The sequence below is a fragment of the Rosa rugosa genome, chromosome 1, assembly GCF_958449725.1.
Source record: "Rosa rugosa chromosome 1, drRosRugo1.1, whole genome shotgun sequence".
Taxonomy (NCBI): Eukaryota; Viridiplantae; Streptophyta; class Magnoliopsida; order Rosales; family Rosaceae; genus Rosa; species Rosa rugosa.
The window spans coordinates 10,428,231-10,532,368 of NC_084820.1; the positions used below are offsets into that span (position 1 = coordinate 10,428,231).

The following is a 104,138-nucleotide window of genomic DNA, read 5'->3' on the forward strand; positions in this document are numbered from 1 at the left end:
CCCAACCAGCTTATAGCAAGTTTCCTTGACATGTCCAGGTAGATTGCAATGCTGACATACCAACCCAGAATTGGCTACTGATGAAGGAGCCTGAGTCATAGGATGAAGTCCTGAATGTGGTGCAGTGAAGCCAGGAGGTGGACCTTGAGCCCGTGAAGGCTTAGCTTGGACTGTCAGGCTAGAGATTTCAGAAATAACTCACCTTGCGCTATCCTGTTGAGACTCATCCTTACGGATGTAGTTAAACGCCTTAATAAGGGAAGGAGACTCTTGCCGACGTAGCAGCTCTCCCTTGGCACTGTCATGTCTAGCATCTAATCCACTGAGAAACTGGTGCACACGCTCCAACTCCTTCTCCTTGACATACCAGGCTATATCCTCAGCATCCTTCAATTTGTTTGGTCGTCGCTGATCAATCTCAGCCCAAACGTTCTTCAGCTGAGTGTAGAACACTGAAACCGCTTGTCCATCCTGCTTCATCCTCGTTGCCTTGCACAACAACTCATAGATCTGAGAGAAGTCAGATTCATTTAGATAGAGATCATTGAGCGTCTTCCAAACTTCTGCAGCCGTATCACACCCAATGATCAATTGGACCACCTCATCAGTCATGGCCTTGTACAGAATTGACAGTACAAGTCCATCAACATCTTTCCACTTGACATATTCTTCACTCTGATCATTCGTCGGTGCCTTAATGGTACCAGTGACATGACCCATCTTGTGGATTCCACGAAGGTGGGCTGAAATCATCTTCTTCCATGTTCTGTAATTCCCAGGTCCATTCAATTTTGCTCCTCCGAATGAACCTGAGGAAGAATCCGGATTTTGAACAGAAACTTCAACTTTCTGAATACTGGAATTGCTGGTATTCCCTCCTTCGAGAAGTGGAGTATCAGGGCCAGCCATTGGAATACCAACAGAAACAATCGTGCAGCGGAATTGTGATAGAAGGTAAGTTGACAAGTCGAGAGGGATTAATCGACTAGTCAAGAAACAACAGTAAACCTTCTAAAAACCAGAAAACAATCCTAACCCTCGAATTTGAGGAAGGAACAATCTCACCCTAGAGTGTGAGGAAAGAAGAATGAAGGGAAAAACAAAGAGACAAAGTCCTCTCGGATCTTTGCTCTGATACCAAGTCAAATATTGAGAAAATATTTGTGAGTGAGAATTCTTCTATATTATTCACAATTGTGTAAGGGATATATATACAAAACCCTATTGTACTATACTTGTACTACACATTAGTACAATCTAGTATAGGAAACTAATTCCTATAAGGAAACTACTGGATACACATATTCTCTAGATGACTCACGCGTCAACTAATAATGACTGACATGTCAACATAATGACTCACACGTCAACACTTTACAGGTATAAATTGCCTGAATGGTTAGGTCCATCGATCTATCTATTCTCTTTAATTAATATATCAGACCATAGTCTTTGGTTTGAATGAATCGTCCTTCAACTCTGGAAAGTTGTTGAGGTTGATTTCATTAGGGTTTAAAGCCTAAACCTTATCTACCCCGTCTGTTCTCATTACTAAACCTTATCTACCTCGTCTGTTCTCATTACTAAACCCTATCCACCCCGTTTGTACCCTTTATAACATGTATATATACCAAACCAAATTAACCTAGCTAGCTTCATCATCTCCTAGCTGCCTTCATCTTCTCTTCTTATTCATCTTCCGGTGATTCATACAAAATCAAACGTAGCGTACCATGGTTTTCTTGTGCAATCGTGCTTTTGATCGTGGGAGAGCCTCGATGAATAGTTATCATGCATGAAGCATCTGTTTACTAAGTTAGGATCACAAGTTATTAATTCCCACATTTTGCCGACGAGAGTGGTGGCTGTTGCGGCTGCTATTATGGGGTGCAACTGGGTGGAGCACTACCCACATCTGTGTTTGATGGGCTCTGATCAAACAGCCAAGATCATTTTCATGTCTTTCCTCCAGAACTGGCCGGAGTCATCAGTGGGGCTGAAGAAGTATCTTCTCCGTGAACCATTCCCCCCCTGGAAGTATGTGGTCGACTGAAATTTAGCTATTGTGGAAATCAGTTGTTTGTGGTTAGGCGTCTATCATTTTCTGCAGAAGATGAAACAATTGCTACTACTCCAAAACCAGTTCGCAGCGGAAAATTATGAGGATATGAAGTCAAGCAGGTGCGTGAAATCCGAAAGTTAATTAAAGGTTCTTGGTAAAGATGGATGCAATTCGAGCTCTTCAAGTACTGCATAAGGAGGTAGTTGCTTACGGTGAAAAGAAGAAGCCAGCTGGGAGAAAGAAGAATTTCAGGAACATGAAGAAGATGGGTTTGCGGCATCAGGAAAATGCAAGCAAACTTTTTCATGGCAAGCATAAGTAATGTTACATATGTACCTCCCTAGCTGCTTTTGTATAATCATTCTTGGTTCATACTAAATTGATTGTACAACTTTCAACAGTTTGTAATCTTCATATATACATTGATCAGTTCATTATATAGATTAGTTGTACCATTATATATGATGAATACAGTGAATACGGAATACCTAATAGTCTAGTAACTTTAATCGAGAGAAGTGAGAGTATAGTAATTAATAGAGAGATGAAACGGGGTTGGAAGTAGAAAATGATTTTTACCACGGAGATTGCACATCTGAAAAACTCAGTTGCAGACTTGCAGTGACGATTTCCTTTTACTAGTTGGACTTGTACCAAAAGAACTTGTTAAGCATTTTATTGTACTAATTGGCCAATCTATAGCATTGGCTCGAAAACAATAATAGTAATCTCCTTACAATGATATGGAATGATTTTACCACGCAAAAAAAACGCGACATTTTCGTTGGATACACCATGTAGCACCTATTTTCATTCTCTAGTCTCTACATTGTTCATGTTGGCTCTTACCAATATAGCCAAAGTACACTGCTAATAATATTCTGATTCATTAGTAGCACTTGCAGCCGAAACGACGCCGTATTTACTCAGAACAGTGTGAAACGATGGAAACCGGAGCCCCAACCACGGCCAAACCCTCGTCTCTCCGATGGAAAATTCTCCGTCAAGCCCTTCTTCGCAAACCAACCGGTCCCTTCCTCAACCCTCTCTCTCTTCCTCTTCAATCAAATTGAGCTTGAAATTTGATGTATTTGAATGCAGATGAGCAATCTGCAATTGGGGTCAAGCGAATCACGAGGAAGACGACTCAAGGCTTCAACTTGATACCCTCTAATCTCGTTGAAGACCACCCAACTAACTCAACCGACGCAACTGTCTGCTACACCATCCCCATTGACTCTGCTCCCAAGCTTTACCTAACGTGAGCTCAAAGATTCAATCTTTATTTCCCAAGATGAAATCTTTACGTGATAGGCGTTGATGCATTGTTTTAGTTTTGATGCACTGGATTCTGTGCAGTCAACGAGTGATTGACCGTCCTGAGCTCAGTGACTTTGAGATTTGCAATCAGTACAATATTGACAATACTGGGCTTGTTTGTAAGTTTTATTGCTTTGGTGCAATTTGGCATTGCATTTTGTGCATGTGTTCTTGGATTGTCAATGAGCTTTGCAATAATAGCGAGTTTGATTGAAGTTAGATTCTTTTTTGTGTGGTGTTAAACAGGTCAGTGGCCATCAGAAGAGGCTCTTGCGTATTTTTGCTTGCAGAATGCAGACATGTTCAGGTCTATAAGCTCTATCTTCTGCGTTGTTCTTTTGGTGTTTTGTCAAGATCGTGAGTTTTCTGTTTTGGTGGTTTGAGTCATTTGGCGACCGCTTTCAGTGTACATTCTGCTTGTGTGTGATTTACTTTGTTTCGGTTTTATGACTTGGTTTTAGGTCTAAGAGTGTGATTGAGCTTGGGGCAGGATATGGATTAGCTGGTCTAGTTATTGCAGCAGTTACAGAGGCATCGGAAGTTGTCATTTCTGACGGAAATCCCCAAGTAGTTGATTGTATCCTAATTTGATTGTGCTGCCAGTTGATAAAGATGGGCATTGTAGTTATACTCACACACACATTCACAGTTTACACAAAATGAATATTTCTACGAAAATGCACAGCCACTTTAGATGGTAAAATACCTTTCCCGAGTGGGGCAGTGGCTTTCCTTGTGACTTTGATGCAGTTTAGTTTATCCCAAAGCCTGCTTAAGGACAACTACAGGGAAGTGTCATGGGCAAGATTCTAAACTAGTTGAGAATTTGAAGTTAGATTTTATGGCATTTTAAGCAAGCATTGTCCTTCAAATCCATACCTGGTTTCTGATATTTTTCATTTGATGCACTATTGAAAATCGTTATAAATTGGTGCAAATTACTCCTGTATTGTCATATGAAAAGTCCTTTGACTTTTAAGTATAAAGTATCGACAATATAAGTGAAGTAGAAGCTATCATACTAAGGATGATTCCTTAAGTCTTTTGCATTTACCTGTTAGCAGGTTATAACCAGACTGTGTTACATGTCCCGTTCGAGCCCATACAAGTATATTGTTTTTAAAGACTATACAGTGAGGCTTTGCTCAATTTTTAGTCTTTAGCCTAGGACTGACTTGGAGGGTTTCATGTGTACTATGGATGTGGTCTGTATTTGTATTCTGTCATCAAAGCAATGTGCACTACACATAGATACTTTTTTTCTTTTTCCTTCTTTCAAATTGATTTGAAAACATGTACTTGTTTATCTTGTTGTGTTGATTTAGACCAGTTTATAAGTAACTGAATCATCACCTGTTTGTCCATATTCCTTAATTTTTAGATATTCAGCGCAATATTGATGCCAACTCAAAAGCATTTGGTGGTACAAGAGTGAAGTCTATGATGTTGCATTGGAATCAGAATGAAAAATCAAATATCTCTAGCACTTTTGATCTCATTGTTGCGAGTGACTGGTAAGTTCTTCCATATTTCTGATTTCAACAAGGGTGCAATTATTCATTATGTTCTACCATTTCCATTAAAAAAGGGAGTCATTGGTCAATATAATGTGCCTTAGTTACCACAAATATGTGCGGGTTTTTCTTTCTCGTTGTAGTTTATTTTCTACATAAAAAAAAAGTACTTTTCACAGCACAATGATCTTTTTTTTTTTCTATCTGGAAGACATGAAATTTTGGTTTGGAGGCTATGATGGTTGTCAAGATGGGTCCAACTTTAGCTGTTTAGCTGCTTTAGCACATAAACTTTACATCGTCAAATTTATCTGGTGATTCCTTTCTATATATATATATATTCAATTAATACTTTCATTGAGATTAGGAGGTGATTGGCTGATGGAAACTTGTTTGTGCATTGCAATTTTATTGACCTGGCAACATCTAATCTCTTTGTTTTCTTCATTAACTATCAAGCTTCACTTGTACTAAGTACCTACATAATGCATGACACACATAATTGCATATTAAACATGCGTTTAGGTCTTTATGAGTTATCTTCCTCTTCTTTTTATTGACGTGATATGCCATATGGACAGCACCTTTTTTAAGGAATTCCACAATGGACTTGCTCAAATTGTCAAATTCTTGTTGGAAAAAGTGCGGCCCGCTGAAGCTATATTCTTCAGTCCTAAAAGAGGAGACTCCTTAGACAAGTTCCTAGAGAAAATCAAAGAAAGTAATTTGTGCTTCAGCATAACAGAAAATTATGATACAGAAATTTGGAAGCGCCATAACCAGCTTATGAATGGTGATGGTTCCTGGCCCAGCTACGAAAAAGATCACTGCTATCCCTTATTGGTCAGGATTGCACTATAAATCTGATTCTTATTCCTTCATCAGCTGCACATACTTCAGGCAATATATATTTCGGCTCTGTGGGATCAAATTTTGTTGGCTGACCTGTGTTGTAGCTTGTATTGAATGTACTAATTCATTTAGGGATATAGGAATTGCAATGTACAGACTAAACTGGTATTGTTGCCCTCAATTGGTGGATACATCTCGTTAAGTAGATCCTCCCTATCTTTGTAGTCTACCAATTGGAAATGAAAGAATGAAATCTTCTTTATTGGTTGATTTAAGATATGGTTGTTTCCTTTTTAAGCTAATCAAGCTATAGGTTTTGACAGATTTATGATTTGCCAATTATAATGAAAGAATGAGGTCCTGCTTTTGTTTGATATAATTTATTGGTGATTTCCTTTTTAACATGATCAAAGAGATTAAAAGTTTGAAACTTATGCCTGAAGAATCCTTATCTTTATCTGAGCATCTAGTCAAACATTTTTCTTTAAAATAGAACCGTCCTTGAATAATCTTCTCTTTTGATCAATTAAACTAACACATACCGGGAGTGGACATATCTTGTTTGCTTTGAGGTTTTATTTCACTGCAGGTTTACAGGACTGAACAAGCCTTTTCTGCAGAATGAAAAAGAAATACATGTCCTGGCTCGTGCTCATAGCTTTTATAAAGATGAGTCTGTCTCCTTGCACTCTTGCTATATTGTGGTTGGTTATAATTGTACTTGTTTAAATGAAATTTTGGCTCATTAACCTGATGCAATGCATAGCTTTACCAAAAAAGAAAACATGGAGTGTGGATTGTAAAATGGGGAGTGTGGATTTCACTCCCTTTTTTGTTTTGTTTTGTTTTATTTGTCATTTATAATTTTTTTGGTCAGTGCAGAACTCATTAAGAAAAAAAGATGCAAGAACTGATTATATATTTCATGGTGGTATTTGATTGTTTTCGACTGGTATAGGTATATGACAAACAAGGGTGTCTTATAAATAAGATGGTGATTTTAAATTCATAATATGTTGTTTTCAATTTGGCTGAGAAATAATACATATCTGAGTTCACTATGTCTTTAACTTCTTGTACAATCATGGCTTGTCTGTATAAACTGGACTTGCCTCTTCTCATGCTTAATTCTGTGCACGTTCAGGTTTTTATCAAGGAAAATCGTATGAAAATATAGGTAACTGCAAAGAGATGTAAATTTTGTCAACTGAGCATTATGCCTATAATTTTCGAAACGATTTATTTCTAAGCTATCGATTGTGAGGCTTCTATCTTCAGTCCTAGAACACTTGTGTTCACATCTACAAGCACTGATCTTCACAACCACGATGTGAGTTCGACCAAATGGTTTTTTATGTTTCTTTTTCCTTTTCTTGAGGTAATCATGTTATGTGCACATTTCCACTTTCTACTGCTTCTTTACCAACTGAGAAATGATGGTGAACTAATGTTCACTCAACTTTGTGATTAGCTTGGTGACATATTGAAAAGATGGGTTAGGAGGAGGTACCATTGAAAATGGACGGTAGTAGTCATAATCAATCATCATCTTATCTTCAAAGAAAAAGTTGGTTTGTTTCTGTCTTCGTGATGCTTGCTTTTGTGGTTCCTCCTTACAAGTTGGTGAAGAATCACCTCTATATGCATATACATACATACTATATCCATGGATTCTGTCAAACTCATAGGTTCCAAGTCATGGGGCGGCAATTCGGGTCATACTCGTTGCTTATCTTACTTACTATAACGATGTTTCAGGATCGATCTTCTTACGGCCAAGAAAGAACCCTTCAGAACTGCAATGTATTTCTCTTCAGTTTAGGCCCCAGGCCGGGGTGAGATGATTAACTTGGAGACCTTTACACGCATTTCTGATATCTGTCCTATCCAGCCATTCTACTAGTTTGTGCCACACATTCAACATTTCAAAAGTGATTGCGTAATTGGGTTGCATTTTGTGGATTACCTTTTTGCTTGTCATCATGTCAAACACATCATTGACAAAACCCTAATTTCCTGTGTTTGGGTGAAAAAATCTACCATATATCTTCGCTTTATGAAAAAAATCTCTCGCTCAGTTGAATTTGATTCGGATAGAGGAGAGATTTTCTCTTCGTTTTATTGGAGGAGGTTCCAGACTCGTATCTCATGAATCAAAGTGTCAAAGTCATTTGTATTTTTAGTTCAAGTCATTCTTCTAATGACATTCTTTACGAGTAAATTTGGTAAAATATGTTCAACCGCGACCGTAAAACTGTAACAAGTGGGAAGAAAAGCAAATTTTATTTCTAAACAAATGCTCTTATACATTAATTATAGAGGTATGTACTTGACAATAAATTGAAGTATGCGGAATGTAGAAGCGGGTGGTGTGCAAAATCACAATCCTAGATTCTGTGTATTTTCCTCAATGAGTAATAATAGGGCCACTAGGCAATCCCCAGATCATCATCATGAAGTTGAATTGTTGGTGTTGGTGCTTCGCTTTCTCTAGGTCTCTCAACTATGCCACTTAGTGGATCAGTTGGTACATGAGTGGCTACTAGCCTACTACAATCGTAAAAATGAGAGAGCCAAGGAGACAACCAAAATCAACACACTGTGGAAAGCAATTGAAGAATGGGTTTTAGTTGAGTCTCCGGTTGCCAAACTTGCTAGCAATGACGTGCCGCCTTCCGATTCCGACCCTGACCCGGTACCTGATATTTGTGGAGAAGAATTTGTTGCGGACTTTACACTGCACAAGCCAACACACATTAATATATTGCATGTATATTATTAACAGTTTGACAACGTAATATGACTTAGAAATTTTCAGAGTCTTTACTTACCTAGGAAGAAGTGAAGCACAAAATGTGATTGTATAATCCGCTCCGGTACATGTAAACGTACTCGAGGCATCATCATACGCGTAGCTATACGACTTGGGACAAGCCGACTTAAACACCTGCGAGTAGATGGACGGCTTGCATGTGTCAGGTGAAGCATACGCGCCGTTACAACAATACTCCGGCGTCCCAAACGCGTCGCACGCGCTCTTACAGGCGTCGCCGTTGACGACCTTGAGCTCATTCGGACAACTCCGGTTGAGGTCCGACGCACACCCGGTGGTGGCGCACGTACCTGATCCCCCACTCCCCTCCACGATCATAGGCAAGTTATAACCATCAACCAGGCTGACGTCATAAAAATCCGGCGTGCCACCCGAGCCGGAGCCGAGCGTGAACTCGGCTAGGGTGGCAGGTGGAGCAGCTCCCGCTCCGTTGCACTCCAGCCCCGAGCCGCAATCGGCAGTGGCACACGAGCCAAGGCCGGATGCGTCGAAGCTGCAGCGGGTTCGGGCCCAGAAGCGGCCCGACCAGCCAGTTGGAGCTTGGAAGGTGCGGGAGTCGCCTTTGGTGAGCTCAAAGCCGGTGCTGTCCAGCTTAGGACTACCGGCGCTGGCTAGAATTCCTGGCCATACCGTGAAGTCACATTTGTTTACGAAGGTGAATGTAGCTCCTGATACTCCTGCAAACCAAAAACAAAAACAGAGCAACATATTTAATATCATAAATAATTTGGATTCATTATGAAAATTTACAAGACACCCGGTGAAAATTGATGGAAATGTTGAAGTCTTGTGTTTTTACCTTTGGTGGTGATAAGAAAAATGAGGCTGAGGTAATAGGAAAATGGAGTTCCCATGAGCATTGTGTCTGGGTTTTACTGGCACAATCTCTTTGAGATTCTTCTCCGAACAAAAAAAGGAAGTGGGAGAAAAGGAGGAGGAGGCTGAGGCCTAAGGAAGTAGTGGGAGAATCTTAATCATCAGCTGGGAGTGTCTATTTATAAGTAAAAGAATGCATAAACAAAGAGGGAGATGGCAATGGGAGTGTCACCGACTCCCCGCTATTATGGACATAGGGAATGGCAGGAGCTGTTTTTGTTTTTTTTCTTTGCTAGTGTTCCGGCCTCTACTACCTACCAATTAGATTTCAGGTTAGTGTTGTGAAATGACTGAAAGATCACTTTTTGTTGGGTAAAGAAGTCTTTTGCTCTGGAAATTAGTTGGAACTTGCTTCGGTGGCAGCTTATGATTGGCCCGCTTTTTTTTTTTTTGTGACAGTTGTCTTTCCTTGCGAATTCAGTTAATGTGAGTTGTATACCTTTACTAAGGTCTTCAATATATTACTTGGAAAATGACAAACAGAGTTAACAAACAAATCATTATGCTCTCTAATAAAGAAATAAGTGTGTAGAGTTTGTGATCAAATTAGTCTGGTAATACTTCTATTCAGAAGAATAGATGAGATCTCAATTCAAATACCATGGATTTTCTTAGAACTATGTATGGATAAATGACTTCCCCAAAACATTGGTTCGTAGATTATGTTAGGGATTACATGTCTATAACTATTATGCAATACAAAATTTTGGTATTATGCCGTCTTCAATGTATTATTTTTAAATAAATAATAATATGATAGTGGATTGAGCTCGATCTACTTACATCTTTTCTTTAAAATAAAAAAAATAAAAATAAAAACCACATTATGATTTAATTGAAGTTTTTGTGAATTTATCCACACTACAAGTAGTTTTGTTGGTTAGTTAATTGGTCACATTTTATTCATGAAATGGGTTGGATTGGTATTAGGCTGGATACAACAAAATAATTCTATTAAATCTAATGTACTTATTAGATCAAATAAGTACCTTTTTTTTTTTTTTTTTTTTTTGAATTCACCCAAGCTGGGCGCCAATATATTCATCTGAAGTCAGAATAGGTCGTTACATACCATCCGCTGTTCATTCAGAGACAGACAAGAAGCTAGTGGTAGTACCCACAAGTGGTACATACATATAGTCCTACTCATTATACACTCAAAAGCAAAGAAATAGCGGATATCCTCCTTCGGTACTACTCCAGAGACGCTAGAAAGACATAGAGTGTTCCTAATACAAGGAATTTATTGTAATTAGACAAAACTAAAAACATAGGGATTGGGCCTAGGGCAAAAACCTAACCCAAACATAGCCAGTCCATAGCAACATCAAGAAAAGGCCCACCCAAGCCCATTAGGTCTGGCTTGGCCCAGACCCAGCCTCCACCTCCAGCAGACGCTGAACCAACACTGCAGTTGCAGTTCCACCGACCCACGTCGCCGCCACGACTACTCCACCAGGATCCTTGCTGCCACGCACCAAAACGTCACAACCAAAACCCACGAACCAGCCGCCACAACCCGCATCGCCCCGAACCTGCACCGATCTAGCACCCTCCGATCCTTGTCCCCCTGCATCGTCGACGACTCAGGAGCATCAAACGAGGACCATCGATCCTGCACTGCATGGCCTTGCATCCCGGAGATTTCCACTCGAAATCTGAAACCAAAAATCAGCCTGCAGGAACTCCGAGCAACCCCTCTAGATCCCCCGGAATGTTAGCATCAATCCCCGTCCGGCAGCAGACCGAGCGACATAGGCGGGCCTATGCCAGGGCCGCCACCGGACGAGGGCGATCTGTCAGTTGGAATACCTGCCACCGACTAGGGTTTTGGACGAGGACGAGTTCCTGAAGCAACTATCTTTTTTTGGGCTGCCCCCTACTCAAGACAAGTGACTTTTGATCAAATAAGTACCTTGTGTCAGAATTGAGAAATTCTATGGCTCGAATAATTAGTATTCTCTTATTTATTACCTGTGTCTACTATTTCAGCAGAATACAGTCACCCATTGTTACTAAGAAACTGAAAGAAACCTCATTAACGGAAGAAAGGAGGGAAAGTGAGGAAGAAACACACTCGTATGAAGTTGTTTATGATCATATGAAACACTCACGAAGTTGTTTACGATCACATAAAGCACTCATTACTCATATGTAGTATGATCACAGAAAGCTAATCTATAATTAACATATTATTACAAACTTGATAGTACTCATTGAAATGTCATGTGGTATATCGAAACTTACTCGTCTTAATCATAACAAGTGTGAAGTTTTGTCTCAAAATGCCTTGAGATAATTTAGAGAAGAACTCATAACACCTCCTAATCCTTCTGTACAATATGTATAATAAGATTTAGTTAAAAAAGAAAAGTGTAAACAAAAAAGACCTAAAGTAATATGCAAGGAATACTCTAGTTGAAGACCATGCAAAAGGGTGGGGGAGCCAGGTGGGAGCAAATTATTCGAGTCAAAGGCCATTACGAGGCACCCACGTGTCCTCCACTCATTCATATTTAGTGCGGTTTCATTTTGCTTAAAAGATTCTCCTCAGTAATCTAAGATCACATGCAGCAAATATTGCAAAATCTGAATCGCACAATGACTTTGTCTAAAGGAGAGAGCTAGAGAGGGTGGTTGGTCTTGGTATACCGTTATTGCATGACCTCCAAAGCCAAGGTTGCCTCCAAATGGGAGGCAAATCACATGCTATACAATGTGGTAGATGTGCTTTATATTTAGCTAGCCAAGTGCCATGGTTGGTTTCATGTACGAAGCCAAAATCTAGTTCGACCGAAAGATTGCATCATAAGGAAACTATCATGGGACGAAATATGTTGAAGATTTCAAAGCATAACGTTATGTTATGGTGAGTTTTAGTAGATTTTCACTAAAGCTGACGAATGCAAATCATTTTTATTCTAGATGAACCACATGTGAGTATGAAACTATTTAAAGAACCGGCTAAGATACATGAATACGAAATTTTTTCATTCTTCTAGCTGAATCGTATAAGTTTCGTATTAATTTGATTTCAACTATGTATACATGACATTAAATTGGTAATGAGATAATGACAGTTTTAGGGAAAGGTTCAAATGAAAGTAAGCATGGAGAACCGCTCACACACCAAGAAGGAGTTTAATTTGCATTACTGTAAGGTTGTCGCCAAGGGCAGCATTAAAGAAATGCCTTGAACAAACTATATATGGTTGCATCCAATTAACTATGTAAGAATGAGTCTCTCGGTCTTAATCTTACAACGGACTCTTTTTCAGTTGGAAAAGGAGTCTGAAAATGCCAATGATAGATCATAGTGGAGTCGGTACGTAGATGCACAATATATAATGCTCTAGTACTCGAGTCATATATAAATATATCTGAGAAGACAGACAAGGAAAACAATGGAGTACGTCTACAATGACTGATGAGAGCCGCCCGGGGGCCTTCACTTCCTATTTCATGATTGATCGATGACCCAACACCTTTTACCCAGATTTGCATGTCTATCAATCTCTAACTTTTTCCGTAACATCTGATATGAATACCTCATTAAAGAAGAAGAAGAAGAAGAAGCAAAGTAGCAAACTGGCATACCCACCAAAGTGTCCAACAAATCCACATGGCTGATCTGTGCCCACGAAATTGCAGAAGTGCAGAACCTTATGAAAAGGATTACACGTACGTAGCTACTGTATCTTTATACTTGACTATTCTTCAGCTTTTCGATGTGGGACAACATTTCTGGCTAGCTTAGCTTAATTTGCAAGTGACAATGCGATGTTATATATATCTGGAAAAGGATAGTTAATCCTCTGGTTTAATTAAGTGATCGGACTCGACTCAACTCACATGCATGCAAAGCTTTTCAAACCTAAATCCTATAGAATTAATGAAATATAGTGTATGTATTGCTTTGAAAAAATAGAGCAAGTTGTCTCCCCGAGTTGCTTATCTGACTCTGAAATAATGGTTGTATTATGCAAAACGTCAAAGATGACGACGGTCAAAAAGTAAGAAAATGAAATATGTGAAAATGAAAGTAGCATCAATTTTCATCAGCCATGCACTATGGTAAAGACTAAAGACTTATCATCAACTACGTAGTTGTCCTTTCCTTGATAAAATTAAGGTTAAAGTAATCAACATTCTGTTATAATGTTCCAATTTGAGTTTGGACTTTTATTTATAAATCCACCAATTTGTTCAATGGAACGAAGAAAAGTACGTTGGATCTAGTTTCAACGACATCAACGAGGAAAGCTTTAACTACTCGGTTTGTCGCTTAAGACTGTTACACAAGATTTCACAACTCGATCACCCTATTCTCTTCCTGTTATAATCGACTAGGCCACTGTTGGTTTCGAACTCTTATAGTGACATTTACTGAAACGAAAACGAAGTTTCTTTGAAGGTACTTATGATGACATTTATCTTCCATTTCATTGAAATATTTTTAGGGATTCAAATTTATTCACCATTTTTATTTTGTGGTGATATCACCACTCAATTAAAACTTGTCAAATAAGTTTGAGTAACTTATAAAAAAAGTCGCTCCGGAGATCTCGGAGCTGAGCATACCAAACCCTAGAGGCTTCGGTAGCAGGGCGGCAGCGATCTCGATCCGGATCTCCGTTTGCTTTGGGTGACTCGGGCATCGCAAGCATCGCTCTTTCGCAGCGGAGGCGGTGCAGTCTGGTGGTGGATCAGTTTCGACTTGTGATCAGAGCTATCGAGCTTTGGGATTTCAGCCGCACCTGAGGCGGTTTTGTTTGATCGTTAGCATACGGTGTGTAGCCGATGTGAGCGGCGTCGACTTGGGTTGGTGGAGGGGAGAAGCGCTGGTCGGTGCTTTGCCAGAGGCGAACTAAGCTTCGTATTGGGATCTCCTTTTCCTTCGTTTGCAGGTGCCTCCAAGCTAGAGCTAAAGCAGCTTTCCTTCCAGCTCTCTTGATGGGGGGAAGGCCGTGGAAGGCCGCCGGAGGGGTGATGGGCGGAGGCCGCCTTTTCTGGAAGGTCAGAACCGGTCGATCTGGGGGTGGGAGGCGAAGGGTTTGGGTAGTGGGCTTTTGGGCCTCTACCGATCTGGGCTGCAATGCAGGCTGGTGAACTGGGCCTAGCTAGTTGGTTCAGTTCCCCTTTCCTCCTACACTTGGGTTGGGCTGGGTTTTGGGATTTCTGGAAGGTGGCCTATCCTGCTCTTTACCCTGTACTGTTCCTCGAATGTTGCTGTGACTGTGTTGAGTGTTGCGACGTACACCATGAAGGTCTTAGGCGTCAAGATGTTCAATCCAGTGGTTCCATTTTAGGGCAGTGTAGGGATAGGGAGTTTTTAATTTCTGCATTTTATTTTTGCAGTTCCTTTAGGATTTTAGTTTTTTTGGAGGTTCATTTTGGATTTTAGTCGTTTTATTCGAGCATTGATTTGTAATATGAGGTGGTCTTTGGACCTCTCAAGCTTGACCGAGTGAAGTCGTATGATTTTCATATCAATGGATCAGTCTTCCATTCCCCTAAAAAAAAATTAAAAAACTAAAACTTGTCACGTCATGTTAAATTAATTTAATATATACTTAAAATTGATTTTTTTAATAAAACATCATGATTAACTATGATTATGTTTTATAACACATGACAGTTTTATATTGAGTGGTGGTATTACCACCAAAGTATTGGTGGTGAGCAAATCTAAATCCTATTTTTAGGGTTCAAGTGATAGGTTATATGCCGTGTAAAGTATACCTCTCTGGATAAGATTTTCGACTTTTCTTCTTTTTCATCAGCAAACATCCCCTTCTTTTGTTTTTTCCAGTATTCCATTGTCGTTCTTTAGCAAAAGTGAAGTACGTCATTCCATCCCACCATTTCTAAAACATTCTTTCCGAAAAAGGTTTATGTAATAGGGAATCCCTTTGTTTTTCTCAGCCTTTATATCCTTGTAGGCTCACAATGGTTTTTCCAAAGGAAAAAATATCATTAATATGATGAAAAGGGAATTGAAAAGGGTCTCTAGCTCACAATAAAGTCGGCATATTTAGCTAGACAGACACGATAACGATGTTGAGAGGAATGAGATGCCTTTTGATACAAGGAAAGTCATATATAATTGTTAGGGTCACAGGATCTCAAGGAAATGTGAAGGAGAAGTAAACAGTGAGGACGCAATTATAAGATGCTAGAGAGTTAGATAGCTCTAGTTTGGCTTATCAAGATATGGTTCTATATTCAAATTAAGTGCTTTCATGTCTGGTTTTCGAGCTTTGCCGATGTCAATCGACTATCATTGACACAGTACGTTCTCAGTCCGCAAAAGTATCAAAGGTTAATTTCTTGATTAAGGAATTGTTGAAAATAAGAAGAGTAAAAGAGAACAATATTGATAACACGATCAATATACTTTGGTCAATCAACGGATGGATCCATAAAATGTATATGTGCAAAAAGAGGACCATTTAGTTTTCATGCATGGCACAAGTTGCGTGCATTAAGATGCATATGATAAGCTTTTCCAAAGCTAAACAATATATCAAGCATGTAATTACAATTTTGACGATCCAATTAACCATGCATGAACAAATCTTTTTCACAATAGTTTTTTTTTTTTTTTTTTTTGAGTGGAAGACGTCAATAGAACCAACACACACACCCATGCAGTGTATCCCAGCATAGCCAGACTAATCACTGCACCGCAGACGCACAATAGTTTTAAGTTTTAATTAGAGGATTATGGTACAACTCCATTAAGTGCTTAACCCAAAAATATGTTCAGGAAGGAAGTTTTATTAAGACAATTTTATTATACTGAGTACATTCTTCCTTTCACAATCATTAATCCTGTTAAAAAGGTAGGTTATGCACAACATTATTATATATTAGGAAGTGAAATTCATACTCTTTATTTTATAATCGACACTCTATGTTTCTTTTTATAATATATAAGTATCACGCGTTTACAATTCACACTACAAAATGACAAAACTTAAAACACTAAAAAAAGATATATGAAATGTGGATTATAAAATATAGAGTGTAGATTTCACTCCTTGATCTATATGTTCTATGATATCCTAACTTTGTTGTCGTAAACATACTAAATATGGCAGAATATAAGAATATTATATTGACAACTTGTAGACATTGTTGCCAACTGACATATTATTTATAATATATTTTTCTTCAACAAAATATTTATACAAATCACGAATCCGGATCTCCTTCTTCCAATAAAATAAAGGAAAAAAAAATGCGAACAGTACTCGACATTCGTTTCATTAATAACTTCGGTACCTCAATTTTAAAAAATGTCACATTGGTACCTGATGTTCACACCCCGACCTAACATAAGTACCTGGAGCCGTTAACTCCGTTACGGTGGCTGTCAGTCGACATATTTTAAAGGGTAATTTTGTCCCTTCACTCAATCTCTTCTTCTTCCTCACTCTCGTTCTTCTTCTTCTTCCTTCCAACTCTCCCTGTTTCTCATCTTCAAAGTTCAAACTCATCTTCACTTCTCAAGCACTCATGCTTCAAATTTCAGTTTCTCCAACTCTCAATTCTCAATTGAGTCGATTTTGAGAACCCAAAAGCTGTAGCAAGGCTCTGCTCAGAATCCCAGCCCAGATTTTATATAAATTACCTTAATCTCTCCCTTTTCTTAATTAGCATTTGTTCTTGACAGAGAGCCCCTCCGCCCTGTTCCTTGGTTACTACTCCTAGTAGTAGGTAGTGTCTCTCTCTCTCTCTCTTCTCGATCACACTGCTGATCATGTGAAATTCGGCAGCCGTCGATCTTGACGCAATTGGGTTCTTTGTGAAGAATCTTAGAGGTGCAAAGAACCAAGGAATCAAAAACCCAGACTGGAAGAACCTCTGGGAATTGGGTTGGTGTTAGATTTCTTTAGACCAATCGAAGACGGAAATGAGGTTCTGGACCCAGTCCAGGCTAAGCTTGCTGTCGGGGGGCCATTCGATTGGGATTTCTAGCTCCGACAGTGACGACGATGAGCCCAAGATCGCTCATTCTGCAACTTCCGGGAACTCTTTTGGAGATAAAGATTGTTCTTGGGATGTGGGTAGTGGAGGATTATAGTGAGATGGGTCAACTTCAGATTCAGGAGGATGAAGAGTAGCAATTTCGATATCGCAATTGCATGACATGTGTAATGCCCCAAGCTGCACCTCACCAGGTTAAGCACATAACAGTGCCGCAAGTCTTTAAAACATAAACTGAACACTGGATTTACGTCCTAAAAATCCGCTAGGCATTTTGTTTAGTAAACTTTTTGTAAACTCACAACGGAGCTTGAAAATAATTTTGAGGTGAAATTCTTTAATTCACTAAATCAATTTGTTCGTCTACAACTTGAGATGGATGTTCACCCGAAGATAACGAACTTCAAGGAACAAGAGTTCAACTAGATTCGACACCAGGCTAGTTTCCAACAGTTCCAGAACACGAAATTTGAGAAATAGAATATAAAATAAAGTCCGGAAGTTGGTTTACCGAACTTGTTCCGCACACCCAGCTCCGTCCACTATTGTCCTGTCACTAGTGCACAGTACCTGCATCCACACTGTTGTAGGGGTGAGCTTTCATCATTGCTGCTCAACAGGAACTCTACCCCGACTAGATTTAAAACCACTAAATAAGTAAATTTTTGAGCTGCCCAGTATGAAAACTTGCTTAAACCAAATATTTCATGGAACGACAAACTTTTTAAAACTGCATTTTGACGTGAAAATTGATGCAAGTTACTCAAATAAACATGCATGCTGAATCTTACCTAATGGCCGGTCCCATGGACCCACTACACGACCTTACCTCAATTAGTTTGTAATCCAGGTAAGCGTAGTGAGAATGTCTGCTACCTAGCTACATACATGGAATCAGGTCGTCATGGCGATCGCTCACTGTTCGACCGATGTAGCAAACCCTCCGGAGGTTAAGGGGATCGAACCCAAGGAAGTCAGTGTTACCCTTCGCTCTCAAGCCATCAACATTTCTCATACGATTTGGTTAGTATGCTTCGCATTTTAACTGAACCAAGCCACACAACTTAACATGCATCATATTAAAACAACTTAACGAAATAAAATCACACATCGAAGAGAGTCCCGAATCCTCTACCTGGATTCCGATGCTTTCTCTCACATACTCCGAGTGTCGCGAACCTTCCGTTCCTCGAGTAATGGAGTCCTAAGTTCCGACATTTCGATCGTTAATAATTTATTGAACAATTCTTAAAATCTCGACAATTAAGAAATCGCCCAACCAACTTTTCCTGGTTTGACCATGAGTTGACCAAGGTTTGACTAACGTTTCCTTGTTTGACCAAGATTGACCAAATTAGACCAATCGCGATAAGTACGATAATTATCCCGATTACCAAACATTTTATTTGGAATTAAAATATCGACCAATTACGACTATGTCGGATTAATATTGGACCACTTTCCATTTCAAATTTCGTTGCACAGTAACTTGACAGAATTACTATGGATACCCAACATAATTCCTATTTCACACAAGGTCTGCCCAAACTACTAAGGACACCCAGAATCATAACTTGATCTCTTTTCAAACATTCACAACCTGTCACGCCCCTGATTTTTAACACAAAGAAAAATCGATATATAATCTCATAATTACATATGCGTGATCATTCAACCATCAATACCAAATACCTGGAAAACTTTTTCCCTTATACAACATACATATTGATGCCCTGAACCCACTATAACAATATTGACCCGCCCACAGAGTCATATATTACATAAGCTTACGAATTAAATTGTCAACAACAAGATAAAACGTAAAAGCTCCTCAGAGTTTCACTACATAGCGGAAGTCATAACAATGGCAAAGCCAACCAAATTTGCTTCCTACCTGTTCTGCTGCCAACAAGCTACCTCAGCTTCAGCCCCGATTATCCTAACCTGTAGGATTAACCCCTACACCGTTTGAATAGTGCACCGGGTTGTCACACAACAAACCCGGTAAGCTTTTGCAAGCCCGTATGAGTAACTCAAAACAACTCACACCAAAATCACGGGATAAAAGCCCGCACGTTTCAATCGAGAACCCAAATCACGCTTTGATCCCTTAAAAACACGAAATAAAGGAGAACAACTCACACTTTAATTTCCATTCAAATCGAAATAAAAGAAAGCAACTTAAACCTTGGTTTCTTTTAAAACGAAACATAGAAAGCAACACACTCCTTGATTTCTATCAAATATAGCATAGAAAACAACTCACACTTGAATTCTATCAATTGTACCATAGAAAACAACGCACACTTGAATTCTATCAATATAACATAGAAAGCAACTCACACTTGATTTCTATCAATTGTACCAAAATCGTACCATAGAAAACAACGCACACTTGAATTCTATCAATTCGTTAATAAGGAAAACAACTTGCACCTTGTCTCCCTAAAAACCGTTAATAAGGAAGCAACTCACACTTGTTCCCTAAAAACACGTAATGTCATGAGTTATCAATAACCAATTCCCGTTACCCCATGAATTACCTATATGGCAGATAGATTAGAGCTCTAACTGAAAACGTAACCACTCGTCCGGCCAAAGACGTGATTACCTGATATTCTGCCCAAGGTCATAGACCTTCGTTCCTCGGGCCGCACAGTCCCTTGGAGCAAAACATTAAAGCAGTCGCACAGGACTCAAAAACATTACACAAATCGCAACGCTTTTCAAAACAATCGAAATCAACATTTCCATAATCATTGTTTTCCAAAAAGCCATAACACAAAACAATAAATAGCATCAATTCATGCATATTGTATTCATACACAAATCTCAACACTTTTCAAAACAAATCGAAATCAACATTTCCACAATCATTTGTTTTCCAAAAGCCACAACCCAAAACAATAAAACGCATCATTCATGCCTATTGTTTTCATAAATCCACAAACCACCAAAACATATATATTTCACTTAAATATATATCTATGTAGTCATCTGCTCAGGAATGCCTACTAATACCAACTATAGTTTGCAGTTAAATCAATAACTCTGAAAACAAAAAGGTATTCCATTCGTAAATGAACCTTGTGAGATTACTCACCTCGAAACTCCTGCTGCGTCTTCAATACAGAACAAAGCAGCCGATCCACCAAATAACCGTCCAAATACTTCGCCAAGTACCTAAGGAAGCACAGCTCTGATTCAGTCAACGAATCACAAGGAATAACGTTCGAAACCCTAAATCGAACCAAAATTCCCAAAGTGGCGCCAATCGAGGCAAAACCACATCCGAGACCTCCCAAAGCCTCAGGAATACGTCCACGATCGATATGACCAAACCACAAGTTGATCGGACGCTCGAATCCTCAAGGATCGAATAAATCAACCGGTATGAAATCGTAAAAATCATAACAATTTCATACGAACTCCAAAATATGCGTATTATATATCAAAACGCTCGTATCGACGAGTAGAACATATATAACACCTGAAACTATCCCTTTCATGGCCGGAACGCCGCCACAGGAGGTGGTACCGCCGCCGGGTCAAACTCGACCACCGGAAAATCAAGGCCAACAAACACGATCATCATGAAGAGTAGAGCAACTTTCATACCTGGAGCTAAACCTAGATCGGTCTAGATCGTCCTAGATCAAGCTCACAAGATCGACCAATCGCTGCCGTCTGATCAAGCTTCAGATTCACTGTACACCGCTGATCTTCAACCCTTGATCTTCCACTCCACACGCAAAATCGTCCTTCAAGGTAGGTATGAGGATGATCAGAAGGAGGAGGTGATTCCAAAACAGAGAAGGATCGGCCGAGACGTCGCCGGAAAAGTGGATTTCCAGTCGGGTCCCGATGGCGTCGACTGTAGCTACTCCGATCTCCACCTTCCGGTGAACCACCGTGCAAACCAACACCACAGGGTGGAGCGCACGGAGGAGGCGAACTGATCTGGGCTCGTCTGGTGGTCTACCGTCGCCGGAGCTCACCGGAAAATCCGGGTCGGATCCACCGGGTCTGGGTCGGGTCAGTCGAAAATCAGGAGAGAGAACGGAGAGAAAAGAGAGTTTCCGAAAATGGAAACTTACCAAAATGAAAATAGTAACTTTCCTAATTTTCAAACGCTCATAATTTTCTCATACGAACTCCGATTTCCGCGTTCCACATGTCCACGAACTCGTATCGACGCGCTCTACAACTTTCGTGAAGGAATTTTTAGGAGAATCTCAACGCTTCAAAAGTCAACCTTTGCAACCCCCTTAAAGTCATACTTTCTGAATAAAAATTCATCCGAAACACTTCCGCTCCATCCACGAGCCACGAAACCGTCCAATAACCACAAATTAGATTCCAGAAAATCCTCGGAAAATAAATACGAATTTCCGGGACATCACACAACCAATACTAATTCCATCAACAATTCCAAATCTTTCTCAATTCGGTATTACATTCAAACTCTCACTTAAGAGAGCAGGTAGACTAAATCAAATGCCCTCATTACAACCTTTCATTCAATAACCAATTTCACTGCAAACTATGACAGTCCAATTCACCATCCTTAACAAAATTCCTATTCACAGTATACATACAAACATGGCAACCAATCCCTGTCCACCATTGCAATATCACCAACATGCAGATATATTAATTCATCCAAACTAATTCCCTAATTCAAGCATAAAATCCAAACACCAAGAATAAGACAACTTTAACAAAATCAAACTCATAACCAGTCCATTTCGATTTCAACCACAACACCACAATTCATCCCAACTATCAACAAGTACCATGCAAAGAGCAATATTTCAATCTAAGAGTAAGAATTTACCCTTGAGCGTATGATTATTAAACTGTCAACTTAACGATCAGCTGCTATCTGTTAGACCATAATTTACATAGATATGCATTCCCTTAAATATTGAACTTAACTCTTTTTTGAGTCTATTTTAGCTTTCACTACATCATTTTCTTATTTATCTAGGAATATTGCAAGAGTGAAGGAAACATCAATTTTGGCCTTTGAAGTGGAGAATTGGAGCCAGGAAGAATGACAGTCAAATGTGGAGCAAAATGTTAAATCCTAAATTCCAGCGAACCACCACTCATGGTGGTGCCATGTATTTTCCGGCCATATTCATGGAGGAGTAAGGAGAATAAGTACCATAGCATTTATTCCATTAATTCATTCACCATCATTCTATCTTAACCAAATTCCAAAGCTTTTGGTTCCAATTCAACCAAACACTCCATATTACCCAAAAGTCCACCATCATCATCACTTCAATATCTATCATGTTTTAGGCTTAATCACCATCCCTCGCTAATCATTTCCTATTCTAACCTACGTCATCACTCTCATACTCTTTTCCCTTGTTTTTGGGATCTATTACTACTCTTATACTCCATCTCTTTGCTCAATTCAAAAACCTAGCTGCTATCTTGACTTCACAACACCATTTTCAAATCTCACTCCATCTATTTAAGCACCCATTCTTCATAAGGAAGAGACATCACCCATATATACCACCCCATTGCATCTTCTTTCTCTCTTCATCTCCTCCCCAAAACCTCCATATCTACCTTCCAAAATCTAAATCCATAAAACTCATACTCCCCTTACCACTCCATCTCCTCACCACCACCACAATTATCATCTTCCACTACCAAAAACTCCATTACCACCTCCACTACACCATCACTACCACTTAAAGTTAGCTAAAGAAGCATCATATCTTCATCACCATTTCATTAATCATCAACAAGAAGTTCATCATCCACCCATTCCATCATCAAGGAGGATTCAAGAAGCATTGAAGGAGGAAAACAAAGAAGGAGCTAGCCATTGATTTGTCAAGCTTCAATCAGTTCATTCTTTCCTTAACTCTTTAATTACCTTGATGTACTTTATAGATTTGATGCTAATTTGTATGATTATGAGTGAATAGTTACTTTGTTGGGGCTAGGGTTGAAAGCCCTAGCCAAACTTGTACGAATTGTTGTTTTAATTTACATTTGATGTTATTTGTGATTTTCATCTTCATATGCTAATTCAAAAAGTGAATGCATTCATTCAAACTTAACTACTTTGAATGTGTTGTGTTTGTCATCTCTTGCAAAAATGTTTAGGGAGTAGTTAACTTTAAGCATTGATAGCATGATAGCATCCTCTACGCGCATATAAAGGTTGTGAGATCTAGGATTGGTTTGCTTGCATGATTATCTAAACTCAAAGCTTTATGCATCTAGGAACAATGAATTGAGACATAACCGGTAATAGAATTTGTTCTTAGGTAGTTAATTCTAGACTTATCCGGTTGGAATTGATAACATTAAAGGAGTTTAAGCCTTTGTAGTGTTATCCGGAGGCAAATAAGGTAATTGGGAACTTAGAATAACATCACTTGCATGTATTTAAACTTCAATACTTGCAAGGGAGGCTAGTGGTAGACAATCCAACCCCTAACTTCATCCATTATATTACTAGTTTAGTTTAGAGTAGTTTAGCTTACATTTGAGCATTTATTTTAATTTGGTTCACCACACTATCCAACAAACTCACTACCACCACAATGTGCATACTCACCATGAGCTTAGATTTCCTTGTGAATTTAGGTTTGTGATTGTGCATTTGCATATTCTAGCTCTCCTTAGATTAACACCCTAGCTAGTGAAAGTAATCCAATCCTCGTGGGTTCGACAACCTTTCTTAAATCCTTATACTATTACTTGTACCTCTTATACTTGAGGGTGACTATTTGGCTAACACTATCCTCACGTACATGCCCAAACTTCGACGAACAACAAATTGAGGATTCATTGTACTCCAAACTGGTACCTCTGGAATTTAGCTCTAGTATAAGCCAACCCACGTCAACAGACGGTGACAAGGTGGAAGGCGAACCAGAAGAGGCTAGAAGGTCGCCAATGGCAACATCGACGGCGAACCAGAAACAAACCCAAAAACCAATTTATCAAAACTTGATAGAATTGAAAATCTAATTGTACTAGTAGGTAAAGCGTGTTGAGAGGAAAAATTTTCATACCACATGCAGCCTAAACAGTGGATGGAGTTGCCGGAATCTGCAGAAACCTACCGGAAAACTTTCAAGCTTCCGATCCTCGATTGTCCTTCCTCGTTCGATGCATAGATGATCCATGTCCACAGGGCTGTCGACAACGGCGAGACGAAGAGATTAGTATACTTGCGCCGGCCGGAGGTGACCAGACGGAGGAGCACCGATCAGGCCAATAGATCGGGTCGCGGTCTCCCTTTCGCGAGTCGAGACTGCGAGGTGCTCTAGAGTAATTTGGAGTCTTCATCAGATCATGGGGTATTTATACCCTAAGTTCCAATTTACTTCAATGGCTAGGATGAAGAGGTGGTGGAATAGAAGGCCACGATCGCACCGTTGATTTTCTTTTCTTTTTCCATAAATATTTCAATGTTTCCCAAACTTCCAAAATTTGTAAAAATTAAATCGGTATTCGAAAAATTCCCCGAAAATTTTCACGAACTCGTTGAGTTGTCAAGGATTCACTGCTCCTACGCATATTGTCTTTGCCATTTAGTTGTTGTGCAAGTTTTCTTTTAGTGTATTTTAAGTCTGTAGTTGCCATTTTGTGAAACGTGATGGCACCAAGATTGCTCACCGTTTAGCAAAAATGGCTTTGTTTGGAGTCGGAGCCTTTTTGGCTCATTCAGTTAGTCATTATAGAGTTCCAGTGTGAAGTCTAGTGGTCATTTCTATGTATGAGATGTTGCCCAAACTCGTTATAACCAGTTCATTATTAATGAAGTTCTTCTTGATCAAAAAATTTTCACGAACTTGTCCTGTCATGTATTTTATTATCTAACTCTTAAATTGAGGATTTTACATTGTGAAAATTTCTGAAATTATTCTCGAGCACATTTACTAATTACTTAAATCGATAAGTAATTTGTCAAACTATCTCAATTAAGCTTGATAAATTTTTTCGGGGCTCACAACTTGTCTGCCCCTCGATGATTCTGCCCAAGCATTAAGCTGTGTAGATTTTTCCTCCTTGGATGACACAGGTTCAGAATGAACAAAGTTATAGTTGTCACTTGGAGATTTTTTTTTTCCCTCTTTCTTGCTCCGGCCAACGTATTACTACGAATCTAACTGCAACCTTGTCTTGGTTACATCAAGGTCGTTCACGCTTCTGGAAGAGTCTCCGTAATGCTTAAAGTTTGGGCCTTTGTTGGGAATTTTGGGATTTGGTTTTCTGGGTTTGTTTGTTTTTGGGGTTTAAACAGTTTACGGTTGTTGTTCTTGCAGGCAGAGACTGGTAATGATGAAGTAAATTTGTTCCTAAAAGTGAGCGTGGTTTCTTCTGGAGTGATTGCCCGTATCAGACTATCAGGCAATCAATTCGGGCATAAGCAACTTGTTGACTGGGTGTCAAGAACAGTTTAGGGGAAAGAGATCTTCATGATCAAGAAGAAGGCAAAGTTCACGGAGGCTCTGCAATTAGATTTGATTATGACTATATATGTAATTAGATTTGCTATCTGGTTTGTGATTTTGCATATATAACGTCATATAACCTCTGCAATTGAAGAATGAACTCATCCCTATCCAGATCAAGTAGTTGGTCTTGATTATGCGAACGGAGAGAGTGGGTGAAGGGGAAAATAAAATAGGGTTTTTATCCATTTACCTCATTTCTAGAGATTTTTTTCTCACTTATCCCATTAAGTTTTTTTAATTCCCTCTTATCCAAAACACTTTAAGGAGGTCTTCCCTAATACCCAATTAAGATTTTTTTTTTTTAATACCATTTTACCCTCACCTTTGTTACTTAGAGAGAGAGAGATAAAAAAACCATAAGGAACTTCGCGCGGAGCCCGGCCGCCGACCACCGGATTCCGGTCACCTGCCGCCGCCCACCGGATTTTTATGAAAACCTCACCGGAAATGTTTATTACCCCCAATAGACATTTATTGCCCCCCAATAGAGGGGCAATAGACGTCTATTGGGGAGCAATAAACGTCTATTGCCCCCTAATAGACGTATATTGCCCCCCAATAGACGTCTCTTGCCCCCCAATAGAACTTTCGGTCACCAGAATGAGAACTAATCTTCCTAAATTTAGACAAACAAAACTTTGATTAAAGAAAAAAAAAAGATTACATCAATTCAAAACGTCTATTACCCCCCAATAGACGTCTATTGCCCCCAAATAAAACCTTTTTTTTTCTTTGATTATGGGCGTTTTGCCCCATGTTATCTATTAAAAAAATAAAAATAAAAACGTTGTCCAAAAAAAAAAAGGACGTCGTCCAAAAAAAAAATAAAAGGAAGAAGTGGTCGATCTCCGACGGAAAAAAAAAATTGCAGAGGGAATCAATCTTCAGGAGCTACGTCTTCGTCTCTGGTAAAGAATCAACGGAAGGTCCAGATTCGGAGCTTTCTGGAGGAGAGTTCGAGTTCCGGCTGGAAGATCCGGTCGCCATGCTTCCGCCGATGAGCTCTGAACGCAGCAAAGCTGGGATCGTCTTCTGATCCAATCGGGGTCGGCGGTCAGTGAAGGTCCGGCGGTGGTGGGCTTCTGATTTCGGAGCCGCCATGGCGCAGAGAGAGAGAGAGAGAGGTCAGTGTACCTGTGTACAGGATGAGAGATAGTGGCATGATGTAATATATTAATTAAATTGAGGGTAAAATTGTCATTTCAATTTAAATTGGGTTAGTGGGAACAAAAATTTGTTGCTGGGGTAAGTGAGATAAATTTGGTCTATTTTGGTGCTTTGAGTCAAGAACCCATAATAACAGATAACATTAGAGATTGAAATTACTCATATGCCCTTCAAGTTATGTCAGTTGACTAAAGCCGTAATGGAGTTAACGGCTCGAAGTACTTATTTTGGGTCAGGGTGTGAACATCAAGTACCAATGTGACATTTTTAAAAATTGAGGTACCGAATTTACTAATGAAACGAACGTCGGGTACGGTTTACATTTTTCCCCCTAAAATAAAACAAAAAATAAAAATTGTGGATTGTGTAAGAGTTTTTGGTAGAGCCCAAGGGAAGGTGTGGCATCTAGTTTTTCTAGCTGGTTAAGCCCATTGAAATGTTCTCCAAAACCCATGAGCTAGATGAAACATTTGCTTCAGATGAAAAGTTGATCCCCAACTATGGCATGAAATCTTCCACGTTTTTCTTGCTTAGATATGGTCTGCGGTGTCAGTGGACGGTCCGGACAAGTTCGACCGTATTATCAGCTCATCGATGAAGTCAATGTGAAAATCTTGGCTTCTATATACGGTGTTTGCCTAATTTGCCTAACCGATTAAGATTTATGCTCAAGCAATATGTGTGATTACAAGTAAAGAATCTTTGTAACTTATTTAACATGTAGATTGTTGTTCCTTCACATCCTTGTCGCAAAGTTCTTGAGAAGTTTGGATCGAAGAAGTACGTGCTTATATTCATACATATATCGAAAATGTCATTTTGTTGCTGATGTATTGGGGCATTTAGTTCATCACTGAATGTGTATCACGCTCCTCTAATAATCGTCTAGCTATCGCATTTAATGAAACTTTGTGCACGAAAAAGTTTTGTCTCAACTTTACAGCTTATATATTACTACTAAATAAAGTCGATCTACAGATAAACTGATGAGGGAGGGAAAGGGCATATATAACCAAGTTGGGCGTGTAGCTTTTGATCCATGTAGCAATGTCTATGTGTTAAAGCTAGTTAACTAACCTTTTTATCCACCAGAAATAAAAAAGCAATTTCTATCTCCTCAGTTTGTCTTTGTTTCTTTCAGTGGGGTTGGCTGCCTGTGGTGCTGATTCAAGAGAAGGATTATGGTTAACTAGGGGTCAAATCAGCATCTTTGAGCGACATTCCGCAATCTCTCTATAACCCATTTCATTTTCTTTTTCTAGTATAAAATATCGCTAAGAAGTATATTACAGTTAGAGAAAGAAATTAAACTTGAATAAATCGCGCTTGTATACCGAAAACTTTTCTAATGAAGCATAGTGGCATACCTATTACCTAAGCATCGATAGATCCTCAACATACGGGTTTTGGTTATGAATACTGGTATCATTACAATATGACTCACAAATGTAATCATGCAGCATACGTATAAACTAAACATGTGTTTTTTTGTTTGTTTTTATCTTGCATATAGCAAATGGGTTGCGGTTGCGGATGGTCATTTATGCTTATCAATGTACTATAATGTTTATTGTTTAAATAATAAACTCTTCTTCTTCTTTTTTGTCAATTTTTTTTTTTTTTTTCTGGCAAAAAGAGAAGAAGAAGTCAATTCACACAACTTATGATGGATAAGACGTCAATACAAAAATTGCTCCAATAAATATCTAAACTTCAGGGGAAAATGGTCCGTACGGTACCCGAACTTTTCCTCTTTATAACTTTTGGTACCTGAACTTAAAAAAATATCAAATCGGTACCTGAGGTTCTTTGCCCGACCGAAGATTGATACCTAGAGCCGTTAGCTCCGTTACGGAGATTGCCATGTGGCAATTTTAAACTTAAAATGACCAATTTACCCTTTACTCTTTTTTTTTTCTTATTTATTATTTTTTATATGATAAAAGTTTTTTTTTTTTACATGAATGCAAAAGACGAATGTTCATCGTCACTTCGTCCTTGCTTATCAGTTCTTCTTTCTTACTTTCAATCATCCTTGAGAGGCAGCAGCAACAACAAGGATTGAACCTCTCTATCTTGCCCCACTTCAACTTTAAATTACCAGCTCTTCCTCTAAGAATCTAGCTTCTTGCTCGAACCTTTTCAACTCAGCCAACATTCGATGCTTCCCTCTAGTATCCGAGGCTGACAGAGACTGTAACCTTTGGGTTGTTGGACTCATGCTCACGGATTCAGACCCGTCCAATTGCATCTTATCACAAATCACTAAAAAGATTCTCAGATTAATCTAAGCCCTCAAATTCTCAATCCCAAACCACACCCCAAATTAGTTTTCTTGAATTTTCCAGATCTGACAAAACCCAAATTGAAGAGAGGCAAAAGGGATCAGATTTCCACAGGAAGCTGAAATGGGTAACCTGGGATCTCTAGGGTTCGTTCTTCTCTGTTTCACAACCTAATTAAATTACACATGCTTTGAATTCGTGGGTAATTGCCAGAGTCACGTAGTCAAAGCTTCTTTCTCTTCTCCAGTGTTGGTTATTTGTACAAACTAACTCCAAAAATTCCAAACAAAAAAGATCGAGATCATTGCCGATGGGGAAGAGATTGAGGTTTTGATCGAAAGGGAAGACATGGACACGGCTGCTGGAGCTGCTGGCGTCAAAGATGACGGCGTAGGAGGTGGAAGCGGGGGTGTGAAGCTGAATGTGAGAGGAGGAGGGGGTGAGGTCAAGAGGAGAAGAGGGAGAGAGAGGAGGAGGAGGAGGAGGTTGCTGTACTTGTAGAGCTTGTCGGAGCTCCCTCTGGCGGGACGTTTGAGCATTTGAGCGAGATCGGAGGGCGAAGAATTGGTCTGAGGAGGAGTTCGGCGGACGAAGGCTATCTGTAACGGATCTGCTTCCCCTCAGGCTTCAGATTTGGGTCTAAAACGAGGGCTGGGATCAATAACCCCAAATCCCAATCCCAATGCAATCACACACCTTGCTGTTGCGATTTTTGGTATGTGTTTGACCAAATGTGCATAAGAAGAAGAAGAAGGCGACATGAGAGAGAGAGAGAGAGAGAGAGAGATATATATATATATATATATATATATATATATAGAGAGAGAGAGAGAGAGAGAGAGAGATGATTAGAGAGAGAGAAAATAAAATAAAATAAAAAAGAGGCATGAAAGGACGAAAATACCCTTCAAAAATTGCCACCAAGCAATCTCCGTAACAGACCTAACGGCTCTAGGTACCAATCTTCGGTTGGGCTAAGAACCTCAAGTACCGTATTGATATTTTTTTAAGTTCAGGTACCAAAAGTTATAAGGATGAAAAGTTCGGGTACCGTACGGACCATTTTCCCAAACAAATGTATGTACACTATATCAAGTAGCTAGGGCAGCTAAAAACTTCACCTCCAGAAGTTAACTTGGCCCAAAATTAGTTCTAAGAAACCTAGAATTATTCCCATCCCAGGCCCCTGTAGTTTAGCATAGCATGAGATTTGAGCTATGACATCCAACTCTTCCATTCAGTTTATTTGTCCCTTATTTGTTTCTTTAAAACTAGTGTAAAGAAACTAGACTGCAACAAAATTTAGATCGCTTAACGCTTTGTAATCTTACAGCCGGTCAATTGGAATTTCCAACTCCACCACTATACTGACCAAATAAACGAAACCAATTTTTAGCATTTCGAATTATAATTAAAAAAAAATGTATGCATACACCTTCATTAATTTAGTTTTCCTTCATTTTGGCAGCATGGATCATACTCTTTGAGCTTAGTGAGGTCCTCAGTAGCAGCCAATTAGCAAAAATAGGCATGATGCTTACTCTTAACATTGTTAATAACTTGAGATATGACAAGTACTATTGACAACAAATTAAGACTCATAGTCTATAAATAATAGTATCACACCAAGTGACAAAAGAAAAATGATGAATTAAATACTAGCTCCCAAATTATATACACTAAAAAGGAGAATACATCACATTAGCTCCATCTCTTTGGCATTAGTTGCAAAAAGAATTGTATTTCCAGCTAATGACATTCTAGCTTAGCTAGCTTCTTCCTATTATTTATTTCACAGATTCTGATCTAAAAAACATAAATAACAACAATTAAAAAAATGAAATCCCATCATGGCCGCAAAAAGCAACGCTCCTGATTTGTTCTTTCAACTCCAAGGACGTGGATCACCGTGTGTACAATTTGCTGCATGTGTTTGTTTCTATCATTAAAGCTTTTGCCCTAACAATTTGAATCTAGGGCAAAAGACAGGACAATGCTCTCGAGTCTAGCCACGTCAGAAGAATAATTGGCTCCCGCTTCTTGTCAAAATTTGCGTGGGCCCACCACAGTCTAAAACTAGGTCGATCTTGGAGTCTGAGACTCGTTCGTAAATGATTGAATAGTATGAAACCCGCGAAGAGGAATCAGAATAGCGGCAGCAACCGCCAAACTGCCGCCAACAAGGTGGCGAAAACGATGACGTTCGGTATCGAACGACGTGAACCGGCTGAGACGCCGGCCGCAACAGGGATTTGGCCATTCGCCGACTTCACACTGCAAACACCGCCATTTAACTCGATTAAAAAAAAAAATTGCAATAATTAAGTGTGAATAATAATGACATATAAAAATTGAAGCCCTCTTCTGACTGTTTTGCTTGTAGATCGATCACAAAAGTATGGACGGTGCAACTCGTAGTGCAATTATTAAAGAGAAACGTGACAACCATATCTTATTGGGTTGACCAAACAAAAACAACGGCCGACTTTGTAGAAATTAAAAGAAGAAAAATGAAGTGTTTTTCTTTTTATTGTTACCTAAAAATACCATTATGGTACCAGAAATTATTAAAAGCTGCATTTAAGCATAGTTTTGCGAAGTCTCTAGCTTAAAATAATTTTTGATGACTGCAAAATAATTTATTTATGAACTAATATATCATTTAGTAAATAAATTTAGACGAGATAACATTAAAATGATAGACTTTAAAACTCTTGTAGAAATTAAAAATACAATGTTCAAAATTGTAAATGGCGGTACCTGGTGGCGGGGGCTGGGCAGAAAGTGATGAGGTAGTCGGCGGCGGCACAAGTGAAGGTGCTGGTGCCGTCGTCATAGGCGTAGCTGTACGCTTTGGGGCACGCATTTTTAAAGAACTGAGAGTACGAGCTCGGTTTGCAGGTGTCAGGGGTCGCGTACGCCCCACTGCAGCAGTACATGGGATCCCCAAACGCCTCGCACGCGCTTTTACACGCCACGCCACTGTTACTCGCCGTGGTCACCTTCAGCTCCGACGGACACCCGGCGTTGAGGTCCACGACGCAGCCCGTGGTGGTGCAGTTGCCTCCGGTCCCGCCCTGGGGCACGACCAACATGGGGAGGTTGTATCCGTCCACGAGGCTGACGTCGTAGAAGTCCAGCCCGTCCGCTCCGTTCAGGGTAAACTCCGCCAGACTTGCCGGAGGCGCAGCTCCACTTCCGGCACAATCGACAGTACCCGAGCCACAATCTCCCGTAACGCAACTGAACTTTCCCGTGGTCGGGTCCTGAGAGCACAGAGTCCGCCCCCATAGCCTACCCGACCACGAAGCCGGAACGGCTATCGAGCTAGACTCCCCGGATTGTAAAGCAAACCCGGTAGTAGAAAGCTGCGCCGTCCCGGAGTTTGACAAAATGCCCGGCCAAATTGTGTTGCTGCACTTGTTTGTAATCGTAAACGTCGCCGAGTAACCACCTGTGTTTTTCACAAAATCATTAAGATTACAAGTCTAGTGAAATGAAAAAGAAGTTCAAACTTTTGTGTGATAAGTACCTGAAATGAAGTGAATGAGACAGAGAGAGAGTACGAGCTTTGAAAATCGACTGAAAGCCATTGTTGTACGTGGATCTAAAGGTTTTCTTTGGTCATCACTACAAAAAAAATGTTTAATTGCGACACTTATTTGCAACATCGTTATGCGGCCGTCGCAATTTCTACTAAATTTTGGGCGGCTTTGCCCGCTGAAATTTAGCGCCAATATTGTTACGACACTCTTGAAGAATCGTCGCATAACACGTCGTATATATCAAAAATATAGAACGACTTGCGACACGGAAATAAAACACGTCGTAAATAATACAATTTAAACTTAATTCTATCTGCTCCTCGTCTATAGCTCGATCGTGTCTCCCAACTGTACAGGACTGCAGTCTAGTCTACTATCTCACAATTCCTATCCGGCAGTCTAGTAATCTCTACTTTCTCAAAATCACAATTGTGGTTTAGGTAATGTACGTTTGTCAGTATTGTTTATGGTTGAAATTGTTTTGATTTAAGGTTTTGCATTGGCTCTCTAATCTGGAATTTTCCCCCTTCATTCAGGTACCGAATCCTTGTTCCAAATCGAGATCAATATCCTTCCCTCTCGATCCAGGTATGGATATAGAAGCATTTTTTTTGTTTTCTATCGAAATTTGACGAACTATTGTTGTATTGCATACTGTTGGTCTTCAGTTTCAATTTCTTGGAATTTGGGTGAGATTTGCGGGCTAATTCGGTGACTTAAAGATTTGCTCATTCCTACTTCAAGATTCGCTCTTTCTTGGGGTTTCTTTGTGTAGTTTGATAGTTAATTGCATTGCCAATCTTTGATAAATTTATGTCACTTGTTTGGACCTCTGGTTTGGTATACACGTCTCCGTCATTTTTTTGCTTTGTATTGTTTTGATTTGATTATTCAAATTTCTTGGGTGTCAACAATGGTGCCAATCTTTTAGTGAAAAAACAAGGTCATCCAGTTGGGTTTGTGAAGAACAAAACCATTTTGATTACTACCCAGTTTAGCCCATATTCTTGTTCTGATGAGTCATTATGTTTATAGAGATGAGATCTTATACATATGCAAAGATAGAATAAGCATTTACACTTTGGTATATATACATAGTGTATATACACACACTTTGATTACTACCCAGTTTAGCCCATATTCTTGTTCCGGGTGTCATTTAACCATATATGGTATATATACATAGTATATAATATAACCCCCCACCACTCCTCCTCCTCCTCTTTATTTGCCTTAATTAAAGCTTCTTTATATAGTGTTAGTGCAAATCTTAATTGCTTTTGCAGATGAGGATAGTTATAAGTACACATCTTGCAAAGACATTCTCTTTTCTTTCTTAATGCAATTCTTTCTGTTTAGAACAAGAAGTGGTAAAATAAGAACTGTAGGTATAGAAAGAAAATAAAATTATTGCATTTCTGGGTCTAGAAACACAATGAATGTTCTTTACTTCTGGTTTGATGGAAAAGAAGGAAAAACAAATATAAGATCCCTAATTGAATTGCATATCTCAGTTACGTGTCCTTGCATAGTAGGAAAGATAAACTAATTTTTTTTATCTCACTTGTTAATTTTGAATTTCTGGGTTGATGATTGAACCTGCGTTTTTCTGATATTACCAAATTGCTAATAGTTGCCTTTTTTTTCTTTTTCTTTTTTTTGTCTTTTAGGTCAAGGAGAAAAGTTACAAGTTGGATGCACTATTATCATTGATAATAATGCCTGGGATTGGTCTTGGATAGACATTCAATATTGAAGAGGTGCCTATTGTCCTTTTGTAATGATATGGAAACATTGTTTTTCGTCTTCCATCATACTTCTCTTTATTGCTCAATATTTTGGTTAAAATTCTGGATTCTGTTTATACATAAATATATGTGCATTTACCTTTATGATTGTCTATATAATTCAACTTAGAGGAGCTATGATAGATATTGACAATGAATGTGTCAAATTGCTGTGTTATTGTGGTTGTAATAAAGCATATACCAGGTAAAGGAGTTAGCATTTTCCTATAATAAAAACAATGGATGGCAAGATAAAATAATGCTTTTGTTGTGGTGATTGCCTTTCTGTCATTTCCAAACATGGTGCTACCATTTGTTTTTGGCTACAGATTTGCATCAATTAGAGACACATCAGCATCATGTGGCTGAAGCTAGTCCAGAGGAGCCTGTTACAACCCAATTACACGAGTCAGGTTGCTTCAACTTTTTTTTTTTTGATGTGTTTTTCTTTTTCTTTACATTAGAACTAGCTATTAAATATTTTGCTGATTACCTGCAGTTTGGTGTTTGGACTATATTTTTCTAATTGCTTCATTGAATTCTGATTCCCTCACCTTGGATTTCACTTATAATGCTTATACCCTACTAATCTATGATTCCATTCTAATAAGTATAGAATCTTGTACTTGTACTGATCTCTATGGGATTGACTAAATATTCACATGTGAACTTACTGGTTATGCTGATTTTGGTTTATATATCAGATTGTTACTAGAATGCTTTAGATGTCATGATTGAACTTCCTAAATTAATGTGTTTGTTTCCTATAATTATGGATCAGGTCAAATTAATGAAGGAGCTAAGAAAGGTAGGGGTGCTGCTTGTGGTATGCCTGAATGGGGAACTGGAAAAATAGCGCATATTGAATTTGATGCTAATTGGATGCCTATCAGTGAAAATGGGAAGGGGTTTAGTTCACAACTTGGAATCCTGGCCCGAGATGGACAGAAGGTTCCTCTAACCTTAACTTCGTGGACTGTCATGCCAGATGATGTTTTGGATGACATTTGGAAAGATGTCAAGGTACAAAGAAACTCCTAATAACTGTTTTGAAATAATTTTTATATTTTATTTTGATTCATGATTAATACATAATTTTTATTAGGATAACACAGATGTTCCAAATGAATATAAACATCATTGCTTAAAGGTTGTTGGTAATAGATGGAGGGATTGGAAGTGTCGAGTCAAGACACAATGGTATGATAAATATGAAACTGATGAGCAACGATTAGCATTCACTCCTAATCAGGTTGTTGCAGACCAATGAAAAATATTAGTAAAGTATTGGGGTCTTCCGCATGTACAAGTAAAGTGATCAACTGAAATTATTTAGTATTATTGAAGATCATGAAATACAAGAGTTAAGTTTATGGTGTATCATTGCTTTTGTAGGAAATGTGTGAGACGAATAAATCTAGCCGTGCACAAGGAAGAGGTGTCCCTCATAGGACTGGTCGAAAATCGTTTGCTAGACTACGAAAAGAGGTATGTATAGCATTTCAATAATGGCACATATGATCAACATACGCTATCATTCGCAATATTTGAATTTGTTTAATTTCTCTTCCATATAGTAATGTGCAAGTAAGAAACGTTATTGCTTCTTTTTACTTATTTGTGTCACTTGTGAATCTAGATGTTAGCTTTCTCTGTTACACATTTGATGAATAAATTTCTTTTGTTGCTAAGATGATGGAGAATGGAGAGAAAACAGATCATGTGAGCATGTTTGTCAAAACAAGAGCTATGAAAACAAGGAATGATGATGGTCAACCAATTGAAGTACATGATGAGGAGGCTACTGCCGTCATTGTGAGTAAAATATATTTAATTTTCATAATTATATCATGCATAGTATTAGAGGTCTATGAACTATGTTTTGGTTGTATATATGTCGTTTGACGGTTAATTGGTTCAATCTACAACCACCTTCTTCCATTCTTTATCAAATTTTTTATTTTTATTTTTTGTTTTTGTAATTCTTTGTTTTTAAGTTACGTGCTATATGATGGGTTGAATTATATATAGTTGTATATTACTGATATTTTTTGTGTCGAGAATTTTGGCTTGGTTGTTTTGTTGGTCAGTTTGTTGTGTTGTTTTTAATTAAGCTTTGATCTCAGTGATTATAGTATTTAATCAAATTATATAATATATTTTATAGAGTCAATTCAATGAATATTTGAGGGACATGCCAGAAGATGAACAAGATGATATTTTTCGTGAAGAGGTATTTACTGCAGTGATGGGAGAAGATACACATGGGCGTGTTCGCATGTATGGAACATGTGTAACTCCATCTCAAGTGTTTGGTAACTCAAAAACTTCTGAGACTACTGAAAAGAAGACAATTGAGGAAATGGAAAAGAAATACCAAACAAAGCTAGATGATCTCAAAGAAAGCCATGAATCTCAATTGGGAGACATGAAATTAAAGTACGAAGATGTGTCGAATCGTCTCAATCTTTTGATGGCACATGTTGGTATCCAAGTAAACCAAAGTGGAAGTACAAGTGAACAGGTATAACATCTTTGTTGTGTTTTTACTATTACAAGTATTTGTTTATCTTCTTGGGGATACCTAGTGTATAGCTTTTGTTATTTTTTGTCTTTTACTTAAGTTTAAAGTATTTCATCTCTGTTGACTTTCATAAATACATGATTCCTCATGTCCACAGCAATTAAGGCGTACTATAGATGGCCATCATCAATTGGATTTGGAAGGTCAGCAGTAATTAGCTTCGTCTACAAACACAAATTCATTATGAACCGTAAGGTTGGAAATAAACGAATACATCGCTACAACAAAAATAATCTGATTATTTCATTGAGTTTATTGATGAGTTCTCTTCTTTTTATTTTCAGGTTGGCGAAATATCTAGGTTATTATGGTGAAAGTACAAGATGCTACTCTAAATTTTACAATTAGCATGCTACTCTAAACTCGATCATTTTATTTGGTATTTCAACTACATATGTACTAGCTATTGTTTTCGCACAGTATTTGACTTTGTATGACTAGATATTTGTTATACAATTATTATATATATTTACTCTTTCACACTAATTGAACTGCAGTGAAATTGAAGTTTATTTTGGTTATAAACAATCAATTAAAATTCATAAACAAATCTATTATAAATCATTTATAAAATATTTGACACAAACTTCTTGCAACGGTAAAATTATAGTCAAGAGCGTCGCAAAAAATATCACCCAACCTAAATGAGACATAATGTACTCGTCACAAAAAATTGTCGCAAAATATTTAGACTTTTAACGACGGTACGTAAGCGTCACAAAATATCTTTTGCGACGAGTAATCGCGTGGCAAAAAAGTGTCGCAAAAGATTAATAAACTCGACACACTTTTTAATGACGCAAAGCCAAGCGTCGCAACTCCGTCGCAAATAGTCTTTGGCGACGGTATCTACGTGTCGCAAAAAGAACCTAAGTAATTGCGACGCGTTTTTTAACAACGTTTTCTTTCCCGTCGCATGTCCGTCGCAAATATCTTTTTATGACGCTTTTTTTACTTTTTACGACATTTTTCTAACGTCGCAAATAAACCTTGTTTTTGTAGTGCATGTGGAAGATGATACTTATATATAGACTATAGAGCAGCACGGAGGGTGGATCCTAGGCCCATGTTGTCCACATGGAGGCGGTTAAGGTCGGCTACAGTAGATCAATTTTTTTTTTTTTTTTTTATTGGGGCAGAAGAGTTCTCGTGACATAAGCTATAATGTGTATAAGAAATGGCATATATCGAAGGGCTTTTGGAGGCAAGCAAGGGATAGGGTGTTCGTAGATTAATTATTCATAGGGATCCACAGAGGCTTGGAGTTAATGTCGTCTTACTTCGGAGCTCGGAAAGTATACGGCTAGTCGGCAACGAAATTTTCACTTGCTTGGGAGGATAGGATCAGGTAGGGATCTCTGAGCCTGAGCGTGTGATAAAATATCAGAGGGGGAGCAGAGATCAGCCTTACACGTGGAGAAACTAGGGTGTGATGGGGAAATATCTTGATTCGTGAGTCATAGATTAGGAATAGGGAACTGCCACGTGTTTAGTTCTTCCGACAGCAGTCCAAAGATTAAAGTTTTCGAATTGTATTATTAGTTTTTAATTGGGAATTGTTGATGAGTGTGTGATTCTATTGATAAGTACATAGATCAAAATGTAAGACACGATATCGATACACTTAGGGCAAGTTCACCCGTTGGGTTACCAGGTCACCCACTATTCACTACTTTTTAGTGTTAATTTCGTGCCCTGGGTCACGAGCACAGTGTATTTCGTGCCCTGGGTCACGAGCACAGTGTATTTCGTGACCCAGAGAATGAAAATATACACTAAAAAGCAGTGAATAGTAAGTGACCCGGTGACCCAACGGGTGAACTTGCTCTTATAGTTCATACAAACATCAGGCAAATCAAGCAATTTGATTGGTCATATCTAGGTTGATCATCATTCTGAATTTGAAATTAGAACTCTTTTGCTTAACCACCGAATAGACTTCTATGGACCAAGGTCCACCTGCACCAAGCCATTAGGGGGCGTTTGAAGGACACGCGCGGTTACCTAACCGCGGCTGGTTATGGAGAGGGTACAGTTCCTTTCCATCTTCGAAGCCTCTGGAGTCTGGACCACCTGCAAAATAGAGACAAACTGCAATGGAGCAAGCAGGACTCCAGGTACATGGCCACCATCGTCCTCGACATCAGCTTCCCTGTTCATCAGCTTCCCTGTTCATGGACAGCTCTTGCCACATCTGCACTGCCGGGGACGACTCGCAGGCCCTCACCGACCTCTCCTCCATGGCCCAACCCGTCGAGGGTGGCCTCGATCCCATTCTGGCCTACACTTCCGTCTGCTGGGGCAGAGATTGAGCAGCTGCAGGGGTGTTCTTCTCAGCCCGATTGCGGCCAAGCCGAAGCCGACTTTGCCTCCGGAAACAACGACGTAAGCGGTGGTGCTGTTGAAGACAGCGATCGCAGGGACAATCGGAGATCGCAGGGACGTAGGCGACGGCGAGACGAAGCTTTTTCCGGTGGTCCGCATCGGAGAGATGGCCGGAGGAGAGATTTCCGGTCGGGTCACGTCGTCGGGTCGCGGGGTTGCAGTTCGAGTCAGAGAGCCTCTCGGGTGTTCTAGATCGTCCATCTAATCCCAGGCCTATTGATAGGCTCTTTCAATTGTTTTTGAACGGCTGTGATCAAGAGTTGGAGACGGTGGATGGCTAGGATCGCTCCACCCATTTTCTATTTCCTTAATTAATTTCCAAAATCTCAAAACTTCGGAAAATCATAACAATTAGGTCGGGTATCTGAAAAATTCCCCGAAAATTTTCACGAACTCGTCAGGTCGTGTACTTTATTATCCAACTCCTAGATTGAGGATTTCAATTTATGAAAATTTCTAAAAATTTCCTCAAGCATCATGATATTTATCGATATCGTTGAATAATTTAGCGTACGATCTCCATTAAGCTCAATACATTTTTTCGGAGCTCACATATTATTATAAACGGTTCAGATCAAAATATGCAAAGTATACAATCCAGATCGCACCTCTTCAAAATTATTTTATAATAAATAATTGATATGTTTTTGAGAATATTTGTATTATAACCTTTAAAATTCTAAAACTTTTAAAAATTGTAATAAATAGCTTTGGAGTGGGCAAAAATTCTCACAAACTCGGCGTGACGTGTAATTTAATAACGAACTTGCCCTTGAAAGGTTGTGTAGCAAAATTTAGGGTTATTAAGCCCTAGTCGTTTGACATAGCCGATAGACCAACTATCGACGACGGATTTTGCCAAATTTTTTACTGGAATCATAAAATATTGTACTTGAGACATCTGACGGAAGGATTCTCAAGTGGACGAACCGGTGATGACATTTCCATTTGAAAGTTGTATAGAGAAAAAAGAGGGTTATTTAACCCAAATCGTTTGACCTAGCCGATCAACACCCTATCGATGATGGATTTTTCCGAATTTTGTACAAGAATCATAAAATAGTGTACTTGGGACATCTGACTGAAGGATTCCCAGGTGGACAATCCAGTGATGACCTTGCCCTTTGAAGGTTGTATAGATAACAAATAGGGTTATTAAGTCTTAGTCGTTTGACGTACCCGATCGATATCCTATTGATGACGGATTTTTCTGAATTTTGAAAGCGAAGTCTAAAATAATGTACGGGCCACATCTGACGGAAGGATTCTCAAGTGTATGATCCAATGACGCCCTTTCCCTTTGAAGCTTGTAGTGAAAAAAAATAAGGTCATTAATCCCTGTTCTTTTGACCAGGCCGATCGACATGCTATGGATGAAGGATATTGCCGAAGTTTTGACTTGAAGCTTAAAAGAATGTACTTGCCACATCTGACGAAAGGATTCTCATGTGGACGATCCGACTACGACCTTGCCCTTGAAAGGTTGTGTAGCAAAATTTAGGGTTATTAAGCCCTAGTCGTTTGACATAGCCGATAGACCAACTATCGACGACGGATTTTACCAAATTTTTTACTCGAATCATAAAATATTGTACTTGGGACATCTAACGGAAGGATTCTCAAGTGGACGAACCGGTGATGACATTTCCCTTTGAAAGTTGTATAGAGAAAAAAGAGGGTTATTTAGCCTTAATCGTTTGACCTAGCCGATCAACACCCTATCAATGATGGATTTTTCTGAATTTTGTACTAGAATACTAAAATATTGTACTTGAGACATCTGACGGAAGGATTCTCAGGTGGACAATCCATTGATGACCTTGCCCTTTGAAGGTTGTATAGATAAAAAATAGGGTTATTAAGTCTTAGTCGTTTGACGTACCCGATCGACATCCTATTGATGACGGATTTTTCTGAATTTTGAAAGCGAAGTCTAAAATAATGTACGTGCCACATCTGACGGAAGTATTCTCAAGTGTATGATCCAATGACGCCCTTGCCCTTTGAAACTTGTAGTGAAAAAAATTAGGGTCATTAATCGCTAATCTTTTGACCAGGCCGATCGACATGCTAAGGATGAAGGATATTACCGAATTTTTGACTTGAAGCTTAAAAGAATTTACTTACCACATCTGACGAAAGGATTCTCATGTGGACGATCCGACTACGACCTTGCCCTTGAAAGGTTGTGTAGCAAAATTTAGGGTTATTAAGCCCTAATCGTTTGACATAGCCAATAGACCAACTATCGACGACGGATTTTGCAAAAATTTTTACTAGAATCATAAAATATTGTACTTGGGACATCTGACGGAAGGATTCTCAAGTGGACGAACCGGTGATGACATTTCCCTTTGAAAGTTGTATAGAGAAAAAAGAGGGTTATTTAGCCCTAATCGTTTGACCTAGCCGATCAACACCCTATCGATGATGGATTTTGCCGAATTTTGTACTAGAATCCTAAAATATTGTACTTGGGACATGTGACGGAAGGATTTTCAGGTGGATAATCCAGTTATGACCTTGCCCTTTGAAGGTTGTATAGGTAAAAAATAGGGTTATTAAGTCTTAGTCGTTTGACGCACCGGATTGACACACTATTGATGACAGATTTTTATGAATTTTCAAAACGAAGTCTAAAATAATGTACGTGCCACATCTGACGGAATGATTCTCAAGTGCACGATCCGATCAAATACTTGCCCTTGGAAGGTTGTATAGGGAAACAATAGGGCTATTAAACCGTAGTCGCTTGACCGGGCCGATCGACACCCTATCGATGACGGATTTTGCCGAATTTTTGACTAGAATCCTAAAAGATTGTACTTGGGACATATGACGGAAGGATTCTCAAGTGCATGATTCGATCAAATCCTTTCCCTTGGAAGGTTGCATAGGGAAAAAATATGGTTATTAAACCCTAGTCGTTTGATCTACTCGATCGACATCCTATCGATGACGAATTTTTCTAAATTTTTGACTTGAATCCTAAAATAATGCACTTGGGACATATGACGGAAGGATTCTCAAGTGCACGATCCGATCACGACCTTGCCCTTGGAATGTTGTGTAGCAAAAAATAGGGTTATTAAACCGTAGTCGCTTGACCCAACCGATCGACACCCTATCGATGACTGATTTTGCCGAATTTTTGACTGGAATCCTAAAATAATGCACTTGGGACATCTGACGGAAGGATTCTCAAGTGGACGATCTGATGACGACCTTGCCCTTGGAAGGTTGTGTAAGGAAAAATTTGGGTTTTTAACCCCTAGTTGTTTGACCTAGCCCATCGACATCCTATCGATGATGGATTTTTCCGAATTTTTAACCTGAAGCCTCTGACGGAAGGATTCTCAAGTGTACGATCTGATGACGACCATGCCCATGGAATGTTGTATAGAGAAAATAGGGTTATTAAGCATTAGTCGTTTGACCGAGCCGATCGACATCCTATTGATGACAGATTTTTCTGAATTTTGAAACCAAAGTATAAAATAATGTGCGTGCCACATCTGACGGAAGGATTCTCAAGTGTATGATAAAATGATGCCCTTGCCCTTTGAAGCTTGTAGTGAAAAAAAAAAAAAAAAAAAAAGGTTATTAAACCCTAATCCTTTGACCAGGTTGATCGACATGCTATTGATGAAGGATATTGCCGAATTTTTGACTTTAAACTTAAAAGAATGTACTTGCCACATCTGACGAAAGGATTCTTAAGTGGACAATTCGATTACGACCTCGCCCTTGAAAGGTTGTGTAGCAAAATTTGGGGTTATTAAGCCCTAGTCGTTTGACCGAACTGATGGACCAACTATAGATGACGGATTTTGCCAATTTTTTTATCGGAATCCTAAAATATTGTACTTGGGACATCTGACGGAAGGATTCTCAATCTTGAATAAATCCGTCATCGGATCGTACACTTGAGAATCCTTCCGTCAGAGGCTTCAAGTTAAAAATTTGGAAAAATCCATCATCGATAGGATGTCGATAGGCTAGGTCAAACAACTAGGGGTTAATAACCCAATTTTTTCCTACACAACCTTCCAAGGGCAAGGTCGTCATCGGATCGTCCACTTCAGAATCCTTCCGTCATATGTCCCAAGTACATTATTTTAGGATTCCAGTCAAAAATTTAGAAAAATTCGTCATCGATAAGATGTCGATCGAGTAGGTCAAAGAACTAGGGTTTAATAACCCTATTTTTTCCCTATGCAACCTTCCAAGGGCAAGGTCGTGATCGGATCGTGCACTTGAGAATTTTTCCGTCAGATGTCCCTAGTACAGTATTTTAGGATTCCAGTCAAAAATTTGGCAAAATCCGTCATCTATAGGGCGTCGATCGGCTGGGTCAAACGACTACGGTTTAATAACCCAATTTTATGCTACCCAACATTCCAAGGGCAAGGTCGTGATCGGATCGTTCACTTGAGAATTCTTCCGTCATATGTCCCAAGTGCATTATTATAGGATTCCAGTCAAAAATTCGGCAAAATCAGTCATCGATAGGGCGTCGATCGGCTAGGTCAAGCGACTACGGTTTAATAACCCTATTTTTTGCTACACAACCTTCCAAGGGCAAGGTCGTGATCGGATCGTGGACTTGAGAATCCTTCCGTCATATGTCCCAAGTGCATTATTATAGGATTCCAGTCAAAAATTCGGCAAAATCAGTCATCGATAGGGTGTCGATCGAGTCGGTCAAGCGACTAGGGTTTAATAACCCTATTTTCTCCCTATGCATCCTTCCAAGGGCAAGAATTTGATCGGATAGTGAATTTGAGAATCCTTCCGTCAGATGTCCCAAGTACAGTATTTTAGGATTCCAGTAAAAAAATTCAGCAAAATCCGTCAACGATAGTGTGTCGATTGGCTGGGTCAAACGACTACGGGTTAGTAGCCCTATTGTTTCCCTATACAACCTTCCAAGGGCAAGGATTTGATCGGATCGTGCACTTGAGAATCCTTCCGTCAGACGTCCCAAGTACAATATTTTAGGATTCCAGTCGAAAATTCGGCAAAATCCGGCACCGATAGGATGTCGATCGGTTGGGTCAAACGACTAAGGCTTAATAACCCTCTTTTTTCTCTATACAACCTTCAAAGGGAAATGTCGTCACCGGTTTGTCAAATTGAGAATCCTACCGTCATATGTCCCAAGTACAATATTCTAGGATTCTAGTAAAATATTTGGAAAACTCCATCATCGATAGTTGGTCCATTGGCTAGGTCAAATGACTAAGGCTTAATAACCCTAAATTTTGCTACACAACCTTTCAAGGGCAAGGTCATAATCGGATCGTCCACATGAGAATCCTTTCGTCAGATGTGGCAAGTACATTCTTTTAAGCTTCAAGTCTAAAATTCGGCAATATCCTTCATCCATAGCATGTCGATCGGCCTGGTCAAAAGATTAGGGATTAATAACCCTATTTTTTTTCACTACAAGCTTCAAAGGGCAAGGGCGTCATTGGATAATACACTTGAGAATCCTTCCGTCAGATGTGGTACGTACATTATTTTAGACTTCGCTTTCATAATTCAAAAAAATCCGTCATCAATAGGATTTCGATCGGGTACGTCAAACGACTAAGACTTAATAACCCTATTTTTTATCTATACAACCTTCAAAGGGCAAGGTCATCACTGGATTGTCCACCTGAGAATCCTTTCGTCAGATGTCCCAAGTACAATATTTTAGTATTCTAGTACAAAATTCAGAAAAATCCATCATCGATAGAGTGTTGATCGGCTAGGTCAAACGATTAGGGCTAAATAACCCTCTTTTTTCTCTATACAACTTTCAAAGGGAAATGTCATCACCGGTTTTTCCACTTGAGAATCCTTCCGTCAGATGTCCCAAGTACAATATTTTATGATTCCAGTAAAAAATTTGGCAAAATTTCGTCGATAGTTGGTCTATCGGCTATGTCAAATGACTAGGGCTTAATAACCCTAATGCTACACAACCTTTCAAGGGCAAGGTCGTAATCGGATCGTCCACATGAGAATCCTTTCATCAGATGTGGCAAGTACATTCTTTTAAGCTTCAAGTCAAAAATTCGATAATATCCTTCATCCATAGCATGTCGATCGGCCTGGTCAAAAGATTAGGGATTAATAACCCTATTTTTTTTTTCACTACAAGCTTCAAAGGGCAAGGGCGTCATTAGATCATACACTTCAGAATCATTCTGTCAGATGTGGCACGTACATTATTTTAGACTTCGCTTTCAAAATTCAAAAAAATCCGTCATCAATAGGATGTCCATCGGGTCGTCAAACGACTAAGACTTAATAACCCTATTTTCTCTGTACAACATTCCAAGGGCAAGGCCATCATCGGATTGTACACTTGAGAATCTTTCGGTCAGATGTCTCAAGTACAATATTTTAGTATTCCAGTCAAAAATTCGGCAAAATCCATCATCAATAGGATGTCGATGGTCTAGGTCAAACGACTAGGGGTTAATAACCCAATTTTTCCCCTTCAAAGGGTAAGGTCGTCATTGGATCGTGTACCTGAGAATCCTTCCGTTAGATGTTCCAAGAACAATTTTTTTGGATTCCAGTCCAAAAATAGGCAAAATCCATCATCGATAGAATGTCGATCGGCTAGGTCAAATTACTAAGACTTAATAACCCTATTTTTTTCTATACAACCTTCAAAGGGCAAGGTCGTCACCAGATTGTCCACTTGAGAATCCTTCCGTCAGATGTTCCAGGTACAATATTTTAGGATTCCAGTACAAAATTTGGCAAAATCCGTCATCGATAGTTACTCTATCAGCTAGGTCAAACGACTAAGGCTTAATAACCCTAAATTTTGCTACACAACCTTTCAAGGGCAATGTCGTAATCGGATCGTCCACTTGAGAATCCTTCCGTCATATGTCCCAAGTGCATTATTTTAGAATTCCAATCAAAAATTTAGAAAAATTCATCAACGATAGGATGTCGATCGAGTCGGTCAAGCGACTAGGGTTTAATAACCCTATTTTCCCCTATGCAACCTTCCAAGGGCAAGGATTTGATCGGATCGTGAATTTTAGAATCCTTCCGTCAGATGTCCCAAGTACAATATTTTAGGATTCCAATCAAAAATTCGGCAAAATCCGTCATCGATAGGATGTTGATCGGATAGGTCAAACGACTACGGGTTAATAACCCAATTTTTTCCCTATACAACCTTCAAAGGGCAAGGTCGTCATCGGATCGTCCACTTGAGAATCCTTCCGTCAGATGTGGCACGTACATTATTTTAGAGTCTGGTTTCAAAATTCAGAAAAATCCGTCTTCAATAGGATGTCGATCGGCTCGGTCAAACGACTAAGACTTGATAACCCTATTTTTATCTATACAACCTTCAAAGGGCAAGATCATCACCGGATTGTCCAATTGAGAATCCTTCCGTCAGATGTCCTAAGTACAATATTTTAGGATTCCAGTCCAAAAGTCAACAAAATCCATCATCGATAGGATGTCGATCGGCTAGGTCAAACGACTAAGGCTTAATAACCCTAATTTTTGTTCACTACAAGCTTCAAAGGGCAAGGGAGTCATCGGATCGTACACTTGAGAAACCTTCCGTCAGATGTGTCAAGTACATTATTTTAGTCTTCGAGTCCAAAATTGGAAAAAATACGTCATCGTTAGGATGTTGATCGGCTCGGTCAAATGGATAAGGCTTAATAACCCTAATTTTTTTTGCTACAAGCTTCAAAGTGCAAGAGCATCATCGAATCTTACACTTGAGAAACCTTCCGTCAGATGTGTCAAGTACATCATTTTAGGCTTCCAGTCCAAAATTAGAAAAAATCCGTCATCGTTAGAATTTCGATCGGCTTGGTCAAAGGATTAAGGTTTAATAACCCTATTTTTGTTCATTACAACCTTCAAAGGGCAAAGGCGTCATCGGATTGTACACTTGAGAAACTTTCCGTTAGATGAGGCAAGTACATTATTTTAGGATTTAGGTAAAAAATTCAAAAAATTTTGCATTAGTTATGACGTCGATCCACTCTGTCAACCGACTAATGGTTTTTTTCGTATTTCTATTAACTCGCACTTTAAATGGCTAGATCGTTAATGAATAAATTTTTTTTGACACAATATTAAAGTACACGTCACGTCAAGTTTCTGATAATTTTCATGAATTTTTTCCGACCTTAGTGCTATTTTTTACAATTTTTAGAAGTTTTAGAATTTTAAAAATTATTTATGTCTTATATTCTTAAAAACATATTAATTATTTATTAGAAAACAATTTTTCAGAGATACGATCTGGACCGTATGCTCTGCATCTTTTGATCTGCACCGTTGATATATATATATATATATATATATATATATATATATATATATATATATATATATATATCTCTCTCTCTCTCTCTCTCTCTCGACGTCGCCGTAATCGGCCCGGAACGTCGCCGTGTACAACAGCACCACCGCCAACGTCGATGTTTCAGGCTATGGTTTTGGGGAGCGCCGCCGTCGCAGATGAGCTTCAGGGTGGCGGAGCAGTTGTCGTTGAAGCCCATCGGGGGTTTCGGCGTTGCCTTGTTGAAATCGCCGACCATGGAATCGATGAAGGGTTCGCCGTAATGGGGCTCCGGTTGGGTGGTGGATCGGTTGTCCGGTTGAGATGTGGATGTGATCTTCTACGCGTCGGTGTTCTCCGCTGTGCAGGTGGTTTAACGGAGGACGGAAGGAATTCGACCCCGACGAGGACGAAGTCGGGGAACAGTGAAAAAACCCAACATTTGCAGATCAGCGGGTCCCATGTCGCGTCAGCTTTCTTCGGCTTTCTTCCTCACTCGCCTAATACCTAGGGGTGGGCAGAAACCGAACCGGGAGCAGAAAACCGGCCGAACCGGCCCGGAAAATGGGTTCCGGTTACCGAACCGGAAGAAACAGTTAAGGAAAATGCATCAAACCGGACCGGACCGGATAGAACCGGGCTTGAACCGGGTTCTTACTCTGAACCGACCGGAATAAACCGAACCGGCCGAATTTATATAAAATATTAATTTTTATTATTTTTAATACGTGTTAACTTCTGATTGGCTTCTGATTGGGTTTCATGTGAACTTGACCTTACCTGATCATAAAGAAAACCCTAACCTATTCGAGGCTAGCCGTTCTCTCTCTCTCTCTCATCTCTCTCGACCAACACTCTCTCTGTCTCTCACAGCCGCCGACCAACAACTACCACGCCGCGCCACCTACCAACGCCATTGATCTGCACAACGTCGAGCTCGATCCTCAGCCTACCAACGCCGCCTGCCGACGCCTTCGATCTGCACAACGCCAAGCCCGACTCTTCAACCTTCGATCTGCAACGACGATCCCGACTCTCCAACGACGATGAGCGACGACGCCGATCAACCGAAACCGAACCGGGCCGACTTGAAAGTTCGGGTCACCCGAATTTTCGGCCCAGTCCATTAACATTCAGTTGCCGGTCCTAATATTCAGCCCACCGAAGAATACGGGTCGGATGCGGTTTTGGCCCAAAACCGGTCCGACCCGACCCGCGCCCACCCCTACTAATACCCGCGCGTGCTGTTCACGCGCCGGATTTAACCGTGGTCCACCTGGACCCTGGTCCATATTAGAATTTTTGCTTAACAACTTATAGTTCATACAAACATCACGCAAATCAAGCAATTTGATCGGTCATATCTAGGTTGATCATCATTCTGAATTTGAAATTAGAACTTGTCAAAATTCTCTTAACCACTTATAGTTCATACAAACATCACGCAAATCAAGCAATTTGATCAGTCATATCTAGGTTGATCATCATTCTGAATTTGAAATTATAACTTGTAATCTTGAGTATACACCACTAGAGTCGGAAACTATCTTATTTTTAAGACCTCACACTCTAGTTTTCACATTGACAAGGACCCATTATTGTACTTTACCGGCCCATTATATATTGCCCCCCACTATCTACTTGACCCAATTAGACAACATGTGTTTGCGAGGTTGATTTGTTTATACAGAAGCAGTAATTAATTCTGAAAAACCAAACTCCTAAGAGTGCTTGACTGACAACTTGACGATTCAAGATGGGGGTAATGTCTCCTCAAAACCTCTAGCGGCCAAGACTGTGGATTTGTAAATGCAGCTCAGGCTAAAACCAGGTCAACCCAAAGAATCCACTAACATTACAATAGCAGTCTCCATCGGATATTAAAACCCAAATAAACAAAGGTCAAGACCGTTTTCAGACATTGGTCCAACCGCTGTCCCAAGATGATAACTGTGACAAACCCACATTACATCACAAGCCAACAAAAGAAAACCCATATTACATCATAGGTCAGCCCAAAAGATAAGAAGAAAGACCATTCACATTTTCAACACATATCCAGACTTCTACACAAAACCATTCATAGACACATATCCAGACTTCTACACAAAGCTACTGGGCGCTGATGAGGAAGGAAACCGCTTGAGAAAACAGTCTTAAGGCAACCAATTTTAGCACCAACTCCTCTGATCGACCCATCAACAAACAAACAAAACCACAAACAACATCAAAGGACTGCAAATACCACCCCAAACAAGTATGACTTGCTCAGAACTTATGTCTGTCTGCCAAACACGTTTCATGACTCAGGCGCTGAAAGCTGTCTTGCCAGGGCAACTCGAGCATCAACACTTTTAACAAACTAGCAAACACAATAAAGTATTTCCAACGAAAATAAGGGTAGTTCAGGAACACCCAAGCTTACTCCATCACATTATCTAAACACAAAGAAATCAAGCTCATGCAGAGCAACTGGTAATCTGGTATAGAATGCCTCTGAAGGAATGTAGCACCATTGAAAGCAACAAGATCAAAACTTAACACTCAACCAAGCTAGAGTATAACTTTGTGGAAATAATATCTCCTACCGAAACTGGCACCAAAAAAGTAAGAGTATCAACATCCAAACGACATCGATTAGGAAAAGGTTGCTGCATGAGTTCATCAATACCTAAAAGTTACACACAAATCATTCAAGTATCCTCATGAACATGAGGTTTGACAAGTTTTTGCTACTCAATGAAGCAATTGCAAGCCATCTAACCTAATCTTAGACCTTAAAACACCACACCAGCATTTGATTATGAAGCATATAGCATCTAAAACCATTCAAAAATCATTGAAGTTTCACCATACCGATGGAAACACCTGCAAATTGGATGAGGCATAGCCTCCAAATCCATATCAACAACAGCAAGACTAATCCTAAACAGGAATTTAACTCAAAAGGCCAGTAGTTGAGTACCACAACAGATGAAGACATAACTCAGAATTCCCTAGAGAGAATGAGAGATAACATAATCCAACAATCACACTTGACAATGAAAATTCAGCGCTTGTAGTCCCAATGCAGATGGATTTAGTGCCACAACAGATGAAGAAAAAGAGAATCAACCCAGCACATTGATAAAATTGAGACTCATATCATCATCCAAACTTTCAAATAAACACTGATCAATTAAAAAACTTATCCTGGAGTCACCCATAACAAGATGAGATTAAAACCACCTAATTCTATAGCCGAATAACCGCATATATGTCTGTAAAAGGGAAAATTTGTTTGCCAAACAGTGGCCCATCATCAGAAAATCAAAAACCCCTTGCCAAAACACCATATGTATCCCACAATGCGCCAGAAAAGAGCACCAAAACTAAATACCAAGGATTTAACAAAAAAAAAGAAAAAAAGATCAAAGATCTTAAGAGTATTTACTAGCACTCTCACTTTCTTATTGTCCTTCAAGCCTGGTTTGGACACTCCTTGGCAAAATGCCCAGCCTGCCCACAGTTGTAACAGCCATTGCCGCCACCAGATCCAGAACTGTAGCCATACCGACCGCCACTGCGTCCACCGCCACCCCCTCCCCTGGTGCAATCCCTTGCCATGTGACCAACCTCCCCACAGGTATAACATGCACCACCGCCTCCGCCACCGGAGGCTCCATTGAAACAGTCCCTAGCCAAATGGCCAAAATCGCCACACTTGTAGCAACCCTCACCACCACGGCCACCGCCACCACCGCCGCTGTTCCCATTAGGACAATTCCTTGCCATGTGTCCATACCCTCCGCAAGTAAAGCATCCATCACCACCACCGCGGCCTCCACCGCCTCCATTCCCACCGCGATTACAATCCCTAGCCATGTGACCAGTATCGCCGCAAGTATAACACCCGCCACCGCCGCCGCCACCACCGTTACGGCGATCTCCACCTCTCCACGCACCGCCGAATCCCGCAGCGTCTCTACCGCCACCGCCACGGCCGCCGGAGCGAGCAAAACTCTCCTTCCCCGGCAGAGGCGCGCCGTTCGGACCAGTGACATCGACGGCCTTGGTCTTGCCGTCCTCGCCGACGGCGATCAGAAACTCAACGGCGTCACCCTCGGCGACGGTGCGGAAGCCGTCGGATTTGATCGAGGATTGGTGGACGAACAGATCTTCGGTGTTGTTGTCAGGGGTGATGAAGCCGAAACCCTTGGTGTCATTGAACCACTTCACTACCCCAGTCGACCTCTCCTCCGCCATTCTTGAAACCCTAACCCTAAACTTTCAGAGAGGAATGAGATTCTTTTTTATTTTGATTTATGCGAGGGTTAGACTCCGAGGGAGAGTGTGGTTTATATAGTGTGTTACTAGTAAATCTAATTAGATTAATAATTTTAAGCAGAACCCTAACACAACCCTAATCCGTTGTTCGGCCCACTTCTAATTACTTTATTCACCTACTTCTTTGTTTTGGGCTTTAAGCTTGAATCCCACTTTTATTTAAATTAGGGGTTTGGGTCTGCTACTACGACATGCATCTAAAAACCCTGCTCCTGCATCCTTTAGTGTTTAATCTTTTGGGTTTACACCAACATCTCTACACTAGTTTGATAGTGACGCTGAATGCAACTTAGATTCCACATTTTCGAATTGGTTACGAATTCAATATTGGCGGAGATCGTCCCCTGTTCTATTAGCTAGAAAAGAAGCATTTGAAAATAGGAGATTGGTATTTAGTGTGTTACATTGCACTAATGAAAAGTGAATGTCAACTTCAAATGGAATTTTGTGGGCTTGAATGTCTGGTTAGAGCGCAAAATTTACGAAATTAAATGCCAAACTTTAAAGGTAGCTCACAACATGTCGTTAGCATTCTATTGACATGTTTTTTGTGAATACCAAATCGTTTAGAACTTTAGAATATGTTGTCAAATTAAACACTTTTTTAAAATTTCTCACTCAATTCAATCATTAGTATAAAGTTAAAGACAGGAAATTGAAGCTTTTACTTTATCTCTCTGGTTAATCCTTTTTTTTTTTTTTTTTTTTGATGAACCTCCACAAAAGAATTTATCAAAAAACGAAAAGTTTGGGTAACCCAAAGAGATAAAGAGCTTTAAGTTTGGGTAACAACCAAAAAGATAAAGTAGGTTAACCCTAACTTTCTCTTTGGGCAAAGGATTATAATTAATTGATAATTCAATCCCTCATAGTTTTTTAATTTTCTGCTGCCAAATGATAGAACAAGACGCAAGTACATACAAGGCCATTGGCATGAGTCTTTCTAGCTGTTATCAAATGCCACAGCAATCATATGATCACTTACCTGTTGAAGCAACCCTTGAACAAAAAACGTATGAAAAAGTCGAAACAAGCTTCTATTAGTGTATGATTCGTGACCCGCAGAAATAAAATTCATGTTGAGGCATGATAATACAGCTGCTTCATCAAAAGGGAAAAAAAAATATAGCAGAAAAATTGCGATTACGTTACCTATCTACATACTGCAGTGGGAATCATTCAAGAATGACTTGTTTATAGTAAAAAAGGGAGAGATATTTGTACAGTGTGACCAGAAATTAGTAGACTTCCACATTCCATTGCTCTGCTTTCTTCAACTGCTTTTTGTAATCTAGCCAGTCAATGCCTGCAAGATACATGAAACACGAAAATGGTTCTTAGAGGGCATGATACGACGATGTTTTGTCAATGATTTAGTATGTTTTGTTATGAAATTGTGAATCAGAACCGTAAGCTCTTCCATGATACAATTCAAATGGTTCCTGAACAATGTCGTATTGATCTCTTACCGTCTTTGGCAGCCAATGACACCATGATGTCATCAATTCCCTTCTCCATTCCCTTGAGACCGCACATGTAGACGTAGGTGTTGTCCTTCTTGAGTAACTCCCATAGCTCTTCTGCATACTGAGCCATTCTGGTTTGAATGTACATTTTCTCGCCCTTCTCGTTGGTTTGCTCTCTGCTGACAGCGAAGTCAAGCCTGAAGTTATCGGGGGTCTTCTCTTTCATCTTCTCAAATTCCTGTTTTGAGAAATCATTTCTGATCATTATATCATATGTTTCTAGACAAGAGGAGTGATTGATGAGAATAAGTAACTCATAATATATCTCACCTCCTTGTAAAGCAGTGAGCTACTGGTGGGAACACCCAAGAAGAGCCAAGCCAAACCTTCAAACTGCATGCCATGTGCAAAAACCATGTCAAAAGTTTGATCATTCATTAGAATATTAGAGGATGAGATAATTCATTAATAATATATTCTGGTTTTGCCAAAGTGGGAAGTTGCCTCTCAGATTGTGGTGGTTGGCCTATAGTGGGGCAAGGACAGGTCTATAGATCATTCACTAGATTATATTGTTCATCACTCAGATATGCATTTGAGGAGATTGTTTTTGAGTGTCTTGTTCATATTAGCCTTTGTATAACTACCCCATGTCAGAAAAGTTTATGAGGAAAACATACAAGAGTATCAATGTTTTACCTTGTAGTCTTCATGCTTCTCAAAGAACATTTTCCACAAGAATGATCTGAAAGGAGCAATTCCAGTACCAGTTGCAAGCTGCATTGATAAAGAAATCAGTAATCAATCACGACTGTAACGCATTTAAGTAGCTTAGTTTTCTGATTAAATAATATGGCAGTATTTATACCATGATGACGGTTGCATTAGGATCTTTTGGCATAAGCATTTCTTTGCCAACTGGTCCTGTCATGGTCACTTCACTCCCTGGCTTCAAGTCACCTGAAATCGAGACAAATTTAAACCAAGATGCACTAGCCTACCTATAACAGTATGACTATGAAAGCAACATATTAACTCAAGTGCAAATGACATATTTTACAGTTTCAGAAAGATCTGTGTCCTTACACAAAAAGTTTGAGCACACCCCTTTAACGGTTTCGCCTGCGTCATTGGTGTACACAAGCCTTTTCACACAGAGAGAAACCTGAATGGAGGCAATCACACCCAAACTACAAGTTTAACCAAAGAAATATGGACAGCAATTCAACATAGCATAACAGCAAGATCCAAATGTAATTCGTACAGTGAAAAATTTGGAGGGAAAAGAGAAATGCTCACGGTTTTGGAGTCACCAAAGTCACCAAGGGCACTACTGGCAATTGAGTACAGCCTGAGCTTGTGAGGCTTGCCATTCCTAGGGTCAATACCATCTGGAATCACTCCAATAGACTGTCCTTCTCTGTAGGGCATCTCTCCTAAGCATTTCAACAAACAGTTAATCTATTTATCATCAACCAATTAGCTCAAACAGGAACAAGACTTTTGAATTTTTGATCACACATACCATCAGTGCTGAAGACCATGTGCCAGGTCTCACCAGGTGCATCATCAGCAGTGATCTTAGTGTTGAGGAGGACTCTGCCAACGTAAGGGTTCTTGGGCTTGAACTTGTTCACAACCACACCTTCCTCTTGCTTCTTGGAATGCTTCACAGCCTTGGCAGGTGGAGCAGCCTCAGTGGTGGTGACTTGGGCTCTGACAGAAACCACTCTCCCACCAGCAGAAGCTTCTCTATAAACCTTTAAAAAAATATATATCCAAAATCCATGTCAATCTTTTTGGGCCATAAGCCATGACATCATAATAACCCATAAATCACTGAGAAAAGTGCTAATGTAAAGCCAAGATTGAATCTTTGTTACCTTCTTGAGGGTGATTCTTTCAGGACAGATAAGGGAGGTTCTGGTGGGGAGAGTTGAGGACTTGGAGGAGGGGAATGAAACAGCAGCAGTTACAGCTGCAGCCATGGTTTTGTGTTAGAGGGGAAGAAGAAGAAGAACAACAAGAAGAGATAAAGAGAAGCAATGTGTGATGTTTTATGGGGTTGTGAATGGTGTTAGTATGAGAAAAAAAAATTGGGATCTTTTTTTGGTGGGTACTGGATCATAGATTGGTGGTAGAGATTTGAGGCCAATGCAGTGGCAGATGTGAGGATAAGTCTTTTTGTAATGTATGACTCTCACAGTCTCACCCCACCTTGGTTTTGATTTTTGATTCACAACAGTGCAAAATGTGCAATACACAAAAGTTTGTAGAATGGACTATAGACAGAGACCCCTAGAAAGATGAGAGTGACTGCATATACACATAAAAAACAACTAGTCAATGCAAAATGCAGATTTTTTTTTTGTTGGTCAAAAATGTAAATTGCAAATTAAAATTACAATTTTCTTTCCTTCTATGTAAAAATCTGCTTCTAATTCATTTCCAATTATTCCAAAAGAAAAATCATTTCACTATGGTGATTGCAAACAGAAGCTAAGATTTACAAATCTTCTTTTAGCTTTTCTCGTGTCATCATTTCGTAGTATGTTCTGTACAAAATTTTTTTTTATACAATATTAATAGCCAAATTTATACGATACAAAATATTATATATCGAATAACCAAGTAAGTTTATCTCAATTCAGACATGAGATTTGAACAACAAAAACATATTTATATTTGACGAGAAATAACTGTACTGAAAAAGCTACTACTTGACCCTCCATTACTCACCAAAATTTTACAGGTCCATGTCCAACAAACCTCCATCGGATATTTATTCAAAAAAAAAAAAAAAAACCTCCATCGGATTTAATAGGAAATAAATAAATAGAAAAGCATGTTTTTGGGCCAAGATATCCGGGACGAAGCGGGTCGAATAACCCAACCCCCGCAACCCATAAGTATATTAACGCGGGACGACGAAGCGGTCAGATTTTGTTGATGGAATTCCGGCGAAGTACAAGAGACACGTTTGAATTTATAACCGGGACGACTATGGATCCCAAACTCTGTAAAATTTTCCGAACGCGCTGAGCTCATGCCAATGAGTTCCCAAATCTAAATTCTGTGATGTATAATCTTCCATTTCGCTCCTGTTTCTATGATCCTTATTGTGATTCCAGTGTTAAAGTCAGTTGGTTGTGTTGCCCTTGATTATTTATTTTTTTTTACCTGAAATTTCTTTTCTTTTTTGGTTTTTGAAGACTATGGTTTGATAATCAGCTTCAAGAATGATCATTTTTTACAATTTAATCAATTGTTCATGTGATTGCAGAAACTCTTTACATTGCTTTGCCGCTTCATGTTGATATATATACTAATATATATACATATATGTAGTAGTTACTCATTTGGTTAAATAAACAAGGGATTTGTTTCTGTTCCAGTGCTGAAATTAAAAACCAAACACATTGTCAATTGAAACAAATAGGTTTCAGAATCTCTTATATATTGGATTCAAGCCCTCCTGAGTACTAATCACTAATGAGTCAGAAATGAATGAACTTATTTGGTGATTGCAGACCATGCATGCATGCCAGACCTATTCAGTTAAACTGTCATGATGGATGGCGAACAATTTGGAATCCTATAGGCAATGGATAGAGGATTGGTTTGATTTCGAATATGGTGTTTAGTCTTGGCCAAGTCGATCCAACTGGGTGGACTAGTCACAAAGGTTTTGGAGTTCAAGGCATTGATGCAATCCAAGGATGAGCAGGAGTTTGAGTGATGTAGAACTACCTATAGAGCAGGCTTGCCAAGGCTGAAGTGCTACGCGTTTAAATCAGAATGCCCAATCATTTATCAACTGATATGAAACGAAGAACCCATTGAGCAACTACGTACTTTGCAGCAACTGATGTAGAACTTGCCAAGTATGTTATAGAAAAAAAAAAAAAAAAAAAATTGTTAGGACGTACAAATGAAGCATGGATTACGAAAGAAGTTCTAACAGCAGCAGAAATTGATAGGGTTGGTGTTTGGTGTTAATATACGTAGGAAGAGATCGATGACAGAGAATAGAGATTATAGTTGCAGCATACGCACCCATTTCAATATTTTTAGTTCATTGAGAAAGTTGTATAAAAATACTAAAATGGGAGGTGTATGTTACAATTATAGATCTTCAACTATATAATAAGTAGCTTTTGACTTGATACACCCCTTCAATGTGTGTATAAAATTTCAGCACAAAATGTTCATCTTCCTGCAATCACACGCATAAACTTATGCAAAAAATGTCACAAAGAACTAATGATGTCTCCATAAGAAAATTATGAGTGAAAATTTCCAACCTACACGCCCATGTTAATGACATGACATTGACTACATCATTCCATATACGATACTTGAATTCAAGACCTTCTACTTATAAAGTGAAGACTTCTACAACTAAACCAAATGGTAGGGGATGACATAAAAATTTAATTACTTGAACCCTTAAGATTTAGGACTTTTTAAATGTAAAAAAAAAAAAAAAGAGGGTAAACTGAGACATAATGACAGTGGTCAGCTTTTATCATACTCATGGTGTCATGGGAGTGAGTGAGGCTGGGCTTCCTACACTACACTCTAATATGAACCTATATCCCTTTTGCATGGGCCGTAAGTAACATTGTTTTGAGCCTGCTGGACTCGGGTCGGGTACATTCACTCTGAGCGTGATCCATCGATTACATTAAAGCGGGACGAAACCGGCCGAAGGCGTTAAACCGACAATCAAAACGGTTTAGCTTTATTCGCGGGTCCGCGAGCCAAAGCACAACCAGGCGCGTTTGAATTCCTTCTCTCTGTCTCTCATTCCCAACTGGAATCAAATCCCTAAATTCTTCAAGTTTGATCGAATTGGCAGATTCACTGGGTAAGTTTCCAATCTGAAATTTCCGAAATCCAATCAGATCATGCATGTAATTGGCTCTTGTTTTGCATGCGATTCTCAGCTCAAATCTTGCTCCCATTGTTTGGCCTCTGGGGATTTTCTATCTAGGATTAGGGTTCAGGAACTAAATTGATCAGTACAATATTACATATTTCTATATGGTTTGATTTTTCCATCGGCTACATTTCCAAAATTGGATCAAACGATGTTTTCCTTTTGCATGGTGATGGATTTTCGAAATTGATATGTGTTCTACATTGTGGCCTTGCGAGTGTGTGTTGATTTCTTTCATGTTCATCTAGTAGTTTTCGTGTTGATTTAGCTATAACGGATTGATTCTCTGCTTGTTTGAAATCGAACCGCATTCTCAATAGCAGCGGAATTAAGTTCTCGGGTATCCAATTGGTTTTCAACAGTTTGTGGTGCTTGCTAGATATGAGTATGAGTATGACAAACAAGGTTTCCCTTTTCGGTTATTTTAGTATTGCCCTTTTGCCGGTAGTTATGCTTAATCTGTTACTGCAGAGCACCATTTCAATCTTCGTTTTAATCTGTGGTTAAATGGGAACAGCCACATGATTATTTATATGACTGTTGATTAGAGGTTTTCTCAGTTTGTGTATACAGTCAGGAATACACATTTTTACCTCCATGGTTAGAGTGTTTCACTTTAGCCACATATAGTTAAGACTTCAGTCTAAGATTGCTGAAAAAACTCATCTTTGTGTTGTACTTGAAATGGAGTGAGCTGGTTCTTGATATCGGACCAACCAAGGCGTGGGCCTCTCTGTACTAGGGTGAATTATTACTAATGGACAGGAGCAAAGTCCATAAATCCCTGGGCCATTCTAGATGTATCTGTATAATAAATGTCCCAAATCATTTAGATTTAGATGAACACTGATTTTGGTGTTTGAACACTAATAAAGTCCACAAAATAAGATTATCGAATGTGGTCTGTACTTGTGGTGCTGGAAACAAATATCTGCGGGGTGATGTGATGGGAATGCTTAACCATGTTTCCATGGTCCTGAAAGTAGTGTAATAATATGATTTCAAATTCAGGGATTGATACTGCATCAACATGGTCTTTGCCCTTCGATTGGAAGTTCGCAAGATATTTGCTGGGTCTGTACCTGCTGTAGTTATCCCTAAAAAGTGTTTAAATGTGTGCTTCTGATCGGGAAGTCATATAATTATGTTTTCTGGGGTTGAGTCTTAGAGTAGAAACCCTGAACAGAACAACCTCCAGAAGTCATATATGTAATAGATGACAGAAGATCCTATCAGAAAAAAGAAAGCAGATGTTGGAAGAAACATTGAATTCCAGTGTTTGACTATTATGATTATTAGTCAATTGGAAATCAGCTTTCCTTAGTATGTTTTAAACTTCTATCATATTAGAATATGACAGAAATGCATGGGATCGAGAATATGAATTCACACTATGCAGTTTCTACTGTCCAATCTGATGTGCTCAACTCATTCTGCTCTCTAAAAAATTTTGAGATTTTTTGAGCCTTAGTCTGTGAACTTTATTTTGTTGTAATTTTCTTCTTTGTAATTGTGCATTAAATAGCTGCATAGTGGTTTACAAGGAGATTGATTCTTCATTGTCTCCAACATGGTCAAGTGGACGTAGGTTTCCTCTTACCTATTCACTAAAGTGGTGAGTTCTTAAACATTGACTTCAATTTTTTTTTTCCTTTTCAATGACAATTCTTGTTCAACTTCTTAGATGAAGCACAAGTTAGACGACTTTTTATGTGAGACTGATAAGCACTCTTGGGGTCCATAAATTGCCTTTGGGCTGCTATATATTAATAACTACATTAAATGTTCACACACTGGTTGGAAAGTTTTGAAAACAACTAGGCCTACATTTCTTTGTTGCCCTGTTGGAAAATCAATCAAATGGTATTTTGAAATCTCTTCAAGAACTTTTCAACATGCACTATGGCGTTTGATAGACTGATTCAAGGCCTGGATACATTACTATCTTTTTCTAAATGATTCTGACTGAAATGTCAATATGCTCAGATGTGGCTGCTCTACTAACTTTGTAGTTACATTATTATAGGTAGAATTTGGCGTGAAAACATTGTAGTTTCGTTTCTTACCACTCTTTGGTTCTGGTAGATCTGCAATGTTGAGAGGAAATAGTCGTCAGCTAGTACTTATATTATTTCCCAGAGAAGAGCTACTGCTTATATAAGATTCCTGTTGATGATTGTCTTTACTGATAGCTACGCTACTGAATAATTGGACCATGGGCCATGATGATTGACATGACTTTCTCCCAAAGTGATTTGAACATTATGAGTTCAAATTGTTTTATATTTGCTGTTAAAACTGATTAGTTGTTGCTCTTGCTGTTTAAACAAATAAGAATTTGATTCTGATTGGTTTTGTTTTGAATCCTTTTATATTTGCAGATTTCTTCCACTCATATTTGCCTTCTTCTCTTGGGGTACTCTGAAATAGATGCAGTTTTTGGGGTTTGTGGTTGAAAATTTCAAAGTCAGAAGGCTGAAATTTTCTCCCATGATCCGTCAATACCATTTTAGTCCACTTATTGTTAATACGTCTTGGGATTGATTGGTTACTCATTCGGACAAGGACCCTTTAGGCATCTTTTTTCTCACTTTATCTCCAAGCTAAACGATATAAGCGAGTAAATTTTCAGAAAATTTAACAGGCTACTAGCATTGATGGGATACAGACAATGCTAAAATCAGAACAAATTTGTTTTATATTGTCTTTTGGGTAGAAAATACTGGAACAGAAAAAGAGATGGAGAAAGTAACCCCACTTTCTGGTACTGAACACCAACCATCCAAATAATAGGAACAAAAAAACAGAAAAAAGAGGAGGGTTTTTCATTTGACTGAGAATGCTCTAAGTTACATAAGTATTTACACTCCATGAGAAGGTAAAAACAGAAACTGAAGAATGGAATCACTATGCTTTGTGATTGAATCCATGGTATCCCCTTGAGCCCCTGGACTGGTAAAGATCCAATCTACTCTTAGCCTCTTGTAACAATGTGTCAAGAGTCTCATCTTGGGTCATGTAAGATTGCTTGGATGCCCATTCAAGCACAGTGAGCACCTCAGCCTGGGCAAGTTCTTCGCTGTCCGGTACATGGAGTGCAATGTAGCACATGAGAACCAGAGCCGAAATCTGCACCATTTGTTCCCCAAAATACACGAGCTGGATTAAGTGCTTGGCGCCTCCAGCATCTATTATTGCCTTGCAGTGGTCGAGGTGAAGATAGTTATCTGTACAGGCGAACTTTGTGAGGGCAATGGAGGCTTCCCTGGTAACCTCGGCTTCTCGTTCATCCAGAAGGCGCACCAATGGGCCAATGATCCTTGTCTCCGTTGCCCGAAATGTCCTGGCCAAATTCCCAACTGCTTTGATGCAGGGGATCAGGAGGTCTGAGTCCGAATCTGCCTTGTCAATGATCTTTAGCAATTGATCAATGACAGACTTGCAGGCAGGGGAATTAGGCTTGAATGCTGATCTTCTCAACTCGGCATCTTTCTCTGCCACTCCTGTTATCTCCATCAACGCCATGGCAGAATACTTCTGCACATCTTCAAGGCCCTTTTCCAATAGCACTGCAAAACACAAGAGCGCTCTTGATTCCGTAATGCTACGACAAATGGTGGAATTCCCCTTGGCTAGGTGCCCAAGTGCTCGTGCTGCCATCGCTTTCATACTGGCCTTGGTTGCAGGGTCCTCCGATTCCCTTCCCTTAACGCTTGTTCCTGAATTATGATGGGATAAATTGCTGCTGCTATTGCTCTTGGTATGATTGATTTGGGTCGCCCCATTAGCGCCATTAACCGGTTGTAGAGGAGCCTTAGTCCCTCCTCCTCCTCCCTGCATTGCCATAGTAGTAGTAACCACAGTGTGCAGCTGACTCGGCTGCCGATTCCCCAAAGGATGAGGAATCTGCATATAACTCTGCTTCTCCTCATCCTCAATCGCCTTCGTCGGAATATTATTTGCATTAGAATTATTAGTAGCCACAACAAGAGCATGAATCGATGTGGCCTTGTTAAAAGTCACACTGTACTTACTATGCTCCTGGACTGTCTCGAAAGCAAGATGACTCACAAGCAATCGAATAATGTTGTGCTGCGCAAACAGATCCTGGCATTTCGGGTAATGCCCTGCTAGCTCCGCGACCGCCTTCGCCACCATCGCCTGAACTTTCATCGGCCCTTCTTTCAGAATCTTGGAAAACACCGAGCACACTCCGGCAATGATCATGTGCTCCACGCTTTCGGGGTCCCGGCCCAGTAACCCGAGAGCCTCAGCAGCGTTCTCTTGGCCTTCAACCTTTCCCTCTTTGATCAATTTTAACAAGGGCCCAACTCCTCCTTCTTCAATAATCAGCTTTCCATACCTATCGTTATCCTTGGCTAAAGAAACCAGCGACGCCGCCGCGTCGGATCGGTCTTCGAGCGAACCGGTGTGGAGAATAGCGATCTGCTCCCAAATGAGGCCGAGAATGGGCTCGTTGGCCGCGATTGGCGGCAGGCCCAAGTACCCATCTTCCCGGATATCCGCGGGAGCCGAGACTCTGAGCAGCCACGACACGTCGCCGATCGAATTCTCGAGCTGCGACGACATTTTCCGGAACTGCGCCGCCGGGATTATGGTGAAGACCCGCTTCATTATCCCGTTGGCGCGGCATTTCAGGACTAAAGACAGAGCCTTCTCGAGCACCTGCTCAGTCTCGTCGATGATCCGCCGAGTCGGCCGCTCGTAGAGGTCGGAGCTGGCCCGGGCGGCCTGCCGTAGCAGACCCGCCAGCTTCTCCGTCTTCGATTTCAGCTCCGCGCAGTCCTGCTTGGACGAGCTGGCCTCGTCTGCCGCCTTGGTCACTTGGTCCGCCAGCTGGATCGGCCTCGCCAGGATTTGCTTCACTATGTCCGCCATGGCCGGCACGGCGGACCAAAATCTGATATATGCCGGCTTTGACTGTAGATCAATAGACCAAGGTCAAAACCAAACAGATGGGTGATTTGGGTTTGGTCTGGATTTCTGAACCTTAGATAAATTGCAAAAGTGATAAAATAATGTGCGTCAGGTCTGAGAAGTTATATGACACACAAGGAAGAGGAAGAGGAAGAAGCTTTGCTCAGGCTTTTTTAGTCTTTCTCAGACTATTAAGTTTAAGTGGACGAGTTCTGCAACGAAAGGCGAGGACAGGTCAAACGCGTTTTTCCTGGTTTATATAATTTCCCTTTCGTTTTCCCAGCTCCATTTTTATTTTGTTTCTAATTAATTTTCTGAAAAAGATAGGAACTATGGAAATTGATATTGTTTAAATTAGGTAAATAATTCCAGAGGGAAATGGAAATTTGATGTCAGGCTGGCGCAGTTGAACACTACCAGCCCCACACGGGGGGTCCATGGCGAGAAGAATGCTGTGCGTCCTGTTCGGTTTTTGGTAGGTGAATTACACATGTCTGGGGTTAATTTTGGAGGGATACTGTTACTGTAAAATTCAACAACAATATATAATAGGAAATTAAATAATTGTACCGGAATCTCACGCCTTAATTAAGTGGATTTAGCAGTGATTATGGGAAATCTAACATATGACTAAGTTGACTTCGTTTTATGATTGCTTTTTTGGTGGTGCTTTATGGTCTTTTGTTTTTTACTAAGTAATTTGGTGGGTAGTCAGAAATGATGGGATTGGCGTGGTAGTCAGAAATGATGCGGGTATGAGCCAGGCCTTTTGTACACGCACACTCGGCTCTAAACATAGAAGCGGAGGCGTGTAGAGATGGTCTTCTTCTTGGCATACACCAAGGTTGGACAGAAATAGATATTGAAAGTGATTCAACCCTTCTAATTGCTGCCCTCCAGAGTGAAGAGAAAAATTTCTCAGAGGTAAGTCGAGTTTTAGATGATTGTAAAGATTTTATGTCTGCTTTTCAATCAGTTAGAACTAGTCATATTTTCTGTGAAGCAAATGGTGTAGCAGATAGAATTGCTCACCTAGCTAGTTTATTTTTTGTTGATGATGTTTGGTTTGATGAGACTCCTGCTATTATTCAGGATGTACTCTACGAGGATTATTGTAAGTGTTTTTCTGTCACTCGAGGTTCAGGTTTTATGTCCCCCCCTCCGAGACATAATTTTAATATAATAAATGGAACCGAGCGTGAGGTTTAAGAGCTTAGGTGGGATGAAAAAAATAGTTTTTTAAGAGCTTATATTTGAGATTTCAAGTTTGAATATCGTTTCACTCTTTTCTTCTAGTATCATGGACTGATGAAATTAGGTATTTTAAGAGATTTCATCAGAATACATGTTCTGCAACAAGCCACATGATTAGCCATTATAAGGTGTTATTCAAATGTTGGAAAAAAAAAAAAAAAAAAAAAAAAAACTTTGGTCTACAAGCGTTTTAGGCTTAGACGGGCCCAACCGCCAACTGGTTGTCGCTTTATTATGCAACCAATGTTGTTCCTGGACCGGTCCACTCTAACCGGTTTGATCTTCAGCCTAATTTTGATGAGCTCGACCCGATACAGTTCTTCAAAGGTAAAACTTGTTTAAAGAAGTTAAAAATGTCTGAGATTGACAGCTTTTGAGCAAAAATTTAAGAAATGAGTTCAGTACATAGTAGACACACTTTTATCAACGAACAAGACTCCACAAAAATAAATAAATAAAAAAGAACACACGATTTGTCACAAACAAATCATCAATAAAAGATTTTAAAAAATAAGAAAACAGATTTTTCGACGAACAGGGTTGAGACCTTTGAGTGATCACATATTGCCTTTGGCCATACTGAAAAAAATTGATGGTTTAAAGAAATATAGAATCATCAATGCAATAATTGTATCTCTATATGCATGGTTTCAATATCTTACTGAATTTTTGAATTGGAAACCGCACATGTGTATGATTGGACCTGGCTGCATTATAAACCCTAATAACAATAATAGCTATACCCATTGGCCATAGAATGATAGCAATTGTGACTTTTGAGAGACCCCTAGAACCTTGTTCTTAAGCCAAGGCCAGGTAGGTTAGCCCCAAAATGCCACATACTATTCTGGCTCATTTCTTAGATTGCACTGGATAAATTGCTTGTTTAACAAGCCATAAAATTGTAGTGAGTTGGAAATGTTGTCTGTGATCGTATACATTATGGCATTATGCTATTACATAATTACAATTGGGCAACTACTACCAAATAATTTATAGTACAATATTTGTCTTCATTAGTTTTCATTATTTCATAGTGTGAACGAAGAAGGTTGGCAATCTGGGAGCTGGCAAATTGTAATAAAGTAATGTGTATGAAGGTTTTAGGAATCTTGGGTGGGAATTGTGTCTATGATTTTGCTCTCTCATTTTTTTTGCATTTCCAAAAACTACTTGCTTTGGTTTGGTGTAAATCTCACTAGACAATAGAAAAATGAGTAGAGGAGCTGGCAAAAATATTGGTGCTACCCACGAAGCATTTTGTTAATCAAAATTTCTTTTGCCAGTGAAAATGGAGTTTTCAACTATTTATTTTAAGAGAAATATTCAGTCACCATCCCCAAACTATGCTGCCAAAGCCAATTTGATACCCGAACTCTCAAAAGTATCAATGTGATACCCAAACATGTATTTTGACATCAACGTGATACTTCCGTCAAAAATCTCTAACGGCTCCGTTTGTTTGCTGACGTGGCAAGCACATAGATCCCAAAAAAAGGTTAAATGACCAATTTACCCTTTTCTTTTATTAATTAATTTTTTTTTTCAATATTGCTTTCATTATTGCTTTCATTTTCCAGACTTTCAATCTCTCTCCCCATCCCACGCGAAAGTAGACTGTGGTCATATAAAATCATCATACATTCATGTCCATAACATTTGCTCGGCTTCATTCATATAGGTACCACGCTCCTCCTCTTCTTGTCCACGAATCCTTACCAACTCCAACTCTGCAGCAGAACATCTCACGAGTCATTGTCTCCATACCTTTCCATGACCCAAAAATCAACATAACCAGAGGCAGCAAGACTTCCATAAAGCCATAGACACAGACACCCTTCACTGCAAAAAAACCGCAACACTGAAATTCACACTGTCATCTCCTTCAACCTTAGGAAACGGAAGCCGCAGTCTCCGAAACTCCTCCATCTCCAAATCATAGACAACAATAGGATCCTCCTCGTCATCAAACTCGGGATTGTAGTCCTCAATTACCCAATGCAGCTTCTCGTTTACAATAACACCTTGATACCTCAATCACCCAATCCGGACATCAACGCACTCCAATCCGGCGAGCACCAATTTCAGATTGCAAAAAAAAAAAAAATAACAACAACTACAACACCAACTCCTCAAATCCCCCAGCGTAGCATCAGTGCAGAACAACACCTCTTGCCCACGTTCTTTCACCGATCTTCTTTTTGGGAGAAACAAAGCCCATTGCAGGAGCCCAATAGCAAGACGTCGCAGTCGGGTCGGGTTAAAGGGGAGGCGAGCTTTACGGCGGAAGTACGGTCTCCGAAGGGTAGCAGATCCAGTTCTAGGGATGCGAGCTGCAAGGAAAGAGGAAGACCATAAGCCTCCAGCCAAGCCTGGCCCATCCCCACCATGGCCACCGCCGCTTGACCGCCAAGTGTTCTGCCCCGCTGGTATCTGCAGACCGCCGCCGGACCGCCATCTCCGAGCCATGGGTGAGCGTTACATCTACCTAACATCACCCTCCCCAGATCGAATTCAAGAAACCCCAGATCGGTTTCGGTGGAGATTGAAAGGAGGAGTGAGAATTCAAGAAACCCCAGATCAGTTTCGGTGGAGATTGAAAGGAGGAGTGAGCAGGTTAGGGTTTGGTTCATATAGGCCGATTCGAAGTGGGATTGAGCGAATTTGGAGGATCATCTCATCAGGGATGAAGTCCGACATTGAATTGCCTCTCTCTCTCTCTCACAGGTGATTTGGGGAAAATGAGAGTCGAGAGAGTGTGTAGTTGCACCTTGCACCGATCCAGTTTTTTTTTTTTTTTTTAATTAGTTCTAGTGAAAGACCATTCTGCCCTTGATAAAAATATCACATGGGACCCACGTGCTTGCCACGTCAGCAAACAAACGGAGCAGTTAGAGAATTTTGACGGAAGTATTACGTTGATGTCAAAATACGTGTTTGGGTATCACATTGATACTTTTGAGAGTTCGGGTATCAAATTGGCCTTGGCAGCATAGTTTGGGGACGGTGACTGAACTTTTCTCTTATTTTAAGCTTTGTCGAAAAAAACCTTTTATTTTAAGTCTCACAATGCTAAAATGCTTTCCCATTTCTTTTGCTTTTTTACGTTCCCATTTTGGTTTAAAGATTATTTTTGCGAAGAAGAGGTAAAAATGTCTCCATGATGTATTGAAGCTACTCATATTCACACTTTATGGGAAAAGAAAAGGAGTTTTTTTTTTATAAGAAAGAAAAGGAGCTTTTTTTTATAAGAAAGAAAAAGAGCTTTTTCTGATAAGAAAGAAAAGGAGCGTTTGGTGGTTTTGTTGTAGGATGTGCTCTGATGTCACTCTGATTATTATTATTATTATTTTTTTTTTTAAGGTGTTCTATAGTGAGATTTGGGACACTGAAATTTTGAATATGATAGTCGTTCGATTAGTTCAATGCGTTAGGATGCAGCAAATAATGACCAACGCAAGTATTCACTAATTCACATCTCTAGAGTTTGAATACACTAGTGTACTATAACACTATAATTGATCTAGAGCCCTATTAAAGATGAAAGCTACCAAATCTACATTTTACCAGAAAAATGACCATTGCCATATAACTAAATTCTGAACTTCATTCAAAATAATTGAGAAGGAAAAGAGGTTGAACAAGCCTTGATTTGAAGCAATTTGGTTTGGTATAGTGTTAGGGATGAGAAAGATACAATTAGGTTATTAGGATATTGAAAGAGATTCATGGGCGGTGAAGTCTTTTTCAAACATGAAGAAAAGATTTTCTTCATATGACAAATATGCAGAACATTTAATAAACAAATCAAGGACGAAAGATGTATTATTGGCCTTTTTGAGATCATTGGTCCGAACTTGAATTATTTTCTTGTTTGACAATCCATAACGGTCCATGGATATATGATGTACATGTACTGCTTATGTTCTTGGGATGATTAGATCGTGGTCCATTTCGTGTAGATCCAATATATGCAAATTTAAAGTACCATAAGCGTACATCCCACCTTCTGTGGTGTTTTCATGAAAACAAGTTATTATAGTTTGCCCTACATAATGAGGGGACAAAAAAAGGTAAACTCAAACAAATGGTCTTGAATTTTAGATACCAAATATATTCTAGTAGTTTATGAGAGATGTAATGAGATTTTGAGGCCTGAGGTAAACTGAAGAAGTATCTCTCAATGTAAAGAGAATATAACAATTAGTAAAACTAAGAAGCTAGCTTCAAACCTCCAACCACCTTTTTATAGAAAGAACACAACCTACTGATAGCTTTGTTATGTTTTGAATATTTTTTAAATTAATTATATCATTGACAAAATGTTAGAGAACTGAAGAGATGAGGCGATTGCTTTACTAACCTTCTGTAAATATAATATGACCGTTAATGTATTGAATTAGATTAAATTAATGGATGAATTAAATATGTTCAACTTTAACCGTTCATGTTTATAATGGTAAATCACGATTATGAACACTTTCAGGGTCATCAATTTGACTGAAAATTTATACAAATGATATACTCATAGAGACTTAAAAATTGAATGATCAATATACCGACATGTGATTAAAAAGTAGGTCTCACAAAAAATTTCTTTAAATTGCGTTAAAAAAAAAATCTCTTAATGAAAGGCCCATATTTTCTTTCAAACTCAGACAAAATTTCCTTAATAATCACGCATTCTTTTTTTTTCTTTTTTTTGAGAGAAATCATCACGCATTCAGAGAGACAAATTCTTGACTCCGTCGTGCGACTAGTAACCTACCTATCTAGCTACATGATCGATGACTCCAAAATCATGAACGCCCCACCCACGCAGCATCTTAAATTCTTAATTGGACCACATACCATTTACAAAGAAAGTGTGGAAGAAACTACAATTAAACATATATAGCCAAAGCAAAGCTAGCTACGTAGCTAACTCCGGATACATACAAATAAGGTACACAGAGCTAATTATAGATACGGATAAACATATACTCATCATAAGCCAAACCCTACACGTACAATAGCTGCATGCATGCAAACAATATAGGATGGTTCGTGACTTGGTGGTCCGTCTCCCCCTTAATGACGATCGATGTATATGGAATCCTAATTCTCTGATTTCTGCCAATCTAGCTAGAGCAGATAAAAAGTATGCAGCAACTGAAAATCCGGTTTGTAATATACACATGTTATTTCAAGCAATGATTAGGATGTTACAAGTTAGCTAAGCAGTGTTGGGCAGTTATAGGAGTACTGGTTTCTGAAAACAATGGAGATGGAGACGGCAAGTGAGCGATGCAGACAGGAATTTAGCTCGTACTTGCAGCCATCCACGATGAAAAAGCTTAAGAATGCGTACCACATAGGATCGATTGGTGTGTCTTACCTTTCGCTTAGCCGGCTTACGTCATGATCGATCTGAGTACCTAAATAGGCATTTTGATAATCAAAAACTTTTAGGCACTTCGATAATCATCTTCTTATTCTCACCCGCTATTCTCTATTGATAAAAGAAAATATGATATACGATCGATCAAGGTCAAAGTGAATTGCATAATGATTACAAATTAGTAAAAAATATGGGGACATTACGTGAACTTCATTGTGATAAACTCTTGGTAATAAGGTTAACTTAAAGGTGAGTAACTATGATTGACAATTCTTAGGTTCACCCCTAGATGAATGAACATATTCACCCCATTGTCGATTAACATACTTTTACTTAATAAATTTATAATCTAACAATCCATATCTTAAATTAGCCTTTAAAGATCATCTATGTAAAGAATCAATTGAATCGGAAATCGTTTAATTATCTAATTAAATCAAACAAATTGATGGTTCTAACAACACTTATTACTATTATGATGAACTGTCTATGTATTTCATAGAAACAAATAACTAAAAGGTCTTCAATTTGATTGATTTTTTACAGAGCTAATCTTTGTATTATGTTATACAACATGAATGGTTGGAAAGTCATTATGCGTTAATCGCAAAAGAATGTGAATATGCTTATTCACCCAATTGATGAACCTAAGAATTGTTCAAATATGATTGCGCGAATGACCAAACTATGCGAATATTGATCGATTAAATTTCAATATCATTATTAAATATGGCAAAATGGAAAGTTTCAAGAAATTTTTATAAATATTTAAGACCTATACTTAGGCCTCATTTGGTTCTTGAAAAGTAAGCATCAAGAAAGGAAACTTGATCAGTTCTTGCGTTTGGGATGCAAAAGGAAATGAAAAACTTTCCGGAATGAAGGGAAAATAAGGGGGAAAGTGGATGTACACCAATAGAATTGAACGACTGATAACATCAAGTATATTTTTTTGTTATAAAAAAAAAAGTTGTCTATAAATATGAACGGCTGAGATCTGCTAGATCTACTAGTTCATTTGCACTGTCGGTGCATAGAAGAATATTTCAATTTATAATCCATATTTTATGTTTCAGTTTTTAGTAACTTAAATTTAGTATTTTTGTAAGAATTCAACCAAAAAAATGAAAGAAATACTATGTTACACTCCAAAATCCTTCTAAGTTCTAACCGATAATGATTTATTGTTAGCGTCAAAAAGACCTAGCAGAGCTCTGCTAGGGTATGTGAGAGGCCGCCCATGGGTTGGCGTTTCTATACCTCCCTCCATCTCCGATGGAGCAAATTTCCGGCCATAGTGTCGCAGTCGGCGTGTACGGTTGAGGCCATACCCTCCTTTTTTCCTTTTATCTCCAAGACATCAATATTCACCAATCGGGTTGAGCCGGCGGCCCACTCTCTTCCTTTGATTGCCACGCGCAGGGGATTGAGCTTGTCCTCGGTTCGCTGCTCTATTGGATCAGTGGCTGCGGGTGACTGGAGGGTTTGGGATCCAGGGCTTCTGCAGGCGTCATGGTGCCGGGCAAGGCTAAAATTGGATTTGCTAGACATATCGGGTCTGGTGGCGATGCAGCTAGGTGAGAGGCTTACGTCGGGCCGTTGCTTGATCATGATTACAGGTGGTGGGAGGATGGCAGATCGACGGCCAGAATCTGGGCTTGGCTTTGGTGTTCTCTACCTTGCAGCTTTGATCAGAGGGGTTTGGGTCGAGCTGAGAAACAACCTACCTCTGGTTCTTCATGGAAACCGCCCCAAGTCTGGTGGGGAAGGTGGCGGCGCATTGCATCGAGTGGTCAGAACTGGGTCCGGATTTCTCCAGCGAGGGATGGTGGAACAGGGGAGGCCAGGGCAGGTTTGGGTGCCCAACTGTGGATCTGGGCTTCTTTTTGTTTGGGCCATTCATTATGGGCCTTTGTTTGGGCCTTGTATTCTGTTTGGATCCGCATTTGGGATCCAGGAGACTTTTTCAGGACTCTGTTTTCTGCTACACTTTGGAATTGGAATTGCGTCAACTTAGGTAGAAGATTGCTCTCTACTCGACGTATTATTTTGCGTGGGGTGGGCAAGGTCGATCACACTACCGCCGGTTACCTTGATAGAAGGTTACCCTCTATTCAACACAAATATTTGCGTGGAAGTATGGTCAACCATACTATTGGTACCGTTTTACATAGCCCGGGGTCTGCCCGGTGCCTCATCAAATGCTTTTTAGCATCCCTTACTATCCTCGCTAGGTTTTATTTCCGATATCTTATTGCATCTAGTATTGTTTTTGTTATTTTTCAATTTGATGTAGTATCTACATCTATAAGTTGTAATCTTTATTATTGTTATTATTAATAAAGTGGTTGACTATTGCTCTCAAAAAAAAATGTTACACTCCAAAATATCATAAAACATCTTTTCATTGTACTCTTAGTTCATTCATTTTGAACTTAGTAAGATATATTAACTGTGCTGACAATTTGATAATATATTTAACTCATGGCATGGATTATCGTAGAACACCAACTGATATATGTGAAATCGAGGGTAAATCCTTTATTGATGGATCTTCAAGGATGTCTTTCAAGCATATTCCTTAAAGTTTGTTGGGGACGGTGTAATCCCATAAACACAAAATGTAAAGGGATCTCAATCGGGACTAGAATGTGATTCTAGCTGAATATCGCGAGTTCGCGACGCTCTTGGAAGCTCATGCATTGTTCACATAAAGCACATACAAGCTTTTGCCATAGCACAACAATATAAATAGAGGTTTCCAGCAGTTAGCTAGGGACCAAAATAACATCATTCATGGGGTTTCTTTTTGCCCTCAAATATCACATTGATCGTTTTGTTAGTACAAATTAGGGGTCCCATATTTTTAGGGCATACCTTTATGTGGCGAGGTACGATTGAGTTTCCTGGAAGCAACCTCATTGTTGGGTTCAGTTGGGGACGTCGCAGTCGGTCGGATACTAATCTATAAAAGAAGAAAAAGAAAAGAGAATAAAACATCATCCATGGAGATGGAGATCCATCACCACAACAATTATATATATATATATACGTACAGATTTCTACAGTTGAATGGTAAAAAGGTTAAAATACCGAAATGATAGTGCACTGCGGATCTCACGAAATGAAAAATGGAACAAAGAGCCCTCACGATATAGCTAGCTAGCCTTGCTTCCATAACTATGTAACCTAGGCCATCACATGTAAGAACTATTGGCTATGGTGGAGAGTAAAGCCTTACAGTTAGCATAATCTTTTGAAAAGTCTCCATCGATCGATCATCTGATCACACATAATTACAATTAGCTTTGCATACATGAATCAATTAAATTGGTATGATATTAACTTATTAATCACAGTTGGTAAATCTCTCTCTCTCTCTCTCTCTCTCTCTCTCTCTCTCGGCGTTTGTTTTATCAGACAAGGGACTCGACGCCGTACAGACAGAGTCATGTGATCAGGGCTAGTTTCCATGAAACTGCGTCTGTGAACAGAACGATTTGTCAGCGAGTTAATCAATGCAGAACCTGCCGGAGAGAGTTGCTGTATGATATTAACACAGTTACACAGATACCGTCTTCTAGCTAGCTTCGATCCTTTATCATTCATCGTTGGTCAGTCTGGTGCAGACTGCAGATCGACTTGTAGTTAGTACTGGGAAAAGGAAAGCCCGATCCGACTTGATCATGCATCTAGCTACGTACAATGATTGCAGAGAAAATCATGCAATTGTGTATCTATATACTATTATTAAGAGGCTTAATTTGTTAGCCAAAATCTAAAATTTTGACAGAATTGACCCTAAAAAATTAATAAACTTTGAGAATTAATTAAATCATAAGGATAATTAAGACATTTACTGTACATACCTCCAATAATATGGAGTATTTGCTATCTCACCAAGCATAAGTAACGCCCACTTTGGGACATCCACAAGACATGGCAAGGCCCAACCGAGACATACATCGTGTAGCCCTATGTTCAGGCTACGCGGCGGTATCCGGGAGTCGCAAATCCGCCACCGGGAAGTCGTGTTCCCGCCCTTGCCAACATGCCTCCATAACATAGCTTTCTGCATGTTAATTAGACTAAGGAATAGTTGGTTTTGGCTCCCACATCGGAAACAATGTAAAGGGAGAGCAATCCTTCACCTATATAAGGATTGCTCCTCCCACTTAGAAAGATGATTCCATTACATACTTTGTAATCTTGTTAGGCCGCAAGGCTCGACACATTAGTATAGCTTTCAAGTGGACGTAGTCTCCCGCTCATGCGGAGGCGAACCACTATACATCTTGTGTCACTCTCTCCCTCTCTCTCTAAAGCTAACTAGAGATCCCACGGATCACTAACGTTAACATTTACAAAATGCATCTTTATTAAAAAAATTATATTGAGAAAAAAATAGAAGTTATTTGAAAAAAAAAAAGTGGGAAGTTATATGAAATTGTGTGTGATTATTGCAAACATATAGGTAGTTAACTATCTGAAAATTATATATTTGTTTTAGGGAATCAGAAATTGAGAGAAAATCGCTGTGTATTCTCATTGATAATAGGGGCATCTTTATATAGAGGATTACAATGCATAGAATCTGAATCGTACAAGGAAAGTAAATCTACATTGAATAGGAATCGAAATCCTTCTAATGTAACCCTATTACCACTAGGTCAAGTAAACTAGAGTTTGGGCTAAACACAAATAGAGATATCCTTAAACACTCCCCCTTGTGTTGCCCAAACGCGGTGCTTCTCTCGTTGCCTCATTAAAAACCTTGCCGAGTAACAAAAACCCAGTGGGACAAAAATAACTTCGGTCGAAGGGGAAAAAGAGCACAACACACCCTTCACGTTTCGAGACCATACATATAGACACCTCCCCCTGATGTCTGCATCTCCCCTTGACGACTACGGTCATTGGAGTTTGGATAACTTCCGCAAACGATGCTACCAACATGTTTCTCGAAAGTGAAATTTAGGCAATGACTTAGTGAGCAAGTCTGTCATATTGTCCTCAGATCGAACCTAGTTCACTTTGATCTTGAGGAGAGTTTGTTGTTGTTGATTATACTTGGTGTGGTAGCTTTTGATGTAGCCTTGCTTCAAAACAAGCAGCATTATCCTATATGCTCGTAGGCTCATCTGTGGTAGACTTCAAACCACAATTGTTCGAACATGCGTAACTATGGATCCAATCCATATACATTCACGAATCACTTCGTGAAGAGCAATAATCTCTGCATTGTTCGAAGATATAGCGACTAGGGTCTGTTCTGTAGACCTCCAAGATATTACGGTCTTTACCCATAGTGAACACTTAACCAGTTTGGGAATGACCTTTGTATGGGTCAGAGAGATACCCAATATCAGCAAAACCTTCCAAAACACATGTCGTTTTGGGATGGGGATATTGGACGTAGGCCAGTGTTGGCGGCGATCCTGGTGTGTGATGGGTCCGAATCCATCATCTCTCTATAGGGATAGAACAAACCCATATCAATCGTAGATCTCAAGTACCGAAAGAAATCTTTTACACCAATCCAATGACGTTGCGTTGGCGCAGAGCTATATCTAGCTAACAAGTTCATGGCAAATGAGATGTCCGGTCTTGTGCATTGAGCTAAGTACAATAATGAGCCTATTGTACTTAACTAGGACATTTCTGCCCCTAGCGCATCTTAATCATCATCCTTTGAACGAAGAGGATCCTTTTTAGGATCAAGACTACGGACGATCATGGGGGTGCTTGAAGGCTTGACCTTGTCAAAATGCCTAAGCATCTATCAACACGATGCTCAAGTTCCAAACTGAGACATAATCGTGTTCTCCCAAAATCCTTCATCTCAAACTCGGATTTCAAGTGTTCAGCGGTTTTCCCTTAACTCGTTAAGGGCTTCCAATGAAGATCATGTCCAACATGAACTGCGATAAAATCCGAAACTTGTTATGGTAACGCGTGGGCACACTATGCCAAAAACTGCATCACACTACCACTTTTTAGACAACGAAAAAAAAATTTCCGTTGTGTGATAACTGAAACTGCTTCACACAACAGGTTTAATGAGATTGGCGTTGTATAAGGAGGTCGTACATCAATTTTTTTGGGTCCAAGATTATTGTACAACAATTTTAAGGATTTGTCTGTTGTCTGAATGTAAAAAAAAATTCCCCCTCACCTTGCTCAAATTTTGGTCGAAATTTTGACTCACCTTGCACAACAGTATTGTTGTATATGTTGTATGAGAGTAAGTTGCAAAATAACATACAACGCATTTTTTTGTTTCCGTTGTGCAAGTTTGGAAGAAAATCATATGTACTCCAAAATGAGAGTGATTAGCCCCAAAAAGACTAATTTTTAGGTGAAATGCTGGTACATGAATGTAAGCTCCTACAACAGAATGACCTATTTTTGTTGTGTGAATGCGAGATGGCAATCCTAGGCGGGAGAAGTGCGTTTGTATGTGATTCGCACTAGGCTGGAGATTTGCTTGTTAGGTCGTCCCTAAGTTTCAAGTATAGACCATCAGACAACCAAAATTCATTTATGTGTTGTCTGACTTGATTATACAAACCAAAATTCATTTATGTCTCCCACACTGTCTCCCACTTAGCTAGTCTTTGCGAAAAGCCGTAAAACCCATGTTCTTCTAGCTTCTGAAAGCGGAACCCCTCTTCTTCTCTTAAAAGAATCAAACCCATCTTCTTCTTGAAAACCATCTTCTTCTAGATACATATATTTCAGCAAAAGAAACTTCCACACTTCCTCTCTCTCTGATTTTACTCCCCTCTCTGCGGTTCTTTGAGTCGCAAACCCTAACCCCTCTTTTCTTCGATTTCCGATTTTCGAATTTGAAGAGGCGTGTAATTCTCCTCTCTTTGCTATCTCGACTTGAGATTAGGGTTCTTCATACTGAAAAAATTAGGAGGTTCTTCGATCTGCTGATTCTGCATACTGGGAAGAAGAAGCTCATCAAGGAATGTGAAGGCTGGGTCTTCGAAACCTCTAATAGATCTCACGAGTTAGTCGCTGGTGCATCCAAGACGGCGGCGCTCAAGCAAGAAGATTCGATAAGAGCGGGGAACGAAACTTTCACACTCCGAAAAACAATTAGACCCGATCCCGAGAGAAAGCGTGCTCAAACCCTAATTTTCATTCTTAACCCATCGACCTCCTCCTCCCCAAACTCGCTCCTCCTCCTCTTCACCATCACAATCCTTCCTCCTCCATTCTCCGGCGGAATCTGAAGCTCCGAGAGAGCCGAAGAAACCTAGACCCCAACAAAGTTGAAGAAATTGATGAAGCTCTGAATCCTTTCGACGACAAACTCGAGCTCCCTCTCCACCTTTCGCCGCCTCCGACGGAGATCAACCAGCTTATGTTCGCTGCTTCCAGCTTTGTCGATTAACCTAACACAACCACGATGATGACGGCTCAGTTGCACCCTGAATCGACGTTGCCGGTTCCGAAATTTCTGGACTTTCGATTCCGATTCACACTAGTCGAGACTAGGAAGAAGAAGCGATAGTGATGAGTTCGGCGGTGCTGAAGGAGAGAAGAAGGCCAAATGCTCTGACTGTGTCCCTTAATTCGAAGATTTACAGAGTCAGCGATAGGCTCTTCCTCTGCCTCTCCGGCCTCACCACCGATGCTCAGACTCTGTAAGTTGGAATTGCTTGTTCTTCACTTAGGGTTATGGTTTTTAAGCGTTGATTTCGATTGGTGTAATTTTGTTATGGTTTTTAAGCGTTGATTTCGATTGGTGTAATTTTTTGTTTGGGTAATTTTGGTGAAGGTTTCAGAGGCTTATGTATAAACACAAGCTTTACCAGCAGAGGGAAGAGAGACATTTTTGATGGGTGTTCTGTATATGCTTGAGCAATGTGATTTAGGTTTGGTCCAGACTCGTACTTGATACATCTGTCATGATCTTTCTTAAATTTTACTGTTTTTTTTTTTTTTTTGTCAACTGCAGGTCACCTGATGGAAAAGATTGAATGCTGACCGAACTCGGAATCAAAGATGGGGCACAACTGAAGCGCCATTTGATCCCCAAATCTAGAGTGAAATCTAAGAGAAGCAAAACGAAAAGCGAAAGCAAAACCAGAGAGAGGTAAAGGTCTTTTGAGCTTCTTAGTTTAAGCAATTGAGAGTTATCTTTTTGCGTTTATAGTTCTCTGAAACCATTTGGCCTTAGTTCTGAATGTTCACGTTTTATTTTCCTATATGTTCCCCGGAATGAATGTGGGGAGTTGGAACGTTTGGAGAAGCTAGTGAATAGTATGAGAGGGGAAGCTCGGTATATATTGGTGAAGAAAGAATTGAAATTGGCTGAATTGGTATATATTGGAGTTAAGCTTGCACCTTTCGTTAGTTTGATCCACCTATTTTTTCTTTTGCTGCATTTTGGAATTTTTCTGGGAATCCAAACAGTGTTTTCTCTTCTAGCGTTCTGCATTATTATGGTATTTAATTTTTGGATGTGATTACGGATCTGGCGGTATGGTGTTAGCGTGAGAATCTTTATTGACGATGTATGTGAAATTTGGTTATATTGTGGAATTATTTGTTTGTTTTTGTCAATTTTTTATGGAGGTCTTGACTTTTTGACCCTGTTTTGATTGGTTTGGTTTGCAACTGGGAATTGATAATAATGAAAGGAAGGAATAGGTTTGAGTATTTTGCTGGATAACGATTTTGACTTGGTCATATGCTTGATTATGAGGGATTTTTTGTAATGAAGACTAAATGAAATGAAATTGGGAATAATGGTCATGTTTTAGTAGTCTCACTTAATGAAATTGAAGCTCTGTGTGATCTAGTTAAATAATCTGCTTCCTGTTTTCTCCTTTTTGCTATTGGATTTGAAACTTGAAAGCCTAGATACAAGTTCTAATGCATTACCTATTGAGACATGATGAGGGTATTAGTAATAATACTCTTTGCATTTAGTTGTATATATCTTTCATGGTCCTGATTATATTCTGTGTCCTTGTTCAATAGGAGAGAAAATACTTTGGGGATTAGCATTGGAATCAAGTCTTCAGGGAGCCAGGATGGGCACTGATGGTGGATATTGGAAGGGTACCATTCTTAATCCTTTAATAATGAACTCTCTCTCATGTCTATTTATAGTTACAAATCCTAGTGATTCTCAATTATAAGCAATTAGCATTTCCTCCAGATTTTGGTTCTTCAATCTTCGATGGCAACAATGATAATTTTATTTAGATAAAGAAGAAGTTGGAATTTGGTTAAATCCCTTTATCTGTTATGTTTAATGTACGACTCAATATGGATGTTGATTCTAATAGAAACTTTGACTGTCATGATCCACAGCTCTTGATTAACCCATATTATGAATTTATAACTACAAATAATAGATTGGTTGGACACTTACTTTTTAATTTTTAGCATTTGTGGAATGTTTATTGAGCTACCTGACTTTAGTCATAGAGATGAACAACCCATATCTATGAAAACAGGAAGTTGTTAGGGTGTATGTTAGTTTTTGTCCAAACTTTTCCATAAACCTTTTGTCCTAGGACGTCACTGCTTACTTGCTCTCATCCTGTGATACATGTACCAAGCTTATATATCAAGGGGCATATTGCCGAAGAATAAATATGGCCATAGGTCTGTGGGGATCTCTTCTCCAGAAACCTCCCTCCATCTCCTCTGCAACCTTCCCCGCTTCTTCTTTCTTATGTCTTTTTTTAAAAGAGTTTTGTTATATGATATGCCAAACTCAGAGGCCAAACTCAGAGCTGCCATCAAACTCAGAGCTGCCAATTTTTTTTATTTTCTCTCTTCTTCTTCCACCTCTTCTTCTTCCAGCACCAGCAGCAACATTTACACCACAGGCTTCAAAATTGTTGACTGAGGACTGCATGGCATGTGTTGATCTTCTTGAAGTCATGCTGGTGGAACATTTGCAGAGGTTACTATTAATACACATAAAGTTATTTTTGAAATATAGATGTTTATCATCATGTGATGAGTAGTTTTTACCCAAACGAATTTAAGACTTTGCATTTCTGTCATTTCAGGTTAAGCCTGACGAACTTTTTACCCCTCTTTTTACTGACTTATTACTAGCATATGGGAAACTTTGGATGCTATATGTAACCCAGTTTACGTAACTTATTCTAGTAAACAAGTTTCTAACTGAATTTTACAGAAATTTTTATTCCTCTTCTAGTTCACGTGAAATTCACTTCTCTTTTTAAATTTCCTGAGTTTGGTTGCGTACTTGCGTCCTTCTTGATATGTCTGTTTAGAGTTTGAAGTCTAATATATTCTACATTGGTTATTAGCTTGTAATTTCTTTCATACTATTTTGCAAATATTGTAGTCATGTACTCTTAGCCTCTTTAAATTATTGTTTCAGGAATATTGTGCAGCAATGTGAATATTCAAATGTTAAAGCTACTAAACTGATTCTCCCACAGTTTGTGTTTTGAAAGATCACCTGCCTTCCAAAGTGGGGCTTGCATTAAGAGATGTAGATGCAAGTCTTTTTCTTTTTTCTTTTTCTGCAACTTCTTGCTTGTAGCAACTCATGTGTAGTGTGGCTTTTGATGTGGGAATATTGCATGCTGCCTCTTGAAATAAGTTGTTGTTTTTTGTTTGTGGTTGTAGATTATTCAATCGCAAAGAAGTTAATTTATTCTCTCAAGTCAATTTTTTAAAGGTTTCCTTCCCTTGGCTTGTTAACTAACATTACATCAGTGGTGGCAGAAGTAGAAGAAAGAAGAGAGGAGCAGCAGGAGCAGGCATATTACATCAGTGGTGGCAGAAGTAGAAGAAAGAAAAGAGGGGCAGCAGGAGCAAGCATTAGTAGTGGGCGAAGTGGGCAAGCAATCATAAATAGTCCAATAATCACTGTATCCATTTCTAGCACACTTATGTTTTTGTCTCTGATGCAATGTAAGACAATAAATTGTCACTGATTCATGACTTTGTGGAACAATGACTAATACGAATGTATATATCTTGGTGGATCCAATGTATTTTGAAGTTTAAAGTATGGGTGAAAGTACTGCTAGTTCATTTGATGGTTTGCATCAAATTTTATTTCCATTTGATCACTATTGTTCATTAGGTAAATGGATGTTTAATTGATCATACAACATATTTCTCATACATCAGACAATGGTTCTTTGAAAAAGTAAAGTCTTCTAATTAACTCTCACACAACAGAAAACACTAGAGCTCCGTTGTCTGAAAAGCTTAACAAACAACGGACTTAAACAAGTTCTGTTGTCTGAAGATAGCACCGCAGCTGCGCATGGCACCTGCCGAGCCATCTGTCGAGTATCACACAACACGTTTAACACATACACGTTGTCTGTATGTTTCTCAGACAACTGTGTTTCACCGTTGTCTGAATTTTCATCAGACAGCGGCTCGGTCTACAACGGTGGCTCTCCATATTCCACAACGGTTTCCATCTGTCGTCTGATAATGTTTTTGGCATAGTGGCATATCCCTTCCCAATCAAGTAGACACTTTAGTGAGCGTTTCAACCTTATTGTAAGTGCGCTCCGTGGTCTAGAGCCACTTGACTTGGGTAAATGAAGTTCACCATGAACCTTCATATATATTCCGTATCTAGATCCCCATAGAGATACGTGTTGACCACATTTGTAAGCTGCATGTTCAGTTATTTGGAAACTACCAAACTGACAAGGTAGTGGAGTGCAATGACATCCATTACGAGAGAATATGTCTCATCGTAGTCGATTCCAGGGCGTTTTGTGAGAAACCTTGCTTCATAAAACGAGATTGCCATATCTTTTTCTCATCACGCTTTCTAACGAAGACCCATTAGTCAATAGGTTTTATGTTAGGAGGTGTTGGCATCATTGGCTCAAAAACCTTCCTCTTCGTTAGAGAATCCAACTTAACCTGGATCACATCTTTCCATTTAGGCCAAATCTCTCTACGTTGGCATTCATTCATCAACGGAGCGTGGTTCGATATCATCTGACTCAACAAACTCATGCGCAACGAAATCATCAATTATGATGGAGTTTCTATCCCACGTCTCATGTACACTAGTGTAAGTTTCATAGAGCTCTATATTCTCAGGAATAGGTTCTGACATTGAGGTGTTCCCCAACAATAACCATAACCCAGAAGATACTCATGAGACAGATTTTGAGTGTCGATGATCCAAGGATTGGTTTGTGCCAAGGTATCCTTCGAACCCACGGGCCTTCCACGCATCCTAGCTGGGGCCATGGCCTGTAACGCCAGAGTGCCACTCTCTTTGGCGTTGGAACCATGCCTACCTCCGTGTAGGGTGGCGCTACGTCCTCTCGTAAGGACGTCCTTCCTTGCAGGCATGTTTGCAGCATATTTGTGTGATCTCGTCACTTTAATAAGGATCGAGATGAGACATAGTGGGGACAGACCACGACAATTCCTGGCATTCCTGCTGAACATTCGTGTTCTTATCTCCTCCTAATGACGGGAAGACTGTCTCATCAAAGTGACATTCGCAAATCTAGCGGTAAGGAGATCGCCTGGCAAGGGCATTAAGTGGCGGACGATTGTTGGAGTCTCAAATCCAACTGAGTTGCCTATTCGTTTGTAAGGACCTATCATAGTGCGCTGTGGTGGCGCAATTGGCATATAAATGGCTCACTCAAATGTGCGTAAGTACAAAATACTTGTACCCAGTCACTAGCTGTAACGCAGAGATACATTGAGTGGCGGTAGGTCGTAGACGAATTAGCATAGCTGCATGCGATATTGCATCACCTCAAGCGGATATAAGGAGAGTGGTGCGCATTACCAATGTCCGGACTATCATCGTAGTCGTTTCTGCGAGACCATTTGGATGTGTACATGGGAATGTGATGTCCAACATCAGTCCCATTGCAATAACCACTTAAAGTCTTCGATGTAAACTTTCTAGTATTGTCAAATCTAATTGACTGTATAAGATGATCCGGGGAGTGAGCCCGTTATCATATGATATGTGCTAGGAGTGTAGTATAAGCAGCATTTACAAGTGGACAATGGCATCACATGTGACCAGCGTGCTTGCGTGTCAACCAACATCATGAGATATTTAAACGTCCGCAAGTTGGTTGAATCAGTCCACAGAATCCCCATAGATTCGATGTAAGAACATAATGAGTATTTTCATATCCTTTGTGTAGGACGGTCTCAGTCCTAATTTCCCGAAGGAACAGGCTTTGCAAAATGAGCGAGAGGCCTTAGAAGCAACCAATGAGGATTTTGGTTGGGCCTGAGCGTCTGTAGCGCTATCAGAAGAAAAATGTGTGACTACATCTCCCATCATGGCGTTGGAGCCATGGAAATTAGCATGTATGGCGTCATGGCCACTAGGAGGAACAACCATGGCGTTATGCTCATGGTTGGCGCCATTTATGGCGTCATCAGATTCTTGCTTCGTTTTGCTCAAAAAGATGGATGTCCGTGTGAAGTCTTCAGTAGAAGGATCATTATGTCATGATTAGGATGATCTATCCTGTCGTGACAAAGCCAATATGTGTCTAAATCCAAGAGATCTTCTCTCATAACTTTATTGGATTTTATAGCTCGAATAGTGATATAGAGTCCACTAGAGAGACACATAAACTTCTCTAAGATGCGCATCTGTTTGCAATCGTTAGAGGTATTGTAAAGGAACTCATCTCCGTTCTCTACATGCGTTTTCGCAGAGAATCCGTTGGCTATTCATAGGTGCAATTGGCCCTAGGAGCGTAGAGAGTTTCTGTAACAGTAATTAAGGTGCCATTTGGCAAGTGGAACTTGGGCTATTCCATGTCCTTGAATTAATACTGATGGCCCAGCCATCGTAGTCACAAAAATCATATGCTCAGAATCAAAATGGAGTCATAAAGAACTCGAAATTTTATTCATAAGCCAACAGAGTTACATCATTGTTTCTTTGATCAAAGTAAATCTAATCCAATAAACTAGCTAATGCAAAACAATGGTAGTCGTCTAACTCCTTTCGGTAATTCCAATGGGAATGTGACCAGGTTAGTAGAGAGATGTCGGTGGAGCAAATCTCGCTTAAGTACCACTTATCTCAAAACCTTCCTAGACATCACACTTACATTGAGTACGCCTACTTTGAAAAAAAACTAATACCATTGGCATCTACTACAAAATAATATGGCAACTGCCTACATCTCTTGGAAATTAAAAAGACTTAATCAAAATCGCCAGTTTCTGGGTCTTGATCCTTGTAGTCTTCCACCCTTAGATCGAGATCGCCATCTTGATCTTCTTGTTCCATGTAATTTGCTTCCCTTGCTTCACGATACGTCTTGTATGCGTTTGCAACATTCTGGGGTGCTTTACATGCTTTGGCCTAATGTTCAGTTGATCCACATCGAAAAGAAACATCATTATGGTCAGGCTCCCTTGATCAAGGCGCCTTTGGGGCGCAATTTGGACGACCATTGCTCTTGGTGGCGTTACCATCATGGTCGGAGGCTCCGCCTCTCTCTCTCTTCACACGTTGACCTCCACGGTTCCGTGCACGCCACTCTAGGCAATTTCCTTCCTCTTTAGGGCAGAATATGGACCAGAACATCCAGAATTGTCCCTACTCTTAGGGTTTCGCTCCTTGCGTCCTCCATTGGGGGCGCGACTATAATTAGACTCCAGAATAGACTTAGTTCCCACGGGTCTAGCATTATAGTTCTTCACAAGAATATTGTCGTGCTTTTCAGCTACATTCATGGCGCCAATGAGCTCATGAAACCTTGTGATACGTCCTGCATTCACATCAATCCGATAATTCTTTGAAATCATTTGGGCAGAGACGGGGAAGGTAGAGAGAGTCTTCTCGATCAACATCGTATCAGTTATGGCTTGGCCACAAAACTCCATCAGAGACTTGATACGAAGGGCTTCTGAGTTATAATCAAGCACAGACTTGAAATCACAAAAGCGGAGGCTATGCCATCGCACTTCTAAATCAGGAAGCAGGGAGTCACGAACGTTGCCAAATCGCTGCTCAAGTTCAACCCATAGCTTTCTTAGGTCCTCCTCATTGAGGTATTCACTTTGGAGCGGGTCATTCATGTGCCTTGTCATGAGAATGATGGCTTTAGCTTGTTTTGCTTCAACAGCAGTAGCTTGCTCAACGGAGAGCACGTTCTGACTAGGCTCTTGGATGGCTCCCAGAAGTCCATCAGCCTTAAGATGTTGGCGCACATCTCGGACCCACCTATGGTATCCAACGCCAGTTGTCTCTAGTGGAACAAAGTTCAACTTGTTCAGGTTACTCACCACGAAAAACTATTAAATTTCTGAGCGTAGTCGCTTCCAAGAAATTAGAGATTTTCTGAGCGTAGTCATTTCCAAGAAAATCTGATTCCAAGAGGGGTTTTGGATTAGATCGAAACAACGATGTATGAGGTCGAATGTCATCTTCTTCTTCTCTACGCAAAAAGAAAAAAGAGGCATAGCTTCACTCTTCCGCCAACTGTATATCCTCCATGTTGATTGCAATTACAATAATTATTGTAATTGTTAAAAATATTTCGATCGCAGAATCCCATAAGATTGCACAGATTGAGGAGAAAAAAAACTCTAATTCTTCATCTAGACCTAGATTGAATGATAGGTTGTGATTTTGGCCTAGAAGAAACAAGAGGAGTAATAATAAAAATGATTGAACACCCGAGGAAAAGAGAGATATAAAAACTTGTAGTACGATTACTAATACTAACCTGATGGAAGAAAAGAAGGGGACTAGGGGAGGATGGATTTTTGCAACACAAACTGCAGTAAGACAGAATAATTTGGGTGAGAAGCTTTTTGTAGCAAATCGTGTGAAACCTAAATGAAATGAAATCAATAAGGGAGAATTTAAAAGAAAATTTTATTTTTCAAGTCAAGGAAAAAGAGAAGATGGTGCTGAAAGGAAAGTGGTAAAACCTCTCATATTTTCCAGAAGAAGAAGATGATCATCTTCTATTTTTGATTTTTGATTTTCCTTATAAAATTGATTTAAGGATTAAATATTTGTTACTCCTCAAACTTTTTCCTGAAAAACAGTTTAGTCTCTCACCTTTTAAATTAAACTGAATAGTCATTATTCTCTCTAATTCTCACACAACAGGTCCACACAAGGTCCAAAATGACTATAATACCCCTCACTTCCTCTTTTTTATTATTTCTCTCTTTTCTTTTTCTCTTTTTTCTCTTTTTACTTTTAATCATTTTTTAATTTAATTTTTTTTTTGCTTCTCTCTCTGCTCTCTCTCTCCCCAATTCCAGCTTCGATCCCATTTCCAACCAGGACCGAGCTCCACTCCCAGTCCAGTAGTCCACCACTTAAACCCCCAATCTCTCACCCTCATCTGCCTCTTCTGCTCCACCGAATCCCAACCACAAATCCCAACCCCCAAACCGGATCCAATTCTAACGCTCCATTTGACCTGCAAAATGGATGATGTCGGTTTCCTTCTCGGCCCAAACGGTGATGTCGGCCATAACGACCTCGACCCGGAGAACTCAGAGTACAACTTGGAGCTCGAACTCGATGATGCCCACCAACCCAATTTTGCTTTGCTCTGAGCTCACTTTTCGCTGAGAAATCTACGATGACGGAGGTTGTTGTGATGGCGAGTCGTATGAGCTCATAGCTCGACCTCCCTAGCTCGACCCGCAACCCAGGATTCAAGATCGGAAAATCCTCATATACAGTATTGTTTTTCACTTTTGCTAATTTTCTCAATTGTCCCCGATCCTCTCTACTTTAGCTTCGAATAATAGAACCCTAGATTTCCAGATTTCAAATTCAATCGAATCAATCCCTTAGTCGAACACTCATACCCAGCCTTCAATCCCATACAAATGATTCAATCCCCTTTCAGATTTCAAATTCAATCCCTTAGTCGAACATTCGAACCCAGCCTTCAAGTCTCTTCGTCCTCCTCCGCCGCCACTGCAAGTCTCTTCCAAGCAATCCAAATCTCCGAGTAAGATAGTCGCCGCAAGTTCAAGTCTCCAAGCCGCGACCTTTCTTCTCTTTTCCCAGCAATCCAAATCTCTTCTCCCTTCAGTTTTTCAAAGCCAAAGATCTCCATGAGCACAGCAGAGGATGAGAGCGCGATGCTGCTGCATCTGCACATCAGTTTTTTTTTTTTTTTTTTTTTTTAAAGGACGGGTTGGGCCCGAAAGTCCTAAAACCGGCCCGAAAATTGGAGCAACTCCGGTGACGACGATGGTGAAATTGCTGCTTCAGGCAAGACCAACGGGATCCTCCTCCTCCTCCATATCCTCCTTCTTTTGAGGATGACTCTGAAGTTGAAGAAACACCAGTGTCTTCTTTGGAGCTTCCCTGCCTCATTTTGCTCTTGCCTTGCGTTGCGTGCAGAGAGAGAGAGAATAAACAAATAAAAGAGAGGAAAAAAAAGAGGAAGTGAGGGGTATAATAGTCATTTTGGACATGTTGTGTGAGAATTCGAGAGAATAAAGATTAAATTGATTAATTTAAAACGTGAGGGACTGAACTGTTTTCTGAAGCAAAGTACAGGGAGTAACAAATATTTAATCCTTGATTTAATTAAGGTTTATCTAATTTTTCTGTGGAATATATACATTTTTTTTTCATGTCATTTGCCACATCATTCTTATAATGAATCAAGACCATTGAAAGCACTTAAATCTAATGGCTAAAAAGAACTTTGTGTAAAATAAAGTGTCCCATGATCCGGACCCTATTAATAGAAGGCTAGCTAGCACACTACACTTGAAAACCTATAGCATTGGCACTCTTCCATCATTCATTCTCTATTTCAACCATTATTCCATCATCTTAAAGAGCTTGAATATTGATACACCAACAATTGACCCAATCTGCTATGAGCCACTAATTTTTTTGCTGGATCTTTTCCTAAACTGGCACTAATTTATGTCTTGATTATAAGAACCTAGCTAAATATGGTAAATATATGGTGGGATTACTTACAAATCAATCCTCTAAAAGTACAAAAGCTAAAACATGTTTAGAAGATTCAAAGGTTCTTGTATTTCCTTGATAGGACAAGAGATAATAGAGTCACCATATATCATATATATCAAGGGTACAAAAAAAGATGATTAAATCTATCCACAAACAGTGAGATAAATGCCTTGGGCTTGTGTATTTGATCTTCCAAGGGGTTACCACAGATTTATTAGTTGTCATCACATAATTAAACTTACTGTAACAATTAATTAAAAGCAATGGGGTACACTAGCTTTTGACATATATCCTATGCATGATTATATAAGCCCATAGCAACATTGGAGAATCCTATGAGCCAAAAATCAAATTAAATTTAATTAAACCTGTAAATTAATTACAAGATTCAATCTTGATATATCATTTGCTCTTAGTTAAAAGACCGAAAGGCTAGGTGTATATATATAAGTGTGTGTGTTTAATTGTTTTTATATAACCTGGACTGCTCTTGGGTCTAGGGTTGGAGATTTTCCGCTTGTCCGACGGCGCTCGGGCTCGGTGAGGGTCCTCCTTGCCGCTGCCGGACGGGCTTGTGAAGGCTAGTGGCTCGGAGCGTTCTGGAGAGAGGTTATTGGCTCAAGGTCTGGTTGGGTGGCGGAGGCGAGTTTCCAGATGATGGTAGGCGGTGGTTTCTGTTGTGCAGGGACGACGGTGCCTGACGATCTAAGCGATGGTATGGTTCCGTTTGGTCTGCGTAGCGGCGTGGGTCTTGGTGATCTGGGCGGCGGCGTAGGGCGGTGCGTTATGGCGATGCTGGGTCGGATGGCTTGGTGGCGTGGATGACGTGGGCTGGACAACATCTGCAGCGGGACGGACGGAGCTACACGGATCTACACAGGTTGGAGATGGCATCTGGGCTTGCTTAAGCCAAGTCCTATTGGGCCTTGCGGTTGTGGGCCTCTTATCTTGGAGCTGCCCTTTTGGGCTTTGCTATGGGCTTTGGCCCTTGGTCCAACTCTATGTTTTTAGCATTCTTGTCTAATTACAATAAATTTTCTTGTATCAGGAACCTAGATCTCTAGCGCCTCCGGCGTAGTACCAATGGAGGATTCCCGCTACCTCTACGTATTTGATGTCTAATGAGTAGGTCTATTTTTATGTACCACTGTGGGTACTACCACTATCTTCTTGTCTGCCTATGTCCTTAAATGGCAGCGGAAGGGTATGTAACGGCATGTTCTGGCTTGTGATGAATGATATTATTGCCCTTTGGGCCGATTCAAAAAAAAAATTTGTTTTTATATAACATGTGTTCTACCTAGGAGAAATTATCGGTAGAGATTAAAGAAGATACTAATTTGTTTTGGCCAACATAAGTATGGGCAGAGACAAAAATTAAATTGGAAAAATAGGTTAGCCATTGCAAAATTTGTACCAGGAAAACAATTTAGGACTAAATTCAGTTTGCCCCCTCCAACTTTGGGGCAAACATCAGTTTGGTCCCTGATCTTTTTTTTTAATCATGATGGTCCTTGCACTTCTAATTTTCATCACCCGCATCCAAATCTCAAAATTCTCTCCGATCATGACGTCACTTGTTGAGTTGGCCCCGACATGGGACCCCACTTTTCAGTTTTTCAGCCTCAGTTTAGATGAAATGTCGAAATTACCCTCCTCTGATCCTCTCCTCTCTCCTCCTCTCCTACATCCCACAACCCCCTTTGGGTTAACACAAATCCCTTCGCAGCTCCGCTCAATCGCCACCATGAGCGCAACCCAACCCTCCTCTCCTACGTCACTTCCCGTTCTCAATCCTCTTCACCATCAAAATCAGTCTCCGACTAGACACTCTCTCTTCTCTCCCTCATCTCCCTCATCTCCCAATCTCCCCAAACCGAACAACGTCTGGCCCATGCCCAGCTCGCCTCCAGGCTGCCAAATTCACCAAATGTAGCAATTAACAATGGAATAATTCACCCACCCAGAAAAAATCAACAATTACGCCCTTATAAACAAAATGCAAAATTTGCAAGAAAATCAATTCAATTAAGCCAATTGTTCTTGCTTGACAAGAATTGTGACCACACCACAAATCGTACCCATTTCTTCTTTTCTATTAAATCACCAAACCCACATACTGTAAAATCAAAACGAAAAATGACTTAAAAGATTAATCGACCAACCTGATTCTTCAGCCTTTCTTGAAGCCCTAGTAAAATCGTGCAACCCAGTTCTTGATCGGTCCTCCATCACTCGTTTCCTGCAAATTAGAATCTGACAATTAAACCCCATCTCATTCCCATAAAAACCCACCAAGAATCTTTAACAAAGAATCAACCAAACAACACAACCAACGAAACAGAGAAAAAAAAATTCAAGAACGTACTCGAATCTTTATCTGGGTCTTTCTCTAAAACCCTAAAAGCTCCCAACCCAGAAAGATATAAAGCCAGAGAGAGAGAGAGAGAGAGTTGGGAATCTCAGAGAAAATGAAGCATGAAATTAAGTGTGTTTGGATTTGGTGAGTAGAGACAAACTCGAACTTGAAGTTTAGGAATGGATTGTATGAGTCGGAATCGTCGCCGCCACTGCGTGCTGAGATGCTTTCGAGATCGTCGCTGGAGGTCAGAGCGTCGTCGCGCATGTCAGCAGAGAAGGATGAGGGAGGGAAGGGAGGCGCGTGGTCCTTAGATACGAGCTTGCGCTTGTGGATCGAGGAGGTAGCGGAGGCGGAGGCCAACTAGGATGGCGACGGGGACTCAGCTCTGCTAACGGTTGGAGACGGCGAGGTGAGAAGAAGAAGAAGAAGAAGAAGAGGAAGAAGAGAGACGAGGAAAATAGTATAGGGTAATAAGGGTAATTTCGACATTTCATTTAAACTGAGGCTGAAAAACTGAATAGTGGGGGCCCATGTCGGGGCCAACTCAGCAAGTGACGTCATGATCAGAGAGAATTTTGAGATTTGGATGCGGGTGATGAAAATTAGAAGTGCAGTAACCATCATGATTAAAAAAAAAGATCATGGACCAAACTGATGTTTGCCCCAAAGTTGGAGGGGGCAAACTGAATTTAGTCCAACAATTTATTACGGTTATAAGACTTAATTTTGGACGTGGAAACAAAAAATAATATTAGAAAAGTGTGTCAATAGTGTACAAATGTATAATGCTACTGGCAAAAAAAGTATTTCTATAAGTGTATATTCACTAGTAATAAAATCGAAAATTTTAAAACAAAGTCTCACACGTAGAATATATGATCCTAATAACAGTTTCCATGCACATTCACACAACTTAATCAAATTGCAATTTTTTGGCTTCAGACTAAATATTTCTCACGAGAGGAAAATCTCCTGAAAATAATAGATTGAGAAAATAGTGAGTTGAAAAAAATAAAAATAAAATTTGTTTGCGCAATAAACAGTACTGTTGCATGCTTCAATGAATTCTGGACCATCGGCGAATTATCTTCTGAGATAGATGTACGTCTGTAACCTTGTAAAGATGTTCTTGCCTGGCTTTTTGAATGTCTCGTTTTTCTTTTAACTTGTATTAGATGCTTCCTTTACCATAAGATCTATCTCTGTGTCTGATAGCTCATATCACATAAATATTAAACTCGTGTCTTCATATCCATTAATCCAATGATGTACGAGCGCTCTGTAGATTCACAGAGAAACTGAAACAATAATTCAACCCTACTTATTCAGGTGAGAAGATCTCATTGTCAAACTGGCCGGATGGAATCTAGCTTCATATTCATTCATTTCATGATCAAAGCTTTGCAGAGCGCTCGTATTCATTCATTTCATGATCAAACCTTAGCTATAGTTGTCCCAAAATTGTTTGTTTAACTAATATTGTCAATGAAACTTCAAATGATACTCGTACACGTTTATGCATGGAGACACAATCATGAATGAGATACAAGAGAATTTTACTTTTTACTCTAGGAATTTCTTCAACTAATGATGAAATGTTTACTTAAATGGATCGAAAATGACTTTTTATGTAGCCCTAGTTCGTTCAAAAGGGTTCAATGACATATTGCATTTTCAATTATTACTTAATGTTTTGTGATGTATACCTGATATATAGACTGCTCAAACTTCTACAAATCAGAAAATAGTTGAAAAAAGATTGAGTTTTGTGTATGATTTTTATTCTTTTTTATCTATATACATAGAGAAATGTAGCATAGCATGAATTATATATAGAGTTATAGACAGAGGCACAGATTACTATGTACGCTCTTTGTTTGAGATGACTTATTACAGAAACGAACAGTTTCCTGTGAATCCAATAATTCCTCGCTAGCTTTTAAATGAGTGATGGAGATCAATTTTAAACTTTATCAAACTTGAAAAGTGACAGAGGAAAGGACGCTATTTCACCTTTATTAACCAAATAGGATATATTGCATCCTACGTTTTTGAGGCAACAATTTGCCTTTGTCGACATGGAATAGGCGATTAGCTTCATATCCATTTTTCAACCAAAGTTGAGATATATGTATAACGTCAAATCATGCTTGTGTGTCACATTCATGTATCTCAATTGTGCAAGAAGATACACATGTAATGTTTCATTATGCTGGAAGAGAAACTAACTGTACTTCTTATAACCTGACACTTCTATTGCTGGCCGGATGTTGTTTCGGTCGAAACCTCCTGTCGAATAGACCCGCTCGGTTCTGCGAATTCTCAAATGGAACCGACACAGCCAAATATTTGCAGCTGGAAGAAAAATCTTGATTGATGTTAATTAGCAAAGATCGGTTTTCGGTTATAACCATGCATCGGTTTTGATTGGCTAGGGTAAACACGAAGTTAATCGATTCGTCAGTGCCAAGTAAGATCCATACTTCATTCGAAAGTACTAGCTCATTCAACGTGTATCTGGTCGATTCGGTTAGGACAATTGTCTTCTTTGGATGTATGGGTGCCAAAGTGACTAGCTACCTCATTCAATAGTACCAACTCGATTTAATTTTTGCTATACGAACTTTCCTGGTAACCTAGCACTACAAGAAAAAACATGTTTAACAACATGCAATTAGCGTTGTCAATCACTTTTGACAACGTTTGGCGCATGTTGTAGATGCCAGAGTCATTAAAAGTCCTCGAGTCCTTAACATCGCGCTTTGCATGTTGTCAAAAAGAGGTGAAGCACGTTGTTGTAATTATTCAACAATGAGCTCTGCACGTTGTCATAAATTTTCAACAACGTTTCAAGTGCATGTTGTAAGTTTTAACAACACTCTCAGCATGTTGTCTTTAGTTTTCGACAGCATACATGGTATGTTGTCATATTACATACGTTGTTACAACGTTTCAGCATATATTATTGCACCCAATTTGTTGGGCTATGCTTTCCTGTACCTCTATAAACATTCACCATTACTTAAACACATTCACATGCCAATATTAGTACACGTACACTAACCATGTATGAAAAATATACATTTCATTAGGAGTGCCACATTCTCTTATACATATGTTCTTTACAAAACATGCATGACAAAGTACTGGATTCTTTGTTCACCAGCATTGACAAAACATGCATGGTACTTCCTGACCTACATAAATTCTCTAGTAAAGCAAAATGTACCTGCTACTTCAACTACTAAGGAAGCATTTCAATGGAGCTTTTGGGCCATGCAAGAGTGCTTCCTATAGCTTCACCAAGTTGTTTGGCATCCATGGTTAATCTGTACACTTCCATAGTCTGATACTCATCAAACACCACATCAACCCAAACCTTCCAACAATTTCGTCCAAGAGGCACACAATGAACTTTTGTACTTGGATTTGTTGAAGAGATCATTCCTTCAGCTACCACTTCATCTTCTTCATAATTGTTCCAATTCAAAAGTGCACATCTGCTATTTTCAAGATCATTGCTTGGAGCATTGATTGGTCCACTTCCTCCTCTTCTTTTTCCCCTTCTTTTTCTGTTCTTCATCACCTCTTTTCCTCTTCTTTGTCTGTTCCTTTTCTCTATCAAATTGCAGCCATTGTTTCTCCATCTTGACAGAAACTGTACCTCAAACTAGAAGGCACGAAATCATATATAGCGTAGGCACATTAGTCCTTCTGAACTTAGAACTTAGAACTTAGAACCACTACTACAGTACCACTCAATTGCTATTCCTTCTAATCTAATTAACACTTTGACAAGGACAAGTATTAACTACACAGATACAGAAGCACAAGTTACAGTCATCACAAATAATAATACATGCATTCTAATTGAAATAATCTGTAGAATAAGTTTCAGTGCAACAACCAAGATACATGAATCGATGGTAGTTTTTCTGTAAAACAAGGTACAAGAAGACTAATGAAAAGGAAATTATGTGGACATTATATGAATGATAAGAACTTTCTAAAGATTATCAAGGAAAAGGAAATTCAATAAATAGTTGTAAATTTCATTATGCAACATGATACCAGTGACTGAGAATGGCTGACTTATTGCATTCCTGTTCTGTAGAGTCTCTTAATGAAAAACTACACACAGCAGGAAAGCCAGAATAATGAAACATCATATATTTTTGACACAGAAGATTGAGAATTATGTAGGCATTCACCAACTTATCAACAATAACAGTGCAGTACAGCAGCAAATGTCAACATAATCAAAATGAAATCGATCAATAAAGACTTTGACAGCAATAAAAGACTTTATAAGCTGAGGAGTAGTCAAGAAGTAGCTATTTGTTTGTCTCATGGGGTTGGAATTTGGCCCAGAAAGGAAACCCCCCAATCCCTTTTAGACAAAAAGCATATAACTCAAGGATCAATATGTACAGAAGAATCCATTCAAGTAGTTTAATATCTACTTGGTTTTTAAAATGATAACTCAAGGAGATTAAATAAAAATTTATTTGATCACAAGGTTAAGGGTGTATAGATTCAGAGTATGCTTGCCCAAACACATAGAGATAAGAAGTTGGAAACAATGTGATCCAAACAAAGAACCAGGAGGGAAATGGTGAACAGAAAAAGACTTGGAAAAGAAACAATGAATTTACAGCAAGGGTTCTGAATCAATGCAATAGATGACAGACACATAGACACACAGTGCACGTTATAGGTTTGATAGCTTAAATCCTAGTTTGTTTTAGGAATCAGGAAACTAGCCTTGGTTTAGGGTATGAATTTTCCCTCGGTTATATTAGCGAATCAATCATACAAATTTGAGTCTTGGATGCTATCACTTTGGCAGTTTAGTAGGTGCCACTGATTTGAAGTTGTGACATTGCTGAAAACTATAATTAATTCCTTCTCTGGCAATGACCTCAGAAGCAATAAAACCAACTACTTTGTCTTTGTGGTGGCATAATCTGTTTTGATAATATAATTAATGTAGGGTTTGGTGTGTCTATGGCTTTCAGATCACATCCCCTGCTGCATTCTTTTCTCATGTCAATATTTAAAAAAAGTATGAAAATAGCACTTGCTAACCACCAAGGCTTTATGTTTCTGTTAACACTCAAACAACATTATAGTAATGTATATAGTGCCATCACTTTTTCAGACCAAAAAATTGGTAAAGAGGTCTATGGTTAGGTATAACGAATTAACTATTTCTGAAATCTACTAACCAAATAGCAGTGGAACATGTATGAGATACCCAGGTTCTCATCTTCTTTTTCTGAGATACCCACAAAATCCTACTAAGTACCTTATTTAGGATATGTTTTACAAATTCTCACAACTAATTCAAATATAAACCACTTTTGATCGACCTTAAGACATCATATAAGTGTTGTTCATACTAATTCTAAAATCAACACCACATTTGCTGAAAATAGTAGTGAGTAGTGACACAATTGTAGATCCCTATTTAGCAATGCTCTTACAACATATTTTACTTGGTGACCTTCCATGCTAGACATATTGTTCTCTTTTCTCACCATTTCTCAACAACCAAGAAACCAATAAACCCTTATACATTATGCAAATCTAATCCTCCCAAGAAGAAACACAAAACATATTTTATCACTGAGAAAGTCGCAATATTGGCTATAAATCATTACAATTTAGTGATACTATCGAATTTTTACATAAAACTCACTATCTAGCATGAATCATCTTTATTTTCAATGCACACCAAGTGTTCGACAAAATGCCAAATCAGGAAGAACAAGCAAAACATGAACAAGCGAATGAATAACAGTGTTTTGCATCTGCGAGACTAAAACCTGAGTTCATCAAACAATTTTCAAACAAGAACATGATGATTAGAATGAAATAGGAACCTAGCTAGATGATGAAATTAAAGGTGCGAAACGGTGGAACAGGTAATATGAAGAAAGAAAGAAGTACCTTCGTAGCCGTAACGCCGGAAATGCATTAGAGATTGACAACCGAGGTCGGCGGAGTCAGTGGCGCGGTCGACGGAGCCGAGGCAGAGGATGAACTAGTAAGGACGTAGCCGACGCTGGGCGGCGCTTGGGAGGTATGGGACTACGGGAGGGATTGGAGGAGCTCAGCCAAAGGCAAACTCGACCCTGCCGTCGGCTAAGCAGGACGTGCTCGACGGCGGCGACGCCGGACAAGCAGTCTTGCTCCATAGTGAAGTCGTCGATCCAATTGAGAGTGACGACGGAGGGAAGCGATCGTTTCGGGCGGTTTAGGGTTTGAGAATTGAGAGCTTCAGAGCTCAATTCTTCAAGCCCAGGATTTTATATGTTTTGGGTCTATGATGGATTTAGAGAGCTGATGCTTCTTTTTTTTACTGACTTTAGTCAACAGGCCCTTTTGTTTTTTCTTTTTTTTTAATCTTTTATCTCAAAGTTTCGACCGCGTTAGCTGCACGTTGTTGTTTTGAAAATATTTAACAACATGCACTCCTACTTGTTGATACATTAATTGACAACAAGTAGACAACAACGTGCAAACTGAGTTATCGATAACGAAATTAACAACATGCAAATGACGCATGTAGTGGTAAATAATTTAATACAACACTCTTTCTGCGCATGTTGTAGAATATTAGAGATGACAACGAGCATTTACAGCATGTTGTAAATATGATGTTGTCATAGACTATTTTTCTTGTAGTGTAGGTAGATATCCAAACTAGCTCTCTAAGAATAACTTGCGTGAATCGGCGGGTAGCTTTCATTTCGAATTCCAATAACTTTCAAAAAGAAAAAGACTGAAAAACGTGGTAGTTTTTTTTTTTTTACGTTACAGCTTAAAATAAACGTGATAGTTGCATAATTGAAAAGACTCAGCTGATGCAAAGTGTGAACTAATTTGAATTTGTTCTCTTTTCTCTTTTGCTTTTAGTGAGCTGTCGTTTTTCAATTCGTTCAATTTCATTCCTCACTAACCCAATGTCGATTCCGTATCAACTTTTTTGAGTTCAGTCCTGATTTGCTTTTTCGCTTGGGGTCCTGTCTATGAGTCTATCCATATATTTCACATTCATAGAATCTAGAATCATAGATTCATAGTGATTAGTCCATATCAGTGTTCTTTTGGCCATTAGTTTAACTGACACTGACAGTATGAGGAAGATTTCGTGGAGCTCCTGTCAAGCCTATAAAGGTTATATATGGTTGTCCATATGTGTGCAAGCTCGTGTTCCCCAAAAATTAAGGGTTATATGTGCGCACCTCATGGCACCCCAAATTAGTTTCCTTTTTTCATTATCTTTTTTTTTTTAGGGTCCTTGACCCAAAGCACCAAAATTGGCTATAACTATCCCACTTACCCCAGCCAGAGATTTTTATTCTCACTAACCCAGTTTAAAAGGAAATGACAACTTTGCCCTTAAACTAATTAAAAAACTACATCATGCCACTCTCTCATCTCTCTCCTCCCTCGATCCGGTTTCTCTCTCTCCCCCCAATCTCCAGTTTCTCTCTGTCTCTCTCCCCCCAATCTCCGATCCGGTTTCTCTCTCTCTCCCCCCCCCCCACCTCTGCAGAGAACAGAGAACAGAGATAGAGATGGTTCGCGTCATCAGAGCTCAGCGTAAGGGTGCCGGGTCCGTCTTCAAGTCCCACACCGACCACTGCAAGGGTCCGGCCCGATCTCCGATCTCCGATCTCCACCGGTTTCTCTCTCTGCCCGATCTCCTTTAAGGCAATCAAGTTCATGGACGGAGAGAAAACGGCGATTCTGCTGTCGCCTCCGCCTCAGCTCCGCCAAGAACTTCCGCGCTTTTCTCAAGGACATCCGACGCGTGTCGCCTAGCGTGGTGGTGTTTGTCGACGGCGAGGGGCTGGCCGAGTCGGGAGCGACGTCATGCAGGAGGAACTTCGTGTCCGGGCTCGAGTTCTTCTCTGTTGTATTGGAGTCGCTGGACGCGGCGGTGCCGGGCAGCGACATGGTGAGGAAGAGCGAAGAAATTTCTGTTGAGGCCGAAGATCAAGGCTCGGCGGTGTTTTTTTTTTTTTTTTTGTCTATTTGGATGGAGCTTTATCGATGCAAATCGAAATGGTGCTAGTGTGCAACTTCTGTTTTTTTTTTTTTTTTTTTGGAATTGTGTGCAAAACAAAAGTCCCATAAGGAAAGAAAAAAGAAAAAAAATGCTCTATTGCCCCTCAATAGTAGTCTATTGGGGGGCAATACATGGCTGATAGTCTTCTATTGGGGGGCAATACATGGCTGATAGTCGTCTATTGGGGGGCAATATGGGGCAATAGAGGTCTATTGGGGGGCAATACATGGCTGATAGTCTTCTATTGGGGGGCAATACATGGCTGATGGTCGTCTATTGGGGGGCAATACATGGCTGATAGTCGTCTATTGGGGGGCAATACATGGTTGATAGTCGTCTATTGGGGGGCAATAGATGTCTATTGGGGGCAAAAAAACTTTCCCGTGAGATTTTCAGCAAATTCCGGTGGGAGGCAGCCGGTGACCGGAATCCGGCGACGGTGACCGGATTCCGGCGAAAGTTGGCCGGATTCCAGCGAAAGTTGGCCGGATTCCGGCGGCCGGTGACCGGATTCCGGCGGCCGGTGACCGGATTCCGGCGGCCGGTGACCGGGCTCCGGCGAAGTCTCCTATGGTTTCTCTCTCTTGCATTTTCTCTATCTCTCTCTCTAAGTAACAAATGGGTGAGGGGTAAAATGGTATTAAAAAAAAATTAAAAACAAAAAAAAAATCTTAATGGGGTATTAGGGAAGACTCCCTTAGAGTGTATTGGGTAAGAGAGAATTAAAAAAACTTAATGGGGTAAGTGGGAAAAAAATCTCTAAAAATGGTGTAAATGGATAAAAACCCTTTTTTTTAACCACAAATTAGTTCAGATTCAACTCCTTCAACATCAAGCATGTGTAGCGGCTGATGGTCTCAATAGCTTTTCTTATTAATTGTACGTGATTATTGAAGGTGATCGAGAGAAGGTGGGCCAAATGCAACAGAGCTAAAGAATGGTATCAAGAATTCAAGATTCAACTACTTCAACATCAAGCGTCACGAAATGCTCTAAATCATGATATAAGGTTTTACAATCAAAGAATTCATTAGGCTCTCACTTGAAAAATGCTTGTATAAGTATAATCTCATTCCAGGTGATCAGAATTGAGGCTCCATGTAGAGTAGAGCCACTGCGTCCATTACATATAGCATGGAATTTAGTTGCAATATGAAAGTTAAAACCTATAAACTAATTATAGTTCATACCTCGTGAAAACTGTACCCGTACCATTTTTTTTTCTTAAGAACCTTCCCAAGACCTTGATTTTTACCAAAAACTATAAAATATAGCACATGATTTTTTTTGCAAAAATCGCGTGTTCTTATTTCCTCACCCAAATTTTTCTACCCACAAACGATGATTTTTATACACTTTTCAAATTGACAGAACTTAAAAATCACAATTGTATTTTTTTTACGATTTTCCAGAATTATGAAATAATAAAATTCATATAAAAAATAATAATAATAATAAAAAAAGAATTCGTCCAAGGTTCGTTATTTCATCAATCAAAGCAAGTTTTAAAAATCATGCTCTATGAATGTTGGGAGTATAGTATAATAAAATTTTATGAAAAAGTAGTGTTAACATGGTTGAACAATCATTTATTAATTACATTTCATAAGGTAAATATGTATTTTGTTTAAGCATTATCTACATATCCATTGTTATTTTATTTAAATTTAAACTAAATTTATAAGACGCACGACACAATTAAATTTGACACATAGATGTATCTGTAGTACTAGAACCTTTCTCCCCTCGTTGGTTGGTCCAAAGCTTGATACTGATCGGAGTTAAACGATGGTTATGGTGATTGGTAAAAGGGTTTGGCAAGGAGGCAAAGATTTTGGGCCTGTACTAAAAAGGCCTTCTTAACACCATTTGGGCTTTATTTTATTGTCCTTATGGCAAATAAAAATGGAGAAGAAGAAAGGGGCTAGGCCTTATGAAGGGTGTGAAGGTGTTCAGATGGTTTTTTGGTCAAAGCGGTACCTAGAGTTGGGTTGGGTACCGTGTGGGAGGGCAGACATGTGTATGAAGGCCTTTCTTAATACCATTTGGGCTTAAATTTATATCGCCTAATAAAACGTGGCCCGATTCTGATCCAATTATATACCGTGCAATGAACGATACACAGTCCCCCAAAAAAAAAAAAAAAAAAACTGCTCGATTCCTTTACCTATTCGTTCCCTTCCCTTTTCTCTAATCCCTAAACTCCTTCATTCACATCATGAAGCGTAAAATCCAGGATGTCTCCTCACCGTTTCCGCCGCCGGTGAGGCCGAGGAGCATAAGGAGATATTGGTCATTCATGTTGTATAAGGTTTGATTAGTATACGTAGGCCAGCAATGGCAGAGTTAGGATTTTAAAATTAGGTGGGCTAAATTTTTTTTAATTTTTTTTTATAAAAGTTAACTAATGCTTTAGATTTTTTTTTTTTAAGTCTTACAAGTAACATGTTTTACTGTTTCATTCAATTAAACCACATCATATATTAAATGCATATCAAATAAGGATGCGGCTATTGTCACCCTACTATTTTCTTTGTTCATCCTACTTGCTCATTACACCCTAAATTTTAATTTCAATTATTAAAATTACTTATCTAACTCATTTCTCTTTCCAAGAGTATCCTTATATGACATATCCAATTAAAAAATATTTTTTTAAGAAAAATCTCTTATTTAATTTATACCAATAAAAACACTAAAATATATTCAATTTTTCTAATTAATTTTTGTTTTGTTTCGATGTTCGTCTATTTTAATCAATGTCAAAAGGTTAGTAAGTTAACAACTATGAGCAATGAAAAAAAAAAAATTACTTTCGCGGTTCACATAGGGTATTGCAAAGATTTTGATGAAGTTAACATTAGTAGTTTTGTGAATTGAATAACGAATTAACGATGAGGATGCAACAAAAAGACAAAAAAAAATAGTAATAAATTCAAATTTGGGTGGAGAATATGAAGATTATTGTTATCCAATGAGGAATTAAGTAGTTTTTGTATTTGATTAATTGGTTATCTATTTATTTTTCATACAGATTTGGATTTTAGAAAATTAGTGTACTTATTAATCATTTTGTACTTGGGTAATATAGTCTTTCTATAATTCAAATGTTTGTAGGGTGACAATAGCCGCACCCATCAAATAATTAAATAGCTAACTGATCCAAAAAAATCAACATTATAACATTTAAATAGAAACTCGATAACAAAAGTCTAAGACAAAAGAATATACCTACTCAAATTGTATCATGCGCTCTTGAATAGAACCGAAAATCTATAATTATTAAATCTGTATCATAATTCTCAGCCAACTTTTTTTCTGACCTAATTTACCAAAAAAAAAAGGAAAAAAAAAAAAGCAAGCATTCTATGCGTATGCCTCATAAAGCAGAATAGAAAATAAAATACTTTAAGTAAATTTCTATGACTAAAAAAAATAACATATGGGCTAAGTTTAGAAATATGAGGTGGGTTACTATTTAAAATTTAATTTTTAAAACTAAATCTAAATTTATAGCTAATATTTTTTCAAAATTTGGGGTGGGCTAGCTGTAGCCCACCGGAGCCCATATGTAGCTACGCCTTTGGATGCAGACTATATATTGTCTTAAAAATAACAGTGATAAAATATTCCACTGCCTTAAATCAAACATAGCCAAGACGACCCCAAGAGGAGGAAAATTGGATGGTTCCCAAAATTTTCAACACAAGGGTTATAATATTCTTTTTGAAGTTAACCATTCCGATAATAATGTCCATTCAAAATTCCACAGTCTACATCAGAAGAGCTGGAACGCTGTGGCAAACAAATCCAAATATCAAAGAAGTAACAGGAAAAATCTCTAGCTCTGGTGGCCATGGATGGTAGAAAAAGTCTTCGATTAATTGTCGTTAATTTACTCTATCACGAGACTAATTTAGATCAATCTCAATCATAGTCTCCAGTCCACCGACATTGTCAACTTGTTTTCCAAGACTGCAACCTTAGCTAGCTAGCTTTGGGAAGAAGAAGTCAAATTAGGGCACCTATGAAACATTAATATGTTTCCTATATCTGGGTCGATCTCTTCTAGTATTTGTATAACTCTTATAATATGAAGTTTAATCAAAATCAATCTAATTAGTTAAACTATGTGCATTTATATCTAAAAACATGACTTAATTTGAATACATGAGAAAAATATGATCGATCATATGCTTTTAAAGAATTTCTCCCCACGTATAATATATCCATTAATAAAGACTTTTCTTTTTGTATCATCATCTCAGTCTTTGGTAAAATTTGTATAGCTAGAGAATGAAAGCAAAAGCTATCTCATGAAAAAAGCTTCAAATGGCACTAACATTTCAAATCAATGAGGTAGCCAAACTATTGAAATGTTATTTTCCCGTTAGTTTTAAGGTTTTTTTGTTTTTGGTTAAATCACCCATTTCTTACGAACCGTTTAGGGTATTTAAACTCGTAAACTGATGGAAGGTACGTTGTGCAGGCATCATATACTAAACCTAGTATATCTCATATGATTTATCCATCAATGAATGGAATCTGCAATCTGGATTATGTAATGATCTTCTGTTTTGGATGTATGTGGGTTTAGGATGTGTAAGGAAGCTACCTTATACATAATTAGACCAATCATTAGAGTACTTAAATGTGGAGGCCGTGGCCTCCTGGCGGCGGTTCTGCAAATTGGGCCGGACGAGATGGTTTTTCCCTCTCATCTGGTCGCCGGGAGATTGAAGGCGACGGGGTTTTTCGTTGTCAGAGTCTCAAAGTTTTGTTTCTTGTTCTTTTGTTCGGGGTTGGATGCCTTGGCAGCAGAACTGGAGATCCTGGGTCGTGCGAGGCTGCGACGTTGGGATGGCTTCCTGGGTCACTTGGATCGGTGACGGTTCCGGCGTCTCGTGACCTGATGGCCGGTGGTGGCTGGGTTGCGGACTGGGGCTCCGGGCGGTTGCCTGGGATGGGATCTCGACTTCGGTTGATGGCGGTCGAGGATGGCGACGTCTATTTGCCTTGGGGTTGCGGCGACGATGATCTCTTGCTCAAGGGACGATCTGGTGTTCTTGGACTGGGGTTGGCTGCGGCTTGGTGTGGCGACGGTTGCGGCAGGCAGCAGGGTCAGATCTTCTCGACCGGCGTCGGTGCCGGAGTAAAGCTGGTTGTTGTTGGGAGAGGCGATGGCGGTGGGCGGTGGGGGAAGTCTTCCTCGGCCGGCGCCGTCGAATGGAGGTGGACTGGTACTCTGCCTTGCTGGGTTCGGGTGCCCATGGGTTTGGGTGGCCTTAGCAAGTCTAGTTGGGCTTTGATCCCTTCTGGGCCTAGTGCTAGGGTTTCCCTTTCCTTTGGGCCTCTGTCTGGCATATGGAGTAGTTGGGCTGCTGGGCTAGTTTATTTTC

The 104,138-nt window shown here is 39.4% G+C and overlaps 7 protein-coding genes and 2 long non-coding RNA genes across 11 annotated transcripts; 3 read left to right on the forward strand and 6 right to left on the reverse strand.

Annotated features, from left to right (window-relative positions):
- The first annotated feature begins 2,841 nt into the window (after nucleotides 1–2,841).
- Nucleotides 2,842–6,010, forward strand: LOC133716663 (calmodulin-lysine N-methyltransferase). 2 transcript variants are annotated; one of them, XM_062143344.1, is made up of 7 exons: nucleotides 2,845–3,091; nucleotides 3,164–3,323; nucleotides 3,422–3,501; nucleotides 3,629–3,689; nucleotides 3,844–3,959; nucleotides 4,764–4,896; nucleotides 5,478–6,010. In XM_062143344.1, the coding sequence occupies exons 1-7, from the start codon at nucleotides 3,007–3,009 to the stop codon at nucleotides 5,755–5,757; spliced, it is 915 nt and encodes a 304-aa protein (XP_061999328.1). In that variant the 5' UTR covers nucleotides 2,845–3,006; the 3' UTR covers nucleotides 5,758–6,010. The 2 variants fall into 2 exon arrangements, with proteins under 2 accessions (XP_061999333.1, XP_061999328.1); XM_062143349.1 differs by lacking the exon at nucleotides 3,844–3,959 and having other exon boundaries at nucleotides 2,842–3,091; nucleotides 3,603–3,689.
- Nucleotides 6,011–8,012: 2,002 nt separating this feature from the next.
- LOC133716653 (thaumatin-like protein 1) lies at nucleotides 8,013–9,610 on the reverse strand. The gene is made up of 3 exons (XM_062143337.1): nucleotides 9,381–9,610; nucleotides 8,580–9,258; nucleotides 8,013–8,485 (listed from the first exon to the last, which is right to left on the reverse strand). The coding sequence occupies exons 1-3, from the start codon at nucleotides 9,439–9,441 to the stop codon at nucleotides 8,299–8,301; spliced, it is 927 nt and encodes a 308-aa protein (XP_061999321.1). The 5' UTR covers nucleotides 9,442–9,610; the 3' UTR covers nucleotides 8,013–8,298.
- A 21,422-nt stretch (nucleotides 9,611–31,032) lies between these two features.
- LOC133727189 (thaumatin-like protein 1b) lies at nucleotides 31,033–33,024 on the reverse strand. The gene is made up of 3 exons (XM_062154808.1): nucleotides 32,935–33,024; nucleotides 32,163–32,856; nucleotides 31,033–31,676 (listed from the first exon to the last, which is right to left on the reverse strand). Exons 1-3 carry the CDS (start codon nucleotides 32,993–32,995, stop codon nucleotides 31,547–31,549), a joined length of 885 nt encoding a protein of 294 aa, XP_062010792.1. The 5' UTR covers nucleotides 32,996–33,024; the 3' UTR covers nucleotides 31,033–31,546.
- Nucleotides 33,025–33,276: 252 nt separating this feature from the next.
- Nucleotides 33,277–37,519, forward strand: LOC133727537 (uncharacterized). Its single transcript, XM_062155131.1, has 9 exons — nucleotides 33,277–33,387; nucleotides 33,484–33,535; nucleotides 34,618–34,707; nucleotides 35,064–35,147; nucleotides 35,516–35,757; nucleotides 36,130–36,222; nucleotides 36,427–36,549; nucleotides 36,902–37,258; nucleotides 37,416–37,519. Exons 5-9 carry the CDS (start codon nucleotides 35,563–35,565, stop codon nucleotides 37,470–37,472), a joined length of 825 nt encoding a protein of 274 aa, XP_062011115.1. The 5' UTR covers nucleotides 33,277–33,387; nucleotides 33,484–33,535; nucleotides 34,618–34,707; nucleotides 35,064–35,147; nucleotides 35,516–35,562; the 3' UTR covers nucleotides 37,473–37,519.
- A 13,657-nt stretch (nucleotides 37,520–51,176) lies between these two features.
- Nucleotides 51,177–52,353, reverse strand: LOC133716691 (cold shock protein 2). Its single transcript, XM_062143369.1, has one exon. It carries the CDS (start codon nucleotides 52,272–52,274, stop codon nucleotides 51,489–51,491), a length of 786 nt encoding a protein of 261 aa, XP_061999353.1. The 5' UTR covers nucleotides 52,275–52,353; the 3' UTR covers nucleotides 51,177–51,488.
- Nucleotides 52,354–53,369: 1,016 nt separating this feature from the next.
- LOC133716680 (ferredoxin--NADP reductase, leaf isozyme, chloroplastic) lies at nucleotides 53,370–55,980 on the reverse strand. Of its 2 annotated transcripts, none has more exons than XM_062143358.1 (9): nucleotides 55,705–55,980; nucleotides 55,347–55,581; nucleotides 55,086–55,257; nucleotides 54,908–55,011; nucleotides 54,690–54,781; nucleotides 54,521–54,598; nucleotides 54,152–54,214; nucleotides 53,825–54,059; nucleotides 53,370–53,661 (listed from the first exon to the last, which is right to left on the reverse strand). In XM_062143358.1, exons 1-9 carry the CDS (start codon nucleotides 55,807–55,809, stop codon nucleotides 53,594–53,596), a joined length of 1,152 nt encoding a protein of 383 aa, XP_061999342.1. In that variant the 5' UTR covers nucleotides 55,810–55,980; the 3' UTR covers nucleotides 53,370–53,593. The 2 variants fall into 2 exon arrangements, with proteins under 2 accessions (XP_061999342.1, XP_061999347.1); XM_062143363.1 differs by having other exon boundaries at nucleotides 54,908–54,986; nucleotides 55,121–55,257; nucleotides 55,705–55,976.
- A 5,589-nt stretch (nucleotides 55,981–61,569) lies between these two features.
- On the reverse strand, nucleotides 61,570–63,941 carry LOC133716698 (uncharacterized). Its single transcript, XM_062143374.1, has one exon. It carries the CDS (start codon nucleotides 63,660–63,662, stop codon nucleotides 61,671–61,673), a length of 1,992 nt encoding a protein of 663 aa, XP_061999358.1. The 5' UTR covers nucleotides 63,663–63,941; the 3' UTR covers nucleotides 61,570–61,670.
- A 16,236-nt stretch (nucleotides 63,942–80,177) lies between these two features.
- Nucleotides 80,178–81,358, forward strand: LOC133727294 (uncharacterized). The gene is made up of 2 exons (XR_009855111.1): nucleotides 80,178–80,272; nucleotides 81,073–81,358. It is a non-coding gene; the product is annotated as an uncharacterized LOC133727294 (long non-coding RNA).
- Nucleotides 81,359–93,727: 12,369 nt separating this feature from the next.
- Nucleotides 93,728–97,337, reverse strand: LOC133716704 (uncharacterized). Its single transcript, XR_009849353.1, has 2 exons — nucleotides 96,612–97,337; nucleotides 93,728–94,329 (listed from the first exon to the last, which is right to left on the reverse strand). It is a non-coding gene; the product is annotated as an uncharacterized LOC133716704 (long non-coding RNA).
- Between the last annotated feature and the right edge of the window lie 6,801 nt (nucleotides 97,338–104,138).

Excerpts from the sequence above, each read along its gene's own strand:
- LOC133716663 (XM_062143344.1), top strand. The coding sequence starts at position 3,007 with ATGGAAACCGGAGCCCCAACCACGGCCAAACCCTCGTCTCTCCGATGG. Across the intron at positions 3,092-3,163 it reads CCTTCTTCGCAAACCAACCG|ATGAGCAATCTGCAATTGGG; the intron begins GTCCCTTCCTCA and ends ATTTGAATGCAG. Across the intron at positions 4,897-5,477 it reads CTCATTGTTGCGAGTGACTG|CACCTTTTTTAAGGAATTCC; the intron begins GTAAGTTCTTCC and ends CCATATGGACAG.
- LOC133716653 (XM_062143337.1), bottom strand. The coding sequence starts at position 9,441 with ATGCTCATGGGAACTCCATTTTCCTATTACCTCAGCCTCATTTTTCTT. Across the intron at positions 9,259-9,380 it reads TTTTCTTATCACCACCAAAG|GAGTATCAGGAGCTACATTC; the intron begins GTAAAAACACAA and ends TTTGGTTTGCAG. Across the intron at positions 8,486-8,579 it reads TGTGCTTCACTTCTTCCTAG|TGTAAAGTCCGCAACAAATT; the intron begins GTAAGTAAAGAC and ends TGGCTTGTGCAG.
- LOC133727189 (XM_062154808.1), bottom strand. The coding sequence starts at position 32,995 with ATGGCTTTCAGTCGATTTTCAAAGCTCGTACTCTCTCTCTGTCTCATT. Across the intron at positions 32,857-32,934 it reads TCTCATTCACTTCATTTCAG|GTGGTTACTCGGCGACGTTT; the intron begins GTACTTATCACA and ends TGAAAAACACAG. Across the intron at positions 31,677-32,162 it reads TGCCCAGCCCCCGCCACCAG|TGTGAAGTCGGCGAATGGCC; the intron begins GTACCGCCATTT and ends CGGTGTTTGCAG.
- LOC133727537 (XM_062155131.1), top strand. The coding sequence starts at position 35,563 with ATGCCTGAATGGGGAACTGGAAAAATAGCGCATATTGAATTTGATGCT. Across the intron at positions 36,223-36,426 it reads TTGCTAGACTACGAAAAGAG|ATGATGGAGAATGGAGAGAA; the intron begins GTATGTATAGCA and ends TTTGTTGCTAAG. Across the intron at positions 37,259-37,415 it reads GTGGAAGTACAAGTGAACAG|CAATTAAGGCGTACTATAGA; the intron begins GTATAACATCTT and ends TCATGTCCACAG.
- LOC133716691 (XM_062143369.1), bottom strand. The coding sequence starts at position 52,274 with ATGGCGGAGGAGAGGTCGACTGGGGTAGTGAAGTGGTTCAATGACACC.
- LOC133716680 (XM_062143358.1), bottom strand. The coding sequence starts at position 55,809 with ATGGCTGCAGCTGTAACTGCTGCTGTTTCATTCCCCTCCTCCAAGTCC. Across the intron at positions 55,258-55,346 it reads CATGGTCTTCAGCACTGATG|GAGAGATGCCCTACAGAGAA; the intron begins GTATGTGTGATC and ends TGAAATGCTTAG. Across the intron at positions 54,782-54,907 it reads GGTGTGCTCAAACTTTTTGT|GTGACTTGAAGCCAGGGAGT; the intron begins GTAAGGACACAG and ends TCTCGATTTCAG.
- LOC133716698 (XM_062143374.1), bottom strand. The coding sequence starts at position 63,662 with ATGGCGGACATAGTGAAGCAAATCCTGGCGAGGCCGATCCAGCTGGCG.